A 135148-nucleotide genomic window follows, 5' to 3' on the forward strand; every position below is an offset into this window, starting at 1 on the left:
TAAAGGGAGTGTGAGGGGCACTGAAAGAAAGATACAATAACTAAATATAGTTTTCGCATAAGGAATAATTTATTTCGAATTTAAGAAGGAAAACTAAAAAACTTGGATATAAAGGAGACATGAAATTATAATATGATTAATTATTATAAATTAACTATAAACCACCGGTAAATATTTCTTTACAATTTGTAAAATATTATTAATATTCTTAGTAATATAAATTTGATCATTTTTCTGTGTGCACACACAACTAGACACATCCAATGACAATTAAACTTTAGATTATAGGTTAAAAGCAAAATATTGTAGCCGACATGCTGGCCATCCTTTCCACTTCTGCAGCTGCATTGCTGTGCGGCGTGAAAATTCAACTGAATTTCCTTTGTCTCCCACTCAGCCTTTTGATGCAATTCTAAAAATTGTTAGACGACAACCAGTTCCGTCATATTCACACACACACGCACACACATACACACTCACCCGGACAGAGCCTGGAAAAACCGAAAAAGCAATTAAATTGTACACTCGGCACTGGCAGCAGGCAAAAGCCAAGCAAATCAACAACAACTATTACCAAATCCGTCGACAAAAGACACCAAAGGCATCATACAACAATATTATAACATTCGCAATTCGGCCAAAAATACATCAACTAGACACACCCACACACCCACACACACACTCACACACAAATTGGCAAAGTTTTTTATTTGGTGCGACGCTGGTGTGTGTGACAGTTTGATATGCAAATACGTTTAATTTCGAAAACTAAACTAATAAAAGCTCCGCTGCAATGGCCTTTCTGCAACTGAATATGTCTTCTTTTTTACGATGCCCACAAAAAACGCTGTAAAAACATAAACAAATGCGTTTTTTCAAAACTAATGCGACTAATGTTTATGGCAAAAAATCACTTTTTGTTTTTCGGCGCTCAAATCGACTTTTAGTTCCTTAATGGCATAAAAAATTGCTCCTGGAATGATACAAAAAATTTATATCATACAGTTTTATGGCCATAATATTTACTAATTCAATTGCTAAATTATCCAACAATTTTTTCCTGCAAATTACGAAGCAAAAATTTGCGTAAAAATACATATAAATTATTAAAAAAAAATTATATAACGCTTGACTTGATTTATTTGTGTTGAAAATTTAAATTAGTTTGAAGTCGGGAAAATAAATTTTAATTAAAAACCATCGATTGATATTTAATTTATGTTTTGGAACTAATTATAAGCCCACTCCGCTTCAATTAACTGAATTTAGATATGTATAACCCATTTATTCCTGCTGAATCCCTTTGAAGCAGCCAATTCATTAGAAAATCGGTTCTTTTTTCAATAGCATCACGGTACCATCCGCAAAAACGACAACCGAAATCATAAATCAATTTATACAGCCTGCTCCAAAAGGCGACAACGATGAGTTTGCAGGACGAAAATGTTTGAAAATTGCCACCCAGTGATGCGCCGAATATTTCAATACCCACCGATGAATATCTAGATACGTAAACTACATGCCAAACGGACGTGATCCGTAGAGTCACGCGGGTCCTATGAACACAGAGTCGAATGCATGGAATCTCTCTATCCGGCCGTTAAAATCGGCAACAAAAGAAATAGCACATCTCAACGTTTTGAATTTGTAAAGGGATATTTTTCACATTATAATAAGAAATGAGGCTGAAGACGCGCCTCGCATTTCGTGCTCTAAAAACTCGAGAAAAAAATCCCTTTCTATCTCACTCCAATTGCCGGCTTCCTTTAAAATGCAGAACAGCTGAAAAATCATATAAACACAAATAATAAAATCGACAATTTGGCAAGAGCCGCACGCACGCACACACGCACAGTAATACATACATATTTACGTGTGTGCGTGTGAGCCTGCAATGAGCACATAACCGCAAATGTACTGCCAACAAAACGTGCCGCGATTTCACAAAAAGACCAATGGGAATTCTCAAAGCAAAATGGGTTAAAGTTACCACTCACACAGAGAAATTTTCGCGTAATCGACTCGACGTCGCCGCTGTCACGGCCAAAATCCCATTGGCCAACGGAACTTCTTTATGGTAAGAAGGAATGCCTTCTTAACTCAATCCATAATTATTTTTCTGATTTTTTATCAGTTCAAGATGGAACGTGGTATTATGAAAGAGCACATAAGTTAATCTTACATCTATACCCTTTCCTTTTCAAACATCAAAATTCATCTAAGTATTTTTTCGAAATTTTTTATATTATTTTCAAATATTCAGAATGCATGAATAAAGCATTGTAAGCGAGAAACCAAATGTTAAGCATTACTTATTTAATTGCTTAGTATTTATATCTTAAATAAACATATTGCGATTTACCTTAAAAAATACAGAATATTTTTTCAGTCACTGTATGCTTTTCCAAAGAAACGAATCGATTTCAAGCTATTCCATCAAACAGTTTTGAGAATGTAAGCCCATCATTTTCTCTTGAAAAGCCATGGAATCAGGTTGGGCGCTCGTTTGGCTGCTATGTATTCTAATCTCCGTCAGAACAGAAGCACGACATAAGGGTCACCGGCACGCCAGGATCCAGCCCAGAATCTATAATGGCAAAATAACGACAGTCGAATCGCTTGGAGGAGTGGGCATTCAGCTCTTCAATAAGAAAAGTCTCGTCTGCACTGCAACACTACTCACATCACGACACATCCTTACGGCAGCCCATTGTTTCGAAGACGCAAAGCAGTCTGACTTCCACGTAATCGGTGGAATGTCAGATGAATTTAGACGGCACGACACCCACATTAAGAAGAACAAACTCATAAAAGTGCGAGTTCATCCGAAATTTGCAAAAGAGAAATTCATCGCGGATATAGCGGTGGCCAAGATCAAGTATCCCTTGCAGAACAAGAACGTTGGCTATGCCCAGATCTGTCGAACGGTCCTGCGTCCAAAGGATAAACTCATTGCAGCCGGTTGGGGATTCCAAGGCGGCATCTGGGATGAGCTAAAAAGGAAAGCTTTTCGCTCGATGACAGTGGGTTTTGTAAGCAAAGGGGCTTGTGAGAAGCAGCTGGGTCGCAAGATGCCACCCAATGTCATCTGTGCCGGTGCCTACAATAACCAGACTCTCTGCTTCGGCGACTCCGGCGGACCACTTCTGTTGGGGCGGCAAGTTTGTGGCGTCAACACGTGGACTTTCAGATGCGGCAACAACGAAAAGCCAGACGTGTACATGGGTGTCCGATATTATGCCCCGTTTATCAACAGAACTATTAAAGAAATGGGCTATTGAAAAAATCGATCGATTCAGTTCCGTCACTTCCTTCCATCCCGCCCAGTAAACAAGTAAACTTTTTGTTATCATTATATTTGTATATCCTGAAATAAAACAGAGAGAACCCTATAGTATATCTGATAGCCGTTACGGGATGCGGGATATTCAATCAAAAATCATCATCAAAAATTACAAAAAAATGTGAAAAAAATTAAATTTTTTTTTTTAAACACAGTTCGATTGGAATTTTAAATACGAACTCAACGAGGTATGACACTCCATATTCCGACCAATATTTCCAATGTTCTGATCAAAATACTGATATTTATAGTCGCAAAAATCAGGAAAACGATGTTCGGCCAATATTCAAAAATCATCATCAAAAATTGCAAAAAATGGGAAAAAAATTTAACTTTTTTTGAAAACATAGTTCGATTGGAAATTTAAATACGAACTCAATTCGGACCAATGTTTCGAATGCACCTTTTGGTACGGGGTCCGGGGTCCGGGGTGCGGGGTGCGGGGTCCGGGGTGCAGGGTGCGGGGTCCGTGGTGTGGGGTCCGGGGTCCGTTGTGCGGAGTGCGGGGTCCGGGGTCCGTGGTGCGGGGTCCGGTGTCCGTGGTGCGGGGTCCGTGGTGTGGGGTGCGGGGTCCGGGGTGTGCGGTGCGGGGTCCGTGGTGCGGGGTCCATGGCGTGGGGTGCGGGGTCCAGGGTCCGTGGTGCGGGGTGCGGGGTCCGGGGTGTGCGGTGCGGGGTCCGGGGTGTGTGGTGCGGGGTGTGTGGTGCGGGGTCCGGGGTGCGGGGTCCGGGGTGCGGGGTCCCGGGTGCGGGGTCCCGGGTGCGGGGTGCGGGGTCCGGGGTGCGGGGTCCGGGGTGCGGGGTCCGGGGTGCGAAGTGCGTGGTGCGGGGTCCCGGGTGCGGGGTGCGGGGTGCGGGGTGCGAAGTGCGGGGTGCGGGGTGCGGGGTCCCGGGTGCGGGGTGCGGGGTGCGGGGTGCGGGGTCCGGGGTGTGCGGTGCGGGGTCCGTGGTGCGGGGTCCGTGGCGTGGGGTGCGGGGTCCAGGGTCCGTGGTGCGGGGTGCGGGGTCCGGGGTGTGCGGTGCGGGGTCCGGGGTGTGTGGTGCGGGGTGTGTGGTGCGGGGTCCGGGGTGCGGGGTCCGGGGTGCGAAGTGCGTGGTGCGGGGTCCCGGGTGCGGGGTGCGGGGTGCGGGGTGCGGGGTGCGGGTTGCGAGGTGCGAGGTGCGAGGTGCGAGGTGCGAGGTGCGGGGTGCGGGGTGCGGGGTGCGGGGTCCCGGGTGCGGGGTGCGGGGTGCGGGGTGCGGGGTGCGTGGTGCGTGGTGCCTGGTGCGTGGTGCGGGGTGCGGGGTGCGGGGTGCGTGGTGTGGGGTGCGGGGTCCGGGGTGCGGGGTCCGTGGTGCTGGGTGCTGGGTGCGGGGTCCGGGGTGTGTGGTGCGGGGTCCGGGGTCCGTGGTGTTAGGTGCGTGGTGCGTGGTGCGGGGTCCGTGGTGTTAGGTGCGTGGTGCGTGGTGCGGGGTGAGGGTGATGGGTGAGTGGTGCGTGGTGCGGGGTCTACTGTCAATCTTATGTAGCTGATAACACATCTAGGTCTGTCTACAATGACAAACTAAACCGCTCTTAATTAATCATGTAGATTAGTTTGATTGTAATTCTACAAGGGCGATGACAGTTGTAGAATGTAGAATGTGGCGCTCTTTGCTCTTTGCGCTCACATGCTGTCACCTCATTCTTCGACTCTCTTCTCTCTCTCTCTTTTCTATGAGTTTTCTCAGCAGCTCAGCGAAGCGTAAGATGAGAGCAGAAATTGCAGTGTTGGCGCCTCGCCGGTAAAAATCATTAGAAAAAGGGGGGAAATTCGGGAAAGCGGGAACTCAAAACACGCTGCTAGTGAAGAAATCTTGCTCTGTCCCACAGTTTCACTTAAACTGATGTATTAACGACCTCTGCTCTTGGCGCTCTCTGCACTTTGAGAAATCAGGAAAGATATGCTCTTAGTTTGGGATCGAGATTTGAAAAAAATATACTCACTAATAGAGAGAATACATAGAGAATAAAGAATAATATTCACTACTCTTCCTATATAATTTGTATTCATTTTTCTACTTTTAAAAACCATTACTTTACTGCAATTACGATTTTTTGGCAATTGTTATAAAACAAATACTTTCTGTAAATGAAAATAATAACCAGTATTATGAAATAAACCTGTTTTATATGGACCCTAAAGAAGTATATACAACTGTGCTCAAAATAATAGCAGTATTATTTTTACAATTAAATAGTATTTTTATGTATAAACTTGTATATTTAAAGAATTCGTAATAATCATGTTCATTGCTATGAAATATGGTTTAGGCTGAATTCAATATATCACCATAAATTGTTATTCACATAACTGAACATAAGTCTATGCCTAAAATTACACAAATGAAGAAACTAGCTAGCTATAGAAACTAAATGGTTTTAGGACTTGAAACATCTTTTTATCATATGCTATTAAGAATTTTGTAATGATATTTGCATGTTTGTATGTATTTTTCCGAGTGGAAAACTAATGCGGCCCCCTTTAACCATAGAGCACTAATTCCCCAACGGGTCGCGGTCTCTCGCCATTCATTCAGTTCACGTTGGATTCTCAAAGCGAACGCGCGTCGATCGTTCTGCGCCCGAAAAGCTCTCCACCGCCTCTTTCCCGGATTCCATCGAATGCGTGACCGATTGTGATTCAGTTTCAGATTCGGATTCAGACTCAGATTCAGATTGATAAAGTGCCTGATAATTGCTGATAGTGCGTGTGTGCGTCAGTGTGTGTTCAATTGAGTTAAGTTTTGGCTGACAAGGTTACTAATTCAAACGCGAAATGAGGGAAATTGTGCATCTGCAGGCGGGCCAGTGCGGCAATCAGATCGGTTCGAAGGTGCGTATAATTGATATTCCATCGGTGTTCGCATCGCAGACCTTTGCTCTATTTTCTAGCCACTTTTTCGCTATCCTAACCTCACATGTTTAATTATAAAACAGGCGGAAAAGTAGAAAGAGCGCTCTTTGCCTCTCTCATTGTGACTTTCTTCTCTCTATCATTCTCTTGGCTTTTCACGTTTTGTTTTTAGCCAGCAATTAAAATAGGGTTGGGAAGGGGGGAACTTGGGGGGTGGCATAGATTATTTCGCCAGTTCGCCCCAGAAACCTAACGAACTTGGCACTTATCTTATCGCTCGCAAGATACGAGTATCAGCCACCTCGAAGTATCGCATTTAAATTACCTTGGACTCGCAGCATATCGCAGTCAATTAAGCCCAGAAATCCGCTCGCAAACTAAGCAAAATCACCTCAGTCAGGTGTAAACAATTAGCTCGCCGCTCAGTTAAGAGCTTGTGATCAGCCGGCTATGTAAATCTACACAGGGAAAAAAAGTAGTACGTTTGAAAAACTTATAATAGAGTAATTCCCATTTATAAATATACACCACGATAAGTAAGGGTTTCAACATTAAGTTAAAGATCTTATTATTTTATTCGTAATAAAGAACTAGTGGTTTTTTTTTCTGTGCACCTGGAGGTTTCACATTTCAAGCAATCTGATCTGTGAACCAAGTATTTTTGGCGGGAGCTATAAGTAAACTAAGCCAGCTTAGAGCCCTGTTAGTGGCATTTTGAAACTGGCTCGAAGGTTTCTCCGAAGCTTCCGTCTTTCGGACAATTAATATAGCTAACTGGTTCTGTAAACTAGTACTCTTCATGGGCTTTTTATGAGGTTTGCCCTCGTACAGTTGGCTGATCTTACAGTCATAAAGAACCCGTCCCTCAATGGCAGAAGGTTTCGTGGGTACTTCTAATTACGACAGCGGAGCTTGTAAATAATATCTGTATCTTGAACCGATGTATCTGACTCATGTCTGACGGTGACAAAGTGGCGGGCTTATGTGTGCGCTATTTTCACTATCGGCGGCCTCTAATCAGTGGGCTTGTTTACACAACTTTAAACATAAATACTCGAAAAGTAAAAACTGATATGGGTTGCGCCGAAAATAGCAATTACATACGGTGTTCTGGTATTTTGAGTAGAAAAGCGGGTGCATGTTTGCGGGCAATTAGAAGAGTGGAAATGAAAACATCGCCCATTCTAAGCTAATTCAGCGCATTAACATTAACTCGCACAATTTGCCGCGTCATGAAAATCCAGCTACAAAAAGTCGTTGACGTTTGACACAGTTTTTTTTTATAATACTTATTTTTTGTTTTGTCTTTTTCCCGGCGTTTCCCAGAGCAGTTTTCACTGGCCGTTTCTCTTTTCTCTCGCGTTGCTCGCTTTTCCTCTTGAGTTTTATGCAAACACATTTCCACATATTTTCAAGTACTTTTTTGCGTGTTTTCACCACTGCCTCTGCAGTTAATTAGAACGCACTTTTCCGGGATAAGCACCCATTCCGACTTTGTACGCCCCCGAATCAGAGCATTATTACATCCATATTTTGCGGGCATTGTTGTGGCTATTGTGCAGCTAAAAAATAAATACGATTATTTATGCAATTTTCGCTTATCGAATCTTTATAGATGGCATAAAACTTGTTTGTTGCTGCATTAAATTTGAATATAATAATGGCGAACATATTTTGTTGCTCGCTCCCATTCATGCGCATTTTTTACACACTCTTCGATTATTTTGTGCCCTAATTGAATGTCCTTTTCTGATTAATTGGCTGTCAGTATGAAATATTGTTGCAGCCTAGAATAAACAAATAATAAATGTGCAAAACTGCCTACGTGGCAAAACAGTGTGCACAATGGTGAATGGCGTAAATGGTGAATGTGATTTTTAAATAAATTTTCAAAACTAATTGCTCCGCTGATAAAGGCCAATAAGCAAATAAAAAAAAAAAACTTAACAGATTGATTACACATTAAGAGCAGAGCTTATTCACACATGAATGGGTTGCAAACAGAAAGGATTGTAATTATAAAAACAAAGCTTAACAATTGAAATACCCGGCAGCGTATGCATGTTTTGTAAACATAATGTTTTCATTGAATTATGTTCAATTCGATTTTAAGCCAGACTGCTATTTAAGCCATTTTCTTGGCTTCAGTTTAATATTGCAAAATGCCGACGAAAACGTCTTCCGGCTTGCCTTTGCCAACACCCAAAAATTGATCACATATGTACATATCAGGCGAGGCAAAGGCATCTATCCAAGGATATTTTGGCCTGCAGCGAGTGTTCGTTTTTCTTTTTCTTCATTATTTACATAAACCTAATTTTCCCTAAATCATTTTGTGAACAATAACAAGGAAAATCTATTTACGGCATGGCATAAAGCCGAAGGAAAAGCGTTGTGCCACCACGGCGGGGAAAGTGCGGATGAAATTTATAGAGGAGCATGAAACATGGAATGCGAAGAAAACGGGGAAATCGGGGGGCAAATGGAGAAAGCCAGGCAAGAACAGACAATAAAATTAAAGAGTGGAATAAGCCGGGCTGCAACGGCTCCTTTGAGCCAATGTGGTATGCTGGCACACCAGTCTACTCCGCCCCAGGCACCAGGATACGTTTGTTTGGCCCATAATGGCAGGGCATCATCGAGCAGCGCCAAAATAATGCACAAAATTGAATTATCGATGACGCTCGCTGGCAGCCGTAATTTCTTTATGGTTACCCGATATCGAGCCGGGTAACTGGGGAATCGGTCGGATTACATTATGGCCCGGCATTATGGCTTTGGCACGTCATAGGTAATGCCCTCGCTCGTATGCAAATGCAATTTTCATGCGGCACTGCATATATGGTACATATTCCGATGCTGATGTGTGGTCCTGGATAAACAAGCCATCGCTAACTTAGTTGGCATCTTCATCCTTTCAGTTCAGTTCGATAAAATAGTGGTGTATACTACACCACTTGCCAATTGTATTTCAATTTCCACTTTCAGTCAACTGGGTTTTCAAAATCAATGAATGTTGATTAGCAATCGAAGATTGCACTATTGTGGACCGATTTCATGATGGGTCTTAGACGAGGGCCATGGTCAACAAAAACTTCAGCGAAATAATCGAAGGGGAAAAACTGGGAAGGGAGGCGATGGGAAAGTACAACCAAGGGTTAAAATATCCCATTTTTTTCGCCGGCGAAATATTTTTCAATTTACATAAAAATGCGTTTATGCATACCAAATGAGCCGCACACACACACACACTCTCACACTCACACACCAACACCCCATTTTGCAGCTGCTAGCGCACAGCGCGTCCTTGCGCCTAGCAGTATGCAATAGAAAATGGAAATGGAAAAGGAGGCCGGAGGCGTGGCAGGTGGAAGGGCACAGTCGACGCTCTGCTCCGCTGCACAAACTGATTATAAATAAACAAAAGGGAATTTTTATAAATATTTTCCACACCACCAACACACACACACACACTTGCACCCACTTGCCAGCCATTTGCGTAGCTGCTGGCTTGATGGAATATAAAAATTACTTATTTATGTATATATTTTTGCTCAGTTACGCTTTGCTTTGAACATGTGCATGCAAATTGATGAACAAAGGCGAAATCACAATAAAAAAAAAAAGAAACTGCGCATAAATATTAGGAAAACGTGCGGGGAAAAGGATAACAGCATTCGTTCCGTATTGTCATCTCATCTTCACCCTTTCGTTAAGCAAGCAAACAAAAGAAGTCTTAATCAGCTTAGGATCATAATACAACTAAAAAAACAATTGAAATATCAATTTAATATCGCAGTCTCTTGAAACTAAACAATATGGTATACTATACAATGTACCCTTTTCTATGGCAATGCTCCACAAATTCATTAGTTGAGCTGCCCAACTTAAAGTAGAAGTTGACCAATCATTTGGTTTACACATTTTCCCTGAACAATATATGTTTGCTCTCCGCCGCGGACAGCAAACCAAGCCGAACATGGCCGAAATGGAAGCCCAAGTGCTGCTCCTGCCTTTGTGGGCACCTGTAAGCCGCTTGCTCCATCTGAGCCGACACGTTGACCAGGCCAACAATGGGGCGTATGGGGACTGGCCAGCCAGTCCAGTATGTGGGCAGTATGGCAGTACGGCAAATGGCCATTTGTTATTTATTTAACACTTTTAAAAAGCATTCCGCTCTTTTGCTCATTAATATCTCATGCTGCTCTTAACGCCATCCAGACGGCCAGTTCTCGGGCAAAAGTGCAAATTGCATATGGTAAGTGGAGTTGGATTGCCAGGGAGTTGGGGCATATGTTTCATTACCATTGTTATTCGAGCAATTGTTTTGCTCGCTCGCTCTCAGGCTCATTTTTTTGTACATTTTTTGTTGTTTTTTGCAGCATTTCAGTTTTTCAATTACTTTGGTAATTTTATATTATTGAAATTGCAAGCCGCAAATTGTAATTATTGCGCATTACACTGCCAACGAGCTCTGCACGAAGGCAGATAACGCCCAGCCATGAAATATGTTGGTCCGTTGTAATCTGGTATTTACGAAAAAATTAATAATACAATAAAGCAGCTGGCAATGCGTTTTTAAACACGCCGAGTTCTCGCCGGCCACGGGAATTATTTATGCAATTGGATTTGCCGGCTATGCGAACTACAAATTGCTGTCTTTTCGATAAGAAGGCAGAAATATTTTACACACGCCCTCGGCTTTCAGAGAAAGCCGGCAGATAAAGCATTTTGGCCGGCAGATATTAACCACAAAAACGGCAGCAAATTTATGACAAAGCGGGGCGTAATTAAGCCAAAATACAAAATACAAAATACAGCTACCAGAAATAACAATAATCAAGATTGGTTTGGCTCTGCTTTTGCACGTGTGTCTGCTTTTCAATTCATTTTGCATCGTTTTATTTTATTTGCGCAAATTGCGTTGACTAATTGTGCGACCAAAAACACGAAATGAATTGCCTAAATAAACACAGAGAAAAGTTTTATTTAGAATGCAGGATGCTCTGCCAGGATATGGACCTAAAATTGGCTGGTCTATATAAAATTAAATATATATTTCAATGAAAACACAGCTTTAACTGGTTTTTGTGACAACTCTCTGATCGATATTTGTGACAGTGATATGTCAGCGAACAAAATGCAATATAACTTATACCCCAACAAATGATTGAATATACACTAAACGCAAAAATAACGAAAGCAAATGCGCGAAACCTCATTAAAAATCAATGTGGTCAAAATATTTATCATTCATATGCTCCTGCTAAATCCACGCTCGACTAGCGTTTGTTTGCATTTGTTTGGACAAACATATGTCCGTCTGCATGTCCTTGAAAGATTAACATCGGTTTTATTATTTATGGCAGGCGGTGGAGGGAGTAGAAGCATTTTTGCGAAAAGAAATTCGATATTTTAGGCGAACAAAACCGCAATCGCACGAATAACTTGGCTGAAATGCGGGTGGCTGGGGGTAGAGAAACTATAGCGAATCTGAATCAACAATTTGGTTTCGGTTTTCGGCCATAATGATGGCTAGATCAACACATTTGGCAAATTGTGCAGATAGGCGCACACATATCAAAGCATAATTTAAATTTGTGGTCTGTCAAGTTAGCGCAACGAAATTAATCAAAATATTTTGAGAGCTACGGAGTGTTGCAATTATTTTTGTTTTCCACTGGCCAATGACCAATGCGCTCGAATATTCAGCAATTTCGTGGCAATCCAATTAAGTGCGATTTTCTGCACTGTATTAGTTTTAGAGAAACCAGCAGGACTTCAAATCGACCGGCCAGCCATAATATTCCCGCATTTTACACACAAGTTTTTTTCAATTTGCCGTATTTGCATTTGCCTTATATTGTATTTTATTTCAGACTTATTTGACAAACAGTATTAATTGGATTTTTTTATGCTCGCACATATATTACCAGTCATTCCGCATCCGAAATGGCAAAATGGCAATTAAAATGAAAAATAAAACACTGCGTTGTGGAGTTGTGTAAAAACTTTTTGCATTGCCCGATCAAATGGTCAAAGGGAAATTCACGCTTGGTGGTAATAAAAATTAATTTCATTGTGGAATCATAAAAATCGTTATATCGGATATTTCCCGCAAAATGACCAAGTTTTATCTGCAAACGCACTCGTTCTGTGGGACAGAGATAGAAGTAGATCGAAATTGATTAATAGAGCGAAAGTTTGCTCACTACTTTATCTGACCCTTTCATTGATTCCACTGCACTTCCCAATCATAATAAAAAAACATGAAATATTTTGCTAGTGAAGCGGCGCTCTTGAGTCAAAAAAAAAGGTAATGCTATTATATTCATTAATATCCAACAGCGCTTTATTTGTCCCGCACTTAATAAAGCCAGACCTCAAATAGAGCAGATCGTAAAAAATAATGTTCGCTGGCAAAAAAAAAAGGCAGTACATAAAATTTCCGGCAGATATTTGTGGCAGCCACAGTTGCCACAGATAAATTGAAGTTTTTGAACCGTTTCTGCTATGTTCTTTAGGGATTATCGTGTCGTATTTGTTTTGAGAGTTTCCGGGGATTTCCACTGCCCATTTCGCTACCTTCCCATCTAAAATGTCTTAATTTCTTTGGTGGCTCAGATGCTCCACCGCCAATTCAGGTGGTTGTGGCATCCACTTGCCATTTAGCACCACATGCGCTCGCTTACGCCTAACAGCACCGAAATGCTTTCGCCTGACACTGTTTATTTATTTAGCTTTTGCCAAAGTGTTCTTTGGGCCATGAACTTCATATCGCTTACCATATAAATATTATTATTATTATTACCCTCTTTGCCACCGGCAAACGGCCCAAAATTCACGGTTTTGTGTGGAATGATGGAGTGCAAGTGGCAGTTGTTTATATGCATGCTCTGGCAGGAACGTAAAACATACAGCGGAGTCTGCTCCCCAAACTGTGGCCATTAGCAAATATTATTGCAACCCTTCGGCCTACAGGCTCTTGGTCGTTTTGAGTTTGTCTCTGCGTCCAGAACATCATCTTTTAAGATGATTCGAAGGCCACTTTATAGTTTTCCCTTTAATCCATTGCCAGCTTACGATTTCTCTCAATGTAAATACCTTTTTGAAAAGGATTTATGTATGAAATATGGGTATATACACATTGCAAAACATCTTAAGAAATGGGAAATCGGAACACATCTCATTAATGATCATTGGTTTAGCCTAAACATCAAAAGCAATGGCATCAGAGCGACACCTGGGCACAAATCAAATCTGATTTGGGCCATGTTTGCCTCGTTTTGACCACGGAGCAGCAAACAAACGAGACCATGGTGGCCACTGGCCACGCATACCACGTCACTCTCGCAGACAGACACACCAACACGCACACCAACACACGTGGACAAACACAGACGCACCGTGCACATTAGTTAAGTCAATAGCAGTTCAACCAACGAAATATACCATAAATATTTACATATCTAAATCGACAATTATTGAAATCTCAATTGAAATTGTTTGTTAGCCGCATCGTTCGGTGTCTGTATGTGAGGCCAAATTAAGCCATACGCACCGTTGACACACAGTCACACACATCTATATCTTTTGTTTTTCAACAAGATACATTGATATCTACAGAAGGGATAAACCTGAGTACCATAGCCGTTGGAATCTTACAGGATGACAGATGCCATCAGAGGATTAACCCTCGAAAGCAGTTGTTAGATTATTTACCAAAGGCGAGGGAGGCCTAAAAAGTTGGAAGCACTCGAAATTATGCGCAAAAAATTTACACTTCGTTAATCAGTCTATCAACTTTTGCTGATAATATTTGAATGTTTCTTGAAGGGCAAAAAAAAAGGACATTAGTTATGTTATTTATAAAATTTTAGACAATACCATTCATGTTTAATTATAATATATTAGTAATGGAATCATCCGACAACTTTTAGCTATTGTTCCCCAAATTAGCTCTTGGAAACCTCATCGCAACTCAATTATTTGAGCTCAATGAAGCCGTTGCATTTATTCAATTTCCACCCATGCTCTCGCCGCCAACAGTGCGTATGAGTTATGGAAATTTTAATTATAAGCTATTTGATGTTGCACTTAGACTGCGTCACCGTTGTCCTTGTGTGTGCGAGTGTGTATGTGTGTTTACGCACACAGGCGGCACCACACAATAAGCTGAAAGCCGAATAACCAATACTAATGAACCAATATTTGCATATCCTTGCTAGACAAGAGTCTCTGGCCGAGCCTTGAACCTGCCGCCCCCATTGATTTAATACGGAACATAGTGTGGAATGGCATCTTGAATTTAAAGAAGCACTTGGAGCACTTTAATGCCGGGGGCAATTAAAAAAATATAAAACTTAAAACAACATAAACAACGCAGTTTGCAGAAGCCTGAAAAAAAAGGATTGCATTGGGAAAATACTGCTCGGCGAATGCAACGCAACGCACTGATAATGACAATTAGTGGCCACATTTAAATTGATGCACTTGACGATAAATGCAATTGCAAATTCAGCCACCATGCGTGTGTGTACAAAGGGTAATTTACAGAGGAAAAATTGCATTTTTCTGGCGAACCCAACTCGCCTCGAAACTCACACGTGCCGTCCAAATTGAGGCTGCTTTATATGAGTGTATGGCCATGTTGGGCTATAAATTGCAGCTGCATCGCCAATTGCTTCATTCGCAATGCCTACGTGAGTCTAATTATGCTGCTCCATTTCGCAGGACTCTGCCACGCAAAGCAGGCTGTATTCACACTCTGCATAAAAGATTTGTAAAATTTTAGGATATATCAGAAACATTTAATTTTAATATTATTTACAAATGTTTGTACTCAGAAATAAGTCATTGTAAGGCAGAAAATATCATGCAGCATTTTTCAAAATTCGCAGGCAAACGATGTCTGCTTTTTCTGAGTGCCAGCATTTTATGGCCCTAAACGACGTCGGCCAATAAAGACAACATGCGAGTGTAGCATATCTGTCAACTGTCGATAAGATCCTTTTAGTGTTATTACAAAATATCCTTATATTTCCAGCTCCATTCGGCGGAGCATTAAACGTAGTTTAGGGTACAATTCGTTATTTGCCTTGTGCACACATAAATTGCATTTTTGAGCAGTTGGAGACGGATGGAGCTCAGCTGCCAATTGGCAGTATTCAGTATCCCAGTATCCAGTATCCAGTTTTCAGTTTCCATGTTTACCAGTTAGCAGTTACCAGCTGCCCAGCGCTGAGGATATATGCCATATAGAAATGGTGGATTTATACGTTTTGTTCTTTTTTTCCACTGCGAATCGAATCGAATCGAAGCGAATGGTTTATGGCCGCAGGCTGCAAAGTGTCATTCCAACATTCGTCGATGGGCGGCCGTTAAGTTTCCAGAGTGTTTTGGCATTTTCGGTTTTATGGCCAAAGCTCATTACTCTAATGGATGGCAAATGCAATCCCCCAACCGGCGCATATTCAAATAGATTTTTCCGAAATTAAAATAAATTAACTTGGGCGAACGCTTTGCATTTTAAGCGTTCGTCCGCAAATCGCGCGGATTTGTCGCACATTTGTAAATTTGCAAATGATCAAAATGCGCTGAAATCCTGTTTATTATTTTATAATTAGCTTAATGCCGGTGGCCGAAAATTCAATTGCATTTCCAGTTTGTTTCGCTCTGTCAGCGGGCATAAATGGGTTAAGAAATCTTTCGAGGAGTTGGGCATGCGGGTTAATGCGTTTGCGGCTGGATTTTTAATGATTTTCACACAGGAACGTTAATTAGAAATTCAAATTATTTTTATACCCGTTACTCGTAGAGTAAAAGGGTATACTAGATTCGTTGAAAAGTATGTAACAGGCAGAAGGAAGCGTTTCCGACCATATAAAGTATATATATTCTTGATCAGGATCAATAGCCGAGTCGATTTGGCCATGTCCGTCTGTCCGTCCGTCTGTCCGTCTGTCCGTCTGTCCGTCTGTCCGTCTGTCTGTCCGTATGAACGTCGAGATCTCAGGAACTACAAAAGCTAGAAAGTTGAGATTAAGCATACAGACTCCAGGGACATAGACGCAGCGCAAGTTTGTCGAATCATGCTGCCACGCCCACTCTAACGCCCACAAACCGCCCAAAACTGCCACGCCCACACTTTTGAAAAATGTTTTGATATTTTTTCATTTTTGTATTGGTGTTGTAAATTTCTATCGATTTGTCAAAAAAAAATTTGCCACGCCCACTCTAACGCCCACAAACCGCCCAAAGCTGCCACGCCCACACTTTTGAAAAATGTTTTGATATTTTTTCATTTTTGTATTAGTCTTCTAAATTTCTATCGATTTGCCAAAAAACTTTCTGCCACGCCCACTATAACGCCCACAAACCGCCCAAAGCTGCTACGCCCACACTTTTGAAAAATGTTTTGATATTTTTTCATTTTTGTATTAGTCTTGTAAATTTCTACCGATTTGCCAAAAAACTTTCTGCCACGCCCACTATAACGCCTACAAACCGCCAAAAACTGTGTTTAAGACTCTCCTTCTCCCTTCCACTAGCTGAGTAACGGGTATCAGATAGTCGGGGAACTCGACTATAGCGTTCTCTCTTGTTTTTGCTTATTTTCTGGCATTGAAATTTATATATATTTAATTATTTATTTTAATTGCATTTTAATAATAGTGGCATAGTGTCAGGCAACCTAACAATTATTATTTTAGAGCAATGAATAATTTTTTTAATTTTTCCTGACCCTGCTGACAACTTAATTAAAATGTTCGCAAAAAAATGCGTACATTCACGTATGTGCCAAATGCAAAAATCGAAATTAAATCACATAATCCATTTGGACAGAGGACATTTTCATGAAATTGATAAAATAGCAAAGCGAAGTGCGTCGCCATCATTTCGCATGTCAAGCTCAGCGCCTTGAGACAAACTTGGGCATCATTTCATATTTATTACTGCAATTGTTTATTATTTATGTGAGCCGCGAGCTACGGCAGCAAATTTAGTATGCAAACGCAGCTGCCGAGCAATCTGCAACCCCCTGCCACGCCCCCTAAATCCAACGCCCCCACCGCTCGTTCACTTCCGGTGCGACATGCACTTCCGTCGCTTTGCGCCACTCGCATCCTTGTCCAAAGCAAACTAAAATGTCCTTTAAGAGCCGGCGGCTTGGAAGAACAGAACTGAACGCAGATACAGAGTCGAAAAATAATTTATTTAAAATGTATTATTCAATAAACAAAAAAATAGCCCACCTCTAATGTAATTTCAAGTCACGGCAGTATAATATAGTAATACATAAATATAAAATCGATTCGAACTAAGTAACAATTATTTAAATAATTATAGAGATGTGTTAATTTAGACCATTATATAACTTCAATTAATGTAAATAATTTCTGCATTTAGGAATTAAACATTTTTATGTTGGTTGCCTAGGTTTATTTTCCGTGTAGAGCTAGTCAGAATTAATTTATTCGCGTTTTTTCCTTTCTTCCTGCGGATCGCGACTTTGCCACTTGACTTTTGTCTCGGTTTTTGTGCAAACGCTTTGGGAATTTTAATTTTGGATTTCTTTCAAGTAGAACCAAGGAGTTTGGGACCCACAAAAAGCGGGCGCCGCAAAATGGCGCCGCTTTGGTCAACGCACGCAGCTCTTTTGTTTACTTTTAATTTGATCATTGGTGCTTTTTTTTTATCCTGTGGCCAGGACAAGTGGCTTTCGCCAGGTTCCCTCGGTTGCTCTTGGCCACATGGAAGTAATTTTGTAATTAAGCAATTTGACCGCAGCCAGTGAAAAGTTTTAAGCAAATGAAGGCAGCGTAATTGCATTTTTTTTTTTTCACTGCTCCGCCACTTGGATGGGGGATTTCCCCGAATCTGATGGGAATCTGATGGCCTGTCGCGGACCACTTTACCCACTTCAAAAATTGCCAAACATGGGCGCTGGTCGTGTTCATATTTTTTGTGTATTCCTTTTGGTTGTCAGGAGCAAGCGGATGATGGGCAGATCGACTGGCAAAAGTTTTTGTAAATAAATTATGCTGCTCACTCAATGCCAACGGCCGTCTAACGGAGCGTGAGTAGTCGGAAAAGAAAAGCGCTTATCTGCAATTGGCTTTCTAGAAAGCATTTGAATTTCCCCACAGGCAACAAGTGCCAAGGTCCAAGGACTAGGGACTAAGGATTAAGGATGAAGAACGAAAGACTCCCATGCGGGCGTAGAGAAAAGGGGACTGGGCATGCAAATCAAAGTTATTGTCAAGCCAAAAGTGCCCACCGATGCGTACAATTGAGTGTCATATTTCCAGTTTGTTATGTATGCAAAAGCCAGCATGTGAGGGCCAAAAACTTCTACCACTGTCATGCAAAAGTTTTCTTGGCCAGCGATTTTTCTTGTCTCTATTTTGGCCTTGCCATGCAACTTGTTATCATTGTTGCGTGTCTAAGAGCCAATGGAGGAGCAAAAACTTTTGCCAAACAATCGCACTGCCAGCGCAAACATTTATGCGGCTCTTGGATTAGCATGGCATGGTGTCTTCGGAAAAGCTGAATGCCAAATAGCTACAGATACGCGCAACCATACACAGAGCATATGCTCTGGGGCTGGTACAAAAAAAGGACCAAAAGGATGGGGCGCTCTTTGTGTGTGTGCAATCAACCGTTATCAAATTTTTCGAACTTTTACAACTTTCACCTAGCCCTTTTTACTTTGTCCGCTGGCTGGGAAAACTTCAACGCTTTACGCAAGCCACTTAACTATTTATGGCCCAAATGCAGGCGTGTGTGCCCCGGGAATCCCCGGCAAGAGTGTGCCTCAAAGTGCTCGATGGAATGTCTGACGAGCGGGCTTGACATAAACACCGGGTGCCATGCATTATTCAGGACATTTCCTTCATGCACAGGAGAAAATATTTGGCTTCTATGCTGTCCTTTCAATTTAATCGTGTTCACTTCACGCCATCAAAGGCATATTCCAAATAATATTTACTTATAAATTACAAGCACTTTGGTTTGGTTTTTAATGCATTTTTTATTTGTTCAATCCATTTGATTTTATTTTATATAATTTCAATCACCGTTTTTGGAGTCTTTTTCCATGCTACCGTTTTTAATCGGCCAATAAAATTATATATATCGTTTGAATATATCGCATCGATATGTCAGAGATAAAATATGAATGATATGTATGATATAAAATCAACCGAATGGATGGCCAATTTCGGTGATGGGTTTCTCGCTGTGCTGTCATTTTCTCGACAAGTCACTTGAGTTTATAGCGCTCTCAGGGCGACGGGAAAGTCGCATCTTCAGCGCCATGTGCGACTAATTAAAATTCATATTCAGTAATCAATCTGCCGGTGACCTTTGGCATTACCAGCCAAGCTGTAATAAATGCGAGAAAAAATACTCGCATATAAAAGTAAATTCATGGCCCTTGGCTGCCACTGCTGCCTTTTAGTCCATTAAAAATCATTTCGATCAATGGGAGCCGTGGCAGGCCGAGCGCACACATTGCGATTTTCTCACAATTAGCATTTTTCACCATTTTCTCCCGTTTTCCTACCATTTTCCCGCACTTCCACCCACCCAGCTTTTATCCCCCCCCGCCACGCGCACTCACCTGTCGGGCGGAGCGGAGCGGAGGAAGGGTGGGGGGAGGCGATTGAAACATTTTTAAAAATTTGAAATTCATATGCGCAGCAAACGTGAAATGTTTTGCCAAGCGTATTGTGCAATAAAAAATAAAGAGCCAAACCAAAAACAAAACAAACACGAATCGAGCTGGAGAATTTCTTGTGTAAATAAAATCGAGAAACGCTATCGAGAGGGAGCACATGCATAAATATACACATACATACATATATATTTTCGTGCGCAAGGTATATGTGTATGAAAATACCTAAAAGGATTCAATTATTCCCGCTCGTTACACAACAACAAAAAAATAACACGGCATGAAAAAATTGCGCGCCCATGGAAGTATGCAACAGAAATTGCTCACGGCATGTAAAGTGCTCGCTGTGCGGCTGTGTGTGTGTGTGTGTGCGTGGGTGCGTGTGCTTGTGTGTGTGGGTGGGGGAAGTAGGAGGTGGGGGTCATGCAGCATATGCACGCGCATAAATCGACGACAGATATGAGAGCTCCGATGGCGGCGGCAATAAAAGCAAGAGGCATGTAAAAAGGACACTCATATTTATATGCATTGATTGCCAAAGCAATGCAACACAAACACATACACTCAGTCGGAGGCCACCCATACTCACACACACACCCCACATTGATTGTAAAATAATATTTCTGAAAAGGAAATCGGAGGCAAGAGGCAAGAGGCTCGCGAAATTTCATTGCACACCAGCGGGCGCTGTCACGAAATATCACGCATACGTCATGTGAAACGAACGGTGGGTCGCATATGCAAATGCGCTCATTGCGACCACCGCATATTTGCATACAGCAGGCGGCCACCATTATGCACTTAAATCATTATTGAAACGGCATTAAAGTAGCGCTCACCACCGCATTCTTCTCTGTGCCACTTGCAGTTCTGGGAAATCATCTCCGACGAGCACGGCATCGATCCCAATGGCTACTACCACGGCGAGTCCGCCCTGCAGCACGAGCGTATCGATGTCTACTACAATGAGGCCAGCAGCGGCAAGTATGTGCCGCGAGCGGTGCTCATCGACCTGGAGCCGGGCACCATGGACTCCGTTCGCCAGTCGCCGATGGGCCAGCTCTTCCGGCCGGATAACTTCGTTTACGGGCAGTCGGGAGCCGGTGAGTAGAAATCCATAAATCACACCATAAGAGATAAGCTCTTGTACGTCAATGTGACATGCCACTGCTATCTGCGGTCTATTTTTGAGCATTTGATTGATATTTGATACTATGATGATATGATAACTTACATACATAGGTCTAGTTAGAAAACATAAATAGAAATACGACATTTTTCTAATAAGCTAGAATTTCCTAATGCTGCTCAGCACAGAAAATGTCCTGTCTCCGTTGAACACAGTGGCATTGTCATGTTCTCCTGTTTCTGTTTCGTATCCAGTCTCTTTGGCATTTTCCTAATGCATTTCCGTTGCACTCGTTAATGGGCGAATGTGGTGCTCATGTGCTAGGACGTGGCCTTTGTTTTCCTGCCGCTTTTCGGGATGCTTTTGTTTCGACCAATGTCCGCTGCCCCACCATCATCATCATCCAGTGCTGCGAGTGTCCTTTTGCCACGGCAGTTATTGCAGCTGGACCAGCCTTGTTGCAACATCGAAAACAGGAGCAGCAGCAGCAGCAGGAGCAGGGAAAGCAGCAACATCCGTGACAATAGCAGCCACAGAGGGCGGCCTTATCCTTGCTTTGATAAGTGCCAACCAATTGACAAGATGAGCACGGCATTGTTATCACAGGGGAGCTTATCAGCTAACAGCCGCCGGTGCGATACTCCTGACGCGGTCAGGACCACCCGGTCGGCCCACTTCATCCGGTCGGCTGGCATGAGAATGATGGTGACCATGATGGCTATGATGATTGCAATTATAAAATGGCCTGCGGATGACGACGAAAATTAATTTTGTACATGTCAGGCGCTGTTGCTGTGGCTTCCGTAATGACCCACAATCGCCGCGAACTTTGATGAGTTTTGGCGTAATTTAAAGACTAGGAGTTTAACAGCTTAAGATGTATTTGAATAGTCTTATGTATATTTTATTGTAATTCTATATATTTGGTTAAACATTACAGGCAACAACTGGGCCAAGGGCCACTACACAGAGGGCGCCGAGCTGATCGACTCCGTGCTGGAGGTGCTGCGCAAGGAATCCGAGGGCTGCGACTGCCTGCAGGGCTTCCAGCTGGCGCACTCGTTGGGCGGAGGCACTGGCTCCGGACTGGGCACACTGCTCATCTCGAAGATACGCGAGGAGTACCCCGACCGCATCATGAACTCGTTCTCCGTGGTGCCCTCGCCGAAGGTAAGTGCTCCGCATCCAATTGCCCAACGGCATTGCAGCATATCATTATCATTGTGGTCATGACGAATGCAATCCGCTTAGCCAAATCAGCTTACTGCCGCGCACAATGCTGCCAGCAAATCGGGGTGTGTCCTCTGCTGAACGCCAGTTGACATCGACCATGTACCATCTACCAACTACCAACTACCATCAACCATGTAGCATTTTGGACCAGCCATGGTGACGGTCCTAAGCCGACCCAAAAGCGCTTTACACCTGCACGCGTTTTGGCCAAATTAGGAGGCGAAAGCCGCAGAGAGCCGCTCCCGTTTATTTTCGTGTGTCGAAAGTATGCCGCAAATGTTATTTTATTTATGCAATTCATACGCTAAATTCAATTGGCGGCTTTGCGCACAGACTGGGCGGGCCAGCTTTGTTCGAATTATTCTAATTAATTTGCAGGCGAAATTAGCTGCACCGCCAACGAGCAGCGGCCAAAGCCTAATTGGCAATGCAATTTTAATGCAATTTGGTGGCTCGAAATCGCCAAGATCCATCTCTTCCCCCTCTTCGCCAGAACTTTTTTCCACAGCCATTTCAGCCATCTTTTTTTTTGACACGCCTCAATTGGCGCTTAATTAACCCAGTTGCATATATTACACGTGCGTTCCGATATGCATTATATGTAGTTGTAGAAATATTAATAGATGTATGGGGCTGCACGTGATACGCCTTCAATTGCATTATTCGCATTTAATTACATTTTGACGTTTAATTAAATTTATTCAGTGCAGAATTAATTGTCATTGGCACGAGGTCATGTTGGTAGACAAACAATTACAGCATTTTGCATTGCTTTAACAAATAATATTAAAAATGTAGCGTAGCTAAAAATGTGACGGAAACTTTAGTTCGTTTAATTAGTCAAATAGAAAGGGGCCAATATAAAAAGACTTTAGCGCACTTTTAATCAACATAAGGATTAAGGACTCTAAGACCATGCCGAATGTTCCTTTGGTATTTTTACCAATAAACTATAAGCTGGTTTTAAGTTTTAAGAGGATGCCTTTTATTGGGCCGAATGAAATGGAATCGATTGAGATTTTCGAGTACGTCTTTTGGCAAATGTGAGTTGCCAAGACTCCGGTGAGAAGGTGGATTTCGTGAGGCGTGAAATTAACATTTGACAATGTTCTTATTGGCATATCGGAGTGCACAATAAATTTTATGGAATTTTTAGTGCAGCCCAGAGGGCACACACACTCGAACTGCGTTAAATTTATTACCGTCACGGCTGAACGCCAATGGTCAACTATTGAACCACTGCCCGAACTCCAACCTCCGATCCTCCCCAGCAAATGTCCAGTGATGGGGGCTTAACTTTAAATGCCTGAATATGCGGAGACTGGAGTATAGCCCCCCCTGCCCCCCTTTGGACTGTTATTTATGGGCCGTGCTGGGTTTGGCTGGCTTACCGCAATGTTTTGGCTTCGGCGGTCATTTTATTGCGGCCTGGCCTGACACATGCCTGTCACGTTATGGCGGTTTTAAAATGCGCGTATGTGCGTATATAATTTAATAGTTTTTCATAGGCCATGTAAGGCCTTTGTCGCTTTGATTGGCGGCATTTATGCAAATGCAGCCCATTCACACAGAATAATCAGCGCAAAAATGGCCGCATCTCTGTTGTTTAAATGCTCAATATTTTGGCCATTGATTAACGCATTTAATTACGTTCATTAATTAACGGAAGTCGCTTGCTAAATACCGAAACTCACTGCAACTGAAGCAAACGCATCGAATCGAATGGTTGCCATGGTTGCTCACTGAGATTTGCACCTGCCGTTTGTACAATGCAAGGATATCAAAATGCATGCTCGTAAATCCTCCAGATTTCTAATCACACACACACACACCCACAGATAAATATCGTGTTCTGGCGGTGTACAAATAGTAAGGCTGGCAACAAATATCAAATACAAAATGCAAAATGCATATGTACGAGCATAACTCATTAGTATTAACTGCATGTACCAACTAAGCAGACAAAGGTGTGTGCTGTGTGTGCTTGGAGTGTGGGTGTGTACACAGGAAAAAACTGCTTTTAAACGAAGTCCTTACAAATCAAATCTCTTTAAATGGGTATAATATATGTATGAGGCTTAGCAAGAAAGGTTTTAAATTCGCATTCTAGTTAGACAAGACTTTCCCGATTACTACAACTTACTTTTAGCCAGCTTTATATGTGATTTTAAATACATTTTTTAACTGAGTTACAATTGATCAAGAAATCAGATATGCAACTGTATTGAGTTTGGCATGTCCTGAGGGGCAGGGAATACTTTTCAAAAGTTTTCCAGGTGCAAAGGACTCCGAGTGGTTGGGGGTGGCAATGCACGTTATCGCTTTAGGGCTGCGGCCATTAAATAATTGCCACAATTTATGTGCACACACTACGCATACGGCAAACTGAAGCTGGAGTGAAGTTTGTCGCATGCTTAACAGTGGCCGTTCGGCATGAAATCCCTTCCCATGCCCCTGCCACATGCAACAACATTCAACAACCGACGAGCAATGCATCTTCTCTGCGCAAATATAGAGGGCAAGCCAAAGATTATACATAATTTTCAATTTGCAGCATTCGAAACACACACCAGGCATGTATGAATGCGTATGCGAATACGAATACGGATACGAATGTGAATGTGAATGGGGCTATACCTGGCACCCAGATGTTTGTGCAACATGCAACTGCATTTATGCAACAACTCTCGGCCTGAGTGCCGCTCCAGGCTCAAAATGGCATTAGCAACTGCAGGTTGCAGCCACAAACAACTGGCTGTATTAATAGGGTCTGCTATTCAGTTAGCACTGCATTCGCATTCGAATTGCATCCTCCTGTTGGCAGAATGCATTTTTCATGTCCATGCCTCAACAGCCAGCCATGCGATTGGTCCAAAAGAAGTGGGAATTAGATGGACATTCGTTGATTATTGCCCAGCACAAATACGGCCAAAAGAGAACTGCTCTTCAGGCTGTTTTCAAGTGGCCTTTTTAGAAACGGTCGTCTTTAAAAGGCACTTCAATATGAAGAGTTGGAAGTTACAGAAGCTACATTTGTGAAACTAAGATACATGCAATATAAATACATTCAAGCACTTTTCCAAGTGTTCTTCTGAATTTTAAAGACTGTACTTTTACAAGCTTATAAACTTTGGCGATGGCTTTGGCTTTGTCATTACTCATCCATTTAATTAATTGATTTACACATAATATTTAAAACTGGCTCCTCTGCGAGTCCGCTAATTGCTGATAGCATTGCTAATTAACAAAGTTGTATCTGCTCCTCCTTCTGCATGTCGCACTGCTGCCGCCTCCATCGACACCATAAATACGTCCAGGTATCGGACACTGTCGTGGAGCCGTACAATGCCACGCTGTCCATCCACCAGCTGGTGGAGAACACCGACGAGACCTTCTGCATTGACAACGAGGCTCTCTACGACATCTGCTTCCGCACGCTGAAGCTATCGTCGCCCACTTACGGCGATCTGAACCATCTCGTCTCCGTGAGTATCCCCTAGTCAATCCATCTAATGCATCCTCTGTTTGTCTGCTCCCATTCCCCGTTTCCTGCTCCTGTTTCCTCCACCTGCTCCTGCGCCTTCTCCAATCGGAATCCATGGCGGAAAAGGTGTCTGAGGTGGTGGTGGAGCCATATAACGCCACGTTGTCGCTGCACCAGCTAATTGTGGACACCGATGAGACGTTCTGCATCGACAACGAGGCTTTGTATGACATCTGCTATCGGACCTTGCACATCTGCTCGCCCACCTACCAAGATCTCAACCACCTAGTGTCCGTGAGTAGCTAAGATGTTAGCCTGAGGCGAAAATGAAGATGCGGATGATGATGATGGTGACCAACCCTATATCAACAAGAAACCCTGGAGCAATAAATCCACCTTACCTTTCCCACACTCTATACCATGCAACCTTCAATTTCTCTTGACAATAATACAGCTTACCCACTCACAATCAGGTCACAATGTCCGGAGTGACCACCTGCCTGCGCTTCCCTGGCCAGCTGAACGCTGATCTTCGCAAGCTGGCGGTGAACATGGTGCCCTTCCCGCGTCTGCACTTCTTCATGCCCGGATTCGCACCCCTGACCGCCAAGGGATCCCAGCAATATCGCGCCCTCACAGTGGCCGAGCTGACCCAGCAGATGTTCGATGCCAAAAACATGATGACCGCCTGTGATCCCCGGCACGGACGCTACCTCACCGTGGCCTGCATCTTCCGGGGTGAGTCCAGCCCCTGGGGTGGGAAAAGAAAAATAGTTATTTAACAAGAAGTCCTAAACACTTTCACGCCAGAATGTCAGAGTGCCAGAAAACACAGGGATCCATTCATTCATCCATCCGCTCATTTATTCAGGAGCCCCCGCACCGGCTTATCCGAGCCAACTTTGTCACTTTGTCATGGACAGCCGGTGGCGCACCTGTCCGCCGATTTTCCGGACCCGCAGGCACGTAGTCCTGCCACCAGGGGTGGCACCAAAAAAGGGGGTGGCTTCTAGAATATGGGCAAAATTCTAAGACAAAAAAAAACCATTAACAAAATAGTAGTACTAGTGGTACTAGAGCAATCTTTACCTTGAAATGATTTCTAAAATCAAATCACTAGAGATTTAGGAACCCCCTAACCTAACACGACCCATCCGCACCTGGCCAACACCTTGGACTCCTGGGGCTTGGCTTTGGCGACGATTTTATTAGCCAAAGCCGCGCACTGGGCCTACTACTTATGGGCGCCACTAAAAATGATTAATGCCCCCTGGCTGGCGGCTAAAAAGGCTGCAATCCGTCAACGCGCACGTAGCGTAAATTTGTTAGCCACGGCTTGCCGCCCTCGTCTGGTCCAGTAGAAATGGTTGCCTGGCATTTTTTCGCGCTAATTCTTAAATTAATAAACTGCGATGCGGCGCCCAAAAGTATGCCGCATAATATTTCATTTGCTATTCCTTGTGTGCGCGGCGCTTTTGCCCTTGCTTTTGACTGATGACTCGCAAAACGCGCGTAATTAGAAATTTACTTTCAAGATCCATTGGGGAATTGCGACCGCCGAACGAATCATGCCGAACGTGACTTGGGCTGCACTGCCTCCCACTTACACACCCCAGCTCAGCTAAGTTCTTTTGGGGCTCAGCTCACCCAGATCCGGTAGCAGCAACTCCAGGATTCGTTTTCGTCTCCGACTGACTGCCAGAAATACTTGCAAAATAATTAATCACAAGAATGTGCGGAAAAAATGCCAGCGAACAGGAATTTAAACAACTTTTTTAGTTACCTCCTGGGACTGTTACACTGTTACACTGTTTCCATTCCCCAACACCGAGATGAGATCCCAGTGCAGGTGGCCAGGTGCGCACCTGGCAGGACTTGGAAGCCATTTAGTATTTCATATTCAGGGATTTGGGGATTCCGCCGATTCCGGGGCGCATCAAAGCGAACTTGCCTTTTGATGTAAATGCGCACCGGAAGAATCCGTCGCTCCTCGCATCTCGAAGGCATCTTTTTTAACAACGCTTACTCAATAATTAACAGGACCCATGTCCATGAAGGAGGTGGACACCCAGATGTACAACGTGCAGAGCAAGAACAGCAGCTACTTCGTGGAATGGATTCCCAACAACGTCAAGGTGGCCGTCTGTGACATCCCGCCCCGTGGCCTCAAGATGTCCGCCACCTTCATTGGCAACTCGACCGCCATCCAGGAGATCTTCAAGCGCATCTCCGAGCAGTTCACCGCCATGTTCCGGCGCAAGGCCTTCCTGCACTGGTACACCGGCGAGGGCATGGACGAAATGGAGTTCACCGAGGCCGAGAGCAACATGAACGACCTGATATCCGAGTACCAGCAGTACCAGGTGAGCAACTATTCCATATCCTTGCTGAGTGTCACTGCATATGTAAGGCATCTATAAAAACGATTACATTTGCTTTACTTCTTCAGGAGGCTACCGCCGACGACGAAGTGGAGTTCGATGACGAGCAGGGCGAGCAGGAAGGCTACGAGTCTGAGGTCCTGCAGAACGGCAATGGAGAGTAAAGTCCTAGAAACTATCACAACTGTAGCTGTTTTCTGTATACTATTTTGTAAATTATTTGGCCCGTAAGAGCTTCAAATAAATTTTTAGTAAATATAGTACAAAACACGACTTCCTTCAAAGTGCGCAATTGAAATTCCGAAAGTATGTCTAAATATTTTATTTATTTTCTTGATTGCTGGTGTCTAAAGGGGGTAGTTGACCAGCACATCCTGGCGCGCCAGCTCCAGCAACATAGGATCATCGAAGAATTTGTTGATGGACACGTCCTCGGAAAGACCCTTCCTGCGGCGCGTCTTGATCATAAACTCTCGGGCCAAATGGGATGCTTGCTGCGGCTCCAGGGGTCGGATTATGATGCTCTTGTCTAGAGGATCGCCAGGCACTATCTGCCAGTGATGGAACACCGAAAGACAGAAGGCCTGGCCCTGGGTATGCGTGCGGAGATCCGTCTCGAATCCAAATGAATCAATGGCGGGTATGAAGGCTTTGATCGTATAGATGGGAGAACCCGATACGGGAGCATCCTGCGTTACGTGGCCTCTGTAAAATACATTTTATCATTCAGACGCATACTTTTAAGGAAGCATAAGCAATAGATCTCACCTGCGCCTAGCCAACACAGTATAAACAGCTGATACACAATCTGCCGGCGCCTGAACTTCCACAAACAAATACGGTTCCATCAGACGAGGGGTGGCCATCAAAAACGCCGAGTAAGCAACTCGACGGGCTGTTGGAATGATCTGTCCACCACCTCGATGCAACGCCTCGTTGGCAATAACCCCATCAAGAATCTTAAACTTAACGTTACGGATGGGCTCCTCGCAAAGCGGTCCTTCTCGCGTTCCCCATTGGAAGCCCTGCACAATCGAATCCTTAACCGCGGTTAGCAGGTTCTTGTCCACTTCCGAGGGCAGGGTGTCATCGACCAGGATATTTGGACCCGTGGTGTCGGGACCAAAGGCCCAAATGGAACGCGCCGCAAGCAGATCCCAATCGTAGTTGACCTGGAAGAACTCTCCAATGCGTTTCTTGTTCCAGTTTATGCAAACGGTTCCGTTCTCAATGTCCTCGGCCAGTCCCTTCTCCAGTGGCTCCGAGATCATGGTTATTTTGTTCTTCTTATTCGGCGTTTCGGCAAAACATTTCAGCGAACTAGTTTCCACAACTGTTTCGCAGAAAGCCACCACAGGATCCGCCACTTTAATGTCGATCTCGGAGTACATCTTCCGCAGGTCGTGCATGACACAATCCAAGTATAGCTCGCCAGTGCCCAGAATAACATGCTCGCCAGATTCTTCAACTCGAGTCGAGAGGAGTGGATAGGATTTGTTCACCTTGCGAAGGCCATCCAACATCTTGGGAAGCTCGGATGGATTTACTGGCTCCACAGCAATCTTGATAATGCTCTGAGTGTTGAACTTTAGTGGCCTGAATATGTAGAGGTCTTCTGGAACATTAATATCCACAATGGTAGAGGTCTTAACGATACACTGATCGATGCCTTCGATGAGCACCCAATTTCCGGCTGGTACTCGATTTAACTCCACTTTGTAACGAGACTCAAATACCCACAATCGACCCACTTGCAATATGCGGGAATCCTCCTCATCCTGCAGGGTGTAGTTCTCTCCCAGGACACGCACCTCCTGGCCAGCGTGTAGAGTACCAGAGACAATTCTCGCCAGCACTTGGAAGAAGGTACAGTCGTCGTTGGGATACATCTTGGAACTGTGCACCATCAGAGTGCCGTATTGGTTGCATGAAATCATATCCCGGTAAATGTCGCCCTCCTTGGGTCCAGTGTAAATGTGGTCCACCTTACGCTTGGCATTTTCCAAGGGGGACTTTATGTGCTCCACGCACATGTCCACAAAGCCGCTGCAGTCGCCCATGAAACGGTTGCAGACGAGACGCAGTAGTGGTCTTATATTGGACTTCATCTCCTCCTTGGAGACGCGCACATTAAGCTCGGCCAGAGTGTCCGACAGAGTGGTGTCCACGTCGCCAACCACCTGGGCTATCAACTTGTACATGGGCTCCAAAATGAACTCCACAAAGCTGCGCTGTGCCGAATTGTGCGGCTGCTTCTTCGAAAACTTGCGCCTATTAAAATACTTTGGTTTAATAAATCAGTTGGATATAATTAAGCGTCACCTACGTTTTACTGTTGAAGTACATGTCGCCCCAGAGGCGCTTGGCAAAGTCCAGATAAGCCACTCCCTCGTAAGTGTCTGCATACAGCTTGGCAAAGGATTTCAGAGTGAAACAGAAGCCGTACAACGAACTGGCAAAGCAAACGTTGCCCAGGATGGGCGAAACTAAAAGATTGTCATCAGCAGAGCCATAGATGCTATAAGAAAAGTATAAATTAGTAAAATTGAAAAAGTGTTGAGCATAAAGCTCTTAATCACCTCAGCAGACTATTGACTTCCTCCACAATATGTTTCAGCTTAAAGTAGGCGTCCTGGGGCGGCAATTTGAGCTCCAGGATTAGGCGATCAATCTGCGAGCCAGAGAAAACCATTAGAATGTTTAATGGACCCCTAAGGCTAAAACGCTCACCTTGTTTATGCAAACGGTGATAGCCTGGCGCTCTTGCACCGCGTGTTTCAGCAGCCGCTCCGTGTTGAGCATGACGCCCTCGGCGGCATCGATGAACAGTACCACACCATCGCTCATTCGCATGGCGGCGGTGGCCTCGTCCGAGAAGTTGACATGCCCCGGGGTGTCAAAGATGTTCAGCAAGTAGCTCTTCTGCTTGACATCCTGCAGGACAAGTGTGACCGGCGTGGCCTTGATGCTGCAGCCGCGTTCCTGTTCCGTAAACAGGGTGTCCGTGTAGCGCAGCTGGCGCTCTTCCATGGTCTCAAACTGTGGATGCGTCTGCCGGATGAGGCAGTCCACGAAGGTGGTCTTGCCGTGGTGCAGGTGGCCAACTAACGCCACGTTGCGGATTAGCGGTGGAGTGTCCATGAGATCGGCCATGAACTCCATGTCGTAGGTGGTCTCCTGCATGTCCTGCTCCTTGATCTGGAACTTGAGTTTCTTTACCGGCTCTATTAGCGGCTTGTCCAGCGGTTGGGCGTCCTCCTCCTGGACAATGGTCTCCACATCCGGGCCGTAAACCTCAACTGCTGAAGGATAGTAGCGTTTATCCTCGTGTAGCACCACGGCGGTCACCTCCTTGTCCTCGTCCTCCTGCGGCTCCACCTCGTCCTCGTCCATGGCGTCCTTTAAATGAAATAGCATCGATTAATGATATTTTTTATTGGTTTTTTGCCTATTTATACCTCTGGATCATCTTGCACATCGGGTTGCCCGTAAATACTTTGGTCATCATCCTCGTCGCTGTCTAGATCGGGGCCAATGTAGTTGCCAAACTCATCGTATAAATCGGAATCCATGGTTTTTCCTAAAAATTAAAATAATTTAATATTTTCATTCAAGATTTGCCGGCGGCGTCTCAAAAAATCTAAAACTTCCGCGCTGTGTCCAAACTTGTACTACTGCTGTATTTTGTTGTCTTTAGGGACTTACCAAAGGTTACAGCACCTGCTGATTACTGATTTCTTCTTTAAAATTATAGAAATCTGCAAATCAATTACTAATTCACAATTTTAACACAAAAACGCGGATTGCAAGCACGCTGTTCTTCTTCTTCCCCGAAAAACAATCAGCTGTTAAAAGACCGGCATTACCATCGGCATTGCCAACACAAATAATTTTGCCGCCTCCAGCCCTGGCGGCAACATTTGAATTTTCCAGTTCATTAAGGCTAATTAACGTTTTTGCCAGCCAGCAGGTAGCTGGAATAGAAGTAAAAACGTAGGTAGACCTTTCCGTTTAAATTGCACTGCAGTCGCCAAAGGTAATTAGTCGAAAGTGTCAACCGAAGGCATCAGCATCATTATGATGAAATTTTGTTTGCTTCTTTTGATGGCACATTTTGTGGCCTCAAACCGAAATCTAAACGATATTCTTAGTCGCGAGGACTGGATTAACATAGCCAAGGAGAACATCAAGAACCACAAGCCATATAAAGCTAAGATCTACGTGCCCTACAAGCCGCGCATCGTAAATTTTACCAACCCATTCGATGGAGATTTCTGGGACACAACCACGGTGGCCACGAATGCTGAGTCTACCACCAATCCGCAAGAGACTACTACTTACTTCACTGCGGAAGCATCTACTACAACGGAGGAGTATACCACTGAGGAATCTACCACAACTTCGTCGATGGATTATTCAACCGAATTAAGTTATTCAACTTCAGAGGCGCCCGAAACCACGGATACTGGGTATTCCACAACAGCTTGGCCGGAAGTCACCAGCACAGAAGCTACAGATTCACCTGAATCACAAGCCTTATATTCCACAACAACATCGAGTTCAGAATCCTCAGATTCAACCACAGAAACAAATCCAAGGAGCACGGAGTATGCTGAATCAACGACAAATAATGCAGATTATTCTACAGGATGGCTAGAAACCACTACAGAAAATATTCCAAGTTCTACTGGGTTGCCGGAACCAACGACTACTTTAAGTCCGGAATTTACAGGGACAGAAGTTTTGGAAACTACCACAGAAATAGAAATCAATTCAAGCACTACAGGATTGCCAGAATCAGCAACTACAGAAAGGATTACATCATTTACAGGATTAGTGGAATCAACGACTGAATTTGTGGACTACACTACAGAATCCAACGAATCCACGTTATCCTCAGATCAACCCACAACTAAAGCATCAGAAACATCTACACAAGGATTAGTATCAACTACTGAAACCCCGGAATCAACTACAACCTTGCTGGAGATCATTGCCACGACTCCGGGCGTGGAAACTACTACATCATATCTGGATGCAGTGATTGACAGCACGGAGGAGGAAAGTTCAACATCATCAACACCATTTGGATTAAATTTAACAACAACGGAAATTGTGCAAACTCAAATAGAAACCACAACCCCAAGGCAATTGAATTTGGTCGGAGATTCTGTTCGCCAAAGACCGAGAAAATATAAGTATACTTCAGACACAGATCCCGAACTTTACTGGTACTGAAAATGATAGCAAAAAATAAATTAAAAACTTTGAATTTAAATTAAAGCGGTTGTTTTATTTGGCAACGCGATTTCTGGTGAGGATTATGTTAAATAAAGAACGCGGTCACACTGGCCAAAAGCAAAACACATTTTGTTTGAGATTTCTTAAGAACATAGCAGTTTATTAATAATTTATCGTGCAAATATGAGTTTGGCAAGCATAAGACAGAAAGAAGTTAAGGGCAAAAAGAAAGTACTGCCCAAACTGCGCAATATTCTGGCCAATCCTTACAAACAACATAGGTAAGGTGGATAGAAATAAAAGGAACCCCAATCAACAGGTTGTTTTTCTTTTAATTTTAGCCCTGTTTTATCGGAAGAGGAAGTGCAGCAGTTTCGCCAAATACTGCAAAATGCAATTGAAAGCAGCGGCGGGGAAACCAAATCATTTGCCACTCGATTTGGCATACATCTCGGCCTGGAGAGCTCTCTGCGCGCCATAAACTCCCGGCGTTTCTCCTGCCTATTGGTTTCCTTGAGCCTGCGACCAGCTCACCTCGTCCGTTTGATGGCCACTAGTGCATCCGTCAAGGTGCCCACGGCTCCCATTTACGCACAGCCCAAGCTGGAGGAGCTTACCCATGAAATCTTTGGAATAAGAGCGCTTTCCTTAGCCTTGCCCACTGATTTGAAGTCAATAAGCGAGGACTTGGAACAGTGGATTACTGCCCGAAAGAGGACACCCATGCCTGCCAAGCAGATAGCCCCAAAAACGCACAAGAAACCCAAGAAGAAACCCGAAATAATCCAACCAAGCGAAGAGGAAAAAACGCCGGTGGTACAAGAAAGAAAGGAAGAAAAGAAGGATTGGGGTGATGATTTCATATCCTGCTTTTCGGACGAACCCTCTGTAAAGCTTGACCGCGTGGATGTCCAGGTGGAGACCCAAAAACTGGGCAATGCCCTAAGTAACTTGGCCATGAAAGCCAAAAGCAAAAAACCAATGGTAGAAGTCAAACATAACTCAGTCAAAAAGGAAAAGTCGCCCAGCCCAGAGCCCATGGAGGTGGAGCCAGATGAAGATGACTTTCTGCCCGGAGATCTGCAGAACTACCGCCCTCTTACTGTCCACCAAGTACGTCCCAATCCCGACAAGAAACCCAAAAAGAAGCGCAACAAAAAGGCCACCAAGTCCTAGAGATGGTTGGCAACGCCACCGCATCAGCTGTAGTTTTTAGGTTATGTTACTCAGTTTGTTATCGTAATTGTTAAGGCGCCGCACACAAAATGCTCCGGAGTTTACGTCAAATCGCACGACTAGGAAGATCCCTGAAGACGCCAATTCCAACCAGAAGTCTGCCTAAACTGCCCACCACCTTACGGCTACAGGCTCCCTTGCACACCAGTGTTTCCGCGTGGAAGTACGACAAGAAATCCTCGCGAGCATCGGATGATTTGGACAGCGACGACGAGGATGATGAGGATTTCAAGGATGAACGGGACTCCAAGGTGGTTAAGACGAAGGTGAACTCACTGCGCGCAGATCTGCTCCTGAAAGCTGGTCTCGGCATGGCGAGAAAGTAAGAAACAGCCGAAGATTCTCAAAGTTCCCACAATAACCATGATGTGTTTCCTCCCACAGCAAAGTAGAACTGAATTTCTACGAGAGCAAGATACGCGTCAATGGAAAAAAGCTGCCCAAAAAGAGTGCCCAGGTAAGACGTCCATAAATAGATCACACTCAGTCTTATATGTTACCATTGGCAGCTGGAAGTCGGCGATGATATAGACGTAATCCGGGGCTTCAGTCAATCGAATCCTTCTCACCTGGTCGTGGCACGCGTCTCAATCCTCTCCGCCAGCGAACGCGAGGAAGGACTTAGCGTCCTCCTGAGGCGCTACAAATCCCTGCTGGTCGAGAATTACCGGGGACCCAACGCCTTCAAATCCTCGGAACAGGTTGCTCATTAAAACCCATTAGAAATAAAGAGTGCTTTAAAGCTTTACTATTTAGAGTAAGTAGATGAATTCGAGTCAGTTTAAATAAGGAGAAACTGCAGTGTATTATTTTCAAGATAACGCAACGTTTGAAAGTAGACTTGATTTTAACTGATTTATTTTATTTTGTAGTGAAACATCAAGAGTATTTTAAATAGTTTTCTTGATATGTGTCATATGGCTACCAGATCCGACAGCTCTCTGCCTTTGAATGCATGGGACTGCCCAGGGGGCACTTGTAGACCTCAGCAAAATCGTCGTTGTTCGAAACGGCACCTAGAACGCGGTACTTATCGACAGTGTGTTCATCAGTGAGCTCCTGCCAGTAGTGCTCCGGCTGATAGTCGGCACACCAAAGCTGCGCGAATCCCAGGAAGAAGAGCTGCTCTGGCGACAGGTCAAGGCCGGGCATCTGCTCGTTCTTGGGTGCCAACGCTTCGTTTTCCTCCCCACTTCTTTGAAGCTGCTTCATGTGGCTACGGTAAGCAGCGAGTGCAGCCCTCAAACCACCGGCGTCCGCTATGTTCTCGTTTCTCGTTTCGTTGCCACGAATCGTTTGGTTGATTTCCGGTATCAGGTATTGGTTGAAGTGATCCACATAGCACTGAGCCCGTTCCTTGAACACCGCCTCCGACTTTGTGGACCACCAGTCGCGTATCTTACTATCGCTGTCGTAATTGGAGCCATCCGTATCGAAGCCATGGGTCAGCTCGTGACCTATCAGGTAGCCAATGGTGCCAAACTTCAAAGAGTTGGGCCATGAGCGGTGGTACGCTGGCGGATGCAGGATTCCCGCCATCACGTACACCGAATTATCTAGGTTGTAGTAGAAGGCGTTCACCTGCATCCCGACCAGCAAAGTCAGCGGCTTTGCGTCCTTGGGAATGCTCTCTGCGTGGAAACCATAGTACCGTTGCAGATACGTGCCCAATACTCGCAGATTGATCAAACTCTGGGCATAGTTGCCTTCCACAATGGTCAGATTATTGATCTCTCGGATTAGAGTATCGGATAGCTCTTCGTTTTTGTAGCTGCCAATCACTGGCGTGATGCCGGCCTCCTTGCTCAGCGCCTCGGCCCGCGTCTCCGTGTCCAACCACTCCACATTCTCGAGGATCCGTCGCTGGGCCTTTCGCATTTCGTTCACTATGTCCGAGATCTCGGAGTGCTTCTCTTCGGTGAAGTGCTCCTGCAAAGCAAGCGGAACCGCATTAATCACGTAAGTTATTATCAATTGAAAAGCTTAATCTTCACACGTTTTCAACTCACCGCCATGTAGAGCCTGTCGAAGAGATACGGCAGCGAAAACTGAACGATCATCAGACAGTTATCCTTTTGGTCCTTGGGCTCCTTGGGCTCCTTTAGCTTGTCGTCCATGCGGTAAAGGAGTCGCATGGCGAGATAGTTGGCCACCGCCTTCGTATGCTTGGCGCACACTTTATCCAGCTCCACATAGTAAAAGTCGCAGAATACTTCACCAGACGAGCCGTTGTGAAAGTCAATTCCATTCCAGGCTATCTCATAGTAGCTTCTCCACTGGCCAAATGGTGGCACCTCTTTCTCCTCACTAAGCCATTCACACTTATCCTTATCGCCTTCAAACATATCCTCAATACTGAGCGCCTCGCTCCAAAATGCAAAGACGCCATCGATCACGGCGGAGATTTCATCATCGGTGAGATTGTAGGCCTTTAGGTAGCCGCGCATGCGTTTCTCGTTGAGCTGGTAGGCACGCGAGCTCGTATTGGCCATGTGGGTGGTGTGGACGACGTGGTCAAAGCCCAGCTCCGGAAGTTTAAAGTACGGGGGGAAGGGATGCTGCGGAAGAATTTCCTCCTGGATCAGACCACGGCCGCCGTATTTGGTGAGATGGGCGCTCATGTTGAACCAACTGAAGCTGGAGGCATTCCAAGCGTCTCTATCGACGGCGGGAAACCCACCCATAGACCTGATAAGCGATAGATAAGCGGGATCGGCAGCTGGCTGCGGAAATAGCTCGGCCGCCAGGCAGGAATTGTAGAAGCGTTGTGCAACGAGAAGCTCGGCGGACACGTTCAGTGCCTCCGCCAATTGCGTCCTGGTCAGCAGCTGCTCCGTCACGTCCGTCAGCGTGTAGCCGATGTCAAGGATATGGCTTCGCTTATTGGTGGATTGCCGCGGCGGCTTCACGTTCTTCCAGTTGCCACACGCATACTCGTAGAAGTCATCGCACGGGTCGACGCTTAAGTTCATGTAGGACTTTATCATGGCGCCATGGGTTCGAAGGTAATCGGCCGTCTCATCTGTAATCGCGTTTTCATGGGACGCATCCCCAACACTCCTAGCCTCGCAGTCGCCCAACAGAACCACGCAGATCACGATGCCAACCAGCAGCGTAAATAAGGGCAGTCGAATGTATCCCGAGATTGAGAACATATTGGACCGATTCGCCGGGCACACACGCAGTTTGTATAATATAATCAACGATCGATTGACCCGTATTATTTGGTAAACCCAACCAGCTCGACTTCCTAATCCGGAATGCGATTGAGAACTAAACAAGCAGCGGCAGCGGCATCTCTCCGATCCCAACAGCGTGTGCTTTTTTCGCAACCATCTCGACCTATAGCACTGGACAACAGAGATTATAAAGCAGGCATCACTATGACGTCGATGAGCACACTTTCACCATCGATAGCGCGCATTCTAAGCTACTGATTTGCACAATGTTAAGGAGGTCATGGGCAGCTAAACTATCACTCCAGGCATATTCGTATTTGAATAACCACTTTCGAGGCTTGGGAATGATTTTACTGCACTGTGTAGTCGGTGCTCTGGCCAAGACTTGACCTAAGCCACACGCTGCTGGTGATAAGGATTTGTAAGTTCTGGGAGATTCATTGAGTGGTGCCTCATTCATTCAGATTGAAAACATTTCTCAGTTATGGTTTCAAAATCGTCACTTTTGTCACTTACTTACACAATTGAGTTCGAAAGTTTTGCGTTTCATCTCTTCAGTTTTTTAATACAAAGAAGTATCTTTTTACAACCCTTTTTTATTAATAAAAAATTTACTTTTATAATATTAATATTTATAAATTCTGTCTACAATTTCTTTTGCCGAAATTTGTTTTAAAATGCACAATTATAGCTTGTCATATACATAACATTTTGCAGTTTTCGTCTGACAATAAATATTCATGAAAGTTAAATAGCTTATCATTGAATTCCGTTTAAATTGAAAACTTGGCGCCCAAATGTCGATAAACAATACAATCGATAGACAATCACAGCGCTCGCAGTGTGGCCAGAGATGCGTCAAAAGTATTGTTGTTGTGTCTATCAGCGGCGACGGTCACACCAGGACGCAGAGTAATTTTGTAAAAATGTCTTTTTCCGCCATCGGCGATTGCCAACTAGTTTCGCAAATATACCAAGTAAGCAGTACTAATACGTGTAATCCGGCGTGTCCTGAAGCCGTTCCCATTTCAGTACAAGAAGCACCGCGTCGTCTGCAGCGTCAAAGTTCTGCCGACACCTGTGACCCATTTTGAGCGGGAACCGAAGAATGTCTTCCATTGGATGACGGCGGATCGCTGGAGCAGGATTGAAAGTGGGCTGTGGCGTCTGTTCGAGAATCTCAAGCAGTGGCAGGATGCCTTCAAGCTGGACACCGAGCTCATAATCGATCACATCAACGTGCGCGTCCAGGCGACCGATGAGCCGCATCCTGCAACGCTTGCACTTCTGGCGGGTGCAGAGTCCAGCGCCAGGGATCTCTGCCTAGACATTCAGCTGCAGTACATCACCCACGAGGACACCACCATTGTGGGCGTCATACCGGCCAAGCGCAAACTTGCCACGGAGGCAGAAACCAATGGCACCAGACCCATTCCCAGCAAGAGCGTGGTAGCAAACTCTGGATCTAAGCCAAAAGCTGGGTAGGAAACCGTGCCATTAGGACCCTATAAGTTTGTCCCCCAAGTAACACAAGAACTTCATCATTTTAATACCGCTTATGTGCCGTTTATAGACTCAAATTGTATGTCTATATGTCAATAGCTTTACGCCACCTTTGCACTTTAAAAATTTTATGTACAGAAGTTGAATGCATTTAAATGTATTATCCATTCCCCTTAGAACACAATCAAAGCCCAGGCACATAGACGCTGACGATGAAGATGATAAGATATCCACCCCGGCCAGCCAACCAACCAAGATCAAACGCGAGCGAAGGTCCATTTCCCAGGGTGCCCAAAAGGATAAGGCTTCCAGCAGCGCCAGTTCCTCGCAGCAGAGCAACCGCATGAAGCGATCGCACAGTCCAGCGCAGCGGTAAGTTAAGATACAAGGTTGTGAGAGGATTAAGAACGTATTGGTGTATTCGCAGGAATTCCAGAGCCAGCTCGGTGGAGTCCAAGCCTGCACGCCGCTCCGGCCGATCACCCATACGCCCGAGTCGATTTAAAAACTTTGTAGTAGGGTACGACACGGAAACTGTGCTGTAATGACCAGCTCTAATCATTTCCCTGGGTGCACTTTCAGCGAGACAAAGAGCAGCAAGAGCAAAGGACCCAAGCCCAAGGTGAAACGGGTATCGCCACTGCCTGCCAAGGGTTTCAAGGTGGAGCAGATGGACGGGACACGATTCGATGCACTGCAGCGGCTGGACAGTATGCTGGACATGCCCAAGCCGCGCGAAGTTAAGATTTTGTAAGTGATTCTGACTAGATGAAAATAAAGCGTGTACGAAAGTGCCTTCCAAACTGCGATATCTTGATTGTCTCAGACTCTTGGAAAAAATGGGCGAAGCCGAGGTCCTGAATACGTTCGAGAACTATCGCAATGACTTCGATAAGCTGTTCAAGGAGCGCGAGTTCAAGCCGCGCACCAGTCACTACATGAACATTGCCCACATGGACATAATTGATATACTAAGCAAGGACATTCATCAGCAGATGCTCAAGAAACTGGGCGAGGTCTACAGCAGTCGTAGCGTAAGTATGGGGCGCCCTGGAATCGCATATGTCCTAACACATCCACATCCCGATCAGCAGAACCACACGGCGCTCCTGGTAAACGGTCTGCTCCCGCTGTGGATAGTGCGCCTCTTTATGGACACGTACAAGCTATCGCACTCGGAGGCCGTGCAGCAGATCCGCGACCAAATGAAGTACAACACTTACTTGAAGGCCCTGAACGATGAGCCGCTGAGTTCCGACCTTGACTGAATTTATCCATATATAAAATGGGCACTTGTTTAAATTCATTTGTCTTTATTTAGTTTGATTGGAATCCTTTCTGTACTAAGCATATTACATTGTATAAATACATAATTCATTTGCTTTCGAAAAAAGAAAACGCTTGAGCAACCGAAATGCTGAGAGTGTGCCGGCTGTAATGGAGTGCTCTGTGGGCGACTGGCGGTGATGACAGCGGGAGCGAGGGACTACGAAATTACTTTACTTAGAATCTAGGGTGTAATGTTGATGGAGCGCCCGGCCACCCGGTGGCTATTTAAAACTCAGTCTGACCTTCACACTCTTATGTACAATCTATGTGGACAGTGGGTGAAGTAGTTTACAGCTCGTCGTGCTGCTGCTCCTCATCCTCATCATCGGCGTTGGCGCCCTCCTGGCTGCCGGTGGCGGCCTCCTCGGCATCATCCTCCTCATCCTCATCGAACTCCACCTGCTCGTCCTGGGAGACGCCCAGGGTTTGGCGCATCATCTGCTCAATACTGTCGGCGAACTGCGAAGTCTCCTGGAGCATGTATCCCGATCGCAGGGTGGCGGTGCGGAACATCATCACAGCCATGTCCTTAGCGGTGTCATCAGCCTCGTCGGCCTCCACGCGGCGCAACAGCTCGCGCATCAGCGGATGCCTGGGATTGATCTCCAGTGTCTTCTTCTGGTTGAGGTAGTAGGTGCGCTGAGGATCGTCGGACTTCTGGTGGGCGTTGGACATGGCCAGACGCTCCATGTTGCCGGTCCAGCCAAAGACGCCGGCCACCAGGGCGCATGGAGAGTTGCTCAGACGCTCAGAAACCTGGGCCTTGGAGATCTGATCCTTGAGTGCCACATCGTTCAGCCACTTGACCAGGGGCTCGAAGGTGCTCTTCAGCGACTCGAAGTTCTTCTTGCTCTTCTCGGACTCGTTCAGCTGGAAACCCTCCTTGGCCACGTTCTGGAACTTCTTGCCATCGAACTCGGGCAGGGCGGAGATGCAGTACTCATCGACGGCCTCCACCAGATAGAGCACCTCGTATCCCTTGCTCAGCAGACGCTCAACGAAGGGCGACTTCTCGACCTCAGCGCGGTTGGCACCAGCGATGTAATAGATGTGCTCCTGCTTGCCCTTCATGCGCTCCTTGTACTCGGCCAGCGAGGTGACGCCCTTGCCGTTGGAGGTCTGGAAGCGGAGCAGCTTGGCGAGACGCGATCGGTTGCTGGGATCCTCCATCACGCCCAATTTGATGCTGCAATGAGTAATTCAAGTCATGATTAGCAAGAAAAGTCAAATAAATTAATGTTATAATTAATTAAACACTAATTGTACTAAAATAAAGTTCAATATTTAAAAAAAATATGCATTAGTATAAACTTTACACGTCACCATGGGCAATATTATAATTTAACGTGGATTTCCTTATCTTATCTGCGCGAAATTCTTTAAAGCAACAAACTGAACAAAAGGCTGGCACAAAAAAGAATACACGTCACACTATGGTCAATATTAAAATGGATTCTGCGGAAATTCTTATCAGCATGATCCATAATTAATTCCCCGTTTTAGCATGAAAAATCTTTTCTTAATTTCTAGCAAGCAAAACTTACTTGGTGGAGAACTCCTTCCAGAACTTTTCGTACGCCTCCTTGTCGATCTTCTTCAGCATATCGAGAACCTTGCGGACCAGCTTCTTCTTGATCACCTTGATGAGCTTGTGTTGCTGCAGAGTTTCGCGGGAAACGTTCAGTGGCAGATCATCGGAGTCGACGACACCGCGGATGAAGCTCAGGTAGTTGGGCATCATGTCGTTGAACTCATCGGTGATGAAAACACGGCGCACATACAGTTTGATGTTGTCGGACTTGGTTCCGTAGCGGTTGAAGGACTCTGAGGGCTGCACCTTGGGCACGTAGAGCAAACTCTTGAAGGTCACCTCACCCTCGGCGATGAAGTGCGTCTGGGTCAGCGGCTCGCTGGAATCCTTGGTCAGACTCTTGTAGAAGCTAGTGTACTCATCCTCGTTCACTTCGGCGGGCTTGCGCGTCCAGATGGGCTTGCTGTCGTTGATCAGGGTCCAGTCCCAGGTGGTCTTCGATACCTTCTTGGTCTTGGGCTTCTCATCCTCGGCCTCCTCAACCTTGGCGTCCTCATCCTCCACGTCATCCTCGCTCTTCTCGGGCTTGGCCTCCTCCTCCACGGGCACCTCCTCCTCGACGGTCTTGCTGGACCACATGCGGATGGGGAAGTTGATGAACTGAGAGTACTTGCGGATGAGCTCGCGAACGGTATCCTCCTCGAGGAAGTCCTGGGCTTCTTCCTTCAGGTACAGCGAGATCACGGATCCTCGCTTCAGAGTATCGCCACGGGGATCCTCGGTGATGCTGAAGCTGTTGGCGTCCGACTCCCAGATGTACTGCTTGTCGTCGTTGTGCTTGGTGGTCACCACCACACGATCAGCGACCAGGAACGCGGAGTAGAAACCCACACCGAACTGTCCAATCATGTCGTTCATATCGAGTCCCTCTGACTTGCTGGGATCTTGCATCTTGGCCAGGAAATCGGCAGTGCCAGACTTGGCGATTGTGCCCAGGTTATTGATCAGATCCTGGTGGGTCATACCGATGCCAGAGTCCATGATGTGCAGCGCCTTGTTCTCCTTGTCGGCCTTGATGCGGATATGTAGTTCCGGATTGCTGTCCAGCTCCTTGCTGTTGGACAAAGCCAGGAGACGGATCTTGTCGATGGCATCGGAGGCGTTGGAAATCAATTCACGCAGGAAGATCTCCTTGTTGCGGTACAGCGAGTTGATGATCAGCTTCATCATGCGGTTCACCTCCGTTTGGAAAGTGAACTTCTCGGCCTGCATACCAAAAAAGACAAAGAAAAAAGGGAAAGGAACTCCCGTTCATACGTGTACCTAGTGAATGACCTGGCATGAACCCACCTTCTCGCGAATCTCCTTCAGTTGCGCCACGTTCAGGCCGTCCAGTTGGATTGCCTCCTCTTCACGCTTCAGAGTCTCGGCATCTGCGGGATTGGGAATGGAAAAAGGGGGCGGTTATCGCAACGCTGACGTGTACCAAACAAAACTCGCCCAACTCGTCGGCCGGGGGGCGTGTCTACGTACCGGTGCGGGAGCCCTCCTTGAAGGAGCCCAGATCCAGGTCGATGGTCTCCGTTGCGGCCTCTTCCTCAGCGGCGGCGATCTGATTGACGCCTAGCGAAAGCGAATCAGATGCCAATTAATTAGGTTAAAACACCGGTTCATGGCGGCGTGGCAAATGCCGACACTTACCTGCTAAAAACAGCAGGCCCAACAGCAAAAAGTACTTCATGATTGGTGGTAGCTTGATTTACGGAGGACGAGCTATCAGTTGGTCCGGCGAAAGGCCACGTCACGAATAACAGATGCAATAAATTAATCCGCACTTGCGACGCCTGCTTTGATTTTTTTTTACTGACGCCGACGCACGGCTGGAACGCCTTTAAATGCCTCGCAGAGTGACCGTTTTGCGGCGCTGGAACATTCTAAGCGCTTTGAAAAGAAATACCAAAAACTGCCCTGGAAGTTGGATATATCTACAGCATAGAGCACGAAAATAGTTCCCATATGAGATCATTTAATAAATGTACAAATTTTAACGTTTTCAGCTTTAAATAATTATACATTCGTACAATCTATTCGGGACTTTGTTTACAAAAGGATGTAGTTTCAATACTTTACTGTTTTTTATATTTTTTGTTCACATTCTTTAATATGTATGTAGCTTACCAAGGGGACTCTTCAGTCGGAAAATATGTGATATTTATTTCGAGCGAATAAGTATCTTTGAATCTATTTACGCTCCAACCATTAACTTAATAAATGTTTTGTTCGTACATTTACCATTTTAGAATTCCTAGATTTAGAAATGGTATGATAATAAAAGCTTAACCAACTTATGAATTGTATGAATTGTTAACGAAGATCAAGGAAAACGTTTTCGTTCCACATGATATGATTAAAACATATGATTCTGTGTAGTTCAGTTATTTTATAAAATTAAGTTTAATATTTTAATGTTGGTACTTTTCTAGTATGTTTAATTCTCCACGATATTAAAGTTCTGCACCCACATGTGGGTGGCATATCTAAACGTGGCTTGGTATTTTTAACCGAACCCTTTGGTATTTCGCGACGTACCCGCTGCGGTCACTCTGGGCACGAGGCTTGTTTATTGGGCGAAATTTAATGATTGCCTGTAATCATTCAACATTTGCGTGAGTTGCCAAACACCGACCCATCCAAAATTCCGTTTCGGCCACAATCCGCCTACAACCGACTCGTATATATCCAGAAAACAACCGATCCGCAGTCGCCACTCCATCAGCAGCAGCTCATCCGCGGGCAACTAAACCAGAAATCGCTTCTTCGCTCCGAAATCGCGTGAATCTCGTTGAATCGTGGAATCGGAGAATAGTCTCTAAGTCGTCTGTATGCTAGTCGTGCAGCAGCAGTACTTGCAGGGCAGCAGCCGCAGTGTCAATTAGCAGTTTCGCATAACACCACCTCACGCGTACACTCTGCACCATCACCACCGCCACCGCCAGCACCACCCCCCCGAAAACCACCCGCCCGTGCGTCCGTGTATCGTCGTGATATCCGTGTTATACAACAAAATTGCACCGTGCCCAACATACGCCGGCCAAAAGTTGCCCGCAAACCAACGCCGATCTTCGCCAGGCGGAGCAACCCGGTCCCAGCGGAGAAAGCGGCTCTACATCTGCCACGGCAACTGCATCTGCAACTTGGCAGAACTGGTCCGGATTTGCAGGTTGTCGTAAGAGGAGCAGCGACTGCAAGGGCACAACCACAACATTAGCGCACAGTCGATAGTCATAGCTGCAGCACCAGCCTCCACAACTTGAAACAGTTCGGATTGGCAACGGATCGGCTCCAACATGAACATCGACGACTACGAATCGCTGCCCACCACCAGTGTGGGTGTCAATATGACGGCGGGCGCAATTGCGGGCGTGCTGGAGCATGTGGTCATGTATCCGCTGGACTCCGTCAAGGTGAGACTGCATTACCGCCTGGTAATCGGAGGAGCAGCATGAACATAACCCGACCTAACCTCACTATCAATCGGAATTTTGTGTGTGCCGCCGCTGCTTCGGCATAATCGTGATGTAATTCCCCACGTCTCGAGTGCAACCAAGAGTTGCGTTCCTCATTAAGAGCTCTGGGTGGTATAGCCAGATAGCCACATAGCCTCTCTGTGCGCTTATCAAAGCACGTTCCATTGGTTTATGCTTCCGCGATAAGATTAGTCCCAGTGTTTTTCATTTCATCGCTAAATGGACTAGCAGCTCCCATTGGCGAAGCGTTCTCGGCGTTCTCCTAAAAATTCTGTAGGGCCAAGTACACAGGTTCGCCACTTAAACATATGCAAATGTACTTGCCTACCTTCCTACCTCGTAATGACGTTCGCCGCAGATATATATATGCTTATATATAGATATGTATAGTGTTAGATATATATGTACAGCACGCATTCAATACCTATTATTGACCGATTCTTGTTTCGTTGTATTTCACTCAGCTGGCTGGTGGCTCGAGCATTTATTGATTTTTGTGGCCACATGTGTCAATCGCGCAAGTGACAGCCGGCAGGCAGTTGGTTGCCAGTTTAAAGCCTGGCCGGGATTCCCGGCGTCATCATTATAATCTAGAGTCTGGACACAGTCCGTTTGACGAGCTAATTTCGTAAAGTTCTGAAAGCCAGAGCGGAAACCCTAATTGGACACCAATTGAAGCTGCTTATAGGCAAAAATTACCTTTCACTGGGTTCTCTTATCACGCCACCCACCATCGAGATGAATGAATCATGTTGACTCCGCCATCTCTTCGAACTCAGTTTTATCGAGCATTTATGTACTGGAAACTTCTATCAGGTCGTTGTAGCACCCTTTAATTAGGTTTCCCCCACTCGAGAGGCTACTTTTCACCTTGGATTGCTTTGTTGACTTGTTATTGATAGCAGCAGCCAGCCGGCAGATAGATAAATGCAGTTAGGCTGTTTTCCAGGGAATCTTATCTGCATCGCAAAGCCAGCGCCTCCGTAATTTACAATATGGATGCTGCTGCTCTCCGTTCCCAGATATAATTCCGACTTGAGTGCGCGACAGGCACGCCTTTAAATAAATACAATTAAGTATATACAGATACAATGTACATGTGCAATCGTTAAATACGTAGGCAACTGCAAGTCTGTAGGCCCCGAGTGACTGACTGACTGACTGGCTGGCTTGTAAATCAGCGAAAGTTTTGCCGGCAAGCGCACAATTATATATTTGTATATTCCATTGATATCGGTTATTAGTCCCTGCTATTGTGTACAGATTATAGTTCTTATCTATTGCCAATTAACAAGCACACAAAAGTTTAATACCCCAAACAAAATACGTAATAGTTTCTCTTTTTCTTTTATATGATCTATGCATATTTTTGAACAATTATTATTGCTGCCACATTGCACAATTCGATTCTAGTCAACTGCAACTGCTGCGCCAGATTGAAATAGTTTTGGGAATCACCCCATCAATTCTGAATCACAAATCATGATGAGAGCACGTTCTGAGGTCTTGACAATGTCAGCAAGTGAAATGAATATTGGATACCCCCGACAATTCAGTTGGGTTCCGTATTGTATGTCATGAGTAACCATGACTTGCAGAAGAATAGCCACAAACGGGTCTATTCGCCTAACTTCCCTTGACTTAATCTGAGTTTTTGATGTATTATCAGAGAAAAAGTTAGTAACCCTGACGCACCACTTTAACCACTTTAATCTAGTACAAACAATAAGTAAATTAAATAACAAGTACTGCAACAGACCATTGTGAAATGCACATTGTAAATATATATATAAACAATTATTTTAAACGTTTTATTATTGCCCACTTATAGACGCGAATGCAAAGTCTTTCACCGCCCACACAAAACATGAACATTGTGTCCACCCTTCGGAACATGATCACGCGTGAGGGCTTGCTGAGGTGAGTGGTAGCAAAAGTATATCATATCGAGTGATCACTGTAACCTCCGATTTGCAGACCCATTCGGGGAGCCAGTGCTGTGGTTCTGGGTGCTGGACCAGCGCACTCGCTGTACTTCGCCGCCTACGAGATGACCAAGGAGCTCACGGCCAAGTTCACATCAGTGAGAAACCTCAACTATGGTAAGGTTTTGATATAATCCTACGCCGAAGGTCTCTAATCAACCTCAACCATTACAGTGATTTCGGGAGTGGTGGCCACCCTTATACACGACGCCATCTCTAGTCCCACGGATGTGATCAAGCAGCGCATGCAGATGTACAACTCACCCTACACATCGGTCGTATCCTGCGTGCGGGATATCTACAAGAAGGAGGGCTTCAAGGCCTTCTACAGGGCATACGGCACGCAGCTGGTCATGAATCTACCATATCAGACAATACATTTTACCACATACGAGTTTTTCCAGAACAAAGTACGTAAAGCTACGAACTTATCTTTGCAATAACTGATGATATTCGTGTGCCTTGCAGTTGAACCTGGAACGCAAATACAATCCACCCGTGCACATGGCAGCGGGTGCAGCAGCCGGTGCCTGTGCGGCGGCTGTAACCACGCCCCTGGACGTGATCAAGACGCTACTGAATACTCAGGAGACTGGACTGACGCGCGGCATGATCGAGGCCAGTCGAAAGGTGAATATGGTGCTATTAGAACTTAAGCAACTGCTTCTAGACTTCCAAATGTTTTGCCCATTGCCTTAAATCGTACTTCACGATTTTTAATTGCCTGACGAGGTTATAGGTCACGCTAGCTTCATGCCGTCTTAAATGAAACTTTATATACAATGAACTCTAACCGCTTACAGATCTACTACATGGCCGGTCCATTGGGCTTCTTCAGGGGCATGACTGCCCGCGTTCTGTACTCCATGCCCGCCACGGCCATCTGCTGGTCGACGTACGAGTTCTTCAAGTTCTACCTGTGCGGCTTGGACGCTGATCAGTACAAATCGTCAATTACGGGCAGTTCGGAGCCCCGCAAAGCGGACTACGTCCTGCCCAGGACTACGGATGAGGAGCAGATCGATCAGAATCGAGAGGCGGCGAAGGAGAAGGACACCGCAGCGACCCTGCACTCCGCTCCGACCTCGGTAAATGCCTCCGGTGCCATTAAGACGGTGTGCGAGCTGTCGACGCGACCCGCCGGGCCAACAATCAACCTGCACACGCGACACACGGACGTGAAGAGTCCCTACGAAAGGGGCTTCAGTACGTAGGCGCCGCCAGTGGGCGTGGCCGCGAGCGGGGCCCGCGTTCGAAACGTTTGCAGCAGCAGCGACAGCTAAACCTAAGCGTAGCTATTAGTTGGCGGTGGGGAATGGGGAAGCTGGGATGGAACTGGGGGCCTCTTGGGCAGGTGGGCGACACGGTGTTCGAAACGCCTGCCGTTCCGCCAACCACCGCCTGGCCACTGCCCCACTTCCAGTGCACCCGAACCCAGCTGCTTGTATGAATACTCTGCGAGGAGTCGGTGAGAGAGTTTTATCACTCCATAGTCGGAGGTTAAATCGTAGTTGTTGTTCTGCACAAAACTCTCGCTCTCACACACAACACGCAAAACTCCACACACAACAAACACACACACACACACCTTACACCTCCCCTACACACAACAAACACACACAAACACAATGACAGTTTTAGGCAAAAAGCGAAATTCTTGTTAAAAGTATATGCTATTGATAATATTGTATCTATGTTATTTCAAAATGAGAGAACCTTCTTGTAAAATACTATTACCTATGTATTACAAACTTTGATTTACTACATTTATATATATTTTTTTAAACAATTTTCAAATGATATATGCATATATTTATGTTGATCGTTGTAAACTAATCAAGAGCAAAAAATGTAAAGCACACACGCGCGCGCGAGAGAAGCAAATTCAATAATTTGTAATCAAATTACACCCCAAAATCTTCAAACTGAGATGTTACAAAATATAACGAACAGCAGATACAGCTCCCAGAGAACTACGTCTCCACCAGATTGCCCAATCAATACACCCGGTACTAATTAGCCAGCCCCATGTAGAGCAGTAGCCTAGCTATGTCTATTGTCCTTGCTCCAGGCACTCGACTGCAATTGCTTATTGCTGCACGATCTTTCCCATCCTCTGCAGTGTTTTAATCCATCATCACACATCATCCTCGTCTCAGTGCTAGAGTTCTCCATACTTGAGTAGCAGACGCAGTCTAGTGCCGGAGATCAGAATATACAATAATACATCATAATATTACGTTCACTGTTATTTTTGTTTATATATATGCATAATATATATATATATGGATATGCTACACCGGCGATTATTTAACTGTAAGGTGTAGCGCTAAAATTACAATTTTATTGTTAAAGAATTCAAAAGAAAACACAAGCGAAAGCAAAACCATTGGCAAGCGAAAAAGGCCCATTAAACGGATGAAAGAAGAGATCACTTGTTTTATGTCAAATGCATTAACAACAATTGCCTTTTTATTGTTTCCGATAACAGGTTATTCGTTAGCTGTTTAGCTAGAGGATGGAGTCCAGGCCACGGCGACGAGAGCGCTGCGACAGGATTGGACGGGGCTTGTAGAGATCATCGTTGGTGTACCGCTGCTGCTGGCAGAGCTTCTTGCTGAGTCGCCTGGCGGACAGGGCGTCTGCTGAATAAACAAGCACTTTAGTCACACGCATTCAAGGGATTCGCTCGAAGCATCAACATAAAGCGGGCAAAGAGGCATTAAATCTCGCGGGAACCGCTTACCCAGCTCAATTGCGATTTGGTTAGGACTAGTGGTGGCTTCATACAGCTATATTAGTTTACATATAATGTGGATGCATGTGGAGGAGAAAATAGAGGCGATAGAGAATAACAATGATGATGAGCATGAGATATGTAGAAGATCAGAGTCGCAGGGTGGATCGATTTGTGCTGATAACAAATTTTATTCGCCAATTATACTTGCTGATCAAAATGTAGAGATATAGGACAATCTTAAAACATCGATCCACCCCTTTGTGTGGGTTAGCAAAAGAGAGAGATTCGAGGAACACACATGTTCTTATACACACTAGATTGCTACACCAAATGAAACTTAGCAATGATACAGTACGCACCATGCTCCTGCTTCTCCAAAGCCTCGTTCTCCTTCGAGTTTATGCTGGCGTCAGATGGCGTTGGCGATGACTTGGGCTCGTCCCGTCGCAGTCTCTTTGCCGGACTGCCGGAGGTGCTGCTGCTCGGACTTCTAAGCTGCGGCGGTGTCGACTCTCGCACCGCTCGTTGCTGCTCCTGCAAGCTGCTCCGTCTTCGCTTGGATATGCTCCGTCGCAGGGCTCGTATGTCCACTGCCTCTTCCTGCGTGCCATCCGCACTTAACCTGTTTAGCAAATTCTTTTGATCCTCTATCAGTTGATTGATGAGCTGCAGACGGGTCTTAAACTCGTCTGTGTTTTCTTCGAAGTGGGTCACAAAGTCGGCGGGCAGTTCGTCGCTTTGCTCATTCGAGATTGGGACTGGTGTGGCGGGTTTGTCAGCTTCTTTCGGTAGATCCTCCACTTGGTCGATTTCGGCAGGTTCTTCGGGGGACTTTTCAGGCGGATTTTCCGGTATGCTTTCCTGGGCAGGCATATTCTTTTCTACATTGTCCGCATTCTCCGCTTTTTCGTCTCTTCCGCTTTCCGCGGCTGGGAAATCAGGAACGGAGTCAGCAGAGGTTAGAGGTTCTACACTGGGTACTTCATCTTGCGAAGTGCATACGTCTTGGGCTGCCTCCAATTCGGTTTTTTCCGGCTGACTCTCCGCCTCTTTTCTGTCAATATCTTCGGGTTCAGGCTTACTGCTCACCGCTACTGTATGAGACTGGGATCCCGCAGTCAGTTCAACAAAACTGCTCGACGATTGCTGCAGGATGTCGCTTACGATGACAACACCACTGGCACTGCTTGCCGCATTGTCGCAAGCACCATTGCTGCTACCATTGGAGTTTCCATTCGTGCCATTACCATTCTCCACAGGCGCATCTGATTTAACTGGAGCTGCTGAAGCCTCTGGCTGGGTGTTCTTGGCAGGACCACCGGAACTGGGAGGCTTCCCCTCATCGTTTGAGTCGGAGCCACGTCGCTGCTTATACTTAGCTTTGCTTTCGCCGTGATCATCGTGGATCGCTTTATTCTCCGCACTGCCCGACGAGTTCGATTTGTGACGATCACGGTCGCGGCCCCGATCGTGATCTTTTCTTCTTGAAGACGACGAGGAACTGCTACTGCTGTGGTGACTGCGACTTTGACTCTCCTTTTCCCGTTCCTTGTCCTTATCTCTATCTTTATCTTTATCTCGATCCGATCGTGATGAGGATGAACTGGACTTGTGTTTTTTGTGTGAGGAGGATTCGTGGCGAGAAGAAGAACTGGTTCCCGAGCGCTTGGATGAGGATGACTCTCGATTACTCCGGCTTGACGAGCTTGAGGAGCTTTTATCGTTCTTGGAGCTACTACTCTTATGTTTCGAACTCGAGGAGTTCGATGAGGAGTGCTTAGAGCTGGAACTCGAGGAATGTTTGCTGTGGGACTTGTCGCGACTACGATCACGGTCACGATCGCGGTCCCGATCTCTGCTCCTGCGCCGGTGTTTATCATCTGAGTGGCTGTGGTGTCGGTGATCCTTTTCCTTGTCCTTGGACTTAGAATGGCTTTTGGATTGCGATGATGCGGATTCTGGCAATGCGTTGGACTCACACGATTTGGAAACAGCCTCTATCGGCGCTTCCAATCTAAGCTCTGGGGGTTTATCCTCCTTGACTTCCGTTGTTGATGGTTGGTCATCTTCTTTTTTGACTTTCGCGTTTGCATTGTGTTGTTTATCCCGAGTTTCAGTCTCATTGGGTGTCGCAGCCAGCTCTGGGAAGGATCCATTACTTCCTTCTGCCCTTTGTGGCGTTAAAGGTGGATCTCCTTTTGGTGGGGCTGGCGGAGGAGGAAGCTCGACTTTCGGTGGTGCTGGAGGAGGAGGTGGTTCAACTTCAGCTGGTGCTGGTGGAGGAGGTGGTTCAACTGTAGGTGGTGCTGGCGGTGGAGGTGGCTCAACTGCAGGTGGTGCTGGTGGGGGAGGTGGATCGAAATGAGGTGACGCTGGTGGTAGGGGCACTGGAGGCGGCTCAACTGTTGGTGGTGCCGGCGGAGGAGGCTCTACTTTCGGCGGCGCTGCTGGCGGAGGAGGCGGCGCAGTTTTTGGAGGGGCTGGAACTAGTACAGACTCCGGTACTGTAGACTCAATACTGGCATTGTTGGCGTCGTCTATGTTCGCCTTCACCTCGGACATAATCTCATCCTCGATGGAAAGAATTTGGGGGCCAGTGCTAACTGTCTCCGACATAGAGTTCTTTCGCTCAGTACCTGCAGGTGATATAAATCGTAGAAGTTAAATTCCCCTTTCTGGCCCCTGGTAAGCTCACCTTCGAAGGTAATGGCATCCTGTTTGATGTCGAAGTGGAGCTGGCGACCTTTACTTTTCCCTGTTCCAGCACTAGCATCCCAAGAGTTTTCGTTGAACTTTGGCATTTGCGCCTCCTCGCAAATGTTCTCTGGCTCCCCGCTGTTGTGTGCTGTCAACGATTCCGTTGAGGACGCGATGGTCAAGCGACTGTCACTGGACACCTGCGAGAGTTGCGACGCCTGCGAGACGCCATTCACCGAATCCGAGTTGTTCAAGGAGACGTTATTTATCTCCTCCTTGATGGTCAGTGTTTTCCGATCGCTAACTAGCTCGTAAGATGGCGAGGTGTCCTCATCGTCTACTCCGGGCGGCAGCTCGTCATCCCTTAAGTCCGACTTGACGGTAGCCCGATCGGAGTCCGGACTTATCTGCTCCAGGTCCGTGGGCAGCAGGCTGGCCGTGGTCTCCACATTGAGCAGACTGCTCCCGTTTAAGTGGCCAGCAAATGGCGGCAATGGCGGAGCAGGTAGCATGGCGGGTCGTGCTGGCGGAGGCGGCGGGGGTGTGATGCCCAGGTACTTGTAGACAATGCTCTCGATCTTTGGCTCGAATATGGTGGCCACCTTGGGATTGACCACCTGGTCCACGATTTGGTCCACTCCCTTGTCCAGGACATCGGAGCTGAAACAGTCGATGTGATTACTTTACCAAGACCCCGCCAGAAGCATACTCACTCCAGGAGGTGCTTGCGCAGCCTCTCCCGCAGCTGGACCTTGTTGGTCTCGGGCGTCCATTGCTGCTTGGCCAGGAAATCGTTGACCGCCGTCTCCACACGGGTGCGCACATTCTGGTAGGCGGGCTTCGTGTCCACGTCCGCCAGGCAGCAGTTAAAGCGGAATTCGTCGAAGACGCCCTGCGACTTCACCTCGGCAATCAGTGTCTTGATAAAGTCGTCCATGGTCCTTTGCCCTTGCGATTCTTCTGCTGTTGCTTGCCGCGACACCCGTGAGTGTCGTGGAAATCCAGGATAAACGTCGAGTTTGTCTTTACATGCGTTTACATGTATGTACATATGTTTACGCTAGAGATGGCCGCTCCGCGTGAGTTTCGCCCTGATTGGATTCGTGAGTCGGGCGTGAGCGGTAGGTATGCCAACTTTTCAGTTTTTCTAGCCAGTTTTGACGACAACAGATAGAGATACTTCAATCATTTGTACTAATAAGGGATGAAAAAAGTTAATAAAATACTGAAATACAGCAGCAACTGAGTTTAAAATTCTATAAAATCTTAAATTTGTTGCTTTAAATTAATTATACCTCAATAAATTAAAAATTAGGAACTGAAATGTACATATTGTTAAAAATAAGTTTATGTGTTCACGTTGCTTTTGGTAAGCTGGATGCATTGAGTAAAAGTTCAATATATAGATATTATGTTGTTTTTGTTAAGCTGAATGCATTGACAAAAAGTTTAAAGTATGGATATTAAGTTTACCATACCACAATGCATTACTCTTGCTCATAGTTATTTACTAATAGTTTTGCATTCCAAGTTCCAATACATAATAAAACAAAAAAAGGTTGTGTGCCAATTTATACTTAACAGTGTTTGAAAAAGTACATGTACAGTAAGAACAAAATTATTGAATTTATTAGAAAATATTTATTTTGCGTAAGTAAAACCAAACTCTTTGTCCCACTGTGCATAACGATGCGAGTTTCCTAAATGTAATCGATAAGAATGTGGGACGCCCATTCTTCAGCGGTCGTATCGATGCATCGACAGCGTCATCGATAACTCCCGCGATGCCCACGGTTGCAATCGAAGTTTTGGCGCACGCGAAGCCTCTGTGTTCTGGGAAATTGTCAAGTTAATGGTTGTGTTTGGTTGACGAAAGCGCGATTAAACTGGACCGCAGAATGAAGCTGAGCACGGACGCGCACTCCGAGATCGAGGGCGATGTTGCCCACGGCAATGTGCTGTCCAATTCCGCCTCCGATTCCCTGGCCGCCACCGACGAAGTGGCTGCGGGCAACGACGAGTCGGTGGCCACCGAAGGCGACGATGTTGAAATTCCAAAGGACGCCACCAACAGCACGCCCATACGGCGGCTGGTCAAGCCGCATCCCGGCCAAAACAGTGAGCAGCCTGCGGGAGAGGAGTCCGAGCTGGAGAATCAGCGGCGGACGCCAGTCCAAAAACAGCAACAACAGCGTCTCTCCATGGTGAACAGTGAGTGTAACAATGGCGCAATTTACCCCGCCCTATGCCGTCCATATGCTAATATATCTGTTTTTTTTTTTTGCGTGCGCGCCTGTGTGTGCTGCTTTAGGGAAACGAGATCTTATCAACTTGCAGTCGGCCCTGAGCCCCAAATATATTGGTTATGCCAATGCCAACTCACCCACGCCGCTATCCGATTCTGATGACACGATACGAACGACGAGGCGGCGCATTAACCAAGCAGCGGCTCTGAATAACAGCAGTAGTGCCGCCGAGACCCTGTCCCGTGACAATGCCTCACCAAGGACCACCGGGGGAGGAGGAGGAGGTGGTGGAGGCGGTAGCGCTAATCAGCTGCTTAGCAAAACCTATATGAGCCCCATTGAGAAGCTGCTAATCAAAAACGGCGCCAGTTCGCCCAACAGCACCGGCTTCGAGGCGGACTCCGAGGATCTGGCCATACGGCCACCCGTGCGCAAGCAGCTCAAGCGCAAAATGAAGAGAATGTCCAAGTCGAAAGTGTCCCTTGACCTGGAGCCGGAAAAGCTGGATGAAGAAAAGCCAGTGAAAACGGAGCCACTAGATATAGGGGAAGTTGACCTGGCGGAAGAAGCCCCTAATCAAGAGGTTGAAACTCCCGAGATCTCCATCAAACCAGAGACTGAGGCTGAGAATGAAGCAGCCGTAGAAGATGTTCCAATAAAGCAAGAGGATGCTACCAGTTTAGTTATTGTTAGCAATATAGTAGAGACCACGCCCATAGTTGTCGCTGAAGAGCCGAAAGAACTGGAAAAAAGTACTAAAGAATTGACATTTGCCCTGCCATTGGCCGCCTCCACAGAGGTGGATCTGAAATCTCCCCCGGACTTGAGCTCTTCAGCGCTTGCCACCTCCATCAAATCCCCCTCCTCCGTGAGCATCGATAGCGCCAAAGGCCTGTCCATAGTAACTGATCCCGGTTGGCCCACCTACCAAGTTGGTGATCTGTTTTGGGGCAAGGTCTTCTCGTACTGCTTCTGGCCCTGCATGGTGTGTCCAGATCCGCTTGGCCAGATTGTGGGCAACATGCCTAGCCATCCTCAGCGCTCATCCCTCGACAACGCCATCGTTCCCATTCAAGTGCATGTGCGCTTCTTCGCTGACAACGGACGTCGCAACTGGATTAAGCCGGAGAATCTGCTAACCTTTGCCGGACTGAAAGTTTTCGAGGATCAGCGCGAGGAAGTGCGAATCAAGAATGGACCGAAGAGCGCCAAGTACCGTCAAATGGTGCCCAAGCGGACAAAGGTTCTCATCTGGCGTCAGGCCATAGAAGAGGCGCAAGCTATGGCCGAGATCCCGTACTCCGATCGCCTCGAAAAATTTTACCAGATCTACGAGAACGCGGTGTAAGTAGACCAACTCTAACTTTAACTATTATCACAGTGAATACAATGTAATGGTTTGCCTTTTCAGTACTCTAAATAGACAAAAACGCAACCGAACCAAGTCAATGATGCAAGACACTTCCGACGTGGGCAGCAGCCTGTACGACTCCACGGACAACCTGCACAACAAGCAAGCCACACATTTGTTGGCCGTGAAGCGAGAACGCTCAGAGTCGCCCTTTAGCCCGGCTTTCTCGCCCTTAAAGAGCAAAAACGAGAAGCGGGCCAAGCGCCGAAAACTGAGCAATGGCACCGAAGCGGATACTGGTAGCACCAGCATGGCAGTAACTCCTTCCCAGACCGAAACTACTTTGGAAAAGATCCACTCGCCTGACGGCTCCATTTACGAGAATCCCGAGTTCAGACAACTCTTCGATGCCGTCAAGGAATACGTAATGGTGCACCGGTCCGAGGAAAAAGTGGAGAAGGTTCTGCTCGCCGTGGTCAGCAATATCTGGTCTCTAAAGCAAATCCAATTGCGCGAGCTGGAACGCGACTTGGCCAGCGGTGAAATGGAGGAGCCGTTGGGCTCATCGGTGGTGGGTCGTGGCAATGGAGTTGGCACAATCAAACGGCTCTCGAATCGGCTGAAAACCATGATGGTGCGCCGTAGCATGACCCCAGTGGTGACTCCGAGTACAACGCCAGCACCGTCGGAGCCGGAACGTCGCCTGGCGGAAGCGCCAAAGCCCAAGAAGCCCGTTAACCGGCCCATCGAAGAAGTGGTTGAGGACATCTTGCAGCTGGACAGCAAGTACCTCTTCCGTGGTCTTGGCCGCGATCCCATATGCAAATATTGTTACCAGGCGGGAACCGATCTAGTGCGCTGTTCGCGCAGCTGCTCGAGCTGGCTGCACCCCGACTGCCTGGAACGAAAGGAGACAGGAGCTCCGATGCCCAAAATAGGCAGTCGAAAGGCCTTGGTCATTACACCCACATCGAAATCTCCCAGTCCCGATGAGGAGCATGTCACAGCCGACGGCAAAGTGGCTGCCAGTGGTACTTCGCTGGTTTGCCATGAGTGCAATGTGGGCGAACCGGAAGGCTGTGTCATTTGCCATCAAGTTGAATCACCAGCTGTACCAAGCACTCCCATGAAGGAGGAGGCACCGTCGCACATCCCAATCGAAGATAAGCTCCTGACATGCAGCCAGCCACTGTGTGGCAAGCGGTTTCACACGAGTTGCTGCAAATATTGGCCGCAGGCGAACAGCAGCAAACACTCAGCCCGTTGCCCGCGACACGTGTGCCACACATGCGTCTCTGACGATCCCAGCGGCAAGTTCCAACAGCTGGGCAGCTCCAAACTGGCCAAATGCGTTCGCTGCCCGGCCACCTATCACCAGGACTCACATTGCATTCCAGCCGGCACCCAAATGCTGAATGCTACCCACATAATCTGTCCGCGGCACAACATCGCCAAGGCGGATGCCCACGTCAACGTTTTGTGGTGCTACATCTGCGTTAAAGGCGGCGAACTGGTATGTTGCGAAACATGCCCCATTGCTGTGCACGCCCACTGCCGGAATATTCCGATCAAGACCAACGAGAACTACATCTGCGAGGAGTGCGAGAGCGGTCGCCTTCCGCTTTACGGTGAAATCGTGTGGGCGAAGTTCAACAACTTCCGCTGGTGGCCGGCCATCATCCTGCCGCCCACCGAGGTGCCCAGCAACATACTAAAGAAGGCCCACGGCGAGAATGACTTTGTGGTGCGATTCTTTGGCACGCACGATCATGGCTGGATTTCGAGGCGTCGCGTATACCTTTACATCGAGGGGGATACGGGCGATGGCCACAAGACCAAGTCGCAGCTGTTTCGGAACTACACCACCGGCGTGGAAGAGGCGTCGCGCTTCCTCAAAATCATCAAAGCCCGCCGGCAGGAACAGGCCATTGGACGGCAGAGCGGTAATAAGCTCCATCCGCCCCCATACGTGAAAATCAAGACCAACAAGGCGGTGCCGCCGGTGCGATTTACACAGAATCTAGAGGATTTGAGTGCTTGTTACTGCCAGCCAGGCGACGAGCATCCCTGTGGCCCGGACTCTGGTTGCATTAACCGCATGCTGTTCAATGAATGCAATCCGGAATTCTGCAAGGCGGGCAATCGTTGCGAGAATCAAATGTTTGAGCAGCGCAAGTCGCCACGTCTGGAGGTGGTCTACATGAACGAGCGGGGATTCGGACTCGTCAACCGTGAGCCCATTGCCGAGGGTGACTTTGTCATCGAGTACGTGGGCGAGGTGATCAACCACGCCGAATTCCAGCGGCGCATGGAGCAGAAGCAGCGGGATCGGGACGAGAACTACTACTTCTTGGGCGTGGAAAAGGACTTTATTATCGATGCCGGACCGAAAGGCAACTTGGCTCGGTTCATGAACCATTCTTGTGAGCCCAACTGCGAAACCCAAAAGTGGACCGTCAACTGCATCCATCGTGTGGGCTTATTTGCCATCAAAGACATTCCAGTGGTAAGTTTAAATGCCACTAATCCCACAGTGAAAGTATATCTAATGAAACTGGCTTTTTCAGAACACGGAGCTCACCTTCAACTACTTGTGGGACGACTTAATGAATAACAGCAAGAAGGCCTGTTTCTGCGGAGCAACGCGCTGTTCCGGTGAGATCGGTGGCAAACTCAAGGATGGCGCAGTTAAGGTAAGCTGTTCAAAAGAAATGCACAACTTGCACAATGCCTAACTTAGCTGCAAATCTATTGTGTTTCTAGGAATCAAATGCGCAGACAGCCAAGGGAAAGGCCAGTGCCAAGTTGAAGCAGATACGGCGGGGAAAAGCATCCGCCGTGCGCATCCACGTGAAGGCTAAAAAGGCTCCCAAAGTTAAACACATAAGTGCGGACGATGAGCCAATGGAGGTGAAGAATAAGTAATTGATGCCAATTAGTTATGTATCGCTTGAACTCTAGCAACTTTTTTTAACATTACATTATTGTTGTATTATGAATCATTATTATTAGCTTGCACCACATGTATTTATTTCCTAAACGTTATGACTATGTTTTTAAGACAATCTACCGAAGATTGTTCTGCCCAGATTGTACTGAAAGATGTTGTGAAAATAAAGTGAGAAGATTAATGTATAAGCTGTTCTATTATAATGTTATGAAGTTTAATCAATCAGTTCAGTATAGTTGATATTGTTTTCGCATATAGAAAAGGTTTTTTAAATTATACATTAGAAATTTGTTCATATTTCATTGTTTGTCGCTTAGTTACAGTAAAGCTAGCACTTTGGCATATATAAACTCGTATGACTATAAAACTAGACATATCTAAGTCTAAGATCTAGGAGTACGCACTTTAAACTTAAGTGGATATGCACTATACAAGGATAAAAAAAGAGTGCCAAAAATAAAGCGAGTGCCCATTGTTAAGGCGTTACAGTAAAGTAACCCGAGTTGAATTTTGGCACAATTGCGTCGATCTTCTTCACGATCGAGTTGAGCGACTCACGAGACATTTCGTAGAGCGTGTTGAGTGAGATCAGGCGCATGCCCTGCTGGTTGCACACCTCGATCACAGACCATTTCTCCAACAGTTTCAGGCAGTTGCGCACGGAGTCAGTTGATATGCTTTCAGCTGAAAGTAAGAATCATGCTCGATTGCATTAGGTGCAACTACTCATTCAAATAGCTCGTCTTACCATAAATGCAGCTGCCGCGCTTGACTTTACTGCTCAAATCATTGATCACAAAGTTAATAAATTCAGACTCCAGCATGGAGTTTTTATGCAGTATTTGCAGGGATTGCGCCACCGTCACATACGTCCAGGCGAATGGCGCCAGCACCTCGCAAATGTAGCGCTGCTGCGCCAGGGTTTCGCTGGCGAACAACAGCTTGGGTTCATCAGCTTCGCCGTTGCGCACATCGTCGTCCTGGTCAAGACAGTCGGCCAGGCTATTGGCCAAGCGCCTGCACTCCGCATTCGGCACATCACCGTGCAGCTATTGAGCATTGAAATCGTATTATAATGAAATAGCGAATAAGGCGGAATGGTTTGTAGAATAAACACTACCTTTTCGGACCCAATGCTACCACTAATCAAGAGGTCGTCCAACTGTTTGTACAGCAAATCCTCCAGCACCTGAGTCGGTTTGTTCAGAATAAATTCGTAGCGATAGATCTGGCAGTTTTCCAGAGCGGTGTCTATCAGCTTTTTGCGAGTCACCGAGGCGTCTTTCTTATTCTCCGTTTCCGGAAGCAGGGAGTGGAAGGTGGTTAACAGTATCGAACTGAGGGCAAAGTGCGGGGTCAGCATGTTCGAGTAGTAGGCCAGCTCAATAAAGCTTTCCACTGAATTCACAGCCTTAATCACTAAACGCCCATTCTCATCCCGAGTGCGAGTCACAAGACCTAGACAATTAAAATGAAATTAGCCAGGATACCAAACGAAAAACCGACGTTCAGACTACCTGAACCGAGTAAGTCACAGGCATATGCCACAATTTGCGAGGATTCCCCGGAAAAACCGATGTCCTTACAGCCCGATAACGAGTTTCGCAAGTCGTCCAGTGCCTCGGCCAGCATCTGCTCCTCGGCACCGTTTCTAAAACGGGTTAGCAGCAAGAAGGCTAACGCATTGGTGGACATCACAGACGTGGCTGCGGCGCAGTCAAAGACCACCTGGCGCGAGATGCTCTCAATCAGATTGCGGTGTTCCTCGCACACAACATCGGTGCCGTACAAGGAGGAGGTGGATTGGTTGTGCTGCAGGACCCTGAGATAAAGGAGCAATTGGTATATATCAATATTGAAAAACGTACTCAAATTAATTACAAAAGAAGCATAAATTTGAAACAGATAGTTAAAGCCACAAAAACATACGACTACCCATGTCAAATCATCTTCAGCAGCCTACCTGGCAGATGGTTTGTAGACCTTGGCATTGTTGCCGTCCTCTCGGGCTATCTTGTTGTACGAGCTGACCAGCTCACGTATCGAGTAGGGCTCGTTAAAGTCGATGCGCATGAGGCCGTAGTTCGATTTGAGGGCCTTCCAAATGCCAGAGATGGCCTTGCCGAATGACTCGGGTATTTTCTTTTCGCCCTTTTGCTCGCGCACAAAGTTTCCGTCGACGAGACGCTCGTAGTTCACGGAAACTGGTACCAGCAGTGCGTCTGGTATGCTGCCGTCCATGAAGGCGTTCACAATCACAGAGAGAATGCCGCCCTTGGGCATGCACGGCTTGCCAGTGCGCGTTCGTCCGCCCTCGATGAAGAACTCGACGTTGTGGCCCTGTTTCAAGGCGTGGGTGAGATACAGGTGTAGAGCAGCCCGATAAAGCACGTCCTTCTTGCCCTCCACAGGATCAATCTTGCGTTTGATGAAGAAGGCGCCCAATCCACGTAAAAGTCCACCAAAGACGGGTATTTGCAGGTTGTTGCCAGCGGCCACCAGCGGACTGCGTATATCGTTGTTCGTGAGTATCCACGTGACCATGATGTAGTCCAAATGGCTGCGATGCAGCGGCACAAAGATCAGCGGAGTGCCCGGCGAGCGCTCAGTGGCTGTTTTGAGCATCTCGATCTGCTTCGTGTTCGTGACAACGCCGGAGAGGAAGCAGGGTAGCAATTTGTACAGGATCCAGGAGGTGAAGGCCAACAAGCCGTTGTTCAGGGTGGAGCCCATGTCCTTTAGGATGCTAATGGCGCGCTGCTCCTGCTTACGCAGAATAGCCTGGTAGGATATGCCCCTTTTCTCGTCCTCCTCCTCCTGCGACTCCTGATCACCACTAGCACTGCGCGTGAGCAGACGATGTCCATTTTTAGCGTACCTCTGCTCCCTCAGCGTCTGCTCGGCGGCCTGTTTAATTGCGTGCTTCAGCACAGCATCGTTGTGCACGATCTCGGTGACCTAATGGATGCAGGTCAAAATAAGTACTGGTTTTATGAGCTTTAAGGGTCACCCACCTGTCGGTACTCGAACTTCTCGCTGCGCACCACCTGGGCAACATATGGGAAGAGCACGCCCCAGTCGAACAGCTTCTTGAAAGGCTTCTGACCCGACTGCGGGGTCAGCTCCAACATATTCTGCGTCCCGATGCCATGAGCCACCGAATTCTGCGTCTTGGGCTCCTGCAAAGAAACGATCGGAACGATTCTGTGATTGTGATGCAACGGGCATGCATATAGACGCCATGTTGATGGCTCAAGTGGTACCTCAAACCAGCCGCGAGCGTGAAACTCCTTCAGGGTCATTATAGCTAAGAGATTCTACTGTTCTACAGCGCTTTCTAATTTTTAATTCAGAATATACGCATTTCCATGCGCCCGGCTTTTTTTTGCAGGAAATCGACGGCCGATAGGTCCTGCTCAGCTTTCAGGATTGTTATCGATTGGCAGGACGAGGTGGCAACGCCGGGAGTACTCAAATTCAAATGGTGCAAGCTTTTGGAAAACCCTTTTTTGAACATTTAAAACATAGTTAAAACTGTTTATTCTAAGAGCGATTGAGTTAGGAACCAATGTTATCAACATAAATAAATGTAATTAAGTTCATTTTTGGCAACTACATTTATTACTTTACGGACCTTGACTGAATTGCAATACGGACACGGTATTTACAATTCATTGAGTGGAAATGTTTGCTTATCTGCAATAATAGACACTCCCTGCAATTGCGTCACGGCGTGTACTATGTGATGGGGTTAACGTTAATGGAGGATGGGTGCCTGATAGGCGGGAAAACTTACATTGGATGATCGCAAAGTGACCAGAAGATCGCTGCGTATGGTGTTGATCTTGCTGAGGTAGCTCGTCCGGTAGCTCAGATTCAGATTCAGATTGGGAAACAGGCCAGCGATGATTACAGGTGCCCTGCAATCATAATCGGATCGGGATGGCGTTACAATCAATCATTATCAATAAATAAAATATCAGCAATGCGGGTGGTGCTGCAATCAAATCAGAAGCACGCAATTAACAATACAACACCTCTTCGATTATTCGGCTACTTGAGCGGTCGACAGTCCAACTTCGCCAGAGTTCATTAGCCCAACGCGCAGTCATCAGCGTGTATATATTTTTATATGGAAAGTGGTGTATGTTTTTAAGTAGTGCCGCTATTGATAAGTGTTTAGTTGTTCATAAAATATGGCGCAGAATTGAACTTTGAGCGCGCTTTGTATGGCTCTACATACAATTGTATCATCATATTCGCTTCAAAATCAGCTGATAGGTTCAGAGGCTACACATTTCTTCGCTACTTTGTAGAAAACATACCTTTCTCAAATGTAATATGACGAAGCTTCTGGCAGTTGGCTTATAATTCCAAATATTTTTTTATGTTTTTTAAATACTAAAAGGGAGGTGTTAATTGGCTTTTAATCTTTACGTGAACTTGAAACTGAAACCATACTACAACTATCAAAACTAGGCGGATGCCTAAGTAAACAATATAAAAAAAATTACATAAGTGTTCGCTTTTACGTTCGCAATACGTTGAAAAGCACGTCTTTCTCTCATCAAGTTTTTAAATACCCCAATCTATTTACGGTGAATTATTTTGTCACGAAACCTTTTCTTGATTAGACAACTACTCAATTGCAAAGAGAATATGTAAACGAAACTCACCATTTATACGCTTTAGAATTGGAATTTATAGAATTTTGGAGTCGAATGACGAATTCGTATTGCTATTAAGCATAAACTAAACAATGAAGAACGTGTTTCCTGCGCCTTTCAAAGCAATAGTTCACTCTCAAGAGTGTTCACTGCATTTTAATCAGGGGATAGTGCTGCCAGACGCGCAGCCGCCGAAGTGGCCAGACTGGAAAGGATAAAAACCGTTAGATTACAGACGCTCGAAAGCAGCTGATAAAAGTTCAACAAACTCCGAGTTTACAGAGCAAAAAAATTGTTGTTCGTTATGTTTCGAATCCACTGCAACAAGTGCTTTCGACGCCGCAACGTTGAGCCAACGGTGATCTTCCACATGACTCAGTGCCAGCACGTCATTTGTGCCCCCTGTCTGACCGAGTCCACACCAGAAAAGAAGTGTCCAGTATGCAAGCGCGATCTGCGAGCGATCTCGATCGACAGGAACTTGCCTCCCAACGTGGCCAACTACTTCGAGGATCCGCTTCGATTCCAGCAGCTCTACCGCAAGGTCAGCAAGTTCCAGGCCGACCAGCGAGCTTCGGACAACCTGGGGTTCTATCGCCAGATGCAGGAGCACGAGACGAACAAGCGCCGCCTAAAGGGCTTCTGCAAGATGGAGGCGCAGTTCAACCAGCAGATCCAAATGGAAAAGAAACGGATCGCCGAGTGTCGCGCCTACATAAAATACCACGAGGAACAAGGTCTCAAGAAGCAGCCACATGCCACCGAAGCTGACAAGTCCTGGAGCCATCCATTACGTCGCCCCCGCCCACGGACACCCTCTGTAAGCACATCGGATAATACCCAGACGGATGAGCACATGGCGACCTTCTGTCTGGACTCGGACATGGATTGCCTTGAGGACGAAACCCACCCATCCGACAAGAAAACCTTCAACGGGGATATGAAAGACTTTCAAATTTGATTACATCTTTTCCCAATTCGAGGTTTGTATATACAGTCACATTTTTTCATTCTTTAGATCACTGTTTAACCAATATAGTGTAAGACCTTTATATGTACGAAGTGCTTAAGTAATAATATTAGAATAAGTTCCAGCTGGAGAACTTTAGGCAAAGATCGTTGGGACCATAGCGTTAATTTAAATCCAGTATAAGCAATCTATATGCTAATCTACAAGTGGACTTCGCAATCTTCTCGAGGTGTGGAAAATTTCGCGGCTTATCCCAAAATCGAGATCGATTGTGTTGTATAGAGTATGGAGGTCTAGGACAAGTGGATTATTTACCTTTATTGCCCAGCGATACGAGATGAATTTCACGCTTTCTTTGTGGCCCCCAAGCTGATCGAAATCCAGCGAGATTACGAGAATAGCCATTGTGAAATCTTAATCAGATAATTGGGTACAAATTTAACAGCGGCAATCGCTCCGATAATTGTTGCCAAGAATGATTGGCGAGCGAAATGTGGGTGGGTGGGGGATTCGGGGGTTATCACTGCGAGTGCACCATCGCCAATTGCGCCTTGCAAAGAGAGTGTTCGATGGGAAGTGGGTGGTTGATAGGGGAGCTGCTGGGGGCGGAAGAAAGTGTTTGTGCCGGAGTAAACAACACTATTGACGCCCGGTGACGTCAATGGACGACCGATGACCCAGGGCAGCCTCCCAGCGTAGGTTAGCACGTGGATGATAGGCGGAAGTCTAGCAATTTGCATTCCACAGAGGGCCAACTGGACAAAGGGGCATTGTGAGTCATGGCCAATGGAGCAACCACCTGTTGTGCGATCGAAACCAAAACAAAACATAACTACGGTGGACCATCTATAAAGGAAACCACTATGTATGCATACCTTTAACTGCATTAAGTCGCATTTGAAATACAAGTTAGTTTTATCGCTTTATGTTTTAAACAAAGGCAATACAAAGTGTTTCTTATCAAGAAAGGTTGTTTTCTGATTACAATACTATAAGTAGAATCACTAGAGAAAGCAGAAGATATCAGTTATATGTATATCTCATCAAATGTTGTCAAAAATATATATCTTATCAGCTTATCAGAATCACAAGTGTGCACCTAAATTTAATCCTAATCTATAAAGAATATAAAAATAATTGATTTGATACATTTTTGTTATTAATGAAGTTGAACCTTGAACTTTTAAGAATGTAATCCATCTTTTTGTGCCAATAGTATGCAATTAAACTAATCTAAGCCGTAAAAGTTTAAGCCAAATAAACAGCCCATGTAGATAAGAAATAATCTCCAATTGACGACCCACTTCTGAGCTAAGAGCCTCCCACTTAGGCAAGCTCCACTGTTGTTCATTTAGCATGCATTGGATAACTTGCGAGTGCGCCTCTAAAAATAACGGCGCTTCTTCCTCGCCAGCGTTACTTGAACTTGGAGGTTGGGGGCGATACCCACACTATCCGAGAACCATTCACACCACTTGCGATACCTACAGATAGGTGCTCGGCTCGGCTGATGGGATTTATTTGGCTTCCATCTGCGCCCATTTGCACTCACCTCGTCTTGGCGAATATGTAGTAGACAATAAGGGCGACTGATGCAATCTCGATGCCGCCGAGCAAAGAAATCTCGGCGACGCGCTGGGCAAAGTTCAGGACGGTCGTCAACATGTTGATGGTGGCTCGGCGATGATTATGCTGCGACCTGGACCCGGGCACTGGATCGGATCGGATCGGATGGGCTGGACAGTAGTGGCACGGTGCTACTAGTCAGTGGGATGGGTACAGTGATGCTCCGGCATCAGCCGGCGGCCTAGTGATCGGAAGTGGTCTCGGAAACGTACCGACCCCGACGATTAAACAACGCGAGACTAATCAGACGCGAGAGCGACCCTTTTGGTGGCAGCGGCCACTACTACTGCACTGCCATCCACTGTGGTGGCAAAAAAAAATATGAAAAATGGTGGAGGAGATGGAGATGATGGACGCGCATCGAAACGCTCCGCTCCAGCGTTCTCTCTTCGGGATGCTGATGGCAATGGCGCTCTCGCTCTTCTGGCCGATCGGTGGTGGCTATATGGTATTGCGTTCTACCCAATATAACCAGACATCGGTAGCGACCCGCACATAGAAAAATATCGTATGATCCGAGGTTTGAGTTTTTGCGCGAGATAGCATCTACACTTTTTTGGCAAGCCCAGCTACACTCGTACCGTACAGCTATAAAGTGGCTTCGAAACCGGTTTATTGCTATAAAACCGTCGCGCAATTACATCGGTTAATTGAATCAAATATATATCCTTTATTCTGGTGCTGCTGTCCGTCTTTGTTTCCCTTTCGCCTTTCCTTTTATTCGCCGCAGCACAGAGGGATTCTGATTCGGTTCACTCGGTGTTCGCGCGATACGCAGAACCGCGCCAGTCGACCGTTCGCAGTGGAATAAGAGCGGCGACGACGCTCGACGTTTAATTAAATGCCAATTAACGTGTGACAATAAGTGTATGTGCGGCCCATGGATGTGCGAACGTGTACGAAGACCAAGATCGGCGGCAGCACGACGATAACGAAAGCTACAGCCGCCACATCTGCTGTTATCAGCGCGAGCGGCAGTAGTATGAGGAGGTATGGTCTGGGTCTGGTATTGTATGGTATGGTATGGTGAATGATAAGGGAGAGGAGGATCGCTGCCTCGGGCAAGACGACCAAAAAGAGAGCCAACTAAATGTGCCTAAGACTAAGAGTTTAATGAGCATTACTGTCGCACTCTATGTATTATGAATAAAATTCATACAACGTTTGTGGTTTATTATAATATAAAAGTGTGTCAGCTCTACTCTGGGGAAAGTAAGTTTACTTCTTGGCCGCTGGCTTCTTGGCGGCGACCTTCTTCTTGCGGGCGGCGAGCAGCTTGGCGCGGTTGGCCGCAGCCTTGGTGGCCACATTGGCGAAGTGGGACTTGGCCAGCTCCACGTTCTGCTTCTTGGCCTTGGCCAGAACCTTGGCCACGGTGCGCTTCTCGGCGGCGAGGGCGGCACGACGCTTGAGGACCTCGGCGTATGGGTTCAGCTTAATCAACTGGCGCACGTTGGACAGGGGGTTCAGGCGGCGCACGCTGCGGAACACACGCTTGCGGGGATCGCGCAACACCTTACGGATCTCCTCAGACTTGAGCAGACGCGACAGATCGGTGTTGGCCATCTTGGGCTGGGGCAGGTTGTAGCCCTTCTTCAAGGTGGATGGCTTCTTCCAGGTGCCGAACAGATCGTTCAGGCGGGCGAAGGCCGACTCGGTCCAGATGACGAAGCGACCGACATGACCGCCGGGGGCCAGCTTCAGCAGATTGAGCTTGTCCACGTTGATGGTCTCAATGCCGGGGATGTTGCGGAAGGCCTTGCGCAGACCCTCATCCTTGTCGTAGACCACCAGGGGACCACGGCGAGCGATGCGGCGACGGTCGCGCATGGTACCACGGCCAGCACGGAAACGCTGCGACTTGTACACCTGCGGAATGAATACAAAATAAGTTAATAGTGCGCATAATTCAGAAATTAGGAAACAAAGTTTTTAGCAAATCTACGCAATCTATCTAAAAGAAATGTTTGAAAGGGTTCAAAAGATGTAGCTCTTCCGTTACCACGATGGAAGCCGTGAAACAAGTTTCAATCGTAACGCCTAGAAGAGCATTTTATCTGGCAACGCAGGATATCCTTGCAAGCGTCTGACCACCAGTAGAGTAGCCAGTTGCTTACACGCTGCCGAGTAAGATCTAACCATCCAAAATGTAGGAAGCTAATAAAAATATAGTACGTAACAATAAACTATCACAACTCCACGTTTTGTTAGACAAAACGTTGAATCACGCTGGTTTGTCAAATTGCTACGCCAGTATACGCAAGGTTAATGGGTATAAACTTTCACCAAGTGGCCTAACATCTAAGGTTACCCACCTTCTGGATGTCAGCCCAGATCTTCAGGCGACGCAGGAAGATGACAGCCTGCTTGGTCTTCTGGACCTTCTGCACCTCATCGGAAACGACCAGGGGGAACTCGGAGACGCCGTCGATGACATGGCCCTTGGACTGGACCAGAGCGGGCACTCCGGAGGCGGCGATGGCCGACACCAGGGCGTAGCGACGCTGGTTGACATTCACCTTGCGGTGCCAGCGACGGAAGGTCTTGGTGGGGGCGAACATGCGTCCACCACGGCACATGTTGCCGAAGGCACCCTGGCCGGAACGGTGAGTACCGCCACCACGCACACGGGGAATACGGGCCACAGCGCGTCCGGTACCCCAGGATTCGGCGGAGGTCTGGTGACCTGCAAATAGGAATTCAAACGGGTTAGACTCACACAAATAAGGAGTTCACAGATTACTCACCAGCCAGCTCGCTGACGGCGTAGGCCTGTCGGTTGTTGCGGCGGAGCAGCTGGTGAACCTCGTTGACCACATCCGGACGGATGGGCGCCTTGAACACTGCCGGCAGGCAGATGTTCTTGTCCTTGGCTGGCTCGTTCTTTTCCGTGTACACGGAGACCAATGGCCTGGCGTTGCCTAAGCTCTGAAATTGGATATGGAATTCGTTTATGGTTTAGTTCACTGCTCACTGATCACATCACAAAACACAACAACCGCATTTCGCCACCGCCGCACATTCCAAACACGTGGAGGTTAGGGCGACACTTTTACACTATTTTCGCGTCGTTTCGTGTGTTAAATCCAATGCTTTGGCGTCGCAGGCGGTTGCGAAGTGCTTTGGGCGTCGTTTCTCACCATTTTCGTTGATTTTCAAACCCAATGAAAGGTGTTAAATATTCTGCAAACGCAGATACCGTCCTCTTTTTATTAAGAAGAACGAAGAAAGAAAGAGAGCTGCCGGAAATGGCCGCCAATCGCGTTCCACGGCGCAGGGTTGCATTTGCTAACAGCGGCAAGTGTCAAGTTAGCAGAGTGCCTTTGACGTTAACCAACACTTTTAGCGATATTTATTCCTGTAAGAAAAGTTTTTGTTTATATACTCGTAATTATTGAAACTTTAATACAAACTTCAATTATAATACTATTAATAAGTTGTACTTTATTGAGTTAAGTTACTAAGTATTATTTAATTTTAAAAGAATAGAAATATAATTTATGAAATTCAACAGAATCATATATAAATCAATTAATCATTCTTAAACTGTTGTGTAGAAGTTGAACCATATTAACTAAAAATAAAAACAGTTTGCTGCTAATAAATAACCGGATTCTGTTACCAAACATTTTAAATTATTATAGCTATAAAATAGCTAGAGCTGTAACACTACTGCGAAGCGGCGAATGTTTTTGTTTACTTGCGGAAAAACTGTGTAAAAACTTACAAATTAATAATAAATAATGGCTGGCGAGGTTATTGTGGATGCTTTGCCCTATATAGACCACGGATACGATGATGTGGGCGTCCGGGAATCGGTAAATATACGAAAATTCACGTTACACGTTGAAACACACATTTAATGGCATGTTAATTTTCCCAAGGCGCTCGCCATGGTGGAGGAGGAATGCCGGCGCTATCGGCCCACCAAGAACTACCTCGACCATCTGCCACTGCCCGCCAGCTCGCCCTTCGAGACTCCACTTATGGTCAACGAGTTCGAGCGCATCCAAAACCGCCTGCCCATGGAGACGCTCTCCATGAAGCGCTACGAACTGCCCCCTCCGCCATCTGGCAAACTATCCGAGGTGTCCGCTTGGCAGGAGTCCATCGAAAACTCCATGGCCCAGCTGGAGCACCAGTGGGTGCGATCTCTCAACCTGGAACTGATGCTCGACTACGGCACGGAGGCATGGAAGTCCTATCTGGAGGTCTTCACCGCCATGCAGGCGAAGGCCCAGCTTCAGCTGCAGCAGCTGAAGAAGGACATCCAGGACGTCAACTGGCAACGAAAGCAGGCGCAAACGCAGGCCGGCGAGAGATTGCGCTCCCTGGAGGCTCACTGGGTGCTGCTCGTCTCTAAGAACTACGAAATCGAAACGGAATGCGTCGAGCTGGAGAAGCTCGTTCATGCCGCCCGCCAGCAGCTGCAGAGCATTGCCCCGCCACCCAGCGCAAATGACACGGCTCCCACGCCGGAGCACACGAATGGATTCGACCAGGACGACTTGGCCGAGAGCAACGGCAGTAGTTCCAGCAATCCGGATCAACCAGGCGAAGATGCAGCGGATGCCGATGGTGACAGCAAGGAGGAGGACAAGCCCGAGGCCCAGGAGGAATCCTCCAATGAGTCAACGTAAATTTAGTTCACTAATGAGTCCGATAAACAAGTTGATTACGACTAACTAAATAAAAAGAATATATAAAATATACAGCTTATATACAAAATGTAAGATCTTTACTACAGTCTTATGTCTAGGGACTGCTATCTTTATTTTATTTAACAAAATTATTTTTATAAAAATATTTATATTTGGTATGGCAGTAATTTCTGATGGATATTTTCTACAGTAGAGTAGTATTTTTCAATGTTGCTGCAACGGTCACACCAATTGGATGTTTACAAATTTTGGTCGTGAATTAATTAAAAGCAAATATATGAAAAATATAGAAAACAGTAAGGATGGCCCACTACAAAGGTGCCGCCAGCGAGGCGGGCCGTGCCGCCCAACTGATGAAGAAGCGGGAGATCCAGCAGCAGGAGATCGAGTTCCGCAAAAAGAAGATCGAGGAGGAGCTGAAGCTGGACAAGATTGAGAACAAGTTCGCCACCCACTACGATGCCGTGGAGCAGCAGCTTAAGTCGTCGACCATTGGCCTGGTCACCCTGGACGAGATGAAGGCCAAGCAGGAGGACATAGTGCGGGAACGGGAGAAGAAGCTAGCCCAAAAGAAGGACGAAAAGGATCGGGAAAAGCAGCGTGCCCTGGAGGCCATTCAGGCGGAGAAGAACAAGCAGAAGCGACAGATTCAGGCGCTGTCCTTTAACCTGGACGAAGACGAGGAGGAGGGGGACGACGAGGATCACGACGACGAGCAGGTGAAGATTAAACAGGAGGAGAAGGCCAAGCCCAAGTGGACAGAGATCAAGGAAGAGATACTGCCGATTAAGAAAAAGAAAATCTGCAAGAATCCCGACGTGGACACCTCCTTCCTGCCCGATCGCGAACGTGAGGAGCAGGAGAACAGGCTGCGCGAGCAGCTGCGTCAGGAATGGGTCATGCAGCAGGCGGAACTGAAGGACGAGGACATCTCCATCACGTTCAGCTACTGGGATGGCTCCGGCCATCGACGAAACGTCCTCATGAAGAAGGGCAACTCCATCTACCAGTTTCTGCAAAAGTGCCTGGAGCTGCTGCGCAAGGAGTTCATCGAACTCAAGACCGTCATGGCCGACCAGCTGATGTACGTCAAGGAGGATCTGATCCTGCCACATCACTACTCCTTCTACGACTTCATCGTGACCAAGGCTCGCGGCAAATCCGGTCCCCTCTTCCAATTCGACGTGCACGACGATGTGCGCATGATCAGCGACGCCTCCGTGGAGAAGGAGGAGTCCCATGCGGGAAAGGTGCTCCTCCGCTCCTGGTACGAGCGCAACAAGCACATCTTCCCGGCCAGCCGATGGGAACCCTACGACCCCACCAAGTCCTACGACAAGTACACCATCAAGGACAAGGATAAGAGCAAAAAGTAGTTGTTTACCTTAATAATTGTACAATAAAATAAGGATTGATTTAATACCTTTCAACAAAAAATAGCAATTTATGTTTTTTTCCACCAGATCTACAATCAGTTCAAATAAACAAATAACACGAGTTGACACTCCATTCAAACATAAAAAAATAAAAGATATTTATAATTGTTTATTATTTTATTTATTTAAAGCTAACTTAAAGTTTAAAACTATATGGTTACAAAGATCTAAGTGCATTTGCAGCTATCACCTTTCGCTCGTCTAGGCTGACAAAGAAAACTATAGTTTTATATTTTATGAATTAGGTTGGAGTTTAGTAAAAAGTTAAAATTTTGTTGATGTTATCGTTTGGTTTGTTTACTACAATTTGCAATAGATTACAAAATACAGGAATTTCTTAAAAAGTTTTTTCTTTTCTGAATACCCCTAATTATGTAGCTAAAAGAATGAATGACTCTGATAACTGTTAACATATCATGCAACGCCTAACAGCACGTGTGGCTGTACAAATTTCAAAACAAATCTAAACAATATTCGCCTGCAGAAATAAAATAAAAACCGTCACTTAATTCAATCTTTTTATTGTACTAATTGAAAAAAACTTTAACATTTTCTCAACCAAAATTTACTTCATATGCACACTTGTTGGACAAAGTCAGATATGGCGGGAAAAAAGACAACTTGCCAGCACTATTAGCAACACACAAATTTTTTCGCCCGCAAACAGCGCGTCTCTTTATAAAAACTTATCTTAGATCGGTACAAACAATGGGTAAATAAAAATCAAAGTAAAATGCGAATTCCCATATGGGACAGCTATCGAGCAGCGGAACGTTTAATGCCATTTGTTAACCTCGAGCAGCAAAATGCATCCGGCGCAGCCGGCAAAGGTGTCGCACGCCGGTAAAGCGGTGTCCGCCGTAAAACATTCACGCCAAGGCCCCGTCCGGCTGAAGCCCATCTCAGTGCCGGTCTTCGAGCTGCCGGAGTACGTTTGCGTGGAGACCAAGTGGGTGACACGTACATACGCGATGGAGAATGGCATTCCAGTGGTGGGACTACATGACCCGATCACCAATGGTGTGGCTACAGAAGCCCCCAAGAAGTCCGCGCAGCAGGAAAGACTTAACGAAGTTACTGGAATGTTTACGAGCGAGGCGTCAGCTCCGTGCAGAGAACGCGCCATTCAAACGGAAGATGCGGGCACTAAGGACGTGGGCATTCAGTGCCGTCGCGATTCGGAGGAGTGGAACCTTCCGGAGGATCGGCCAAAGGATACAACTTCTGAAGACTCCGACTCCGACCATTTCCTCACATACGTCAGCGAGAACACGAGCATGTTTCCCAACGGCATGTTGGAGTGCATGGTGTGCGGCGATATAGCCAATACCTTGCTGGAGCATCAGGCCCACATGACGGTGCACTATGGACCAGGTGCTCTGTGCTTTAACTGTGGGCAGCGTCTGGAGCACAAGAACCTAATGAAGCGTCACAGTCTTAGCTGTCCCGCTCTGGCGCCCAGAAAGTCATCCATGCTCTTTAAATGCCCCCACCCCCTTTGCAATGCCATGTGCCACTCGGAGATGCAGTTGCTCCAGCACCTGCAGAACCATATCGACAGGAAGTGCTACAGATGTCTTCAGTGCAAGCGTTACTTTAACACCACTACCTCCTTGTTGATACATCGAAAAATAAATCAGAGTTGTACCAAGGCGAAAGCTGTCGCCCTCTTTCGGAGACACAATCGGCTGCCCAAGGGTAGATGTGATCCCAGACGTTGCTCAGTTTGTTTAAAGCGTTTCAGCAGCGAGAGGGTATGCCGTCGTCACCGGAGAAAGTGCATCCTCGGCCATTACAGACGGCTGTCTAAGGTCCTCTTCAAAGAATTATGAATAGGTTATACAAATCTTGACCTACTTGGTATTTATTAGTTGATAGAAATCGATAACAATAAAGCGAACAAATCCTACGAAGCCTGTACGCCGTGAGCCTTCTTCAATCCTTGGAACAGCAACAGTTTCTCCCGGTTAACTTCCTTAAGCGTCTGCACCGCCAGCTCCAGCTGCACCTTCTTCAGCGAATGTTCGCTGGCAATGTATTGCTCAATGAACTTCAGACTGATCTCATCGGCGGCGAAATCAGAATCCGTTTTGCCAATGGCCGTATGGATCTCCTGCTCAATGTTTTGCTTATCATCCTGTCGCCGGAAGACACTTCTTAGCTCCGCCAGAGCACTTTCCGCTGGCGTGGGATGCAGTTTGTCCAGTTCGGTCAGTGCTGACTGATATTCCACTGGGATGCTGTGTAGCTTGTAGCTCAGGCCAATCAACTCCACGGCATTGTGCAGATAATCCCGACGGATCATGTCGTACAGCAGATCGTCGATGCAACGGTGCCAGGCGTAGAAGAAGGCCATGGGTCCAAAGTGGCGGGTGGAGCGCAGAAGATCAAACTGCTTGGACTCGTTTAGATGCTCAAACACACGCGCTGAAATGTTGTGGAACTCTGGCTCATGTGGTTCGTACTGCACCAAAAGGCGATCCAGGATGAACTCATACTTGTGTTCCGTCAGGCACTTGGTCAGCAGCTCCTCCAGCGCGAACATGCGGGGAGTATATGATTGGCGACCCTCTAGCGGGAAATACAACTGGTTCATGCGCTTGGTGGTGTCCAGAGTGGCGTAGGCCAAGGTTCCGTCCGTCTCCCGGACAAATACCTTGCGCTCCGACTGCCGTCGACCGAAGGTGATATCCGTGAATACGAACTTGGAGTTGGCAAAGTCCTTCAACGCCGGATCCTTGGCTATCACCCGCTCCACATCCTTTTTAATCTGCACAATAGGTGGCATTCGAAGCATGTGCTGAGCCCGCACCACCAAGTCCTGGAACTCGTTGTCCAGCTGCTCGTCGCTCATGAACTTCGTCTCGCTGCTGTTGTCCGGCACCGTACGCTTCCGATACACCTTGTCCAAGTTCAGTTGCGTCATGGACTGGAGCAGCCGCTGGGTTTCGGCATCCGTGAAGAGCGGCTGCGGATCCCGCTCGTACTGCAGGGCGGAGGGCTTGGTGGGTGCCGAGGACACCTGGCGGATGGCTTGGCGCACTCCTTGGAGGCCATTCAGCTGGCGCAGGCTCCGCAGCAAGTGCATTTTCAGTCAGAAAATCCGGCACAAAAATACACGAGACGGGTTCAGAAATTAGTGATGGCAGCGCACCGTTTTCCAACACTGCTTGCTAGCGATGACAATTTTAGCCCTTATTCTTAATGAATTAAATTTAATGTATTTATTATAACGGGTGTTTTTTTTAGAGGTATAGAACTTTAAGTTGGCATTACTGTTCAAGATGGCGACCGATTTAACAGCTGTCAAGTGATTTATTCTCAGTTTGGTTTGGCAATTCGTCATGCGTGCTTACAAAATCCAACTCGTGCAAGAATTGAAACCAAACGATCATCAAGCAAGGCGTAGATTCGTCGAATGGGCCCAAAACGAGATTGCTGTTGTTTGTATGGTATAAACACATTCATAGTTTGCAGTATTATATATTTTCACCAGCAACACAGGAAAATTATTATCTACATAAGATCAAAACAATTATTTACTACTTGAAATTATTCCCATAAAACCGGATGACTAATAAATAATATGCAATATTTGTAACTTTTATTGAAAAAATAGGATACCTTACTATCTACATAAGAATAAATTCATTAACTACTGGATATTATTCCCATTTTACGGGATGACCATGAGCAAATGTCTTTGTATAACTATGAGTAATAGCAGCTCAGGCTACCGCTTGCTTCCAGTGAAAGGAGCAATTGCTTTTTGTGCCAAATTATAATAATTAGGAAATAAAAGACTTCTTATAGCTGTGAATAAAAACGTACATTAAAAACTCCCCAGAAATTGGAATAACAACAGTTAGTAAAGCCAGTGGTCTTATCTTTGGTAAAGGAATACCCTTACCAGCGGTTTATCTCGTGATCTGAATGCGGTCACACTGGCTACTAGCATTTTAGCTGGAAAAAAAGCTGCAGGCGAAAATTGGCAATAAAGTGCAGGAGCAGCCCAAGCATGGAACAGGCCGAAGTGGTCAGTGCGTGCCTTGCAGCGCCTAAGCGCCGCTTCCCGGCCAACGAGCGTTGTGGGCGGGAGTCAGCCGCCACGCCCCAGCAGCCAACGCTACCGCAAATCCCGGCCGAAGAGGAGCCGCAGATGAAACAGCGCAAAAAGGAACCAGAGCAGGAAGAGAACCTCGTCCGGGATACGGAGCGTAACCTCCTGGACTTCTGCGATGAGCTGCTCTTCGAGATCTTCCAGTACCTGGACACGTCCTCCATTATGGCGGTGATGCAGTAAGTAGCCCGCATTCAGCTGATCACATCTCTAGGCCGATGAGATTTCTACATACCTTCTCTGCCCATAAAGATTCGGAAATAATAATATTCCCTAATATTCTAGTTGCTCGCCGCGCTTGGAAAACCTCCTACTGGACCATCGCTTCTACCACCACATAGACCTAAGCAACGGGCCACTGCCCATGGGCATCCTAGAAGAGATTCTTGGACGAGCCAACGAAAAGACACATACCATAAAAATCTGCGGACCGCCATCCTCGCAGCATGTAGCCGGAGAGTTCCGCCAGTTCACCCAAACCCTAAGCTCCGTATTTCCCAAGGTTGTCCAGCTAAAAGTGCTGGAGATGCAGGGCGTCAGCCTGGACTTCGAATACGTGAGTGCTTGCATTTCTCAAGTGTCCTTTGAGTATCTCAATGTTTATGTTATTTCAGATAGACATATCCGAGTTCCCGTCCACGCTGAAGCGCCTGAAGCTCAAGGACTGCAGCGTTAGGGTTTGCAACTCGACCAAGAGCATATTCCACTCTATAGAGCTGCATCTGGTGGATCTAGAGGTGAGTTTGTGTCAAACGCAATGAAGTGAACGGCAGTTGAATTAATAACCTAACGCTGTTTCATCTAGGATCTCAGTATTGAGGACAACAGCTGGTTCGAGCCCTATTACATTATGGGCCTCTCGAAGCTACCTTCCCTGCGACGTCTTAGTCTCAAGGGCTGTCAGACGCTGTGCATGTTTGTGCCCTATGGCAGCATGGCGGCTCGTTTCGGTTTCAAAAAGCTAGAGGTTGGCATTAGTTTTTTAAACGAGTATTATTTACAAAAAGCTTTTTATTTCAGTCACTAGATCTGCGCCTGACGCCCATCAACAATTCAGATTTGCAGTGTTTCATCGCCATTGAGAACCTCAAGGAACTGCTGCTAGAGTCGCCGATCCTGCCCTCCGAACAAGCCGCTGCTGATAAAACCACCAACGGCAACGCCACTGACGAAGCTGCTTCCCAGCAGCCTGATTCACTGAAAGTGCTTAATGATGACGAGCCGTCCACATCGCGGGCCGCCATGGAGCATCTGCGTGCATGCAAGATTGCGTTCAATTCGGACAACTGCAACGAGAGAAAGGAGGAGCAGACACCGGCGCCGGAAGAGCCTCCTTCGAATAGTCAGGACCCTCAGGTGAAAAGAATCCGAGCACCATCAGAATCCGATGATGAGGACACATCATCCACATCGGCCACCTCAGCTTCCTCGTCGGACAAATCCGAGGTTTCATCACCGCCCAGCAATGGTCATAACGGCGCTGCACCCTTGAGCTCACCAGTTTTGGTTATTTCATTGCGAGGCATGGGCGCAGATATGCCGCCACATCCGCCTGCAGCCGATGCAGACAATCCCGAGGATCCCGGGCAAGATCCCGGATTGAATCCCAGACCCACGCCGCGCGCTTACATCTACATGCCCGACGCCAATGACACCTCGCGACAACAGCGAAATATTGTGGCCGTAATTGAACAGAGGGCGGAGCAACTCGGCCGCATGCGCGGTAACAATCCAGCTTGCAGTCATTTTCTACCGCGGCGTGACCAGGTTATCTATGTCAATCAACAACGCTCACCCGCAATGAATGTTCTGTTGCCCACACGACGACACCGCACGCATCCGCGTCCGAACTACGATCAGGTGGTTCAGCATCCGATGTTCTGGAACATGCTTGACCCACTGGATCGTGACTACGCTCGCCGAATGCGCCACCGTCCGACGCCCTGTCAGACAGCACCTCAGTACTATGTCACTGACCGGGCGATGTTCAGCTTTGGCCGAGCATCGCGACCGGTGCAACCGAATGTTATCTGGATCCGGAACTTCAACCGCTCGCCAGACAACAGACTGGAGCGACTGTCGTTGCGAAACTACCATCTCATCACAAATCTTACCCTGGAGCATCTGGTGCAGTGTTCCCCCCATCTCGTGTATATCGATGTGAGTGGCACAAGCATCACGCTGCCGGCGGTTCGGCGCTTCAGAAGCGCCAAACCGGAGTGTGAAGTGGTCGCCAGCCACTTGGTGGAGTATGAGAAACTTGGAGAGCAGGAGCCACAGGAAGAGGATGAGACGGTGGTGCTGCTGCCTAACCAGGAGGATCCGCAGCACGACCAACAGCCACCGAGATCGCCACCGCCCTCGCACGAGCTGGTGGCTCCTTAGAATATTGTTCGTCGAAGTGGGCCGTGCTGGATTAATTTTTTTAGAAAGACGACATGGCCAAGCCGATGAAACCACAACGCTGGCTACAAGCAAGTTCTGTAGCTCAGTCACCTAGTAATATACGCCAGGCAAAACGCACTGTAAAAATCCAAAAACCCCATAATCACAATCCAATTCCTGTAGCTAGGCATTAAAGAACAAGAACGCGCGATCCTTTTGGTAAATATGTATAATGAAATGCTTATTTGGTAGGTTTGTAGCATGTAAGGACAGGCCAATAATTCGGTTGTTCGGTGTGTCACGAGTTAAAAATGTATATAAATTATAAAAACGGTGTAAAACTGAGAACAGGCTTCATGTTTACTTGTCATTGCCATACGACGACTCCTCCTCGCCATCCAATTCGTCCTCGGTGTCTTCAGACTCGGTCTCCGAGCCGCTGGAGCTCTGGCAATCTGCAATCTCGCCAGTGAAGAAGATCACCGCCTTGGGTATCACGCGCTCCTTCAGATAGAAGCCCAGCTCAAAGTCGTTTTGCAGTATGGCCTGTGGGAGATGCATGTTAAGTTGTTTCTGGGCAAACAGATAGCCAATCTTCGAGCTTACATTGACATCACAGTAGTTGGCATCCTCGGTGTCGTCCGGCAGAAGCGGCGGCGAGAAAAAGTCAAAGAACGACGGCTCTTCAAGATGATTTTCTGGTCAATGAGTGGATTGAACTAACATAGGAATGTGGGTTTATCCAGATAGCTTACCGTTCTTCGCCTGGTCCTTGGACGGCTTCCAGTTGATGACGCATCCCTCGCACTTGTAGATCTCGGCGCCATCGTAGGCAAGCGGATCCTCCGGATCCGGTAGGCAGTTGAGGAAATATGTCTTGGTGAGCACCGTGTTGGTGAAGTGATCATTGGGATCGAAGTGGAACTGTATGTCGAACTTCACCACAGGATCGTTGTAGAGCCGCGAACGGATGTCGGACAAGCACTGCGAGAAAAATCATTACTTTATATTGAAACTCAGTAGGGTGATATATGATAACCCATTACCTCTAATATTTTCTCGTCCTTCTTGCTGATGAACTCTGTGTACGATGCTTTGAGAACCTTCAACCAAAAGTTGGGAACGCTCTGACTGGATTCCGTGTCCCCGTGGTTCTGCTTCCTAAACTCACTGCACAATGGAGATTTAGGAATTAAGACCATTCTACCAATATCTGTTGTGACTTACTCGAGAATCTTCTTGCGCTTGTCGAAAATGATATTGTGCTTATCCTCGTACTTCTTTTCCATGTTGTAAATGTCGCGTTGCAGAGCCACATCCAGATTGATGGTCTCCAAGTAGAGCTGCTTCAGGTCGGTAATGGTTTTCTTTTCATTCTCGGTGAACTTGAGATCCGTCTAAGTAAACACAGATCTGAACCTCATACAAAATCACGGAAAACTAATGACTTACAGTCGATTCTTCCGGCTTTGGTGGAGCGGTGTATTTCACCCGAGGAGGGTTCCTGTTACGCACAGTTTCCATTTATGGATCAACAAGATATTCACGTGAAAAGTAACAAAAAAAAAAAAATATTATTTGGGGCGATTTTTTTCAAGTATAAAATTTGGTTGCGTGCGTTTTCGATGTGACTGCCGCCTTGGGAATGAGAAATAGCTCTCTGAGTTTCCCAAAACTGCCAGCACAAAAAGCAATGCCTACTTTTCACAAAAGTGTACCAGTTAACTTATTGAAAATTTGAATTATTATATAGCCCAATTTGTACCCCTTTTTTTTGGGAAGTGCAAGAGTCTTATGGCATATTGTTATTGCTTTAAGAACCCTTTCGCTTAAGCTTGGCCATTGAGATGCAGGCCATGTTTATTGGCAATTTAACGCACATTTAATTCCTGCTGTTTTCCTGTTTATATATTTTTGGTTTCCCCAATTTTTTGTTTGCTTCCGCCAACTTTTCATTTGGCATGTAATTAAGTGTGGGCCAGATGTTTGGGACTGGGTGGGCCTGGCCTAAGTGTATGCAAATCACGTGCTGAGTGCCGTACCGCCAAGGGTTCAGGTTCAGCCATCTCCATCGCCATCGCCGTCGTCAACGCCATCGCCTCCTGGAGTCTGTTAAATGGACCGTGGACCCAGTTTCTGGGCTTTCGGTTGTCTTTTGTCGCTGGTTTTAATAATGTGGGCCAGGCTTAGTGCCATATGTCTGGCTGTGAAAAACAACAGAAACGTACAGCTAAAAAATACAAAAAAAGAGTGAAATTGTCGCTTAGGCAAACATTTCAAAATGAAATTATGAGTGGGGCAGTGGCGGCGGGCGAAAAAAAAGTGTAAACAAATTTAGCCAAGCGGAAGTCCAGACACACACACACACTCTCTCACCACACACACACACGTTCGCCAAGGGAAAGCCGCAGAGGAAAAGCGGGAAAATGGGGGATCGCATTGTTGTGCGCTGTTGAATGTTTGCTCACAAATACACATGGCACATAACACATGCCACATGTACGCATGCACTTGTCCAGTCTCCACAGGACATCCAGCCAGCACCACTCATATTTGATATTATTAAATTTTTTCCCTAAATACCGCTGGGAAATTAAAAAGAAATCATAACGCAAATAGTGTAAGGCAGCCAGCCATCTGATGATGACGGCTCTGGCTGGCCAATTTCCAGATTTGTGCGAGTGTATGCTTACACGGCGCGAAGGAATTGGTATACATTCAACATTAGAACAAAGGAAAGCATGTTAGTAACTCAGCAGAAATGAAATATGCAAGATATTTTATGATCTTACACTATTTAAGAAATTTTTAAGGTAGATTTAGGAGAGCACTTAAGTAATGATATGAAAAACGATTAATAAGAACTAGTTAAGACTTTCAATCTCTTAGTAAACGGACTCTTTAAGTGCACAACCATTTAAGCTATTCGGGCACTTTCAATTTACATTTCGGTCATTCAATTAGGAGGTGCATAAAATTTAGCTACATAAGTAATGGAGCAGCCTCATCATCATCAGCATCATCATCATCATCGGCATCATTCGGAGGAGTATGGTCCCCCATGGCCATCACCCACGTGATTGTCGCTCGTCGGAGGTCGCCAGTGCCGGGAGCGTCAACATAGTTTGAATTTAATTAAAACCAAAATTAGTAGGGCCCAGAAGAGAACGGTTTTTGGAGCAGGGCAGCCCAACCAACGAAACAACCAGCCAACCAACCGGAGCAACAGTTACTTGGCGCAGGGATTAAAGCTCCTGGTGCAGCTCCTTGCTGGCGAAAGTGCATGTCTGCAGAAAATCGAATCAGGAGCTCAACATCCTCATCCGAGCATCCTGGAACTCCTCCGTTTCAGTCCATCCACCTGGCTGTGAAGCAACGGCGTCATGCCGAAATATCTGCAACAAAAGCATAAGATGTAGTGCGGCATTTGATGATGAAACGACGTGTTAATTAAGGTCATAATAATTCAACTTAAATTGAAAACTTGCCCCGTCCCCGGCAAACGCAACCATGGCAAGGAACTCCACCCATTTTCGGGTGGTTGGCCATCAGGCATCGGGCATCGGGCGAAGGGCATCGCATCCTCGGAAACCTGGCCAGGCTAAGCTGATTGCAACAAATTATTTTGCACCTTGGTTGAACTTTCCTTGAGCTGCAGACAGCATGGCGTTGATAAACGAATTTTGTTAGTTTGCTTTGCTTATTTTAAATGGGAACTAGGTGGTGGCCAGGAGTGCCAGGAGTGGCCAGGACTGGCAGGATACGCGAGTGGTTGGATGATGGTGTTCGGAGGGACAGGGGCCACTGTTGCCTTTGGTTTTGCATAAACCAGACAACGCATCTAATAAGTTGCAGCTGTCGGTTGCCACCGGTTGCCACCCTGCCACCATTTCAGTTGGCCAAAGAAGTTTAAAGTTTTTACTGGGCCCCGCCTAATGCCACAAAGTGCAGAGCTGTGTTTGCCATTAAATGATATTAGTTAAATGATAATTAACAGTTGGAAAACTTGCGAAATATCTCCGACTAATTTGCATAGCCAACTAATTGGCTTAGAGGGTCATTGCTTTTCCTATTTTTCGGCGAGTTATCCTTATTCTGCTGCACAGCGAATATGAACTTAAAATTTGATTGACAGCTTAATAATACAATTACCTAAAGGCTAACCCTTTGAAGTGCTGTAAATTTTAATGTGTTTTGTATTTAACTAGGTTTAGCCCTAATAATAACTTAATAACTTGTTTTAGATACAACTCAATGTACGAACAGCAAATTGGGATTGTACTTTTAAAGTTATTAAAAGTAAAGATTAAGTTCAAAGCCTAGATTAAATTATCTTTAACTAAAATAGAGATTTAAATATATGGAACAAATATTCATATATTCAAATATTAATCGGTTTAGATAGAAATTAAGTAAGAATATTTTTCTGGCAACCAGATTGCACATTTTTTCCGAGTGCGCCGATAAAATGGTAGCTTAGTTGCTCATAATTAACAACCGCACACCTGCATTTCGTCTTGCCCGACATCCTAATTCGAATGCTATTCATAAAGCACACTGACACACTCACACACGCACACGCACGCACACACGTGTGGGCACAAGGAGCAGATCCTTGCCAGCCGCAGGATAGTTTGGCAAACGCTTCCTCGGCGCCAGCAACCTCCACCACCTCCATCACCTCCGCCGCCCGAAAACTTTTTACTAATTTACATTCATTACACACATTTGCAATAAAACTAGAAACCCAACTCGTACACAAATTCAGACGCCCATATATGTGTGTGTGTACATAAAGGCTTCAAGGAGTGTGCTTGTGTAGGTGTGTGTAGGTGTATGTACGACTACATTGACATTTTACATGCTTCATTAGCGTGTAAGCGCGGTAATAATGAAATTTCCTTATGGCTGCATTTCCCAGGAATACGGGCAAAACTCCTGCATATTGATGCAAAGTTTTCGGTGGCGCAAAACTTGCGGCTATGTTGCCACAAAATTTATGCTCCGTTTTTGGCACCTCTTAAAGCGCGTTTAAGTTGCACATTTGCCGCTGATTGCCAGCCAACACACGAAATGCTAACTGAAAATGAAAATGTAAAGCAAAAGCAAAGCAGACAATGACAATCGAAATTGCTCAGCATTTCGACAATCAAATCAGCCAAACAAGACAAACACGAAAACATAAAGCGAAGACATACAAATTTGTCAGCAGTCAGTCAAAAATGAGCAGCGGAAATGATGGCAGCCCTGCCGGAAACGGAACGCGACAAGGTGGATGGGTGATTGCGGGGGGGTTGGGGGCATTTATTCTTTCTGGGCGGTGGGTGGTGGGTGTAGATGCTGGAAAATCTGCTGCACAGCTGATGCCACATGACCTACCCGTGACTTTTGCCTGCCTGCTGCGCTGCTGCTGCTGCTGCCTGAAATTAAAATTGCATTACGGCCCAGAGCTGGCAACGTATTGGGTTCAGATTTGGTTTGGGTTTTCGCCTTGGATCGCTTCGGTTTGCTGATGGCCATGATGCACAGGAGAAAAACCCACAAGGAATCAATTCTTTGCAGGATTTTAACATACGAGGGTCGTTTGATAAGTCCGTGACTTTTTGAATAAAATATATTTTTTTCGTCAAAGAAGCGTTTTATTTCTCAACATAATCTCCTTTTAGCTCTATACATTTAGTCCAGCGTTTTTCCAATTTTTTTATTCCTTCCAAATAATAGGTTTTCTCAAGGCCCTCAAAATAGTCGTTTGTTTCTGTGATGACCTCTTCATTTGACCCGAATCTCTTACCGCCGAGCCATTTCTTCATGTTTGGAAACAAAAAATAGTCACAGGGGGCTAAATCTGGAGAATATGCTGGATGGGGTAGCAGTTCGTAGCCCAATTTATGAAATTTTGCCATGCTGACTACACACGTGTGCACCCGTGCATTGTCCTGATGGAACAGCACTTTTTTTTTCGCCAAATGCGGTCGTTTCTGCTTCAAATCAATATCGAATCTGTCCAAAAGCTCTGAATAATATTCGCCGGTGATCGTTTTACCCTTTTCAAGGTAATCGATGTGAATGATACCTTGTGCATCCCAAAAAACTGTGGCCATGACCTTGTTGGCCGACAGACCCACCTTGGCCTTCTTTGGTGCACGTTCACCCGGAGAAACCCACTGTCTTGATTGTTCTTTGGTCTCTGGTGTGGTGTGGTGGATCCATGTTTCGTCTACGGTAACGAAACGGCGCAAAATTTCGTTTGGATTGCGGTTGAACATCGCCAAACACTCCTTTGAAATGGTCACACGGTTGCGCTTATGGTCGTGTGTGAGCAATCGCGGCACCCATCGCGCGGAAAGCTTTTTCATGTCCAAATATTCATGTAAAATGTGATGTACCCGTTCAGTTGAGATGCCTACAGCCTCAGCTACCTCACGCACTTTCATTCTCCGATCATCCAATATCATTCCATGGATTTTGTCGACGATTTCTGGCATGACGACCTCTTTTGGGCGACCTGAACGTTCGGCATCACTTGTACTGGTACGACCACAACGGAACTCAGTAAACCATTTCTTAACCATTGAAATTGATGGTGCAGAGTCCCCATAATATTTATCAAGTCTTTCCTTGGTTTCGGTGATGGATTTTTTACGCAAAAAATAATGCTTAATTAGCACACGAAATTCACTTTTTTCCATTTTCGTTAAAATTCACGAGATCGTCTGCTTTCAATGCCTATAAAACGCAAACCAAAAAACGCAGCTTTCTCAAAATTTTACAGTCAGCTGTTAATCGATAACTGCTGACAGGAGCAGTGTTGTATTTAGAGCAGGTGCGCGGCAAATACAAAAAGTCACGGACTTATCAAACGACCCTCGTATTTTCTTTGTAGTTTCATTCAAACCATGTAGCATTCTCGTTTGGTTAGCTGCTTAGAGCAAAATGTTTCATGGAAATGCAACAGCTACTGTTGCCTTTTTTCTTCGACTGTAAGCTCACGTGTGTTTGTGCTGGTTCCATAAATATTTCAATATTTGTGCACATTTGAAGCTGCTTAGCCACGCCCAGTGCCAACAGCACCGGCAAGCAAGTCAGGCAGGAAATAGTTTAATTAAAATTCCTTTGGCAATGTCATTAAGGACATTACATTTTGTAGATTCTGCTTTTGCTGCTGCTGCTGCTGCTGCTGATGCTCAAGGTATTTGGAGAGGCCTGCCAGGACGAAGGACATTTCAATAAGACACGAAGCTGCCCGGGCTGCGAAGCCAAGGACCAATGAATTTCATTGTTTTCGCATGCAAATTTGCAATGTGCCAAGCTGAACAAAGCGTGGCCCAAGTCACAAAACACAAAGCAGCAAACAAAAGTTAAACGATGCGATCCTTTAAAGGGCCATAACGGCATGTAAATTCCTTCAGCACGCCCCATCGATATTGTTTCCCATCGCCTCCAACTCAAACGCCAACTCCCACTCCAACTTGGACTCCAACTCCCGCCAATGATGATGAGGAGTGCCGCTGAAAAGCGGGAAAAACAAGGGCATAAAACCTAAATGCAAATAGCCAAAGGTTCGATGTAAAAAAAATCGTATACACAATGCATATAAAAGAGCAAATAAAAATGAAACAAGAAAGCGCACAAAAGTCAAAAACAACAAAAAAAGCAAAAAACAATTGAAAGAACAAAGAAGCGGCTAGGAAAACAACAAGATTAAAATGAAAACAATCATGACAATCAGGGACCGCAAATGTCAAATTAAATTATCAATAAATTCCCACCAAGGAGCCATGCCGGACGCAAATTCGTCCTTGCTCCTGCCGCCGATGGCACTGGCAATATCACCCACACCATCGCCATCACCAGAAACAGAAACAGCGACGGCAGCGCGATGGTCATCACCACCCACGCCATCGATGGAGGAGTTTGTAGCACATAATGAAATCATTTACAAAATGAAAACAACAGCAGCAGAAGGAGCAGCGGCAAACCGATGAGCACTGCCCAAAAAAATGGGGGCAGATGTATTCAAATGTTGCACTGAAAACCTGTCAAAAGCAATGAAAATCGTATTTCTCCTACGGAAATGAGAAATCGCTTTTGCTTTTGATGACCTGGAAAAATCGCTTGATTAAAACAATTTTGGTATGAATCTGATGTGGGATTACAATATCTATACAAAAATGGGTTTCCCAATTGAAACATTAACCAAAAAGTTATGCTTAGATGTACTAAGTATCCTTTTGAAAAATCAAAATGCTTAGATGTACTGAGTTTCCTTTTGAAAATTAATTTATAGTGCTTTTTTCACCATTTCGCTCTCTGCAGCGATTGAGACAACAAACGATGGCAGGATGCGTATTTAGAATGATTTTGCCCGTGGGTTGCATGGGATGTGGTTGCTTTTTCCGCTGCTCCATGTCCCGTGTCCCGTGTCCCATGTCCTGTGTCCCATGTCCAATGTACATCTCGATGGCATTCCGGCGCACTCGTCACTGGGGCGAAAAACAGAGGACTTTGCACGCCATTGAGCTGACGGGCATTAGAAGGAGGAACAAAAAAAAAAAAGGACGAAAGGCACACTTGCAAATCATAAAACAACAGACGCGAAGAAAATGTTTTTTAAATCTTCATAAATATTCATTATGAGAGTGGGGCATGGCAAATAGTTTGGGGCTGTCGGCAATGGCTAACTGCGCCTGGACACTGCCCAGTCCTGGCGACTCCTGCAGGATAAACAAGGAGCTGGTAACCATTGGCACTCCACTGGCGACCAGTGGCCACCAGTGGCAGCTAGTGGGCGGTAAGCTTCATTTCGCAGATGGCAGTACAAGAAGTTTGCCAGAAAACAAAAACAGCAACGGCCAAAATAACAATAAACTCGCTCGAGGAGCCTAAGTAAGAAAAGAAAATGAATTGAGGGCGCATTTCGAGTGTGTGTCGGCCTTGAAGCGTGAAGATGAGGCCCCAAAACGGAGTCTAAGTTCATGTCCATGGCCACAATGGCCCAAATGGGCGGAATGGCCAATGGAACGAGACCGGAGGCAGAAAAAAAAGAAGCAAACAACTATAAATAACACAGAACTCCGATGGACAGAAGGGCGCACCACAAAGCTGTCAATTAGCAGAGTTTCTTACTTAATTTTGGAATTTTCAAATATTTTGGGGGGAGAAACAAAATAAACTTCATGTCGTGGTAAAGTTTTAAGTGTTTTACTAGAGATCCTCATGAAACACTAAATTGTTGCACAAATGGATTGGCTCTCTAAGTTATGAAAATATATTTTTTTTTATTTTATTAAAAATAAAATATTAAAAATAAAAATATTACCAAGATAGCAGTTCGAATTAAGAGAAAATCTCTCTTTTTATCAAGAACATTAAGGTAAATTTCCCACTTAAAACCAAGCTGTGAAAAGCTTTAAGCTTTCGTATCCTTAGGGGGAATTTGACAGCGGTATCTCATTTGAAATTAGGTTAACTAAAGTGAACAAAGTTGTTAATGTTATTAAAGAACATTCTAAATATTCTAAACATACAGGAAAATTAAAAAAAATGCATTTAAAAGTGCATTTAAATTATAAAGTATATTACTTCAAACATAAATAATGATTCATTTTATTTTAACTAATATTTCTTATAAATGTTTGAAACAAGAACATAAGTATTCCCTACTATCTCGCCTTGAATGGGTTCCATAATCCGCCCACTATTTTCTCTTAAGTGCGGCGGGAAATTTTCTCTTCGCTTGTGGCACATTTATTGCGGCGGTCGAACGCAAGCAAAACAAAAAGAGCAACAGCAACAACCACACGGGCGAGAAGAGGCTCTAATACCAATTACATTGTGCGGGTCGTTCGTAAACCACCCCCCTCCTTATCCTGTCGGGCTCGCTCGGCTAACTGTTGAATCAACGAGTGGTTGCCGAAGGGCCATTCGTCCGTCGTCGTGCGACCTACGACGAACGAATCGTACGGTCTTCAGTCCTATTCGAAACGCGATAGCAAACGGTTGTGCGCTCTCGTCCCACTGCCACCGAAAAAAAAGGTGTTAAAATTGAATTTGCAGAAGTTCAAGTCGAAAATCGAACTCGCGGTACTTTGTTAATAGTAGTGCTGAATTGAAATCACTAGAGCAATCTCTGAGAAATCAACTCTAAAATACTTTGCATTAGAAGTGCTAGTAAAGTGAATAGAAACATCATTCGGAAAGTAAACAACTATCATATTGCAACTGGCAAACCTTTTCAAACCGGCAAGCAAAATCGCGGTTCGGGATTTCGGTTATCCAAACTGCTCCTCTCGCGTCGTTCCTTACCGTTTTTTGGCACCTACGCGCGCTCTCTCGCTTCGCCAAAAAATTGTACGCTCTCTCGCGAAATACCGTTAGGCCCAACACCGCTGGGCAAGAATATAGCAGCGCCAGCGTCGCATACACATTGCCATAAATTGTGATTAACCGCAGCGCAACCAAAAGCGACAGCAAGACGAAGATTTTTAATTAAATTAAGAGTGAAAAATACCAGCAGCCGCAACAACAGCAGCAAACGCAAACAATCAGCACAGGCAAATTAAATATTTAAATATTTGCACTCGGAAAATTGTGCGGCATTTTAAATTAGGACTCCACGTCGCATCGCTGGGCATATTAAAGTGACATATCCCACATCCCCAATACCGTGCTCTGCTCCAGTGATCCCAAGCTCCCGCTTCCAAAACACAAGCAAATGCCATAGATGGTGTGTGTGCCAAGCCAAAACAGCCATAAATAAAGCCAGCCAAAAGCAAATAAACAAACGCAACGAAACGAACAATCGGGCCAAAGTGCTTAGTCAGGCTAAAAGACCTAGAAATCCGACAGGAACAATAATCCTTAAATTTTCCCCGTCTGAGGTAAGTACCGTCACCTGTTGAGAGTGGAGTTCTTGATACAATTATTCATATGCACATTCACATTCACATTCACATCCACAATAGAGCGCTGCGTTGACGAGTGGCATTAAGAAAAATAAAGCAATTGCACAATTTAATTGGAGTCATTGTTTTTGTTTCGCCGCTCTTGCTGCAATCATTCAGCTGCATAATTAATATAAAATAAAGCTATATGATTGCCATTTTTTTTTTGCTTTGTTGCTCGTATATCTTGTCGTTGCTTTATTGTTTGTATTCTTTAACAATTAATTAAAAATATGTATGATGTGTTTTCGCACTTCAATTGGCTGCCAGAATTCTATTTTATTTCGTTTTGTTGCCAGTTTATCAATTTTCTTTTTTTTTCCCCCCTCCATAAATTGCCGTTTGCCATAGGCTTTGGCCATGGCCAATTGCAAATTGCAAAAAAAAAAAAAATGGTTTGGAACATTGTAAAAATGCAGTTTATGTAGAAAACAATTATGCGCCAGTTGCAAAAACACAGAGCGGAACTGATTGAAATGGCATAAATCCAAAAGGAAAACCAAATCTCTCGATGTGACAATCACAGTTCGTTTACTCGCATAATATGCCAGTCGAGCTTAACCGATTGATATCTGTATAAATTATGAATGCTCGCTGATAATTTTGCGGTTGGGCATTTTGTTTTTTAAATCTGTTATGGAATGCAAATTGAAAAAAAATTCATTAAAACTCATCAGTGTCAATCGTATTTAAATGGGATTAACTTTGCCTAATACAATTGTCAAAAAGGACAAATTCACAAATAGCTGCGAATGGGTGAAAAATATATTAAATGATTCTATACTTTGTATGAATCCTGGTTTAGTAGCCAAAAATGTTTAAAAAGAAATTTGTTTATGCATTTGACTTAAATTTTAAAGTCCGCTGCTTTTAGTCGAAATGTACTCAATAATTTACAGCAAGAAAGGGTTGAGGGCAAAGAAACAGTTTCGATATGTACATACATATATGTATGTATAAACGTGGTGAAAATGGGGTTTTAAAATAAACGCATGCATATCGTATATGTATCTTTTCACACGAGCCAATATATAAATGTGTATATCGGCAACTTTAATTTCCGTTTAATACTGCGGGCAGCCGACGAAGCTTAAAAATGAAAGACATATCAATAAATAAGTGCGTCCCGCCCGCGGAGGAAAACCGAGTAGCCAATATCCCAGCACATTTTCCACAAACGCACACACATGCACGGGCGAACTCACACGCACACGCACACGCACACACTGGCATAAATAAGTCAGCGCACATAATGGTTAAATAATTAAAGACACACGAAAGCCACAGCAATCACATGGCATAATAGTTAAAGACATTCATATTTATATTTATTGAGCTGCATTCATCGATTGGTTCGGCTCCAAAGCCATTATTCAGAGCCTGCCAGGACTGCGAGGACCCCCAGGATCCCCAGGATCCCCAGAATCGAGTGTTCTGTATTCAGTATCCTTGCCTGACCATTTGCCATTAATTCTATGATGGCCCACAAAATGCAATTTAATTTAAGAGCCAGCCAGCTACTCTATTAAGCTCCAATTGTTATTCAAAATTCCAAACGCCAACTAGCGCATACCTCATGTTCATGGGGGCGTGGCAGCTCCTGTTGTGGTAATTGTTTTAAAGCATTCGTACATAAATTTGGCTAATTAAACCAGACCGCACGGGCGCGCGCATACACACATAGGGAAATATTCCATAATAATGGAATAATGTAAATAGTAGTAGCTTCGACCGACCACAGACAACTAGCCACCATTTCGGTCCATCTCCAATGTCCTGGCAGGTTCCGTGTGCATATACCATATATGCATATGGTCGCTTGTATTGGCCATGTCGATGGCAATAATAACAAAGCATAATTCATAACAATAAAACGAGTCGTACACGCACTGGCTGCAATTGGCTTTAATTCAATTGTCCCTGCATCGATTGGTTCTTGGCTATTACCTGATTTCGAGTCCACACAACGGCTATACTCCATTTCGATTTGGTCCTTTTGCCGTTCCATTGCCAATTGCTGGCAACGAAATTGATAAATGCCGAGCTTGGGTACGTTTTAGTTTAGTTTGCAGCCACGCTGGAATTCATAATTAATTACCGACATTTAATTACAAATTGTATTTGCCGGATGAGAGATTAATAGAGCTGTTGGCAAGGGAATTATTTGGTTACTTAGTGACTAAGTCAGAAGCTCAAGTGGACAGAATTGTGTGGAAGTAAGAGCCTTTCACATAATCACTCTCAGATCGTGTGGTTTACTCACATATGTAGCTAAATATTGGTCACTTCGGGGCAGCAAATTTTAAGCTGCTTACTTTTTTTTTCATTTTTGGTTTTATGCTTGTGTTGAAGACAAAGCAAACATAGGAAACTAATACTTACTTTGTTCTGTTATCCTTTCGGTGTCCTTCGCTTCTCTCCTTACTAATGTATATGAATTAGCTTTCTTTTCATTTTACAATTCATTTTCCTTGCGATGGTTCATAATTTCGCTCAACCATTTTTCCGACTATTGACTAATTACAAAAATAAACGAAAAGAGAACGAAATCTAGATGCCATAATAAGCAACTATTTTATTTTTGTGCCCTTTCTCTTCGCCTTTATTTTGGTCGATGTTAAAATTTCTGGCTAAATGGCAAAAGGAAAATAAGGAATGTCCATACGGAGTTGCCGCCGCAGTAGATTTCTCGTATTTTTCCAAATGACCCAATAAATTTGAGCTCATTATGACGCCAAGCCACGCTTTCCACTGCCTCCTCCTTTTGTTTCTGGCCAGCTGAAATAGCAAAAAAAAAAAATAAAAAAATAAACCAAACAAAAAAATGAGGAAAAAATCAAGCAGGGGAAAAAGTGAAACAGAGCTGGCAGAAGCGGCGAGTAAGTAAAATAAATGTGGCAGCAATCGTAACTGCGGGAAGGAAAATAAAAATGAGCCAGGATCCCAGGTAATTGCTGTGAGAGGGCCAAAACCAAGGGGCCAAGACCGAAGGGCCAACAATCGGGGCAATGAGCATTGCCTGGCGCATAATGAGCGTGAAAATAGTGAAAATATGAAAGCGTCTACGGGCGTAGAATTACCGGAGGGGCAAACGCAATCTTTGATTTGCTAATGGCTAATTCTGCTGCCGGTGCAGAACAGTATGCTACGATTTTTGTTATTGCCAATATTTTTGCAAGGCGTTGCGTTAGCCAAGTAAACACGTCAAGCAAAGGTCCTTTGGCTTTTGTATAAAATGCTTATAGTTCATATTTGCGTTGGGTTAGAAACTATGCAACGGGAAGAACAATTATTTGAGGAAGAACCATCAGATGCGGTATGCTTGCCTTGGGTCAGATCCCTATAAATTTATTCCGCTTGATGCTTGATTTCAATGCATTCGGCCGGACTTTGAATTATCCTGCTGTTTTGGTTAGTGCCAGTGCCGCCTGCATTCGGTTGAAATCCATGCTTAGGCGCTTTATTACGGCTAATTAGGATGCCGTTGCTGTTGCAGCAGCAAATGCAGTTGCAGATTGGCTCAGTTGCTGCATTTGGGCCTGGCTAATGCCAGGGTCCACACACACACACACATACACACACGCATACAGGTGCACACACATGCGTCGTTTGTTTAGCCATTCAAGTGTGCACATTTGAATAATTAATTTGTGCAGTGGTAATTTACACGTTGGTTGACTGGCTTTTTGGTTGGCATTCGGTTGTGTGGGCTGTGTATCGCTCTTGGCACCGTGGCAGCATGTTATTTGATTATTTTACTTGGGCAATTGCATTCGTTTGCGGCTACTGATGCGAGTGTGATTGTGGGTGTGAGTGCGAGTGTGAGTGTGGGCTGCAGTGGTGCGGTATGACATGGCATATTTATGACACTGGTAATTAAATTTAATTGTTGCACTTCTCTGCCAACGCCCCCTTAATTCGCGTTTCGTTGCGGTCGTGGGCCCATAACTTACCCCACTAACGTCCGTCCTGCACGCATCCTCGTTTTGGTTATCCTTACGCCTTAAAAAAAAAACACTGGACAGTATATTGTAGTATATGTATGTATGTATATGTGTGTATAAAAATATAGTTTTTATTTTTACCCCAGCCTGTTGGCCTTGGCGACTTGTCAACGGGCATTGGCTTTTGCTTTATTCGCAGGCATTGGCTTTCTTCGCGGTTTAGATTGTCGCCCTTGTCCATTATGGCTTGACACACATTCTACTTAAGGCCGCTTTGCGTGCTGCTCCTGATATGATAAGGTTGGCTACATGGAGCCACCAGTCAACCAGTCCACCATCCACCAGGATATCCCTCGTTTTGGCCCACGACGACCAGTTGTCGGCTTAATTGCAATGCTAAACGCTAAATCATAGCCTCACGTGCACCACGTAATTAGCTTAAATTGTAAGCTGTTGTTATAGGATTGAGCTTGCCCCTGTGTATGTGTGTGTGTGTGTGTGAGTGTATGAGTGTGTGTGTGCCCGACTGCATGTGTGTGCGTGTCGCTAATTAGCCAAGAGGTCAGTTGCAGCGCACGAAACACAGATTTTCTTCTTACCTGATTTTCCATAATATTTAATTTCACTTTCCAATTTTACAGATATGACATTTCGTGATGTAAGCTTTTTAAGCACCTTTTATTATGCCAATATTAACGAGCTTTGCTGTATTTAAAACATTTCTATTATATATTTCTATAGGTAGCTTTCATTTGCTTTATTTTGTTTTATAATATGGCAAGTTCAAGTATTTGTTCGTGCTAAAGTTGAATAATTACACATCACAAGCAGAAACCATAGCCTAATAAATCCAAAATTTATTAAATACCTTCTGTGACAAGTAATAACAAATATTTGATTCGAGGCATTTGTATTGACATTTGTGGCTGGCCATTTACCTGCAACACAGATGATGGGCATTTACGTTTATTTAGTCAGTTTCATGTGGAATGTTTATGCTCTTTAAATCTTCAAAATTAATGACAGAGGAGTTATTAAAAATATATATTTCCCCAAAAAGCCAAACACAATTATTTGCAAAAGAGAAGCATCATGTTTGACTTGCCCACAGGCGTTTTGATATGAATATTATTTCTCAAAGAAGAAATAACTTTATCTTCCGAAAAGATATCATTTCAATTGCCTGTACTAATGCGTTCATCTTTGGCCTTTAATTATCTGGCTTTTAATTTGCTTGTGTAAATGGAGCACAATTTGAAGCCCGTTGTCTTACCTTCTAATTATTTTCGTTTGTTATTTAAATTTAAAGTGGCTTTTGTGGCTGAAAATCCTAAACAGTGTTTAGTCTAATTGCCTAAGATACACATAAGCAAATAAACAAACAATTTTGGGCTGTTATTAAATTCGGCTTAATTAAGTGAACAAATCGAATAATAAACGAGTGAGTCCATGGCCGATAAAGGCACATATAAATTTAAATTTAAATGGATAGAGCGAATCGAGGCCTAAATTGTATGCCTATGTTTGCTCACTTGAAAGTCCAAAGCTAAAAGGGAGTACAAATAAAAACGACAACACTTCCTTTATTATTTTATTTTCGACTTTAGGCTTGAGAACGGGTATTTGCCCGCAGGAACCCAAATAATTAAATCCAGAAAAAAAAGTTAAGAAAAGAAAAAAGCGAGCACAACAACATAAGAATGAAACAGTCAACAGACGACGGCGAAGCGATTGCAAGGACAAGTGAAATCGAAAGTGAGGAAATGCCCGCCAGCAGTTTTTGACAGTATCCTTGACTTTTGTTGGGCTTTTACCCGTCGCTTTTAAAAGCCACCCACCCACTTAGGAACAAGCACCCATCGATGGTAATGAAAAACGCGCCCTTTGTGGGCTCCCTTAATGGGCGCGGGCGCCTTGCCAGAAATGCTTGTCGTGCCCCGGTGTCCCAGTTTGTGGATACCTTGTTTTGCCCTTCATTTTGCGCCATGCGCCGGCACAAAACTTTTTGAGTAAATGTCTTTGTCAGCAGGTGTAGGTGTAGCTATAGGTGTAGCACCAGGCTGCTTTTCCTTCCTGGTGTTTTCCACCTTCCACCAGTTGGGTTTTTTTCCCCGTGTCCTTGCTGCTGCTGCCGGCGGCGGCTTCTTGCAGTTTCATTACCCCAAAACAAGAGATTTTTGTTTAAACTTCGTTTGGGCGAGGGCAAAAAAGAATACTTTGCATCATTTATGCGGTCTTTTGACGTTTGAGCCTTTTTTGTTAATGCCAAAAGTTGTGGCTGTGCGCCCTTTGGCTGACTGACTTCTTGGCTCGGCGTCGACCTGTTAAATGTGTTTATTCGAAACACTTGAATTATTTAGACACATCTGACTGGCAATGCCTTTTGATTAGGCCATACATATTCCATGCATTCATAAAACCTGCTGCTCAAACAGATTTCTCGACTACGAGTTTTATGGCCTAGGTGGATGGATGAAAGGCGAAGGCCTTTGTGTTTTTGGCCAGAGTCAGCATAAAATTTAGCACGCAATTACCAGCTGGCAGATAAGTCGATAAGCCGCTGATGAAATGGAATGGCATGGCCATGGTGCCGCGCGGAATGAAGCTCATTAAAATGCAACGAAATGTCACCTATCTGAAATTGAAGCGCAATCTTAACGGACCTAACAGCCAATTATAGCTGGTGGGGACACGGCGCAAATTCCACGATAAACATCCTGCCTGCGACACCGGGGGTCCTGCAGGAAAAGGAATGGCCACAATGGGAGTCGCCTAAATTAGAGTGCAAGCTTGTTAACGATAAAAGATGGCTCATACAAGGAAAATACGAGTGTAGACAAGTGCACTGAGGCAAAAACTACACACAAACTGCACATGCAATAATCAAACATTTTTTATAAGTTACATTAAACTTCTAAATGGAATGGTACTACGTAATAGACTTGTAAGTCTATTAAAAAACGTACCATGAATTAGTTTATGTTAGTTGTGTTTTCGCAGTGTACTAATACCCGAAAAGTACCAATATATTCGCCACTATTTGTGTATATGTGCTGGCTTTTGGGTCATTGGAGGTCACTGCTCTGGCTAAGACGTTTGCATAATATGGGCAAGATTTCTCCGCTTTGGCCTTGTACTTTTCGGTGGGCCGCTGCGTAAGTAGAGTCATATTAAATGTCAGTAAATGGGAAACGAAATGCTAGCCCCCCCATTCGTAGTGGGCTTAGTTGGGTCTTGGACTTGGTCGTGGTCCTCGCTGGTTAACTGCAGAACATAAGCCCTGGCATAGAAAGCGATAAAAATGGCTTGGCCATTGTGTTGCCGCTTTCTGCACCATATTGCCAAGTGTTCCTTTCATACGGCCTCGCATTGTCTGGCCCACGATGCGTAAAGTGAACAAAAATTGTGGGAAAATTACATTTCGAGGAGCCCGGCCCGAGTGTGGTGCGTCGTCCAAAGAAATCCCGACTTAGCCTATTAGCATTCATATTAAAACGAAAGTGGAGCCATATTGCGTATACGCAGTGTGTACATTTGCCAGAATGTGCGTAATTCTCGTTCTTTCAAGCTTCCTGGTTGTGAATTTGTGTGCGTGCTACTTTCGCCTAGAATCTGTTATTTTTGCCTTTTGTTATTGTTGTTCTTGTTGTTTTTGGCAGACAGCTCAGCACTTGGGCAGATTTTGGGATTAACGTGAGCTCATCTGCCGAAGGAAGCACTTCCCTCGTTCCACGCAAATGGAATACTTTGTGGCGGAATGGATAGGAAAAGTTAATTCCTTTTTGAGTAATACGCGTTGTCCTTTTGAATAGGCACGAAAATTGCATTCTTTCCGACCCCAATTTTATGTCATTTGGGGGTTGTGGCTTGCAAACTAAGCTCGGTTCTTTACTTTTATTAAAACCGAGAACAGAAATTGTTTAGCCAAGTCAACTTGTCGTATGAATCGTGCATAAATTGAGAGGGCCACGCCAAATTATCAGAGATTTAAAAGCAATACTCAAGACTTCCCAGTCTTGTTTACTAAAGTTGGTGAAGTATATAAACTTTATACAATTAAATTGGATAGTTTATGTAAATAGAATATTATGATTTATTAGCCTGCCAATATAGACAATATTCCCCATTTTTTAAATCGTATACAAATATGACCTTAAACCAAATGAATGATTAATTTGGTTGCTTGTCGTTGTCCTTTAACTTCGAGATTATCCGCAGGCAACTACTTAATCGCGCTGACTTTGTTCGAACCGAGTACTAACCGCAGACATGGGGCGGATCCGAGTCCGATCCGAGTTTTGGCATATCCAATGGAGGCGCCTCTCACGCCAAATGGCCAGGACAACAGGCACTTGGCCTGACTTGGTTGTTTGCGTGTTTTGCTTAGGTGTCGTCGCTTATGTGGCCTGCCCAGGACACTTAAGGGCACTTTAGATGTGTGTGTGTGTGTGTGGGTGGGTGTCCTCGATGGAGGAATAGTGGTGAAAAGGGACGAGCATATGGTAACACAAGGATACAAAGTGGTCAGCGGAGCCATTACAGCGTCAAAAGTGCTTATCTACACAGTTGTTCAGTTGCGGTTGTTGCTGTTGTGCGGGTGTTGCCATTGTGACCAAAGCTAAATAATGCGCTTAATAGCGCTTACCCACCTCTAAAGCCAGGACCAACAAACACACAACAACGTCCATGTCCAGGACATCACGCTCTGCGTTTTTGCCATTTGTGCGCCGAGCTTTTGTCTTTATGCCATTAGGCGTGCAAACACTCACACACACACACACGCACATGCACACGCACACACACACACACATAGAAACGGGCTAGCGTAGTCGGTTTTTGCCCAGCGATTTGCTGTCTTTGCTGTTGGTGTTTTTTTTGGTGTTGTTGCCAGCTCGATTAGCATATCAATATGCAGTGTGTGCACCGAACTTCAAACTCCACTCGCTGCCAGCACAGATGGGCCATCCTCACATCCTCAGGTTCCTGGCTCTCTATTCAGTGCCACGCACAAGTGACACATCGTTATGCGGCCTGATAAACATGGGTCTCCGGCTCCACCTACTTACAACCTCGCACACACATATTGCGCATACGGCACGTTGTCAACGTCAAGTGCTTGAGTGCGACAAGAAACTTAATGAAATGAGCGAATTGAATAGTTCACATGCAGACATCCACATATCCACACACGCACACGCATACTCCTTTCTCGGCAGGATATTGGGTTTTATTTTATTATATTTCTCCTGCCCAGCCATACTTTGCTTATTCTCTCTATCAGCCGAGCATTCGAGTATTCCGATTCAGTTTCTGCCATTGTGTGCACCATCCAGGCGGCACATGCCGCCATTTGGCAGAGTAATATCAAATTACAATGACTACCCATGTGGATCAAGTGCCAGTGTGCGTGCGTGTGTGCATGTGTGTGGCTGTATGTGTGTATGGGGTGATGGTGGGCGAACACACACCTTGTTTGTGTGTTGGTAAACTACTTAATGGCGTGTAAATTTGCCGACGCGCTTCGACGCTGTTCGGTTTCAATTTTGCGGCTGAGAAAAATTAATTTTGCTACTCCCTTTGTGGGCCAGACCACTCCACTATCCATGTCCTGGTGGCAGACGCTGCGTATGCGTAATGGATTTGTGCAATTAAACTGAAAACAAGAGAAATGCACATCACACGCACACGCACATGCATATGCACACGAATTTGATCTCAACCAATGGTTTGGTAAGCAGAAAACAAACATTCAGACAGTTAGACAATCACTCAGTGAGTCAATGTCTAACCTGTTGGCTTAGTTGGAAAAGTTGCCAGTAGTTGCACAATTCCTCCAATCCTTCCCTCCTCATTCCTCATTCCAAACCACCACTGCATGCATTATTAGCAAGTTCGGCTTACCCACACTCCACTGTGGCTGAGAATGGAATTCAATTTCAGCCTGACATAGGAATTACAAGCAATCCAAGTTGACTCCACCAGCAGTACAGTAGCAGACAATACAGAAGCCAAAGGCAGAACAGCAGAGAACAGCACAGCTATCCGGAAGATATACCCCTGTATCACCCTGTATATATTCCTGTATGCCCTTGCCAAAAAACTGTTTACGTACCAAATAAATTTGCCATTAGATGAAGGAGAGAATTTACACGACTTCAGCCAGGCCAGAGCACATAAACAATGCAGCTGCAAGTCGGCCAAGAAGAGTGACACTCAGGACCAACTCCTGCGGCACAAAATTGAACCGAACCGAACCAAACCGAACTGAACTGAACTGAAGGAAAACTGACTGACATGTGTTGGTTGCAGTTAAAATACCCTTGAGTTTATTGAAGCAAGTCAAGGGATCCTTAATGAAACATGCTTCTGAATGGGCAAAGTTATAACTTAAAATGCTCTAAGGCTTCAAACATTTTTGTACATTGATTAAAACGAGAGTAAATAGTTCTATGGCCCTCGAACAAAAGGGGTAAATACCTTTTAGGAAGGGTATAAGGATTTACAATAAGGGCCACCAAGGATGCCTGTGTCGATAACGCTTGGCGGAAATTTACGATGAGCACACAGTGAAATTGTCACATCGAATCGGAAAACAGCAGCAGGGTACAGAATACACCTGGCTGAAATCCTGTTGTGAATCTCCCATGCTATAGTAGATGCAGCTAATGAAATCTCATAGCCATGGATCGGAAAAAAATCCCCTACAGTGGCGGTTGTCGAAAATTGAATATGTTGCCGTGCGCTCATTGGCCATAAATTATCACTTTCAGGCTGTAAGTGTCCCACTACTGAGATAGTTTATATTATAAGCACTATTTCTTTCTATTTCTTAGCCTGCAGCTACGAACTACGAATAACAACAAATCAAAGAGCCTTCTGCACTGTAAGTGTACACATTTATTTCGCCAAAATACGGAGTATATATTCCAGTTTGAGACAGTGCAAGAGGATCGTTTATAATCAGAAAACCAGAAAATTCCTTATTGCCTCAATGGCCACGACATGTGCACACAGATTTCATTGTGTCTGGCTGGGGCAAAAATCTTTGAACTATGAAAAATTGATATTAGCTAAAAATACTTTGAGTCCTTGTGGCCGCCTGGCCATGTCCTTACCAGTCCTTTTGTGTGCGCTGTTTGCCCCTTTTTCTCGATTGGCTCAATACCACTGCCATAGCCACTGCTACCAAAAGCCTTTCTCACAGCCAGTTGGAGTGTGTGCACAATGATTAGACGACGGGTCCGAACACTGGCCACATTGTACAATTTACTCTGATTCTTCCTGCCCTCCAGGGACTCATCCCCCGCCCCCTTCTCGGTCCCCCAGGATGTGTGGGGATACTTTCTCTTCTATTTTTTTTTTCGGTGTGCTTATTTTGGCTGAACTTTATTTAATAAAGCAATTTGCGCTTGGCTGACATTAGTTATTGTTTGAGTCCCAGGCCGCAGTCTGGCCCGGCGCAGATAATTTGTGGAGGGTTTCTGTTACTTTCGTGGTAAATGGTAAATGGTCAATGGTGAGTGGGAAGTGGGAAGTGGGGAGTGTTTGCCGACCAATTGCCACAACTTGTTAAGCAATTAAATTTAATTTGCATGATAAAAAATAAATGAAGACTGGCTGGGCGCGCAGGGTATACTTAAACGTATATATATGTATATAGCTTCTGACATCTGCTGAAATGCCACTGCCCTTGATTAATAGTGATTAATGGTCGGCAAAAGTTGACAATGTCGGGCCCGCAGGTACCGTGTACTACAAAAGCAGATCAATCAAGCGAACGAAGCGATTTTTGTACGCCAGGAACTGTAGGTATTTTGGTATTTGGGCAAGTCATGCCAAAAACCTGGGGAATCACGCACCGCCAATCAAGTCAATTAGTTGCCGGTGGGAGATGTGCCAAAAATTTAAAGAATTTCTCACGGCATCGCGTTCGAATTGAATGCTAATCTAAACCCTCTTCCTTTTTGGATGCCCCTGCCAATTTTTTTTCTGCCACATTCAACGCCTCTGGTGAGGCCTGCACCTTTCTGCATAACAAATCAATGGAGGAAGCATTTTTTCACGTTGCCTGCAACGGTTTTAAGCGCACATCCGCAGCGGTAACGCCTGCGGCTCTACACTTTTCGGCTTTTTGCTTTTATTGTTGCTCCATGTGTGCGTTTTACCAAACTGTCAATCAATAGAATTGTTCGCCCCTTTTTTTCATTTTTTTTTTTTTTTTTGAATTTGGATTGGGTAGGCCCACCGCAAGGACGAGCCGCCAAAACGAAATCCAGATCGAGCCGAATGCAACCGAATGGAGTCGGAAAACATTGTTGCCTTGCATGTGGCATCCATGGGCCGTCAAAGGCAACGTGCATCACGATGGGGCAATGTTATTTTGCGCTTTGTGGCTGCGCTTGGCCCGTTACGACATTTGCAAGCTGCACGCTGCACACCATCACACTCATATACACACGCACACTACAGCAGCAACTAGAAATAAGCCGAGCAAAAATGCCGAGCTGGCGGAAAAAACTGGCCAACAAGTGCCGTTGATCTATGAGGGGTCAGCGCGGGACAGTTGGCCGAGCAGTGTGCGCTCAAGTTTAGGCTTTAAGCCGACTTTTGGCCGGGCCATTTAAGGCAGCAACAAAGAGGTCGAAAAACTGTGACAAAAAACCAAACTTGTTCAAGGTTTTAAAACGAAAATGTGCCTAAGAAAATCCCATTTTCCTCATACAACACATCAAGTGTAATAAGGAAAGTACAAGCTATGGCATTTTCACACAACAGATGCATTTGGGAAATGGGCCCATGTTACATGTTACATTTTCTCCCGGTGCAGTGCAGTATCTTGCTGCTCTGCGAGCCATCAAACTGCTCGTTAACGCTCCGGCAAAGAAGCCAGCCACTGATAGAGACGGAAAGTGAGTTGAAGGATGCAGGACGAAGGAGTTGAGGAGCCGAGGAGGCAGGATGAAGGATCCTTCCTTGAGGCCGCAGGCTGCGTTCTGGATGCGGCTTTGATTTTTGTCTTTGTTCACGTTTTTGGCCATGTACGTTGTGTGTGTGTTGGCCCGAAAGGCAAAATCAATATATCCCTGTGGCTTGACGGTATTTCCCTCTTTTTTTTCCCATTTCTGGTTTTTTTTTTGGGATTTTGGTGTGTGTTTTTGGCCGTGATTTGCCTGCGCCTTGGCTTTTAGCCTGCCTCTCTACCTCGTTCGGAAGTTGGCCGTCTGTTGGTCGGTTGTTCCTCGGCATGCAGGCATTTATTCAGGCACTCCAATAACCAATACCCAGCTCCTTGCAATTGCACCCTCTCTCTCCATCGTGCAACCATCATACCATCATACAGCTGACTGGGCTTTGTGTGAATCGGCCGTGATTATGTCTAATAGCTGTCCAAGTCGATCGATGTTCCGTGTGCCTGACAGTTCAGTTGAGCCGAGCAAAAGGCACTCGATATATGTGTGTGTTCGTACATGGCCTTCAGCTACCCTTGACTCATAATCGTAATCGCAGTGTAACTACATTCGATCTCTGGCATTTGAAGTGGGCTCTGATGCATAATAAATGAGCCAGCCGCACTTTCGCCTAATCATATAATAATAACTTAAGTAATGGCCAGCATAAATAAATGAATCACTAATGAGCTGAAACTGCTTCCCTTTTTGGCAGCCACAGAAACGAGCTGCGACGCACTAAAAATGCGCCATTTACGGCAATCAAAATGATTAAGTGCGTTCCGGGTGTAGCAATGCGAATGTTGCGCATACGACGCGTTGCCATCGCCCCAAAAACCGGGCCATAAACGCCTGGCCCAAAGAAATGGGGCGGCGTGCGAAGAATTATGTTTCGCCATTGGGTCGACGCTTAAAGCAATTTAAAGCGCTTCACGTCGGACGCAATTTTGTTAATATTTCCGAGGAGGCGTCCCAAACAAAAACACAAAAAAAAAAACCAAAAACAAAGAAAGAAGTTAAAAATACGCTTTAACTGCTACAACAAGTCCCCGGGGAGTGATTAAAATATAATAAATTTCACTTGAAAAACGAACCAAGACAGAAGCGGCATAAACCGAAAGGAGATTAAGTGGTTGGCCAGCATAAAAACCGCACATGCAAACCCACTGCTTGCCACATCCACCCAACACCCAACACCCACTCCCCACCCCCACTGCCCACCCATATGGACATGGACTCCGCCGTAGTCGTTGGTCTGTAGTCGGTAGTCGGTAGTCGGTATTCTGTAGTCCGTGTCCGGATTCGGGGTTTTTTGGGTCCGACCAGTGGAGCCCACAAAAGTGTGAACATAATTTAACATGCAGCGGCGCGCCAGTTTTTGGGTTTTTCGGTTTAGACAATGTTCAAGGATTGCCTCGTTTCTTTTCAGTGGAAGCGCAGCCCCCTTCTCTAACTTTTTAGGCCCCATACCCCCAACTACACCGAAATTCGAACGACGCCTCTGTCCGTCAGTTTTGTCGGCGCTTTGAGCCGGGCGTTTGAGTGTTTTGAAGCCTTATGTGAATTTGATTTGCGGCATTTTAATTTATGAACATGTGAAAGAGCCGCCGTCGAGTTACCAAACATTTTGCCAAAACATTTCCTGAAACAAGTTGCGGTTACAGGGGGGTGCAGAGGGGCGCAGAGTGGAGCCTTTTCCGCCGGGTCCAAAGCCCCCTAGCCAGTCAGACAGACAGTGGGGCTTTTTCCATGGAGGAGGAGCCCCAGCTGACGTAGTCGCTTTTTGTGCTGAATGCCAAATCAAGCAGCTGCCTTATGTGCTTTAATTTTGCCGGTTTTTTTTACCATCTTTTCATTTGACTACCCGACTTGAGCAATTTTTGGTATTCTGGTTTTTGAATTTTTTTTTTTGTTTTGTTTCGTTTTATTTTTTTTTTTCAATTTTTATTTTTTTTTCTGGTTTACTTATCCAGAATCCAGGCAGTGTGTCTATGGATGTGGGCGTTTCGTCGGGTTATCAGTGCTCGCATAAATCTTTTATCAACCAGTCGCAGCTGTGCGGCAACGAAGGGGATTTTTGGGGGTCCAGGGGGGTGGGGCTCTATGCCCCCCTGTTGCTGCTTCCTAATGAATACGCACAAAGTTGCTAATGAAGCTGCGGAGTGGGAAGACGAAGAAGTTGGGCATACAAGTATGAATCCATATATGTACATATAGGCTGGCATTCATACATATGTACATAAAGCCAGATGGAGACATCGGGGGCGTGTTCCAGGCCTTATAGCTGATCTCATGCATATGCGACAGATAGAATAATTATACACTAGGGGCTGAAATGGGATTAGAGTGGGCTGGGCACCTCCAGAGCCTTGGAGCTGTGGAGCTGTGAAGCTGTAGATCTGTGGGGCTGTGGGGCTGCAAACTTTGTCTTCAATGTCTTAAGTGTGGCCTGCTAAAAAATGCTAATGCGATAAATCCGCACACACGACATTAAATAAAGCAAATGTAGCTTTTTGTATACAACAAATATTAAAGTCTAACGACTTGTGCGAGCTAAAGTTTTACAAAAATGTTTAGGACTTTAATGCCATTACTCTATTAAAACATTATTCATTGAAGCTTGCAAAATGCGGTTATATACTAAATCAAAATTAATTGTTGAAGACAATGCAATGTATATTTCTCAAAAATGCTTACATGTGAACAATAAAATTCTACAAAATATATCATACATAGATTCTAGTTGTATGTAGATAGATCAGTATTTGCTTTTATAGCCAACATTTTATACGAACATTTATCAGTTTGGACATTTGTTCCTCAAACTTGTTTCTCCATTCAGCTACATAGCTTTGCCATAGCCGAAACTTAACTTAATTGAGAGCCATTTGAATAAGTTTTTTACTTTTTCAACTTTGCAGCGGCATAATTGCTTGGCTAGGTGAATTGAATTCGTTTTTGTTCTACAATTTTTTATTGAACTTTGTGCCTGCTTATGGGCAGCGATTACCCTCAAGGCTGCAAAAGGGGAAGCCGCAGGAAATAAAGGCGAGCGCAAGTAACTGGGCCAGAATGCTTATTGTGTGGGGCCGTTACTGAGTCCGAGGAAAGTCAGGTCCTTGCTGCAGGCGAAAAAGAAGAGAGGTGAAAGTCAGCTAATGGTAAATAACGATAAATAGCAAAAAAGGAGTGGAAAAGCGCCTTCGGCCAGAGGCAAAGTCAATGACGCACTCCGGGCACTTCAAGGCAGCAGCCTCATTGGTAGCTACAGCAAAAGCAAATTCTAGTGTGCTTAAAGCGTAAAATTGTTTGTTATAAAATTCAATTGCAGCTGCATTTTCCTTGTGCTGTTGTTCTTGTTGCCGTTGTTGCTGTAGTTGCTGCAGTTGCTGCAGTTGCTCTTGGCCAAATGCAATCAGCTGCATAAGAAATGCCAAAAGCTGCAACAGAAACAGCACGAAAAAAAAAGGAGGAAAGTTTCCAAGTTGAGTTGGCTACTTTTGTCTTGAACTGAGATTTGCCAAAGTATAAACTATAAGTATATCGGAGCCTTGGAAAAAACTTATGCACTTTTTTTTGCTGCATATCAAATGCTAAAATGCAATGAACAGCAGCAAAATATGAAATAAGCATATCGCACTTTCACAGAAAATTTTCAGCTTTAAATGTGAGTTCTCAGCTAACCAAGAATTGAGTCTATTTTAAATGCGTTATTTTAATTAAATTTCATAGTTGAAATAATTGGAAAGTTGATAACCAATTTAAGATATTCAATTACTAACTAGGTGTCGAAATGTATGAAATGAAAAGAGGCCTTCTACAATTTAAATGAAACATAGTACAGCATACTAGTTATTTCTACGGCCCCTTTTTTTAAGGTTTTGAATCACAATATTCAGGGGTCTATGACCTACCGAACAAGTATGTCTCTCCTCTGAATATGTTATGGCAATCCGCAAAAAACATGTGAGTGCGTTCCATCAGCGACTCATGTGGCATATTACCTTTAATGGGGACTACTTTGAGGTTGTTTTTACCGGGTTGGGCTGAGACACACACACGCAATCCACTCGAAGCCCACCCGCTGGCGTCATAAAAGTGCGTAACAAGCGGCAACAGGTTGCCAGGCTCCCTTGTCCTTCGTCCTTCGTTCTGAGTTCTTAGTCCTTCGTCCTCGCAACAAATTGCGCATATCAAATTTACGGAATTGTCGCAGCTCTTCCACCTCTTCTTCGTGTTCTACTGGAATTCCCGCCAAGCCTTGGCAAACTAATAGATTTCGTTGCCTTGGCGGCGCACTGGGGCACACACACTCGACTTTATGGCCAAAGTGTTGGGTAATGGGCTCAAATGGTAGGCGTTGTCAATGGATCTCTATAGTCTATAGGCAGCTAATGCCGCGTTTCAGGGCTCGTTGTCTATGCTTTTTTTTTGCGTTTTTTTTATAAGCGTTTCGCGTGACAGCGCCTGCATTTACATATCCTCGACATTAGAGCCGCCATATTAATGATTTTATAGTGTAATAACGCGTTATCACGCCGTCACTCACACTCGTGGGCTTATATGGCCAGGCGCATAGATATGGCTAATTCATTTGTTACTAGCTGTTTGCTTTTATTTCTCTCTCTCTTTTTTTATTTCTTTTTTTTTTTTTGATATTTTCCAAAAGCTTCATTTTGACAGTTTGCATTTTGATTGAGTTGTTTTCACATAATTCATGAGGACAGGCCAACGGAGCGTGTTTGCAAAATGCAAAACGATATGGTTATGGATATGGATTTTGTATGTGGCCTCGTTGTGGATTTCTGTGTCCATGTCTGGACATTAATAAACATTTGATTTGTGATTTGTTGCGCTACATTATGCAAATTGTTGTCGTGCATAAATTGCGCAAATTATTTTCAGTCTGCCGACTTAATTAAATGACAAATTCATTTTTTTGGCAAAGAAAACAAAGGACGACAATGCAGCGCCATTGGAGCTCTAATAAAGGCCATGAAATGAATAGAACTTAATGAGCCCGGTCGGCTTGCTTTTGAATACTGGACGAAATTTAATAAATCAATACAAAGTTAATATCTGGTATATATATAAATACGCAGTAAACAGCTGTGAGAACACTTTCAGCCGTTGGTAATTGCAAATCGAATGGTCATGGAATATACCTATATATATTGACATCATTTAAATATTTGGAACAATCAGCTAATTACGCGTGTGCTCCAAATATATGGACTTGATTTCAGATTAAATGCCAAAATAATTTGTTTGTATAATAAATGGTCTTAATTACCGCTACGGCTGGAATAGTTTGTTAATTACTCTTGCGTACTAGCCATAAAAACTATTAATAAACATATTTATCTCAATTTTTCATAAGAAAAGCACAGGACATGTGTCATTGTCTCTAATGGGATTTTATCTATTGAAGGAACTATGGCTGTCGATTTTTCACGTTGTCATGACATTTGTTTTAATCATCATTAAATCTGCTTTTAATTGCACTTTTGAATTGAAGGTTATACATTCATTCAGCGCCCAGTCTTCGCAGCAAATTTGTTGCAAAACAAGAAGAACTAGTTTGTGGAAAAGATAAACATCCTTTCATGGCATCCCTATCTTCATTCAATGGTCCACTTTCTCCTCTTTTGCGACGTTGCCTGGATACGATTGTCTGGATTGTTGCCTAATTCTTTTGGCTCCATTCAGTTGAGTCCGCTAATTGCTATAACTTCCACTTTCTGTCCGCTGCTCTCTCTCTCTCTTTGTGTATGTGTGTGTAAGTGAGGGCACTGTGTGTGTGAGAGAGTATCTGTGTGTGTTGATTGCGCTAAAATAAATGAGTTTTCATGCTAACCGAGCAAAAGTTGTGCCAATTATAGTGGCTCAAGGCCCGAGGCTGAGTTTCCCGGTATCGGTTTGAGTTTGCGGAAGGAGTCGCAGGATGAGGATACAACTCTCGCCGCTTGAAAAGTTTTCGCTTTTGTCTAATTTATATAATGCCATTGCCATTTAGCATAAGAAGCGAGTGAATTGCTTTACAAATTGAATGCAAATTTCCTCCTCTTCATTATACGTAATCATTCAGCCAAAACAAAAAATTCGCCTATCCCAAATAAGACGCGGCTTTTGAAGGTTCGCACAGAATACAGAATATTCGGGTTAGCAAAAGTGTACGAGTACTTGCAATTTTGATGCATGCATTTTGTGATTCGCGATTTTAGCATTAGTAAGACAGAGCTTGATTCGGAAGCTTGGCTGCGGGATTATTACGAAACATTTCTCGCTTTTAATCAGAATCTCGGCTGGCAGGATGATAAATGTTCGCTGGCACCCGGGGAAATCCAGGTCGTGGTCGAGGTAAAGAAATATTCATAATTCAATGTTTAAACCGCAATTCATGCTCTGTTTTTTTGGCATCCCCTTACACTTTTCCACCGGTTTTAGTATGACTCTCGGTTTGGGTGTCGGCTTCATTTTTCCCCTTTTTTTTTTTTTGCTTGGCAGCCATTCACATTAATATCGCTCTGCAGCTGGTGGCGATGGTGCTGCTGTGCAGCTTACCTAGGGGTAAACCTTAAAAACGCTTTTGCATTTTCATAAATGTTTGGCTTTTGCCTGGAAATACTCTCCTCCGCACTTCACTTCGCCGTTCGCCCCTTGACAGGCGAGTTGATCTGCATATTTCTGTTCAGCTCAGTTCAGTGCGGTTTTGTTTTCCGCGCGGCGGCCGACCGTTGACTGCTCTCCATCTACTTCCTGCAGGACATCCATCCTTTTATCCTTCGCTGCAATAAAATTGAAATTAATTTTTAGTGACTGCGGACGGTGGTCGTTGCTCCAGCGTGGTTTTTTCCACACAGCCCCGCGCAATTGAATTGCAATTCTTCTTGACGCCAAATATAAAATAAAGGGGTTGTGCCTCCACCATTCATAACATGCCATCACTTGCACACTAGCACTCAATTATTTATTTAATAATTGTACATTTATATTTAACCTCTTTGTCGTTTTTAGGCCACATGCCCTTGTCGTCGCATCGATTCGAATTAAAGCGGACGTCGGCCAAAACAAATAGCTATCAGGTAATTGAATTTTCGTTAATGTATTTACTTTTTACTATCAATTATTACACGCGACCATTTTCGACATTCAAATTGGGGGGGACATAATGAAGCGTTCTGCACTTAATATTCGCCGAATTAAAAGTGCATAGGCTTGGTTTTAATAATATACCACAAATATACAAGTATACATATGTGTTCATATCTAGATATGAATATATGTGCGCACATTTGTGTTTATGACGTTTGTGACTGACAAATAGGAGGTCGGGAATATTAACATGCTGCCATATTAAGTGTCTGCAAATCCATCCGTGTGTGTTTGTACAAAAGTGAATATTCATGTCAATGTCTGGTTTGTCATTGAGCCGATACCAAATGGATGCTGAGAGAAGAGAGCTGTCAGCTTACAAGGAAATACCATTTAATAAACTCATAAAATTCGATATGAAAACTGTGAAACTGTGAAACGCATTTTCCCCAAAAACTAATTGAATGATGGACTATCGACGTAATCAAAATCAATATCGATGGCATTGATCCATCTATCCATCTATCGAATGGCCCTTGGCAATGGCTAACCTTACCCTACTATATGTATATGGAAAGCTATTTTTTCGCAATTAGCTCAATTAGCCGACCACAAAACTTGGCCACAAGCCCTTCGACTTGGGCTTTGAAGTACTTAGTCCTCTGACTTATAAATGGCATTTTGCTCGGCCAACGGCTCTTGGACACTTGCCATTATTCATGGGGTCAGGAAATTGAAATGTTATGTGGCCTCTAAAGTATGCCCCAAAAATACCCCAAAAACGTGCTGGCCAAAAGGCTTGGAGGACTGGCCCAAATAAATTGCCAAAAGTGTCGTTTATCTTGCAAAACTGGTTTAGCGACGTGGCCCCAAACTTGCCCCTCGTCTTCACAGCTCTTAAGTGTAAAATGCTGAAATTTTCGGCTTTAATTAGGAGCAGCTGGTGGGTGAGCTGAACAGCTAACGCTAAAGTTTGGCCAAGTTTTCATCTCGTGTTTGCGCTTTTGACCAAAAAGGTCGTGAGCTTGGTTGATTGGCCAGTTGTTATTTCGCTGCTAATTGAAAACGTTTCCTTGAAAACCTAATTATGATTGCCGTTTAGCTTTTGATCTACTGTCAATTTCGCCATTGACTTTCCACTTTCAATGCGCTTATAACGAACTTACCCGAAAAGGAAAAATCGATTGCAATCGATTTAAGCCAAATTGGAACGGGCAGCGGCTGTCGTTTGTCCGGCAATTAATAAAATCTATGCAAATATTTTACTCCTTTGTCCGAGACACTTGAACAACAATCGGGCAAACAATCAATCAATCAATCATACAATCAATCCATCGATCAAGTGGGAGCGGCGGCGGCAGCAGAAATGAAATTTGGTCAAACACAAACAAGCCAGAAAACGTTGCTAAAGTGCAATTAAGGTTGAAAACTCAAGAGACGCTTAGGGAACACAGCAATTGAAAGTGGAGTCCAATTACTCGACGATGGAAAAAAAGACTCCCGACAATGTAAACTTCAATTCGCAATTGTATGAAATGCGATCCGATGCTTTAGAATGGCACAAAAAAAAGGGGAAAAAACTGTATGCAATCGGGTACATTGACTTCCATTGTGGATGGGGAAAAAGTGCGGATAAAAAGGAATGCTAATGAATTCGAAAGAATCGCACTCGGATCCCCCTGCTTATATGTATTTATGGAAACGCTCTGCTTAAGTGCCGCAATTATAATTCATGACAATCTCTTTAATTAGGAGCGCTGGATAAGCATAAATGTATAAATGTAGAAATGTTCATGGCGCAAGAAAACTAATGTCAAATGTCAGTTGCCATTTGTTCTGCTGCCCCAGGGGAAAAACTATTTACCATCTTTCTCATTTATTTTCACCTTCCGTTAGCTGCTTTCCTTTTGGCCTCAGGTACTTTAAAAAAAGACGGGTATATGCTTTTTGTTAAATACTTAAAGGTCCTAAATTAGAGCATAAGATAAATGCTCAGTAAATGCAGTTCTCCAATTGTATCTTGTATCTGTTCTGTGCATATATTTACTATGAAATATTTAAAATGAGTATCCTGTAGTCTTATATAGCACTTCCTTCCGCTTTCCCATGCTCTTCTCACTCACCTTTGTTTAAATGTGTTTTACAGTTTTACAGTTTTCCAGTTGATTTAGTACGCCGCAATGTTTTTATTAGTTGCGAAATATTTTCAGCTTGTGTTTTTTGCACTTTTCCATTGTCATTTCCATTTCTCTTCCGCTTTTCCTTTTCAATGGTCGGTTTGCTATTGTCGTTTGCGGTGCAATTAGTTGTTGTTTCTGTGGTTATTTATTTAATTTCTTATTTTGCCAGTATTTGTGGCAACCATTAATGCCGATTCCAGTTGGTTTGCTGCGTATTTTTGTTGCCATTTGCTGTTTGCACTAATTAAGCTTAGCATTTGACCATTAATCAAATTAGATTTGTGCGTTTTGCCCGCTCGCCTCCTGTTGCTCTCATAATTTTTGGGGTTCGTGGGACTCTGGCGAATGCCAGGATGTCTGAGGAGTTGTCTGAGTGGGATGGCAGACACTTAATTAAAAGATTACTTGTTAAAACTTTTTGGCAGAAAACTTAATGTGAGAACACAGCCGTCTGAGTGGCGGAGAGGGGCAGTTGGTACAGAGAGCGCAATGTTTGCTAAAGAACTTTAAATAAATAAAAGGAAATTGCAAAGCAAACACATTTGGGCACAAACACTCACGCAAGCACAGACTTTCACTCACAAACTCTCACACACTCGCTTTTGAACACTTTTGCACATTGTAGACAAAATGGCAAACGTTGAACTTTGATGATTTATAGCCGGAGCATGGGCTACATACAAATATAGTATGCCTTATATACATACATATATATACATACATATATGTAGCTATGCTCAACAGCATTCTTTGTAGCCACTCAAACTCCGACTTCGCACACAAACACTAAACTCTCAGTTAGCTACACTCTGCTACAGAGTTTCGCATTTAATTTACTACGTGTCACGCATACGCATGCAACTTGACAAATACATGTAGTGGGTGGAGTGGAAAAGCTGTGGCGGAAAAATCTAGAAAAATCCCACTACATTCGTACAGAAGTCGTCGAGTTGTTGACTAGGTAAGATGCTCGATTACGACCAACTCTGCGGCTTTATTTGAAGTCTTTGATTATGTTTTGAGAGTGAGCCGCAAATTACGGTAAACACAAACAAGCCTTTGGTCTTCACTTCCGGTTCCTGCCCCACAACCACCCGCTTTTAATGCACTTCACAGGCACTCCGAAAGTTACTCCTGTAGGTTCTTTTGAATCCGTTTTTGGGGCCGTCTGGTTGGGGGGCAAACAAAATTCCAAAGTTTAATTTAACGTTAATAATGTTATTTGTGAATTTTTATTTATTCTCTTGCTATGCATATATAAATATTTTTTAATACCGTCGTGTCGCATGTGTCATTATACCAAAGAGCACACACACACACACATGCACATATACACACAGAGAAAATAAAGAAAAAAATTATGTTCACAGAGTTTTAGCTGGCTGCCAACTTTGAACTCAAAGCCACTCACACAGATTCATTTAATTATCAACTTTACTTTGTGCCCCCCGTGTGTGTGTGTGCTCGCGTTTGAGTGTGTGGATTTAATTGGTTTTTGATAAAAGTCACCTAAGCATGTTAATTAATGTGGCTTTGACTTTGAATGCATTTAGCTCCGGAATGCAGGTGGCAGGGGTATTAACTTCTGTTAAGCTCAAATTCGCCCATGTTCCTACTTTTTAGCCCCCCCTGCCGCTCATCCTCTTGAGAATCCAGGACATCTAATCGGATACGAGCAATGGCAAACAACGCGAAGTGTGCAAATATTTTTTTATTTTCCAGTTCTCAAACGCAAACATACGGCAAAAAGTTTTTCCCCCGCTTTCTCACACCCCAAAAGTCGGGCTTTCTACTCAGCTCAACTTAAATAAATAAATTGTTTGGCTGCATCAAGGATACGTATACGCAGTGTGGCAGCATGTCAACACAATAAATGCGAATGAAAATTGCAGCAAAGTTTTGTTATTTTTGGCACATGATTCCCGACAGGAAGTGGCGGTCTGCGGGGATGGGGGTGGGATGTGGAGTGTGGGGCATGTAATGCACAAAAAATAAGACCCCCGTGACCAAGTTGCACCACTGAAACAGCAACTGCAAAATAATTAAATTCCAACAAGCAAGTTATAGACCCAAGTCTTTTTGCCTGGTTCTTGTTGTGTCTTACGACTCTAATTTCATGCAAAATGCTCTGAGCCTCTCGCCCTTTCATCCAGGGGCGTACTCTTGATTTTTCAAAGGGGCTCACAAAATATACTCTATTTAATAATGATTATATAGAATAAAGATGGATATGGCCTACAATTTTATTAATGAGAAAGCAAAGGACTTTGCATGCGCAAAAGCTAAGAAGTTTATGTTAAGAACGGTTGCATCTTCTTATGGGCTTAAACATCCCCCCTTTCGCACGCCACTGGAGGGCGTGTTCCTGAAGGCACTGAAAGTTATGCCCTCAACTTATTGCCGCTTTCCGCATTGCTTTTGTTTCGCCAGCGAGCCGTGTGTTTGTAGTTCGGTTGGGTTTCTTACGGCTTACGGCTTGTCAGTGGCTCAGTGGCTCGGTGGCTCAGTGGCTCACTGGAGCACTGCTGGGAATCATTTCGTTTGGTCCTGGTCCTGCTGCTGCAGTTTTCTTGCGCATGCCGGAAGGAAATGAGCAAAAATGACAAAGTTAACGGATGTGCACAAAACACAACGCACTACGACTCACACACAGAGTCACACACATACTCAGCTGCACTTCGCCCACCAATATATACCGTCCTTCCTATTTTGTCCTTTTCCTTCGTCCTTTCCTCCGACGCTTGTCCTGCTTTGGGCCTGCCCAATGCACTTGCACAGGATCAGGATATGTGTGCGGAAAGTACGACAATTTTACATGCATTTGATTTATGTTTCGCCAGCTCTCTGACTCTTGCAACTTTTGCCATGCCACACCGTCCTTGTCATTGGTCCAACTCCCCTGGTGAAAATGCCCCCCCGATTTTCACTGCCAACCCCACAAGTAAGCAAATCATAGCCTACATTTCCGCTGTTGTTTATTCGAGAACATTTCTCTTTCTCCTGCTGCTGAAGCTGCCGGCTCCTTTTTGGCCGCTTTGGGGAGTTCACTTCACTTCGCATCGCATCTCTATCTCCATCTCCATCTCCATCTGGAGTCGAAAGTTTTTTGTCTTTGCAACATTTTTCCATAAATTTCACCGAAAAGGCGAAACGATGTCATGTTTGGCTAATATGCAATTGTCGCAACAAAGCTGGCAAAATTTATGCCACTCGGGAGAGTTGTCCGCCCACCCAGCAATTGACTTGGCAAGCTATCGATCACATTTTCCTTTTAAGAAATTAACCATTTTTTTTGCTCAATCAATGCTTAACCAAAGCTAGCTTGGTTTATATAGAAGAGGGCTGAGTACCTTTTGAAATGCCAACAAATTGAATTATATTATATTAGCCGCCCACTTTTTTCCGCTTGTTTTGTGTTCGGTTTGCTTTCGTTTGTTTTTGTCCCCTTTTGTTGGTTCACGTTTTGAAAATTTCATTTATCAACGCTATTTCCATTGCTCGATCCCAGTTGGCGTTCCGAAAGGAAACCCCAATGCTACCCGTACCTTCTAACTGGCGGCTGCCCCTCGGCCATCCCGTGTCAACAGGCAATTATTATAAAAGCCTGGAGTGGGTGGGTGGCTAGCCGGTTATGGGACTACTCTTGGGTACTTGGCCACTTGGGCACTTGGGTCCGAGTTCCATGGGTTTGGCTTAGGGTCCGGTTCGGTCAGGTACTACGCTAAATGCTTCGCCACTGAAAAATGTGGCTTTAAATTGCATGAAATCATCGCCACATTCCACAAGTAATGAAATTAGTGCAAACAAAGCAACAAATGCGTGGCGGGGCAACGACTCTGGCACTCAACAAGCGCTATCGAGGCCAATTAGATTAGCTGGGCCAAAACGAAATGAAAAACGCCACAAATAAACGGCGGAGCAACAGAAAATAAAATAATAAAATGTTGCTGCCAAGCGGATGAACGGATACTGTGCTGTTGCGGTGTACCATTTCGTAAAGTCACGGAAAAATCCATTCCACAAATGGGTAACATGAATAAAGCATATACGGAGCAAGCAGTGTGCCCAAAGCGGCATGATATTGTAATCCAGATAAGTTGGTCACACTGACTGAATTGGGTTTTCTTAATAACTTGTACATTGCTGCTACGTCCTTTGCCATCTCCACCCAAATTCAAAGCACAATCGAAGAGAACGAAAACGTTTTCCGTTTTTCCTTTTTAATCCACCCTTAGCAAATGGCAAATTTGATTTTACTGTCAATGAGTTGAACAAAATTTCTGGTTACCATTATGAGCTTCCCCTTTCGTGTGGTGAACTTTGTGCTGCAGTTGCTAACGGCGGTGACTACTACAACTGAGTACTTGCAGTGCAATGGGGTAACGTGGTAACATCTCTCTGCCTTTGTCCATCAGGTCCTGGAGGTTGTGGCCCTAGGTCTGCTCATCCGTATCCTATCCACGCACTGTGTCCTGGGCGAGGAGTACGGCATATCAGTGTGGATGTACACCTTCATCCTGCCCGCCGCCGCCTGTCAGAGCGTGGTGCTCGTCATATTCCGGCTATGCTGCACCACCGTGGGCCTCGATCCAATTGTGCGTACACATACATTTTCTGGTTTTCGGGAGCGTTTTTGGGCGATGATGAATGCTCAACGAGTGTGTTTTACAGGCGATGACGTTCAATTTCGCCAGCGGCTTCCTGTGCCTAGGAAGCGCACTTACCCTCCTCGTTTCGATGTTCGAGCATTGCGGCAACGAATTCGCATTCATATTCTATATGTCGAGCGCCTTTGGCGTAATTGCTGGGGTCCTGCATTTGCTGAATGCCTGCGTGTGCAACGTTTACATACCCCTCGGCGAATGGTATTTATTGATTAATAGCATGTCGGACTTGGCCGATTGGCCCAATACTTCTCAATACTTGTCCTGAACCCACGCCCACAGGTCATATCTGAAACCCTCGAAGCGGGCAAGGAGAAAGGATTTAAAAAACCCTCGTCGCAGAAGCTAAAGTAATGTTCACTGGATGTTTGTGCATATCTTAAGTATTTCTTATATTGGTTGTATTGCTACATTTGATTTAGCTACTTACGGCTCATCAATTATTAAATTTATTGTTGCTTACCAAAATGTTCAAGTGAGAAAGACTAAAGTTTAATGCACTCAATACTTATGGGAAATTGTAATAGCATGCGATTGTATTAATTGACAACTTGCTGTCAGTTGGCTTGAGCTCAAGTCGACTTTTATTCCTCCTCAAGCGACTGCGACTGCCAGACAGTGAAAAGGAAAACAGTTTAGCCGTACAAACGCCGAATTTCCCCCAGACAAACCCAAAAAACCCACCGAAGTTCAACAGGACTCTTTGTGTCGATTGTTTGTTTGTTATTGTTATTTGTTATCGTTTCGCTGGGCGGGTCGGTCTTGGCCCGGTCTTTTCGTCTGGCCAGCGGTCATAATCAATGGCATTTGGCGACCTTTGCGTGCTAATGGCTTAAATGCTTAGGCCAGTGTCGACAGCATTCACAATGCCATGAGAAAACTGTTTGATTGGTATTCGGAATCGTAATAAGGGGCCTTTGCTTTGGGCGACTTTCATTTGCTCAGCCAGAAATCAATAAATTGCCCTCAAAGCGCGCAAAGTCCTTTTGAGTAGTATCGATAATAGTTGCATTCGCATAATGAAGAGGATGTGTATATGAATGTGTATATGTAGCAGGACTCACACTTCAATCAATGCGGTGTGACAAACATGGAATTTTATTCGCTATGCGCATATTCATAAGCATAAGAGATTTGCGTGTTGCAATGGCAATCAAATGGAGAGACAGCCCCCTCTGCTACTACCACCCCCCCCTCTTTTGGCCAACTGACAATCACTAATACATGCAATCAAAAGGACTGCCAGCAAATGAATAGCGAACGAACTGCAACTGCTGTCATGTAAATCTTTGAGATGAGAATGCTGTTGCCACTGCTGCTGCTGATGCTGCTGCTGATGATGATGATGATAGTGGAATATGGGTACGGTGTCACTCAATTGCCGGCATTGCTGCTGATGAATGCAAACTAGCTGACAACTTTACACCCAGAGCGCACAGATTCAGATTCACAATCTGATTCAGAGCTATATGTATAGAGTGTATCTTTAGAGTGACGTTGGATTGCCAGGGCTGCTCGTTTCATTTGATGACTTTGATGGGCCGGGAAAAGCGCATAAATGTTATAGCGATGCAACCCACCACCCCCACAACCAACACCACCCAACTTGCTTATCAATCCCACCCACCTGCATCCTCCCCCGTGAAGAGAATCACGTGAAATGCCAGCAAAAGATTTTACGGCACAAGGACCATAATGAAGCCCATCGCATGCACAACCATTTGCCGCACTTAATTAAATACTTCCTCGCTTGATTAACTGCTGCGCTTCTCACCTGGCTGATTGGAGGCACTTGGTGGCTTAATTAGAGTGCCGTCGGATGTCATAAATGCCGAAGCAGCTCGATATCCAGTGTAGATATCCCCAGCAAGGCAAAGCGCTTTTGTCTGCTAGATAAAATGTTTGCTAAAACAAATGACAATGGGTAGCGGGTATATACAAATGTAAAAATATTTGGCACTCCAAAGTGCTGCCAGACAAATACGACAAACGTTGAAGAGTCATTTACTACGAGTGCCGGAGCAATGCAGCAGCAACAAAAGCAGTAGTTTTACAAACAATAAAAACAAAAAAAAAAACGAAAACGAAAACACTCTGTTGAAAAATGGCGGCAAATGCAGGCGGCTAACGAAAGCAAACGAAGGCAAACGCAGCCAGCATTACGTATACGCCGTGTGTGCCAGCGTCGTCCAAACAAAGAACTGCTGGATGATGAGCAGGCAATCGGAATGAAACCAAGCACTAGAAGTGACTAACAGAAGGAGTGATTCAGGGGGCAAAAGCCGGGAGATGGACTGACTGACTGTCAGCTCAACTGGGGATGGAGATGGTGAGATGGTGATGGCGAGATGGTGATGGCGAGATGGCAATGGCGATGGCGATGCGGAATGAAAAAGGGAACCCAAAGCGGCACAGAATGGGGTTGACTTCTCGCTGGCGTTGACGACAATTGCACAATTCATAATAGCCAACATGACACCACACCAGTGCACACACACCCACACTCGTTCGCATGTGTGTGTTAACCATATGGAGTGTGAGGGGGGCTTCTCGTAGATCGCCATTAAATAGTGGAAACTGTTGCTTGTCGCACTGGGAAAATTGCTACTCTTTGTGTGGTATTTGTTTACATTTATACAAAGAAGTAAGACAATAGAATGAGGAGCTCAACTCAAACTTATAAGCCTCAATTCATTTGTAAACCAATCATTAATCAAGCTGGCCAATTTTTTACATTAAATGTAATTTTTCTATACTAATGAAGTACCCTAGATAACGGCTAATTTCTTCAAGTGTAAGCCAGTGGAATGGCACAATGTTCTCTTGCTTATTCTCTCACTGCACCGAACACTTTCACTAATGTGCGGGAGTAGAGTGCGTGCGCCTGCAGATTGCATATTGCATTCCTGGGCAAGCAGCACTTCCACTGCAAGGGGGGGGCACCGCATCTTCACTGGACCAGGCCTAGGATATGGGGAACATGGCCAAGTGCTGTAAATGATTGCGGTAATAAGCATTATGCACAGACTGGCATGTCAGTCATTCAGTTGGTTAGTCGGTTGGACGGACAGGCAGACAGTCGGAAAAACAGACAGTCGGACAAACAGTTTCTCCTTTCTCGTTTCTCGTTTCTCGTCAGCGTCAAATTAGGTTGGACACTGAGCATTAGCCGGCTGCCTTTGGACCTTTGCTCTTTGCCCTTTTGCCCTTTCCCTTTGCACAGTGACAGCAGCTCAACTATTTGCTTTGATGGCAGCTACTGCTACTCCTGTTCCTGCTCCTGCTACGACTGGGTTTTGATTAAAATCGTAAATTGGTTTGGTCAGCGAAAGGTAAATAAATTGTGGTCAAGATTATCTTTGTTTGCCATCCTTTGAAGTGACCCACCAGTTAGCCAAGTCGTGAACAAGAAACAAGAAACAAGAAACGAAAAACCCCCGCCCAAAACAAAACAGAATCACATAAAACAGCCAGCCAAGTGTCTCTAATGTGTCCTTAAAGGGTTACGTCTCAAATAGGACTTTTACGATGATTGATATGGGGGTGTTATTTCTCATAAATGGAGCAATTGGCAGCCGGGAAATTATAATTAATAAAAGAGGCTGGCTGGCTCATTCCTTTTCCCTATTTTCCCTATTGTAATTGCTGGAAATTAGTTGAGTAAAGTTGAGCCACTCCACAGAAATTGCTTGTGAGGAATGCTGACCAGTGAGTGGCACTGGGTCAGGTCCAAGGGCCAGCAAATAAAAAGGCAATAAAAAGATCGTAAAAGCGGCATTAAAACCTCCGAGCAACAACTCGAATATTAGCTTAAATGCAATACACATTAAATTACTCGTAGCAACAATAAAAGCGAACGAATGAAACAGATTTTCTGCTAAGTAAAACAATAAAAACGAGAAAGGAAGCTATGCTCGCCGAAACCGAAGCATATATACCCTTGCAGTTATTAAATGTATTAAAAACTGATTCCCAATTATGAAACTTCAAATTGCTTCGGGCTCTGGGCTGTGGATCAGCGAATCTGTGGCTCTGAAAAGAAGGAAGCCGATGAGAGGCTGGCAAGGATGAATGGTGTTTAAGTCAGGACTGGCTGGCAAGGATAGATGGTGTTTTAGTCAGGACACGAGCCCAAATTATTGGCGACTGGCTGCGAGAAATATGGGATATGGGTTGCCGCGCCACAAGGAGCAAGCACAAATTGAGCAAAGATGAGTTTTTAATTCGATTTCCCGTACTGACTTTGGAGAAGGGATGGTCTTGGGACATGTTCTCAGTTCTTTTCAATATAGCCCAAAAATGTCAAAGCAAATTTAAAAGCGACGAAATAGTCAACGGCTCTGAAATATGAGCGCCAATATACAAAAAAATACGAAAATTGTATTTGGTAGACAGACAAGTGGCATCATAAACATATCGCATCGGCCTCATTTTGAATTCTTGGGCACCGTCCATGACCGAGGGTGAAATTCAATTTGATAAAAGGGAAAACAGGACGGAAAAAGGACACTGACATACATACAAACTCGTGTACAGTGGACTCTCGTCCTTTTTTTGGCACCGTCTTCGTGTCTTCATGCTGTCCCGCGAATAAAGTGAATTTCAAGTTTTTCCTCACTTTCGTCTTGGCAAAGTCTATGGTTATGGTTACGTCGCCGTTTACGGCTACGGTTTTTTGTATCGTGTTCGTGTTTGTGCTGCTGTGTTATTTTGCGTAAAAGTTTAGTTAACAACATTTTTTGGGGCTCTGCAAGTGAACCTGGTGGAGTGGTCGGCCACACAATGACGTTAATATTGTTCGTGATGAAGCCTGAAATGGAGACACAACGCACCAACCGTCTTGATGATGATGGCCAACTTGATGGAGATGAGACGTGCTCCATGGACAGACTGAAACAAAATATGGCAAACTCTTAATTAAATTTCAGTTCATTTATAATAAGCGTTTGAGCTGGCAGCAGGCTGACAGGCAGGCCTTTGCCACAAACTCCCAAAAATCTGGGGAATGCACTGTGGAAAAAATGTGCTGCGCTTTAAAACAGCATAATAAAGTTATGCGTTTATAATTTACATAATTCTAATGTTTCCATCTATGATTATCTAGTTTTTTTTGGTTTTACCAATGCTTGATTTTAGTTTATAATACTAAGCTATAATGAAAGTATACCCCATTTTTATTTCGAGTGTGCTCAATAAGAAAGGTCTGTCAATACATTTTCTTTAATAGGACCACACATGGTGGGATTTTCCATGGGGTGATGAGGTTGATTGCAGCCGATAAACTTTGTAATTGTTTCATTTCCTGCATTTAAATTGCAAATATGAGTTTTGTGTCTTTGGCGGCCGACGGCATACTAAATTATGCCAAATGGCGAACACGCGTTCCGGGTGTCGCCTCCCCGAAGGACCGACTTCATTACGGGTCCCCGCAAAAGGGTGCGTATGCAAGGTGGTGGCACGGAGGGGGCAGGGGGGCAAGGAGGCAAATCCTGGGGCCCAACCCAAGAACACGGCGTCGCACAGTAGATTTAACCTAATTAAGAATGTTCAACAGGACACAATGCTTCGAATACAAATGAAATGACAGGAATGGGGTGGGCAGGGTGTTGGGCGTTTTTTGGGGGGGGGGGGGGGGGTGATTTTCCGGGAGGTCCTCCGCCCATCGTTGTGTAGGCGGATGGGCTGATGGGCGTGGCGCTGTGTAGGATCTAAGCACCAGACAGGCTGCGCAAAATGAATGAGCTGCCGAGCAAATCTGCTGTCGTGTTTTCGCTTTTAGTGAAAGGTTGGATGCAGGGTTACAGAGCTTTGTTGCTTGTGCTTTGCTTTCGCTATGCTTTTGCTATGCTTTTTTCGTAGCTGCTGGCAAGACGAATGTTAATTCTATTTAAGCATATACACACACACACACACAGGCACACCCATTTTTGTTGAAGACAAGCTGCTGCTACCGCCTTTGGCATTCAAAGTCACTGAGATTGTCAGCGTTTTCATTTTAATTCAAACAAATGTTACTAATGTTGTCCTTGTTGTTGTTGCCGCTTTCCCAGCTCGCTTGTTGAATATTTTATCGTTTGACTTGACGCCTTGGCAACATTTGGCTCCATCATTTCAAACTCGTCGACGAAAATCCTTTCTCGTCACTTGCTAATGGGCTTACGGTTTGGATGGCAGCGGATGGCGGACTCTAGATTTCGAGTCCTGAATCCTGGCACCCAGGAACTCACCCGCTTGCAATTTGCATATTTGGCCATATTTTGATGGCTTGATTAAAATCCAGTTTGCGAGAAATATGGTCGCTCTATCTGCAATATCTGCGGCACTGTCGATCCATCGATGGTTGAAAAATATTTATGCATCTGCAAAATGGTCTGAATTAAAAGTGTGAAAACAATAATACCTATGGGTCAACAGAACAACGTGCAACAACTGCCTGCGAAAATATTATCTCCACTGCTATTTGTATTATTTTTATTTCCTCTGCTACTGCGGTGCGTGATGATTTTTTATGTTTTGATATACCTTAACCCCCCTCTGTTTTATTTATTTTCCTCCCTCTTTTTTTTGGCGTATTTCATACACCTGGATCGTTTGAAACTTTTGCACAGCTACAGCGACAATTCTGGATTTTTTTTTTTTGGGTTTACTTTCTGTTTTGCGCGCTGTTATCCTCGCCTGCTTTTTCCAGCATTTGCTTAAACAGCGCCAGCAATTTGCACACTATTGCCATTGTCCTGGCTGTCCAGCAAAGGATATCTTTCATCTTTGGCATGAATTTAAATTGCTTTATGAGTGCAAATTGTGTTCGGCTAGTGGGCGAATGGAGACTATGAAAATTATGCAGATCAGGGAAAAGTGAAAAGGCGACAGCCTTGGAAGAAAATTAACTTTGCTCGAGTATCGAGGGGTCAGCTAATGAATAAGTGGTGTAAATTCAACAGTCTTTCCAAAGTCTTCTTAAAGAGATTTCCTTTTTTATGTATATTTCATATTACATTACTAGGCTTTAAAAACTGCCAAGTTTTGTTTCCCGAAATATGAAAGCCCATATTTATTTCGCATTCAGTGAAATCCTTTGCCCCCCGCCACGTAATTCATTCCCTTATTGGCAGGCATACATTGCCACTTTTGGAGAGGGGCAAGCTTCGATTGAATGAAATCCAATTAGCTTTTTCTGTGCTTATCAAGGCGTTTACAGAAGCTCCGGGCAACAATGACCGTGGCAGTTGTAGTAGTCCTCGAAATACTATCCGCCTCTTTATCTTTCCGCCGTTTTTCTCGGACACGTGATGAACTGGGTTGAGCAGGAAAAACAAGCATACGCACTGTGAACAAGTCTGTTGGCGCGCACAAAAAAAGAGAAACAATCGACAAAAAAAGCGAATAAATGTTTCGCCATCATTCTCGGCTTTCGGACAACTGAACATGCGGCACTGAACATGGCCCATCTATATGTGTGTGAGTGTTGTCTGCGACTGTCAGTGTCATCGCAACTACCCAGTAACTGTTACTGCAACCAACTGTGGCCAACGGACACACACACACACTCGCACACTCTCACACTCACACACTCATACCAGGATAGTGCCGCTTCCGGCTGGATATCTCTTCACGCTTCGTTTATTTAGTTTTGGCCGCCATTTTTCTGCTTCATTTTTTCGCACTGCGTGTACCTATTATTGTGAAATTTTCAGCATTTCAACTTTTCATTTGTTTTGGCTTTTTTTTGCCGCCAACAACATTAGCAAGTCAAACAAATTTTGTTTGCCAAGCAGAGGCAGCTGGCTGGTTAACAAAAACGGCAGCAACCAAAAAAAAAAAACCTGCGAAATAATTTGAAGCAAATTTTAATTAATGCCGGCAGCAGTGCCGGCGGATACAGACATACCAAGCGAGTTAACCGCATAGCGAATTTTGGCGGAAGGACGAGGATGGCAACAAGGACATCGTCAGCAGTCAGCCGCCAGCCGCCAGACCGCAGCACCGTGTAAATCCCTTTATCAAATTAATGAGCTCATTAAAATTCGTTTAGCAATTACAGTTTTAACAATTTCCGGTCTCTGCCGCCCCCCCAAAAAATCGTGGCCAACTTCAATATGCTTGGTGGTGACCGAAATGGGAGCTGGAAATATGCTGAATCGCACAGGTGGCGACTTCAGGACGCCAGGACGGCAGGACTTCAGTATTCCACTCCAGGCAGGACCTGCACGTGCGCAGTCTTTTATTTTGTATAAATTTTTTTTTTTTTTTGGTGGAAGAACCTGTTCGGCCTATATTATATCCATAAAAAATCATAATAAACTCTGAAGTGAAATTTTTCGCTGCCAAGATTGTTATATACTTCAACGAGGAGTTTGTGCGTTAATAGGAAAATCGTGTGGCTGGGAAATAAAAGGGCATAAAAATGCTTTAAAAGTAATAATAATTGCGTTTAGCCTTGTTTCGGCCACCATCTCAGACCAGCTTCTACTCTGCTGCTAGGTGAAATTTCCAGCTGCTCAATCGCGGGTGAAACAATAAAAACGAAATAGCAATGTAATAATTTATGATGCCATCATTAAAAGCAACAAACGGTGAGCTGCGGAGCTGCCGAGCTGCAAAACTTTTGCCATTCGAAAGTATTAGAAGCTGTTGCCAATGGCTGGGTTTTCACTGGGTTTCTTGTTGGGCATTTTGTGGAGTCTTGGGACTTGGACTTTTTGGGGTGGGGGAGGAGTTCGTCTTCGACAGCATTTTGGGCAACGCTCCACTGCCTTTTACTTCGACTGCAATGTAATAAAAATGTTATTATTTCCTCTTATTTATTATGCTTTTTACGGAATTTATGACGTGCGCATGCTTTGATTCATTTTACAAAAACTGCTTGTAATTTTCATAAAATGTTTGGTCTCGTGTATTGGACCAATGCTAATCTGCTGACAGGATGATGAAAAAAGAATACTCAACGCCCATCCATACGGGGAATGATTAATTGGATTTTATGGCAAATGCACATAAACCATAACTGACAAATTTCATTTTTATTTGGCATCCGGTTTGGATACAAAAGTGCTACACGCAGTCTATGTCCTTGTCTTTGTGCGTCTTTCCCTTCTGTGTGTGTGTATGTGTGTGCGTTTGTGTGTAGGGTCCTTTTCATTTTCATTGTTCCTTTGTTACTCGGGGCTATTGATTTTTCATCCCTTTTTGCCGCGGTTGGTCCTGCTGCTCACTGCCTTTTGTATTATTTTGCCATTTATTGTACATTATGCAGGCGACTAATATTGACATTATCTGTTCAACGGAGTCCTGTTCCTTTTGTCGCTCTGTCACTTGAATCAAAGGCGTAAATCCGTTTTTTATCGTCCTCCGGCTCCTGTGATTTTCATGCCCTTGAAAGGAATACTACGAGCTAAGGCAAACGAGTTCAGAGCAGTGTATATTACTGCTCTCTATTTCCATTTAAATGAGTTAACTGCAAGGGTATTTAATCTTAGACTTTGCCCAAGTTTCCATGCTGGCAATTTGCTTTAATATGCCTTGCTTTCGCAATCAATAAATTCTGCAAATAGTTGAAGCCCTTTTGGTACAAAAAGTATATATGGAAAGGAGCGTTGAGCCTTGCTCCTTAACGGCAGTCAACCAGCCATTGGGCAGAGAGAATGTCGCTTACTCACTTACTCAACACCCAGCATTCCGTTTCCATTTCCTTGCCCTCACTCAGATCCACCCAGATCCTTTGGGCCAGCAATTTATGATATTTATTTGATGCCCTGACATATGGCCAGCGTTTTGTATGCTCATCTATTCAGCAATTCCCTGGCTGTTGACCGCGCCCATTTGCCCATGTGCCGACTGTTTGGCCCACTGTGGGTCATACATCAACTGTCTGCTGGGTGCGTAGATTGCACTCGGACCTGTTGTGTGTGTACGTCTGTGTATGTGTTGATGTCACCAACACCAGCAGATAGAGCAGGAGCGGCAAAAAATTGCATTATTTGTTTTTCCACGTTGTTAGGTATACATGGGACTCCCTGTGTGCTGCTTTTGTCTGGGGCGCTGACACCGCATGACTATGCATTTCATTTCATATGACGATGCTGCTCCAGAGCAGCTCGGCCACGCCTCTTTTTCGCACAGCCACAATGATGAATTATTGTGCCAAAGGTGACTTTCATTATTCCCTTTGCATTTTTCATATCGCACACAGCAGCAGCGCTGCTGCTGTTGCGTATCTATGCAGAAAATTAAATTCCAGATATCCAGATATCCTGATATCCTGAAGTCCCTTGGCGGTAATACGCCCTGTCATCCCGTACAGCAATTTAGGTCTGCAAATTGATTGTATGGATTTAATATTAAGGATTAGACATCAACGCACAGCTGAGCAGCAAATGGCAATCCATGGCACTCCATTGGGGTCATGCATCACTCGATTGAATGTGTGGTGGGCGGAGGCAGGTGGGGGGCGTGGCCTGGCGTGTTTTGGCAAATAAATGAAATTGTGCTTTTCGTTTATACATACATATATCACAGCAATGGAGCGTGGTGCAGCCCAACAAAAATGTATGTTTCTCTCTCAATTTCAAGTTGATGAGCATAAATTGCATTTTGTGCCATATTCCATTTCCATTTTTGTTGAAAAATTGAAAAGCAGGGCTCGAAAAGCCACCTAGGCCATGTTTTTTTTATTGCCATTGCATGGGTTTATTTTTATAGTTTATTCCTGGTTTACTTTTGTTGATATTTTTGTTTTCACATTTGCTCCTTGCACCGAGAATAGCCGCAGAAAGGCAATTTTCTCTGGCTCTCCAGCAGGAGGTTGCAACATTTATGGCAAAGACATAGACTCACATAGACCCAGCCAAACCGCTTAGATGCTGGGGGGAAAATTGAATTTTTAAAAATTGTCCTGGCAGCAGACTAAGGCAAGGCGGAAATATGAAAGCTTCCAGTCAAACCGGATACCACGGACTAGCTGAAACGCTTTGCTGCACTGAATCCAAGAAGGAAGAAACACACACATGTTGCTGGCTGCTTCATCATCCGCTAAAAATCGATCCAGTTGCCAGGACCTTCCTCTCTTCTCCTCTCTCCCACTTCGACGATTTCATTTTTAGTTTGTTGTCTGCGCTGTTTCGCAGTTTATTTGGTTTGCACATCCCAATCTTACCAGGCATATCCACACACATATATCCACATTCGTTTCTAGTTTTCAGTTGGATTTTTTTTTTAATTCGTTGTCAGAAATATGGGTCCATTGTCTGTTGCCGCTGCATTAGACTTCGCCTCTAATATTCGCAGCAATTTGTTAACCAAGTTCCCTCTCATTTCCAATTTTCCATTTTCCCTATGCCATCTAAATATATATATTGTGTGTGTGTGTGTGTGTTTTTTTTTTCTGGATTTTCCCCGTTGTGTTTTGCACTTTTTCAATTTATTCTCATGCTGCACGCTCGCTTTTGTTGCATATTTCATTTGCCGCCTTTTAGTTATAGCCATTGTTGTGCTCTATGTAAAATATTCAACATATTTTGCAAGTTGATTTTGTTTTTATATCCTTTCGAGCAGCGACGTCGGCAGAAACAATAAAATGAGTGATAATAAAAAATGAATTGCACATGCGGGGTTAGGAAAAGTTAGGATGGGCGATGGTAGTTTAGTTGTGGGCGAGTTTTTTGGGCGGGATAAACAACTCGAACTGTTGAAACAATACTTTTTTGGCGCTGTCAAAACATCCTGCTGTTACAGTAAATATTATTGATTCTTAAGCCTTGATAGTTTGTTTTTACTAAAAAGTATAAGGTGCTTTTATTGTGTCTTTAAAGAGAAAAGTTCAAAAACCTAAAGTTTAGTAAAATATTTGCCATTGCTCAGAATATCCATTTACAAAGCAAAATAAATCCCCTAGCCTACATTTTCATCATTTCATAGTCTGCAAACATTATTTGCATATTCCCATGTTAATACTTCACCCCATTGCAGCACAATGCCTCGAGGACACAGTGAAAAATTGAGTGTAACTCATCTGGCCAGGGCAATCCTGCTTTGTCAAATCTGCTATGGTAGCCCTTACTCAATTATGCTTCAAGTTCCGTTTCATTAAATACGCTTTTGTGCACTCCAGCCCCAAAACAAAGTGCTAGCACACACATGCAAAGGCTTTGTAAAAGTTGGCCAACACAACAAGTCAGCAGCTGCTGCCGGCTAACTACCAAACATTCGAGCCTATGCGCCTGGTCCACACAAACACACACTCAGCGCCAAGTCCTTAAACCGTCTTTAACCCTATACACACAAACACACTCACACTTACACTCACACGCAGGCTCACAAACACACGAGCACATGCACTTAAAATGCAAACGGGCGTAAAATTTTAATTGAGCCTTATACACTTTGCCCTCATAAGTATGCAATGGTTTATTTTTTGTTTGTTTCTGCTGCCGCCTATGTGTGGGTGTGGGTGTGTGGGTGTGTGGGTGTGTGTGGGCACTTAATGCGACTGCAACCTTGAAACGGTCTACAACCACTGCACATATGTATGCATTCTGACCCAATAGAAACCAATTTGCGAGAACAACAAGAACAATGGCAGCAACAGCCAAAAGGACATCAATCAGTGGCCAAGGGAAGGCGCACAAGGACCTGCTTTTGCAGCGTACCAACCTACAGTTGTGGTCAGCATAAGAGCTCAATTGAAAATTTAAAAGTTTTACATTGTTTTTTGAGTATTTTAAGCGGGTTGCTACTAAGATAGAAATGAGTAAATATCATGATATTGACATGAGCCAATTATATATGCAAACATCCATGCTTTCGATTTTAAATATCAGTTCGATAATAAATTTGTACTTTTTATTAAAACTCAATAACAATATAAATCTATTTGCAATTGATAATCTAATCTGCTGTTTGCAACTGTTCATATATGCATTTAGAGTAGTATGCAAAACTGTTTTGCCGTTGTGGCAGCTGGCATTGCAACGCCATTGTTTTTATCGCCGCTGTCGTCAGAGTTGCACCCACAACCGGAAAAAAGTGCACATCAATTATTTATATTGCATATTGCGCTTCGATTAGACTACATTCAATTGACATATTCAGGGCCGACCACCGATCCTTCGATGCACGAAGGGCCAAGTGGGCCAAGAACGCGGACAAGGACCCGTGCAATTGGGCTCTAATGGAAGACCCTGTGCCAGCCATCAGTTACCACACTTTCCCTTTTGTTCCGGACTCGCACTCGAAGTGAGCTTGTTATTGCTTTCAGCAAATATTTGTGGCAGGTGCTGTTGGTGGTGTTGGTGGTGCTGGTGGTGCTGGTGGTGCTGGTGGTAATGGTTCAAGTGGTTTGGTTGGGGCTTTCGCTGGGCGACAAAGAAGAAGAGTTGTCAAACCCTCTGCGTCATATGTCTTTCAGCATAAATGTCATTTCGATACTTTGCACAAAGGATTCTCGTTTGGATGCTTTTGTCGCATTTTTTATTTGCCATTGCCACCCTTTCCTCTATTTGCCTGGCTATGTGTGCTGGTATGTGTATTTGTGCTATTTGTATGTGTGCTATGTGTGCTGGCATGTGGGTTGTGTGTGGGTGTGGGTGTGGGTACGGGGGTGTCCTTGTCAGGTTCACGCATGAATTGCTACTTGCTGGCCAGGATTTCGCTGCATTGCAGGATGCGTAAATTGAATTTTGTGGTAAAGTGCAAATTGGCTAGTGCTTTGCACAAAGTCAACGATCGTGCTTTAGTGTGCAAAAGTTGATGCAGAATTTTCCGCAATTACAGGCAGTGTGAAATTTAAGACGCTCCTTGTCTGCAGCGTTGCATTCAATTTGGCGGCGTATTAAGTTTTCAAGCTGCAGCTTGAAACTTGATAAATAAATTACTTGGCAGTCCGACAGTCCAACAGTCCGGCCTTACACTTTGCACATTTTCCAGAATTATTGCAGTCAATTGACGCGCTCCGCTTGCAGAGACTCCAGACACTTGCATTCGCTGCGATTTGCAGTTTTCCCTCTGTTCATTGGGTCTGCTTTTTTATGCTTCCCCATCGTCTGCCTGCATTTTCCTCTTTGCTCTGCTATTTCCTCTTTTGCAATTGCAAGAAAATATTTTCATTTCTTAGCAGCTCTGGCTTGAGCTCTGTCCGTAGACTACAGGTTGATGCGTCACAGCGTGTGCCGTGACTGGCACCGGACTGGTTCGTCCTGGACTGGTGGACTGTGGAGCGGAGCCATCACTTGGCCGTACTTTATTGGCCTGGCAAAAGTTTTGTGCCGTCACTCGAGCCGTGGAGTCTGAGACGATTTAAGTTGCTGCCGCCGTGCTCAACTGCAGCTGCAGTTGTGTGAGCTAGTGCTCCTAAGGTACAGCTTTAGTGCTGCTAGATGAGCTCAGCCAGCTGGCTGAGTTTGAGTGACGGGAGCGGCTAATGCTAATGCGCCGTCTGAAGACTGAAGTCTGAAGTCAAATGACGGGGCCAATGGTCTGGCGCAATAGTTGCGCCATTGATTTAACTAAAAGAAAATTGATTTAATGCCATAATTCAGTGTCCGACCCGGCTAGAATGTGCCAACTGACTTTCAATCAAATTGACACATAATTCCTGATGGATTTAATCGTAATTGATGATGGATTGGGGCTCTCAAGCGGGACAACGTTGCGTATGCGTAACGTAGCACTTTTGGGCGTCGTTCCAGTCGTACCTAATGCCATGTAATTTATATTCGCTAAGCTTAATCAAACGATCAGCGCTGTACCACCTGGACCAGCTGATACAACTGGCAATGGTCTTTTCATTAAGTTGGCTCACATAAATCAATGTCAGGTGACGGGAACGGGGACGGAGATTTAGGATTTGGAACAGAGATGCAGACAAGGGAAGCCAAAGGAGCGCTGAATATCCCGCTGATATCGCACTGTGGTCTACATCAAAGCCTTGGCTTGGTCCGAGTATTTTTAATTTTAATCAAATGCATGACACAAACCCCCCTGTTCTTCACCCATTCCAATGCCCACTGCAAATGTCTGGCTGCCTTTTATTTGACTTGGCCATTTCAATTGCCGAGCAATTCCTTAATGGCTTACTTTCGCCCCCTTCCCTTTTGGCCACGCTGTGCTGTCCTTAGATGTAAATAAAAATGCATTGCGCTGCCATTTCCTGTGAAAGCCAAAAGCATTTGATGTAACTCATTTCAGCTTATGCAGCGGCCACGTGACGACAACATTTTCCACCACCGCCCCATTTCCGCCCCCCTCTCTCATTTGTAGCGCTATTTGTATTTGCATTTGTGTTTGTGTGCAGCATTTTTTTTATAACAGGTATTTGCAGTGCTCAGGGGTATATTTGTGCAAATTTGTGTGATGGCAAGAGGAAACAAATGCAGACCACATATGAAAATATCATATATCGAATTTTAATTCTATAATATAACCATCACAATCTGCTGCTCGAATTATAAAATAAACCATCGAAATGATTTGCTTTTATTTTGAGCTTTGCACCAAATATTAAGTTTCGATAACTTTATCAAAAAAAAAAGAAACACAAAACATTTATTAAAACACGATTTTCCCTATACAATGTAATACAATATTCACCACGTACAATGTATTCTCTTAATTTCTACATCTTTTTTTTTGTATTCTAGTTGCAATTAATACTGCGCAACGTTTTTTCCTGGGGTAACTCCATGTCGATACACTGGACCATATGATTATTTCTTTTTTAAATTGTTAGGCTTCCCTGTTTCTTTTTGTGTGTGGCACTGCATCGGCTTTTACATGTTTTTCTTCGCCAAAGCTGTGTGAAATCAATGGAAGCTGTTTCACTCAGCCGTCGCCAGGCATTCTGGTCCTGCTCTCTGTTGGAAAACTGACTCTCCCTCCCCCCAAATGGCCCCCAACTGGCCCCTTCATCGCCTGTGATTGCGCAAAGTGCGGCGTTGTCCTGCGAAAGCGTTTTATTTAAATATGTACGTGTGCACGCAAGTATATATACATATATATCGTATATATATATATATGCATATATATGTGCATATATGTGTTTACAGGAGCACAGCGGTGTGGTGGCAGGTAAACCGTAACGGTTTAAATCTGCTTGTCCAACACTCGGCTTCCGCCCTTCAGTCCTTTGGTCCTTCGGCACTTCAGCGGCCCCGTATTTGTGTCAGTTTCGTGCGGATCGCTTACAGTTGGCATAAAAAGGGATGCCAACAAAAACAGGAGCAGCAGCAGCAGCAGCAGCAGCGGCAGCAGGAGTGGCAGGAGCAGCAGGACATGTTAAAAACAGTTTTATGCACTGCCAGAACGAGTTGGAATAAAATAAATATGCTGGCTGGCTGACTGCCTCAGTGGGTGTGGCCCTTTTGGTTTCGTCCTGGAAAACGCAAAAGTGCCCACGCTTCAATGCGTGTGTCTGTCGCTTTACCCGGCCGAAATGCTTTAAAAAGTGATTTTTACAAGCCTGTGCTAAAAAGAAACGCAAAAAATTCGTCGTAAACTACAGTGAAAAAGTCAAAACGTTTTTGTTTTTTATTTTTCATTCCTTTGCCTTTCTTTGCCATCGCTGAATAGTCAAGTAAGCTAAGCCGACCTGAATTGAACTGAACTGAGCTGAACTGAACTGCCGATTTGCAATTTTCGGCTTTTGGGCCAAAAGGGCTTTGCAGCGGGTTAATGAATGAGCCGCAAACGGTGTGCTATATTTTTCTACCACGTTCGATTTTGTTTGTTTATGCTGCCTGCTCCGCCTGCAATTGATGGTGATTGAATTTTGTTTGATTGATCGTCGGATTGATTGAACGGGTTGCTGTTGGTCGATCCGCCATCCGATGATGGCGTTTGCACTACATACCGCTCTAGTGCCCTACGGTTAAAAACTAATAAAAAACTAACAGCAAAGCGGCGTAATTGAAAAGCGAAGTGGGTCGGCGGCGAGCACGGCCTAAAAACGAAGGAGGCACTGGGGAGGCGTTTTGGACCCAACTTCGGGGAATACACGCAATTACGCTAAAAGCAATTCCCGGCGAAAAACTCCAAAGAGTTAGCCGGCAAGTCAACCCTTAGCCTTTGGCTTACGAACACAGAGAGTGGGAGAGCTGAGAAAGAAAAACCAACAAACAAATACATTTGCCACCTCTAAGACAGGCCCACAAATTTTTATTTAAAGCACTTTACCAGGATCGAGTTTCCCACCTCTCCTACCTTTTCCTCTCACTTGCTTTTCCTATCTGTGTGTGTGTGTGTGTTGTTTGTGTGAGTCTGTCGTACAATCAACTTAAACTAAGATTACAAGCACCGCCCGCTAAGCTGCGGAAAAATGTGTGCCACCGACCAGCGAGCAGGAGCTTCAGGAGCTTCAGGAGCTCCACGAGTGGCAGGATGCGGCGGAGGAGTCCTTGTTGGTGGGGCGGGAAATCCGCAAAACCACTCACGGCTGGCAGACACACAAACAGACAGACTCCTGCATTCGCTGGCCCCCGAGGAGTACGCATGCTATTTGTATTTAAAATGGGATTTACCTGGGGTTTTGTCACTTCTTTTAGCGGCGCTTTTAATTTGATTTAATGCGTCTACGCGTGCCGCGTCTGTGCCACAAAAAAAAAAAACAACAAAAAAACAAAAAATAAGGAAAAACAACGAAGAAACCAACGTCGCATCCTTTCTGCCGCCGACTGAAGGCAAGGACTCTAGAAAGTGGGGAAAAGCGTGCTACGCCTACTTTGGTTGCTCTCGTTTTTTGGCCATTTGTGAGAATTAAGTTTGGTAGAGCCGCCACCGGGAATGCCACCTCAAATGCCCCAGTGAATTGGGCAAGTGAAAACTTGTGTTGCCGAAAACTTGCCGTGCGCCATGAAACTATGTACAAACTCAATTGCAAATGTA

The 135148-nt window shown here is 44.9% G+C and overlaps 23 protein-coding genes across 32 annotated transcripts in view; 15 read left to right on the plus strand and 8 right to left on the minus strand.

Moving 5' to 3' along the window:
- Positions 1–2483: 2483 nt before the first annotated feature.
- On the plus strand, positions 2484–3397 carry LOC120452213 (seminase). The gene has a single exon (XM_039636334.1). It carries the CDS (start codon positions 2484–2486, stop codon positions 3279–3281), a length of 798 nt encoding a protein of 265 aa, XP_039492268.1. The 3' UTR covers positions 3282–3397.
- A 2508-nt stretch (positions 3398–5905) lies between these two features.
- LOC120451310 (tubulin beta chain) lies at positions 5906–28383 on the plus strand. The gene is made up of 7 exons (XM_039634879.1): positions 5906–6197; positions 20765–20999; positions 21966–22195; positions 25576–25743; positions 26216–26480; positions 27783–28105; positions 28192–28383. The coding sequence occupies exons 1-7, from the start codon at positions 6141–6143 to the stop codon at positions 28285–28287; spliced, it is 1374 nt and encodes a 457-aa protein (XP_039490813.1). The 5' UTR covers positions 5906–6140; the 3' UTR covers positions 28288–28383.
- A 47-nt stretch (positions 28384–28430) lies between these two features.
- On the minus strand, positions 28431–31963 carry LOC120451309 (116 kDa U5 small nuclear ribonucleoprotein component). The gene is made up of 7 exons (XM_039634878.1): positions 31829–31963; positions 31582–31703; positions 30854–31522; positions 30703–30794; positions 30450–30641; positions 28892–30394; positions 28431–28828 (listed from the first exon to the last, which is right to left on the minus strand). Exons 2-7 carry the CDS (start codon positions 31693–31695, stop codon positions 28471–28473), a joined length of 2928 nt encoding a protein of 975 aa, XP_039490812.1. The 5' UTR covers positions 31696–31703; positions 31829–31963; the 3' UTR covers positions 28431–28470.
- A 186-nt stretch (positions 31964–32149) lies between these two features.
- On the plus strand, positions 32150–33462 carry LOC120452651 (mucin-5AC). The gene has a single exon (XM_039636969.1). The coding sequence runs from the start codon at positions 32201–32203 to the stop codon at positions 33359–33361; it is 1161 nt and encodes a 386-aa protein (XP_039492903.1). The 5' UTR covers positions 32150–32200; the 3' UTR covers positions 33362–33462.
- A 7-nt stretch (positions 33463–33469) lies between these two features.
- On the plus strand, positions 33470–34540 carry LOC120452652. The gene is made up of 2 exons (XM_039636970.2): positions 33470–33645; positions 33706–34540. The coding sequence occupies exons 1-2, from the start codon at positions 33548–33550 to the stop codon at positions 34538–34540; spliced, it is 933 nt and encodes a 310-aa protein (XP_039492904.1). The 5' UTR covers positions 33470–33547.
- LOC120452654 (mitochondrial transcription rescue factor 1) lies at positions 34488–35440 on the plus strand. Its single transcript, XM_039636971.2, has 3 exons — positions 34488–34922; positions 34985–35057; positions 35110–35440. The coding sequence occupies exons 1-3, from the start codon at positions 34630–34632 to the stop codon at positions 35311–35313; spliced, it is 570 nt and encodes a 189-aa protein (XP_039492905.1). The 5' UTR covers positions 34488–34629; the 3' UTR covers positions 35314–35440.
- Positions 35441–35477: 37 nt separating this feature from the next.
- Positions 35478–38108, minus strand: LOC120452650 (membrane metallo-endopeptidase-like 1). Its single transcript, XM_039636968.2, has 2 exons — positions 36610–38108; positions 35478–36529 (listed from the first exon to the last, which is right to left on the minus strand). Exons 1-2 carry the CDS (start codon positions 37753–37755, stop codon positions 35522–35524), a joined length of 2154 nt encoding a protein of 717 aa, XP_039492902.1. The 5' UTR covers positions 37756–38108; the 3' UTR covers positions 35478–35521.
- A 495-nt stretch (positions 38109–38603) lies between these two features.
- Positions 38604–40650, plus strand: LOC120451345 (uncharacterized protein CG4951). The gene is made up of 7 exons (XM_039634927.2): positions 38604–38756; positions 38812–39260; positions 39460–39654; positions 39710–39802; positions 39865–40032; positions 40109–40316; positions 40377–40650. Exons 1-7 carry the CDS (start codon positions 38706–38708, stop codon positions 40548–40550), a joined length of 1338 nt encoding a protein of 445 aa, XP_039490861.1. The 5' UTR covers positions 38604–38705; the 3' UTR covers positions 40551–40650.
- LOC120451344 (endoplasmin) lies at positions 40579–44034 on the minus strand. Its single transcript, XM_039634926.2, has 5 exons — positions 43844–44034; positions 43676–43765; positions 43493–43575; positions 42156–43408; positions 40579–41797 (listed from the first exon to the last, which is right to left on the minus strand). Exons 1-5 carry the CDS (start codon positions 43881–43883, stop codon positions 40900–40902), a joined length of 2364 nt encoding a protein of 787 aa, XP_039490860.1. The 5' UTR covers positions 43884–44034; the 3' UTR covers positions 40579–40899.
- A 698-nt stretch (positions 44035–44732) lies between these two features.
- LOC120450795 (mitoferrin) lies at positions 44733–50083 on the plus strand. 2 transcript variants are annotated; one of them, XM_039633960.2, is made up of 7 exons: positions 44744–44808; positions 44886–45606; positions 47501–47589; positions 47647–47771; positions 47829–48064; positions 48123–48284; positions 48458–50083. In XM_039633960.2, exons 2-7 carry the CDS (start codon positions 45490–45492, stop codon positions 48866–48868), a joined length of 1140 nt encoding a protein of 379 aa, XP_039489894.1. In that variant the 5' UTR covers positions 44744–44808; positions 44886–45489; the 3' UTR covers positions 48869–50083. The 2 variants fall into 2 exon arrangements, with proteins under 2 accessions (XP_039489895.1, XP_039489894.1); XM_039633961.2 differs by having other exon boundaries at positions 44733–45606.
- LOC120450794 (histone-lysine N-methyltransferase SETD1B) lies at positions 50074–54189 on the minus strand. Of its 4 annotated transcripts, none has more exons than XM_039633958.2 (5): positions 53805–54188; positions 53090–53751; positions 50754–53030; positions 50401–50446; positions 50074–50296 (listed from the first exon to the last, which is right to left on the minus strand). In XM_039633958.2, exons 1-4 carry the CDS (start codon positions 54140–54142, stop codon positions 50439–50441), a joined length of 3285 nt encoding a protein of 1094 aa, XP_039489892.1. In that variant the 5' UTR covers positions 54143–54188; the 3' UTR covers positions 50074–50296; positions 50401–50438. The 4 variants fall into 4 exon arrangements, with proteins under 4 accessions (XP_039489892.1, XP_039489893.1, XP_039489889.1 ...); XM_039633959.2 differs by having other exon boundaries at positions 50074–50299; XM_039633955.2 differs by lacking the exon at positions 50401–50446 and having other exon boundaries at positions 50074–50299; positions 53805–54189.
- A 690-nt stretch (positions 54190–54879) lies between these two features.
- Positions 54880–59823, plus strand: LOC120453417 (probable histone-lysine N-methyltransferase Mes-4). Its single transcript, XM_039638116.1, has 5 exons — positions 54880–55302; positions 55403–56681; positions 56749–59194; positions 59256–59381; positions 59452–59823. Exons 1-5 carry the CDS (start codon positions 54990–54992, stop codon positions 59611–59613), a joined length of 4326 nt encoding a protein of 1441 aa, XP_039494050.1. The 5' UTR covers positions 54880–54989; the 3' UTR covers positions 59614–59823.
- Positions 59824–67712, minus strand: LOC120453418 (glycerol-3-phosphate acyltransferase 1, mitochondrial). Of its 2 annotated transcripts, XM_039638117.2 has the most exons (8): positions 66828–67712; positions 63435–63558; positions 62653–62817; positions 61602–62596; positions 61156–61460; positions 60759–61096; positions 60387–60687; positions 59824–60322 (listed from the first exon to the last, which is right to left on the minus strand). In XM_039638117.2, exons 1-8 carry the CDS (start codon positions 66938–66940, stop codon positions 60114–60116), a joined length of 2550 nt encoding a protein of 849 aa, XP_039494051.1. In that variant the 5' UTR covers positions 66941–67712; the 3' UTR covers positions 59824–60113. The 2 variants fall into 2 exon arrangements, with proteins under 2 accessions (XP_039494051.1, XP_039494052.1); XM_039638118.2 differs by lacking the exons at positions 63435–63558; positions 66828–67712 and adding an exon at positions 62902–63057.
- On the plus strand, positions 63565–66821 carry LOC120453422 (RING finger protein nenya). The gene has a single exon (XM_039638121.1). It carries the CDS (start codon positions 64610–64612, stop codon positions 65264–65266), a length of 657 nt encoding a protein of 218 aa, XP_039494055.1. The 5' UTR covers positions 63565–64609; the 3' UTR covers positions 65267–66821.
- Positions 67713–68021: 309 nt separating the features above from the next.
- Positions 68022–70200, minus strand: LOC120453419 (60S ribosomal protein L4). Its single transcript, XM_039638119.2, has 4 exons — positions 70042–70200; positions 69649–69829; positions 69217–69587; positions 68022–68770 (listed from the first exon to the last, which is right to left on the minus strand). The coding sequence occupies exons 1-4, from the start codon at positions 70042–70044 to the stop codon at positions 68120–68122; spliced, it is 1206 nt and encodes a 401-aa protein (XP_039494053.1). The 5' UTR covers positions 70045–70200; the 3' UTR covers positions 68022–68119.
- A 358-nt stretch (positions 70201–70558) lies between these two features.
- On the plus strand, positions 70559–71620 carry LOC120453420 (pre-mRNA-splicing factor SPF27). Its single transcript, XM_039638120.1, has 2 exons — positions 70559–70719; positions 70786–71620. The coding sequence occupies exons 1-2, from the start codon at positions 70645–70647 to the stop codon at positions 71539–71541; spliced, it is 831 nt and encodes a 276-aa protein (XP_039494054.1). The 5' UTR covers positions 70559–70644; the 3' UTR covers positions 71542–71620.
- Positions 71621–71767: 147 nt separating this feature from the next.
- LOC120453535 (protein FAM50 homolog) lies at positions 71768–73096 on the plus strand. Its single transcript, XM_039638286.2, has one exon. It carries the CDS (start codon positions 71865–71867, stop codon positions 72936–72938), a length of 1074 nt encoding a protein of 357 aa, XP_039494220.1. The 5' UTR covers positions 71768–71864; the 3' UTR covers positions 72939–73096.
- A 526-nt stretch (positions 73097–73622) lies between these two features.
- Positions 73623–74918, plus strand: LOC120452718 (zinc finger protein 629). Its single transcript, XM_039637084.2, has 2 exons — positions 73623–73710; positions 73801–74918. Exon 2 carries the CDS (start codon positions 73805–73807, stop codon positions 74828–74830), a length of 1026 nt encoding a protein of 341 aa, XP_039493018.1. The 5' UTR covers positions 73623–73710; positions 73801–73804; the 3' UTR covers positions 74831–74918.
- Positions 74845–76166, minus strand: LOC120452717 (28S ribosomal protein S22, mitochondrial). Its single transcript, XM_039637083.1, has one exon. It carries the CDS (start codon positions 76084–76086, stop codon positions 74905–74907), a length of 1182 nt encoding a protein of 393 aa, XP_039493017.1. The 5' UTR covers positions 76087–76166; the 3' UTR covers positions 74845–74904.
- A 745-nt stretch (positions 76167–76911) lies between these two features.
- LOC120452586 lies at positions 76912–79727 on the plus strand. The gene is made up of 5 exons (XM_039636875.1): positions 76912–77297; positions 77404–77674; positions 77733–77855; positions 77924–78085; positions 78139–79727. The coding sequence occupies exons 1-5, from the start codon at positions 77017–77019 to the stop codon at positions 79501–79503; spliced, it is 2202 nt and encodes a 733-aa protein (XP_039492809.1). The 5' UTR covers positions 76912–77016; the 3' UTR covers positions 79504–79727.
- LOC120452588 (nucleosome assembly protein 1-like 1) lies at positions 79715–81155 on the minus strand. 3 transcript variants are annotated; one of them, XM_039636878.2, is made up of 6 exons: positions 80956–81155; positions 80731–80900; positions 80550–80673; positions 80259–80487; positions 80110–80186; positions 79715–80049 (listed from the first exon to the last, which is right to left on the minus strand). In XM_039636878.2, exons 1-6 carry the CDS (start codon positions 81025–81027, stop codon positions 79864–79866), a joined length of 858 nt encoding a protein of 285 aa, XP_039492812.1. In that variant the 5' UTR covers positions 81028–81155; the 3' UTR covers positions 79715–79863. The 3 variants fall into 3 exon arrangements, with proteins under 3 accessions (XP_039492812.1, XP_039492811.1, XP_039492810.1); XM_039636877.2 differs by having other exon boundaries at positions 80110–80201; positions 80731–80888; positions 80956–81154; XM_039636876.2 differs by having other exon boundaries at positions 80110–80201; positions 80956–81154.
- Positions 81156–89493: 8338 nt separating this feature from the next.
- Positions 89494–135148, plus strand: part of LOC120452470 (leucine-rich repeats and immunoglobulin-like domains protein 1) — a 128876-nt gene continuing 83221 nt past the window's right edge. For both annotated transcript variants that reach the window (XM_039636707.1, XM_039636708.1), the window contains exons 1-2: positions 89494–90383; positions 110356–110423. The gene's annotated coding sequence lies outside the window, so the exon portion shown is untranslated. The remainder of the gene's footprint in view (positions 90384–110355; positions 110424–135148) is intronic.
- On the plus strand, positions 116810–117745 carry LOC120452473. 2 transcript variants are annotated; one of them, XM_039636712.2, is made up of 4 exons: positions 116810–116956; positions 117029–117208; positions 117285–117478; positions 117560–117745. In XM_039636712.2, the coding sequence occupies exons 1-4, from the start codon at positions 116906–116908 to the stop codon at positions 117624–117626; spliced, it is 492 nt and encodes a 163-aa protein (XP_039492646.1). In that variant the 5' UTR covers positions 116810–116905; the 3' UTR covers positions 117627–117745. The 2 variants fall into 2 exon arrangements, with proteins under 2 accessions (XP_039492646.1, XP_039492647.1); XM_039636713.2 differs by having other exon boundaries at positions 116849–116973.

The sequence above is a fragment of the Drosophila santomea genome, chromosome 3R (genome assembly GCF_016746245.2).
Source record: "Drosophila santomea strain STO CAGO 1482 chromosome 3R, Prin_Dsan_1.1, whole genome shotgun sequence".
In the NCBI taxonomy this organism is placed as follows: domain Eukaryota; kingdom Metazoa; phylum Arthropoda; class Insecta; order Diptera; family Drosophilidae; genus Drosophila; species Drosophila santomea.

Excerpts from the sequence above, each read along its gene's own strand:
- LOC120453419 (XM_039638119.2), bottom strand. Across the intron at positions 69,588-69,648 it reads CGCCGTCAGCGAGCTGGCTG|GTCACCAGACCTCCGCCGAA; the intron begins GTGAGTAATCTG and ends TCCTATTTGCAG. Across the intron at positions 68,771-69,216 it reads TCTGGGCTGACATCCAGAAG|GTGTACAAGTCGCAGCGTTT; the intron begins GTGGGTAACCTT and ends TTCATTCCGCAG.
- LOC120452652 (XM_039636970.2), top strand. The coding sequence starts at position 33,548 with ATGAGTTTGGCAAGCATAAGACAGAAAGAAGTTAAGGGCAAAAAGAAA. Across the intron at positions 33,646-33,705 it reads AATCCTTACAAACAACATAG|CCCTGTTTTATCGGAAGAGG; the intron begins GTAAGGTGGATA and ends TTTTAATTTTAG.
- LOC120452654 (XM_039636971.2), top strand. The coding sequence starts at position 34,630 with ATGCTCCGGAGTTTACGTCAAATCGCACGACTAGGAAGATCCCTGAAG. Across the intron at positions 34,923-34,984 it reads GGTCTCGGCATGGCGAGAAA|CAAAGTAGAACTGAATTTCT; the intron begins GTAAGAAACAGC and ends TTCCTCCCACAG. Across the intron at positions 35,058-35,109 it reads TGCCCAAAAAGAGTGCCCAG|CTGGAAGTCGGCGATGATAT; the intron begins GTAAGACGTCCA and ends TACCATTGGCAG.
- LOC120453417 (XM_039638116.1), top strand. The coding sequence starts at position 54,990 with ATGAAGCTGAGCACGGACGCGCACTCCGAGATCGAGGGCGATGTTGCC. Across the intron at positions 55,303-55,402 it reads GCGTCTCTCCATGGTGAACA|GGAAACGAGATCTTATCAAC; the intron begins GTGAGTGTAACA and ends GTGCTGCTTTAG. Across the intron at positions 59,382-59,451 it reads TCAAGGATGGCGCAGTTAAG|GAATCAAATGCGCAGACAGC; the intron begins GTAAGCTGTTCA and ends TTGTGTTTCTAG.
- LOC120453420 (XM_039638120.1), top strand. The coding sequence starts at position 70,645 with ATGGCTGGCGAGGTTATTGTGGATGCTTTGCCCTATATAGACCACGGA. Across the intron at positions 70,720-70,785 it reads ATGTGGGCGTCCGGGAATCG|GCGCTCGCCATGGTGGAGGA; the intron begins GTAAATATACGA and ends AATTTTCCCAAG.
- LOC120453418 (XM_039638117.2), bottom strand. The coding sequence starts at position 66,940 with ATGTTGACGACCGTCCTGAACTTTGCCCAGCGCGTCGCCGAGATTTCT. Across the intron at positions 63,559-66,827 it reads TACATATTCGCCAAGACGAG|GGCACCTGTAATCATCGCTG; the intron begins GTGAGTGCAAAT and ends TTATGATTGCAG. Across the intron at positions 61,461-61,601 it reads GTCTACAAACCATCTGCCAG|GGTCCTGCAGCACAACCAAT; the intron begins GTAGGCTGCTGA and ends CCTTTATCTCAG.
- LOC120450795 (XM_039633961.2), top strand. The coding sequence starts at position 45,490 with ATGAACATCGACGACTACGAATCGCTGCCCACCACCAGTGTGGGTGTC. Across the intron at positions 47,772-47,828 it reads AGTGAGAAACCTCAACTATG|TGATTTCGGGAGTGGTGGCC; the intron begins GTAAGGTTTTGA and ends CAACCATTACAG. Across the intron at positions 48,285-48,457 it reads TGATCGAGGCCAGTCGAAAG|ATCTACTACATGGCCGGTCC; the intron begins GTGAATATGGTG and ends AACCGCTTACAG.
- LOC120451310 (XM_039634879.1), top strand. The coding sequence starts at position 6,141 with ATGAGGGAAATTGTGCATCTGCAGGCGGGCCAGTGCGGCAATCAGATC. Across the intron at positions 26,481-27,782 it reads CGTGGCCTGCATCTTCCGGG|GACCCATGTCCATGAAGGAG; the intron begins GTGAGTCCAGCC and ends AATAATTAACAG. Across the intron at positions 28,106-28,191 it reads CCGAGTACCAGCAGTACCAG|GAGGCTACCGCCGACGACGA; the intron begins GTGAGCAACTAT and ends TTACTTCTTCAG.
- LOC120452718 (XM_039637084.2), top strand. The coding sequence starts at position 73,805 with ATGCATCCGGCGCAGCCGGCAAAGGTGTCGCACGCCGGTAAAGCGGTG.
- LOC120452586 (XM_039636875.1), top strand. The coding sequence starts at position 77,017 with ATGGAACAGGCCGAAGTGGTCAGTGCGTGCCTTGCAGCGCCTAAGCGC. Across the intron at positions 77,298-77,403 it reads TCCATTATGGCGGTGATGCA|TTGCTCGCCGCGCTTGGAAA; the intron begins GTAAGTAGCCCG and ends CTAATATTCTAG. Across the intron at positions 77,675-77,732 it reads TCAGCCTGGACTTCGAATAC|ATAGACATATCCGAGTTCCC; the intron begins GTGAGTGCTTGC and ends ATGTTATTTCAG.
- LOC120450794 (XM_039633955.2), bottom strand. The coding sequence starts at position 54,142 with ATGTACATACATGTAAACGCATGTAAAGACAAACTCGACGTTTATCCT. Across the intron at positions 53,752-53,804 it reads CTGCGCAAGCACCTCCTGGA|CTCCGATGTCCTGGACAAGG; the intron begins GTGAGTATGCTT and ends CGACTGTTTCAG. Across the intron at positions 50,300-50,753 it reads TTTGGAGAAGCAGGAGCATG|CAGACGCCCTGTCCGCCAGG; the intron begins GTGCGTACTGTA and ends TTGTTTATTCAG.
- LOC120453422 (XM_039638121.1), top strand. The coding sequence starts at position 64,610 with ATGTTTCGAATCCACTGCAACAAGTGCTTTCGACGCCGCAACGTTGAG.
- LOC120452717 (XM_039637083.1), bottom strand. The coding sequence starts at position 76,086 with ATGCACTTGCTGCGGAGCCTGCGCCAGCTGAATGGCCTCCAAGGAGTG.
- LOC120453535 (XM_039638286.2), top strand. The coding sequence starts at position 71,865 with ATGGCCCACTACAAAGGTGCCGCCAGCGAGGCGGGCCGTGCCGCCCAA.
- LOC120452213 (XM_039636334.1), top strand. The coding sequence starts at position 2,484 with ATGGAATCAGGTTGGGCGCTCGTTTGGCTGCTATGTATTCTAATCTCC.
- LOC120452588 (XM_039636876.2), bottom strand. The coding sequence starts at position 81,027 with ATGGAAACTGTGCGTAACAGGAACCCTCCTCGGGTGAAATACACCGCT. Across the intron at positions 80,901-80,955 it reads CAAAGCCGGAAGAATCGACT|ACGGATCTCAAGTTCACCGA; the intron begins GTAAGTCATTAG and ends GTGTTTACTTAG. Across the intron at positions 80,202-80,258 it reads CAAGGACCAGGCGAAGAACG|AAAATCATCTTGAAGAGCCG; the intron begins GTAAGCTATCTG and ends CTCATTGACCAG.
- LOC120451344 (XM_039634926.2), bottom strand. The coding sequence starts at position 43,883 with ATGAAGTACTTTTTGCTGTTGGGCCTGCTGTTTTTAGCAG. Across the intron at positions 43,766-43,843 it reads GGGCCTGCTGTTTTTAGCAG|GCGTCAATCAGATCGCCGCC; the intron begins GTAAGTGTCGGC and ends CGCTTTCGCTAG. Across the intron at positions 41,798-42,155 it reads TGGAAGGAGTTCTCCACCAA|CATCAAATTGGGCGTGATGG; the intron begins GTAAGTTTTGCT and ends TACTCATTGCAG.
- LOC120452650 (XM_039636968.2), bottom strand. The coding sequence starts at position 37,755 with ATGTTCTCAATCTCGGGATACATTCGACTGCCCTTATTTACGCTGCTG. Across the intron at positions 36,530-36,609 it reads TCGACAGGCTCTACATGGCG|GAGCACTTCACCGAAGAGAA; the intron begins GTGAGTTGAAAA and ends CTTGCTTTGCAG.
- LOC120452473 (XM_039636712.2), top strand. The coding sequence starts at position 116,906 with ATGAGCTTCCCCTTTCGTGTGGTGAACTTTGTGCTGCAGTTGCTAACG. Across the intron at positions 117,209-117,284 it reads CCGTGGGCCTCGATCCAATT|GCGATGACGTTCAATTTCGC; the intron begins GTGCGTACACAT and ends TGTGTTTTACAG. Across the intron at positions 117,479-117,559 it reads TACATACCCCTCGGCGAATG|GTCATATCTGAAACCCTCGA; the intron begins GTATTTATTGAT and ends CCACGCCCACAG.
- LOC120451345 (XM_039634927.2), top strand. The coding sequence starts at position 38,706 with ATGTCTTTTTCCGCCATCGGCGATTGCCAACTAGTTTCGCAAATATAC. Across the intron at positions 39,655-39,709 it reads TCGCACAGTCCAGCGCAGCG|GAATTCCAGAGCCAGCTCGG; the intron begins GTAAGTTAAGAT and ends GTGTATTCGCAG. Across the intron at positions 40,033-40,108 it reads CCGCGCGAAGTTAAGATTTT|ACTCTTGGAAAAAATGGGCG; the intron begins GTAAGTGATTCT and ends TGATTGTCTCAG.
- LOC120452651 (XM_039636969.1), top strand. The coding sequence starts at position 32,201 with ATGATGAAATTTTGTTTGCTTCTTTTGATGGCACATTTTGTGGCCTCA.
- LOC120451309 (XM_039634878.1), bottom strand. The coding sequence starts at position 31,695 with ATGGATTCCGATTTATACGATGAGTTTGGCAACTACATTGGCCCCGAT. Across the intron at positions 31,523-31,581 it reads ATGTGCAAGATGATCCAGAG|GACGCCATGGACGAGGACGA; the intron begins GTATAAATAGGC and ends TTTCATTTAAAG. Across the intron at positions 30,395-30,449 it reads ATGTACTTCAACAGTAAAAC|GCGCAAGTTTTCGAAGAAGC; the intron begins GTAGGTGACGCT and ends GTATTTTAATAG.